The sequence below is a fragment of the Martes martes genome (genome assembly GCF_963455335.1).
Source record: "Martes martes genome assembly, chromosome: 3".
In the NCBI taxonomy this organism is placed as follows: Eukaryota; Metazoa; Chordata; class Mammalia; order Carnivora; family Mustelidae; genus Martes; species Martes martes.
In genome coordinates this window covers 121,663,007-121,784,902 of record NC_137890.1, presented here as the reverse complement: position 1 = coordinate 121,784,902, position 121,896 = coordinate 121,663,007, and the positions used below count along the sequence as shown (strand labels likewise).

Here is a 121,896-nt window from a genome sequence, read left to right as displayed (position 1 = left end):
AGGTACCCCCCTAAAGCCTGATATTTAAACAGCTGATTTCATATGAGATTGCCAACCATTTCTTTTTTTTTTTTTCTCTAAGATTTATTTATTTTAGAGAGTGAGAGAAAGAGAGTGAGCACATGGGAGGAGTGGCAGAGTGAGAGAGAGAATCCCAAGCAGATTCCCTGCTGAGACTGGAGCCTGAGGGGGAGTTTAATTTCATGACCCTGAGATTCTGACCTGAGCTGAAACCAAGAGTCAGACATTTAACGGACTGAGCTATGCAGATGCCCTGAGAGTGCCAACTATTTGTTTTCTCTTTCCTTTTCTTTCTTTCTTTCTTTCTTTCTTTCTTTCTTTCTTTCTTTCTTTCCTTGACACAGAGAGAGAGAGATCACAACTAGGCCGAGTGGCAAGCAGAGGGAGAGGGGAAAGCGGGCCCCGCTGAGCAAGGAGGCTGATGTGGAACTTGATCCCAGGACCCCGGGATCATGACCCAAGCTGAAACCAGATGCCTAACTGACTGAGCCACCTAGACACCCCTTGCCAACTATTTCTATTGGAGAAGTTACTTTTATTTATTTCTACAACTTGAATTTTTGAGATGAGTTAGTTTTAACATAAGAGATATTCTATTAACAATCTCAAATGTTCTCATTTTGATCACAAATCTTTAGGGAAATATCACTTACTCTTCCTACCTCAAGCTTGTATTATATTAAATATTATATTTTTTCACAGGGGTCAACCTGGAATCATTTCTTCACCTTCTCTTGGTTTGTCCTTTCCTGATAGATGATTCACACCAAGAGAGATTCAATCAAAACAAGTCATAGGGCAAGAGGAAAGATGTAGAGTGTTCAGTGAGCAAAGACTGACCTCCATTGTAATATCTCAGAAGTCAATGACTCACTTCTGTTGTAAATACCAGCTTTACTGAGTGCTTCTGTTCTGTATCTCTACGGCTTTGCCAAAGATGGCCACAATGGACTGGAAATATCTTTATTTGCTAGGAAGCGATACTTTTGATAGTTTACAAGGTGGCCATATCAATAGTTAATAGAGTCATCAATACCCAGAAGCAAAATTGATTTTAGTGAATACATAACTGGAAAAACTACTTAGCAGATTTTTCCTTTGGCCTTTTAAAAAACTGCATTTAACTATATGTCTCGTCATGGTACCATTTTTTTAAATGGTTAATATGTTTGGCTGACAAAGTAAAAATATAGATCTATAAAGGATTACTAATGATGAAGAATTGAAGATACAATAGGAAAAAGTGAGTTGCTGCAGAATGAGATACAGCTGAGCAAGGCAGAAATAAGAGAAAAATAGTCTAACACCATGGAGGAAGATTGTTTCAATGCCAAGCTCAAGGAAAAAATTCATTGCTCCAGGAAACAGACCAGAAACACACTTTTTATGTTCATTTCAGCATTATTTGTAATGGCAAAGACTTAAAAACAATATAAATGATCAGTCATTACGGTTCACTCATATGAGAGAACACTATGTAGCCATAAAAATAGGTTGTGGAGGAATATTTAATGACATGAGAAAAATTCATTCAATATTATGAAGAAATAAAAAACAAACTACAAAGTGGTAGATGCAATATGGCAAAAATTAGATAAGACACAGAGATATGCACATGCATGTACATAATATAAAGATGGGAAAAATAAATACCAAAATATTATTGGTACTTAGGTCTGGGTAATGAGCTTATGGATGAGTGTTAATATTCTTCTCTGTACTTCCGTGTATTTCTCAAATTTCCTATAATGAACATGTAATATCTTTATAATTACAAAATAAAAACAATACTTTGCATTTTTATGTATTTATTTATTTTTTAAGATTTACTTATTTATTTGAGGGGGTGGGCAGAGGGAGAGAATCTTTCAAGCAGACTCCCCACTGAGCAAGGAGCCCCATGCAGGGCTTGATCCCACCACCCATGAGATCATGAGCTGAGCTGAAACCAAGAGTCAGATGCTTAACCAACTGAGCCACCCAGGTGTCCCAATACTCTGCATTTTCAAAGGAGAGGAAGAAAATAAACAGAACTTCTATTTTTGACAATAAGGCCGAGTAGATACCCTCAATAGTCCCTTGGGTAAAAAGAAATTTCTGGGCTAAAAAATAAATAAAACAAATATATTAAACTCCTCCTTTTAAAACATACTGCCAAGATGGTAGAAATAGCCTAAAACAAGACCAAAGAGGAAATCCAAAATGGTAAGCAATTATGCACCTGTCTTTCCACTCTGAAGGATATGCCAAACTAGTCAATTAAGCTTCCATTTTCTGAGCCATGTATAATGTGACCGGTGGAGTGTGGAGCTCCTACCACCAGCCCTGAGTGCTGACTATACATATCTTTTCCCAACTTGATGTTCAATATTTCACACTGGTAGTTAGAAATCAGCCTTCAGAGTGTTTATAACACAAAAACTGACAAGTGGTACAGATCAGGAATTTTTTTTTCCCCCAGAGACCCAGTCCTTATGCATTTACCTAATTTAGGAAGCAAATCCAAGGGTCTATAAATGATTGAGAGTCTTATTGTGGACTGCATAGCTTTGGGGCCCCAAAGAGCTCCACAGTTAGTAGGAGAAAGAAGTAGAAATAAGTTTATTCCACAGAAGGAATCAACAAGGAAACAAACTGGATGCTAGGTGGGAGGGCAAGATATCTTCCCTGAAAATTTCAATGTCACCAAAGTTTTAGGACCTGAAACTCATACTGCTTATGTGGCTCACAAAACTTTAAGCCAAAATTCAAAAGTGTGGTCCCGGTTGATAGAATCCCCAGGCTTCTGGCTGATACCAATGCAAATCCTTTCTCAGGGAACACACTTATAACTCAGCCTCAAAATTTATCACAAGGGAAAAATATTAGGTCATATTAAAAAATGAAAATAGTACACAAGAGAATAAGACAGTAGGAAACAAGACAGTAAAATCAGACCTCCAGAAGTTTTAAATACTTAAGCTGGGCACAAATTTAGAAATGAGTTTAATATAAGTAAAGAAATAAAAGAATTGTACATATGAGAACAGAGAGTTATTAAAACAGAAGAAAAGATAGACTTGAAGGAAACAACACTTCTAGAAATGAAAAAATCAATAATGGAAATTAAAAACTCTGTGGAGAATTCAGACAGAGTATTAGACGCAGCTGAAGACAGCGCTCATTTGGAAAATCAGAAGGCAGATCTGAAGAAAGTATCCAAAATGCAGCAAAACATGTCACAAAAGTGGCAAATGTGTAGGAGAGGTTAAGAGATGTGACAGAATGATTAGGGGGACACCTGTGGAGTAAATCTATAAACAGAAGTATGGGGGTGATAAGTATTAAATTTAGGACAATAGCTACGTGTGGGATGCAGTGAAGCATTGGGTCATGTGCATATAGGACTTTAAAAACACTGGTAATATATTCTCTGTTCTACAGTTGGCAATGGGAACAGTGTCGCAGGTGCTGGGGTGGCTGCAGTCAGCAGTGGCAAACTGAGGGAGCAGTGGCCTGGCCTTGCAGGGGGTGGGCAGCAGCCACAGAGGCAAACAAACAAACAAACAAAACAAAACAACAACAACAAATGGACAGTGGGTACACAAGTGTTCCTTCTAATTTTTTTCTGAAAGTATATAATAAATACTCTTTTTTACGTTGTCAATATTTAATAATTATTTATAAAGTAGCCTGAAAGGGAATACTCCATAGAGTTAATTGTAGTTACATTTGAGTTCAAACTATGGGTATTTTTATTTTCCCATCTTTTCTGTTACTTAAAAATTTTCTTTCATGAAACTATTAAATTTACAATAAAAATATAAGGATAAACACACTTTAAAAGAAAGAAGCATATGGTTTCCTAACATGATAAATGTCTTTGCATAAAATAGCAAACTCAGGTGATCCAATTTTCTGGGACCTTGTCTTTTATTTACAGATAAATACAATTTTTAAAAGCTGCATACAGAAGTTGGAAAGGCTTCTTTGGGTTACTTTTTTCTCTCTGGTGAGTAAAAACATAGTATCAAGTTTCCAATGAATCAAGGAAGCTTTTAAATTACTCTTTGGCACTTATGCAGATTCTTAAACTGAATTACTTCAGTTTCTTAATTATATTTAGTGACAAATTAATTAGAGATCTGGGACTGGTGAAATGATAATAAGACTACTGAGATTTACACTCGTTCCAAACAGAGTCAGTGGCAAAGATAACAGTGATTTAATTTGGGACATAATATGTTTATAGAAAGAAAGGGTTAGAAAAAGGCCCATTGGTAAGAGAAGCACTAACCCTGGTAGGTTTTGAGACAAAGAATTTGCTTAGGCTTCAAAGAATTTTAGATAACTAGTTGAATAATCAAATCCTAAAGAGAAAAGAGAAAAGACCTTTTGAAGTGCTGAATTCAACTTACTATAAAATTACAGTCTGCAAAATCATGTAAGGGAAAAAATGAGATAAAAAATCAAAAAAAGTCATTGGGAGTTGCTTCAGTCTTTCTAACATAAAAAAGTAAGCTATCTTATAATATGCCTGAGGGTGAATACTGTTTCCTATTTGAAAAGTATAGCTTAGCTTGCAATTTTTATTTTAAGTGACCTAAATTAAGTTGTCTTAAATATTCTTTTGGTTTCCAGCCATATTTACTGAGGTATAATCATATACAGTGAAATGTACATATACATAGAGTTCAACCCAGTTTAACAAATGCACATAACTGTGTAACGCCATCACTTACAAAGATATCCACCACTGCCATACCCCGAACTTTCCCTGTACCCCTATGCTGTCAACCCATAACCCCATGCAACCACTGTCCTGATTTTTAATATCAGTGAATGAATTTGATTTTTCAAGAATCATGTGATATTCACTCTTTTGTGTCTGGCTTCTTTCATGTGGCATATTTTATAAATTGCCTCATGCTTTTTATTCTATTGTATGCCATGATTTGTTTATTCATTTTCCTGTTGATGGCTTCCCGGGCTGATTCCAGTTTTTAGCAACTAAAATAAAACTGCTATGAATGTTTCTGTACAAGGCATTAGTGAACACTATATTTTAATTTGTTTTAGATTCTCAGGTGTGGAATTGCTGAATTATAAACAAATATGTTTTTTAAAGGAAACTGCCAAAGTGTTCTCCAGAATGGTTGTACCATTTTACATTCCCACCATGAATGTATGAGAGATTTGGTTGATTCTCTCTTTGCCTACACTGGTATTGTCACTCACTTTCATTTTAGCCATTTTAGTGGGTGTGTGGTGGGCTGTTATTATCTCTCCTTGAATATTCTTGTCTGATCTTAATATCAGGGAAATCTGGCCTCATGACACAAGCTGGGAAGTATTTCCTCTTCCTGTATTTTCTGAAACTGTGGGAAGTTTTATATTTGGTTTTATATGAAGATTTTTAGTTCTTTAATAGATACAGATCTATAAAAGTTTTCTATGTATTCTCCTGTTAGTTTTTGTAATTTACAATTTCTATCTACCTTGAACTTGCCTATTTCATCTAAGTTGTTAGACTTACTGGTATAAAATTATTATTATTATTATTATTATTATTATTACTTTAAAGAATTTATTTGTTTGATAGAGAGGGAGAGAAGGAGAGAGAGCACAAGCAGGGGGAGCAGCAGAGGGAGAGGGGAAAGCAGGCTTCCTGCTCAGCAGGGAGCCCGATGCGGGACTCGATCCCAGGACCCTGAGATCATGACCTGAGCCGGAGGCAGAGGTTTAACCCACTGAGCCACCCAGGTGCCCCACTGGTATAAAATTATTTATAATATCCCTTTTTGCCCATTAATTGTTGTAGAGTATATAATGATGTCCCCTCTGTCATTCCTATTATTAACTATTTGCGCTCTATCTCTTTCCTTGATCAGTCCTGTTTGATAATTATCAATTTTGTTACTCTTTTTAAAAACCAATTTTTGTAACATTGTTCATTTTTCTGTTTTTGTCTATTTTCTATTTCACTGATTTCAACTCCTATCTTACTAGATCATTTCTTTTACTTATGCTGATTTTAACTTGCTCTAATTTTGCTAACGTCTTAAGATGGAAACATAGGTCATTTCATCTTTCTTTCTAATATATTGAATCTTTTTTTTTAAAGATTTTATTTATTTATTTGACAGAGAGAGAAATCACAAGTAGGCAGAGCAGCAGCAGAGAGAGAAGTGGAAGCAGGCTCCCTGCCGCGCAGGGAGCCTGATGTGGTGCTTGATCCCAGGACCCTGGAATCATGACCTGAGCCGAATGCAGAGGCTTTAACCCACTGAGCCACCCAGGCACCCCTAATATATTGAATCTTATAAAAATAAATATAAAAATATAAATAATGAAATAAAATAAAATAAGCTCATAATATAGCCTTCTATTATGACTATATATACTCTAATTTAAGCATTTATATTTGAAATATAAATCTACCTCTAAACACAGCTTAACTGCATGCCACAAATTTTGAAATGCTGTTTTTTAATTCTTATTCCATTTTAAATATTTTTAATTTTTCTTGTGATTTCCTCTTCAGTCCATGAGTATTTAGAAATGTGTTGTTTATTTTCCAAATATTTGGAGTTTTTTTTAGATTAATAACATTAATGACATCTTAATGTAATTAATTCTAATTTAGTACTCTTGTGGTCAGAAAATATACTTTGAAGATTTCAACCTTTGGAATTTATTGAGACTTGTTTTATAGTTCAATATATCATCTGTCTTGATAAATTTTCTTTATTTTTATCTTGATAAATTTTCTATGTGCAATTGGAAAGAGTTTATATTCTCTTATTTTGGGCTATAGTGTTCTATAAATGACAATTAGATCAAGTTAGTTGATAGAGTTTCTCCTATCTTCTGTATCGTTACTAATTTTTTGTCTACTTGCTCTCTCACTTACTGGAGGTGCTAAAATTTCCCACTAGATTTGTCTATTTCATACTAATTACTTCAAGCATTTTACATATTATCTTCTGTTTTATTATTAGGAAATGTCTTTCATCTAGAAATAGTCTTCGAAGAGTCTGATGTATGTGTCTTTGTGGGTTTTCTTAGTGGTTGCTCTGGGGATTACAATACACACCTTTAACTTTCACAGAGTATCTCCCCAAAATGTCTATTATTTCATCAATAGTGTAAGCAGCTTATAGCAGTGGAGTTGCCTCCCTTCCCTCTCTTTATGCTACTCTTCTTTTATGTCTAATTTTATGTATTATATAAACCACATAATATACTTTTTTAATTTAAGGAATCAGTAATTTCCAAAATAAAATTTGAATATATGTGTGTGTGTGTGTGTGTGTATGTGTGTGTGTGTGTGTGTATATATATATATATATATATACATATATATAACAAAAAAACCCATATATATATATATATTTTTTTTTTTTTAAATATGGTAACATTTCTACCTGGCATATTTTCTCTTCAGTCTCAAGAAATTCTCTTAGCACATCTTTTTTTTTTTAAAGAGTTTATTTATTTACTTGAGAAACAGTCACAGAAATAGGGATAGAGATAGTGACAGAGAGTGAGAAGCAGGCTTGCTGCTGAGCAGGGAGCCAAGCATGGGGCTTGATCCCAGTACTCTTCGATCATGATCTGAGCCAAAGGTAGACGCTTAACTGAATGAGCCACCCAGGCACCCCTCTTAGCATGTCTTTTATTGCATGTCTGATGAAGATGAGTATTTTCCCAGTTTTTCTTCATGGACAGATGTGTTAACCTTCATTTTTGAAGATAGTTTTTGCTAGATATAGAATATTAGATGACTTTTTTTTTCTTTCAGCACCTGAAATTGCTCTATACTCTTCTAGCCTCCATTTTTTTCTAATGAGGAGTTAGTCAACATTCTTATTGCTGCTCACCTGTATGCCATGTATTTTATTCTCCAGATGCTTTCAAGACTTTACCTTTGAGTCTTTCGGCAGTTTGATTATGATGTGCCTTCCTTTAGTTCACTTTGTATTTATGCTGCTTAGGGTTTGCTGAATTTCTCAGATATGTAGATTAATGACTTTCATCAATTTAGGATTTTTGGTTCCATTTTCTCTCTGTCCTTTTTCTACAACTCCAATTACATGTATTATTGACAATTTTATATTGATACACTTATCTCAGATATGTGTTCTGTTCCTCCTTTTCTTTCTTTCTTTTTGTGTTTTACTTTAATTTCTATTGACTTATCCTTAAATTCATTAGTTCATTCCTATGTATGGTACATCCTCTGGGCTTATAAACCTATTGATGAATCTTTCATCTTGGTCATCATAATTCCATTTCTAGGACTTCCATTTGGCTCTTTGTTATTATTGGCATATATTTTCTGAAATTCCCCATCTTTTCACATATATTATTCATTGTTTTCATGAGTTCTTCTAACACCTCCTATTATGGCCACGTAGTTGTGTTAATCATTCACCAGAGTTTCTCTCTTCTGTGTCTTTGATTGGCAATACATACCAGAATGGCAATAGTCAAGAGATAGGTGTTTGGCCCACAACGATACAGCCAACAGAACTAACTGATAACATAGCATTCTCCTAAAACTGAAATTATAAACCACAAGTCTCTTAGGATTAAAAACATTGCAAAAATGACTGGCCATCTTACTATACTGCATGCCAATTTTTCCTCAGCTTTTGTCTTTATGTTGCATTTGAGGCATAAACTGAAATCATTGGATTAGTAGAGATCAAAATATTACCTTTAGATATGTTTGAGAAGGAGAGAAGTCTTTCTTCCAAAGGCTTAAAGGAAAGTAGATTCCTCAACCCTCCACAGTAAATTTGTTTGACATTTCTCTGATAGGAATATATATATATATATATATATATATATATATATATATATATATTTTTTTTTTTTGACAGACAGAGATCACAAGTAGGCAGAGAGGCAGGAAGAGAGAAAGAGAGGAAGGGAAGCAGGATCCCTGCTGAGCAGAGAACCCAATGCGGGGCTCAATCCCAGGACTCTGGGATCATGACCTGAGCCGAAGGCAGAGGCTTTAACCTGCTGAGCCACCCAGGCACCCCAGGAATATATTTCTTAAAAAAAATTGTGCAGTGCTGATGAACATTTTTGTTTATTATTTTCTAAAGAGATTGTTAATAGTAATCAGCATGGTTTTGTGGGGCAAAATAATAACATATCTGAAGATCATTCCTGAAGATTTCAAAGCATCTGCTTTAGTAAAACAGAACAAAACAAACTCAACAGTGATAAAAACAATGCAACAGACATTTAAAATATTTTAATAATTATGAAGCTAAATCTTTGGGGTTTATGTTGTGAAACTGACAATTTAGAAGAAAAGACTAGAAGAAAAAGAAGAAATCTTAATTATCAACAACCTTTGTTAAAGGTAGGAGAGAGGCAAGATGGCAGAGGAGTAACAGATTGATGACATCAGGTCGCAGGAGTTCAACTAGATAATTACAAACCATCCTGAACACCTACAAACTCAATAGGAGATCCAAGAGAAGAAGAGCAGCAATTCTAGAAACAGAAAATTGACCACTTTTGGAAAGGTAGGACATGCAGAGAAGTGAATCTGGGTGATGGGAAGTTAGACCGCAGAGAGAGGGGCAGCTCCTGGCAAGCAGTGGAGCACAAAATCAGAACCTTAAGGAGTCTGCTCCACCGAGGGACATTGCTCCAAAGGCTAAGCGGGGGTGGAGCCCTTGCAGGGACAGTGTGGTCTCAGGACCCACGGGGTCACTGAAAGTTCGGGGTGTCTGAGTGTAGCATAGCTCCCAGGTATCGGAGCGGGGAAGCTGACTACAGAGACAGAGTGGTGGAGTGAGCTCTCAACTCAGGGTTACCTTAAACTGTGATCCACAGCACACTCAGACCACTGCTCTTTGAGCAGGGACCCCACAAGTGGCAGATCCAGGGAGACTCACCTTCCTCCTTTGAAGGCAGGAATCTGATAGGGTTTGGCACTGAGGAGTGGGGCCCTGAGCTCTTGGCCCCTATGGGCTGGAGATTGGGAGACTGCCGTTTTCATTCCCATCCTCCAGAGCTCTGCGAAACGTGATCAGGGAACAAAAGCTCCCAAGAGCAAAACCAAGCAGATTACTTAGCCTGGCCCATGGCAAGGGCAGTGCGATTCTGCCTCAGGCAAAGACATTTGAGAATCACAGCAACAGGCCCCTCCCCCAGAAGATCAGCAAGAACATCCAGCTAAGACCAAGCTCACTGATCAAGGAGAACAGTGGAATTCCAGAGGAGGGGAAAGCAAAGAATGGAATTCATGGCTTTCTCCCAATGATCCTTTAGTCTTGCAAAATTAAATTAAATTACAAAAATTTTTTTCTTCTTCTAATTTTTAAACTTTTCCTCTTTCCTCTTTTAACGTTTTTTAACTAGTTTATCTTAACAATAACTTTCTTTAAAAAAAAAAACACTTTTTAAACACTCATTATCATAGTCATATTTTATCCTTCATTGTATTTAAACTTATTTTTTGTATACATATAGGGTTTTTTATTTCTAAAAATTTTGGGATACAATTTCTTCTAGTAGATCAAAATATACTCTAAATATAGCATAAGGCTTTGTTCTAGTCTCCAGCCTGAGCACATTCCACCCCCCTGCTTTTTTTTCTTCTTTCTTTTTCCAACCAACTTATCTTATCAATTCTTTTTTTTTAAAGATTTTATTTATTTATTTGACAGACAGAGATCACAAGTAGGCAGAGAGGCAGGCAGTGAGAGAGGAGGAAGCAGGATCCCCAATGAGCAGAGAGCCCAACATGGGGCTAGATCTCAGGACCACGGGATCAAGACCCAAGCTGAAGGCAGAGGTCTTAACCCACCAAGGTACCTAGGCACCCTTATCAATTCCTTTTTTAGAATTTTTAAAAAATTTTTCATCTTGACAGTCATATTCCATCCCCTCATTGGTTTACCCTTATTTTTGTGTATATATAAGTTTTTCCTTCTTTAAAATTTTGGGAGGTAGTTTCTTCTAAGAGACCAAAGCACACCCAAAATCAAGTGGGTGACTCTGTTCTATTCACCAGTCAAATACATATATATATATATATATGTATATATATATAGATACACACACACACACACACATATATATATATATATATATATATATATATATATATATATATTTAATTTCTTTTACCCCCTTTCTTCTCCCCTAGTTTGGGGTCTCCTCTGATTTGTTTACATTTTTCTGGGGTCTTTGCCACCCTTTTAGTATTTTATTCTCTCATTTGTGTATTATTATCTGGATAAAATGACAAGGTGGAAAAACTCATCACAAAAAAAAAGAGCAAGAGGCAGTACCAACAGCTAGGGACCTAATCAATACAGACATGGGTAGTATGTCAGATCTAGGGTTCGGAATAATGATTCTCAAGGTGCTAGCTGGGATCAAAAAAGGCACAGAGGATATTAGAGAAACCCTGTCTGTAGAAATAAAATCCCTTTCTGGAGAAATAAAAGAACTAAAATCTAATGAAGCTGAAATCAAAAAAGGAATTAATGAGGTGCAATCAAGAATGGAGACTCTTATTGCTAGGATAAATGAGGCAGAAGAGAGAATTAGTGATATAGAAGACCAAATGATGGGGAATAAAGAAGCTGAGCAAAAGAGAGACAAACAAGTTCTGGACCATGAGGGGAGAATTTGAGAGATAAATGGTACCATAAGATGAAACAATATTAGAATAATTGGGATTCCAGAAGAAGAGGAAAGAGAGAGAGGGGCAGAAGATATATTGGAGCAAATTATAATAGAGAATTTCCATAATATGGCAAAGGGAACAAGCATCAAAATCCAGGAGGCACAGAGAATCCCCCTCAAAATCAATAATATAGGTCCACACCCTGTCATCTAATAGTAAAACTTAGTAGTCTAAGTGACAAAGAGAGAATCCTGAAAGCAGCTCAGGACAAGAAGTCTGTAATACACAATGGTGGTAATATTAGATTGGTGGCAGACTTTCCCACAGAGACCTGGCAGGCCAGAAAGAACTGGCATGATATATTCAGAGCACTAGGTGAGAAAAATACGCAGCCAAGAATACTATATCCAGCTAGGCTATCATTGAAAATAGAAGGAGAGAAAAAAGCTTCCAGGACTAATTAAATTAAAAGAATTTGCAAACACCAAACCAGCCCTACAGGAAATATTGAAAGGGGTCCTCTAAACAAAGAGAGAGCCTAAAAGTAGTAGACCAGAAAGGAATAGAGACAATATACAGGAACAGTCACCTTACAAGCAATACAATGGCACTAAATTCATATCTTTCAATAGTTACCCTGAAGGTAAATGGGCTAAATGCCCCAATCAAAAGACACAGGGTATCAGAATGGATAAAAAACAAAACCCATCAATATACTGTCTGCAAGAAACTCATTTTAGACCCAAAGACACCTCCATATTTAAAGTGAGGGGGTGGAAAAGAATTTACCATGCTAATGGCCATCAAAAGAAAGCTAGGGTGGCAACCTTATATCAAATAAATCAGATTTTAAGCCAAAGGCTATAATAAGAGATGAGGAAGGACAGTATATCATACTTAAAGGGTCTGTCCAACAAGAAGATCTAACAATTTCAAATATATATGTCCCTAACATGGGAGCAGCCAACTATAGAAACCAATTAATAACAAAATCAAGGAAACACATCAACAATAATACAATAGTAGTAGGGGACTTTAACATCCCCCTCACTGAAATGGACAGATCATCTAAGAAAAAGATCAACAAGGAAATAAAGGCCTTAAATGACACACTGGACAAGGTGGACATCACAGATATATTCAGAACATTCCATCTCAAAGCAACAGAGTACACATTCTTCTCTACTGCACATGGAACATTCTCCAGAATAGATCACATCCTGGGTCACAAATCAGGTCTCAACCAGTACCAAAAGATTGGGATCATTCCCTGCATATTTTCAGACCACAATGCTCTGAAGCTAGAAGTCAATCATAAGAGCAAAGTTGTAAAGAACTCAAATACATGGATGCTAAAGAGCTTACTACTAAAGAATGAATGGGTCAACCAAGAAATTAAAGAATTTAAAAAATTCATGGAAACAAATGATAATGAAGACACAACTGTTCAAAATCTGTGGGACACAGCAAAGGGGGTCCTGAGAGGAAAGTATATAGCCATACAAGCCTTTCTCAAGAAACAAGAAAGGTCTCAAGTACACAACCTAACCCTACACCTAAAGGAGCTGGAGAAAGAACAAAGAAAGCCTAAACCCAGAAGGAGAAGAGAAATAATAAAGATCAGAGCAGAAATCAATGAAATAGAAACCAAAACAATAGTAGAACAAATCAATGAAACTAGGAGCTGGTTCTTTGGAAGAATTAATAAGATTGATAACCCCCTGGGCAGACTTATCAAAAAGAGAAGAGAAATGACCGAAATAAATAAAATCATGAATGACAGAGGAAAGATCACAACCAACACCAAAGAAATACAAACAATTATAAGAACATATTATGAGCAACTATACGCCAGCAAATTTGACAATCTGGAAGAAATGGATGTATTCCTAGAGAAATATAAACTACCACAACTGAACCAGGAAGAAATAGAAAACTTGAACAGGCCCATAACCAGGAAGGAGATTGAAGCAGTCATCAAAAATCTCCCAACAAACAAGAGCCCAGGGCCAGATGGCTTCCCAGGGGACTTCTACCAAACATTTAAAGAGGAATTAATACCTGTTCTCCTGAAACTGTTCCAAAAAATAGGAAGGGAAGGAGAACTTCAAAACTCATTTTATGAGGCCAGCATTACCTTGATCCCAAAACCAGACAAAGACTCCACCAAAAAGGAGAATTACAGACCAAAATCCTTGATGAACACGGATGCAAAAATTCTCACCAAAATACTAGCCAATAGGATCCAACAGTACATTAAAAGGATTATTCACCACAACCAAGTGGGATTTATCCCAGGGCTGCAAGGTTGGTTCAACATCCACAAATCAATCAATTTGATACAATACATTAATAAAAGAAAGAACAAGAACCATATGATACTTTCAATAGATGTTTAAAAAAAATTTGACAATGTACAGCATAATTTCTTGATAAAAACTCTTCAAAGTGTAGGGATAGAGGGTAAAATCCTCAATATCATCAAAGCCATCTATGAAAAACCCACCACAAATATCATTCTCAATGGGGAAAAACCGAGAGCTTTTCCGCTAAGATCAGGAACACAGCAGGGATGTCCACTATCACCACTGCTATCACTGCTATTCAACATACTACTAGAAGTCCTAGCCTCAGCAAACAGACAACAAAAAGAAATTAAAGGCATCTGAATCAGTAAAGAAGAAGTCAAACTCTCACTCTTTGCAGATGATATTATACTTTATGTGGGAAACCCAAAAGACTCCACTCTAAATCTGCTAGAACTTGTACTGGAATTCAGTAAAGTGTCAGGATATAAAATCAATGCACAGAAATCAGTTGCATTTCTATTCACCAACAATAAGACAGAAGAAAGAGAAATTAAGGAGTCAATCCCATTTACAATTGTACCCAAAACTATAAGATACCTCGGAATAAACCTTACCAAAGAGGCAAAGAATCTGTACTCAGAAAACTATAAAGTACTCATGAAAGAAATGAAGGAAGACACAAAGAAATGTGAAAACGTTCCATGCTCATGGATTGGAAGAAAAAATATTGTGAAAATATCTGTGCTACCTAAAGCAATCTATACATTTAATGGAATCCCTATCAAAATACCATCAATTTTTTTCAAAGAAATGGAACAAATAATCCTAAAATTTATATGGAACCAGAAAAGACCCAGAATAACCAGGGGAATGTTGAAAAAGAAGGCCAAAGTTGGTGGCATCACAATTCCAGACTTCTAGCTCTATTACAAAGCTGTCATCATCAAGACAGTATGGTACTGGCAGAAGAACAGACACATAGATCAATGGAACAGAATAGAGAGCCCAGAAATAGACCCTTAACTCTATGGTTAACTAATCTTCAACAAAGCAGGAAAGAATATCCAATGGAAAAAAGACAGTCTCTTCAACAAATTGTGTTGGGAAAATTGGACAGCCACATGCAGAAGAATGAAACTGGACCATTTCCTTATACCACACACAAAAATAGATTCAAAATGGATGAAAGACCTCAATGTGAGACAGGACTCCATCAAAGTCCTTGAGGAGAACACAGGCAGCAAGCTCTTTGACCTCAGCCACAGCAACTTCTTCCTAGAAACATCACCAAAGGCAAGGGAAGCAAGGGCAAAAATGAACTAATGGGACTTCGTCAAGATCAAAAGCTTTTGCACAGCAAAGGAAAGAGTCAACAAAACCAACAAAACCAAAAGACAGCTGACACTGGAGAACATATTCACCAGTGACATATCAGATAAAGGGCTAGTATCCAAAATCTATAAAGAACTTATCAAACTCAACACCCAAAGAACAAATAATCCAACCAAGAAATGGGCAGAGGACATGAACAGACATTCTGCAGAGAAGACATCTAGAAGGCCAACAGACACATGAAAAAGTGCTCAAAATCACTCAGCATCAGGGAAATACAAATCAAAACCACTGTGCGATAAACCACCTCACACCTGTCAGAATGGCTAAAATTAACAAGTCAAGAAACGACAGATGTTGGGGAGGATGCGGAGAAAGGCGAACCCTCCTACACTGTTGGTGGGAATGCAAACTGGTGCAGCCACTCTGGAAAACAGCAAGGAGGTTCCTCAAAAAGTTGAAAATAGAGCTACCCTACGAACCAGCAGTACAGGGTATTTACCCTAAAGATACAAATGTGGTGATCCGAAGGGGCACGTACACCCAAATATTTATAGCAGCAATGTCCACAATAGCCAAACTATGGAAAAAACCTAGATGTCCATCAACAGGTGAATGGATAAAGAAGATGATGTATATATATACGTATATATATATATATGCATACACACACACACACACACACACACACATATATAATGCAGCCATCAAAAGAGATGCTATCTTGTCATTTGCAATGATGTGGATGGAACTAGAGGGTATTATGCTGAGCAAAATAAGTCAATCAGAGAAAGACAATTATCATATGATCTCCCTGATATGAGGAATTTGAGAGACAGAGTGGGGGTTTGGGGGGTAGGGAAGGAAAAAAATCAAACAAGATGGGTTAGGGAGGGAGAAAAACCGTAAGAGACACTTAATATCACAAAACAAACTGAGTGTTGGGGCGCCTGGGTGGCTCAGTGGGTTAAGTCTCTGCCTTTGCCTCAGGTCATGATCTCAGGATCCTGGGATCAAGCCCTGCATTGGGCTCTGTGCTCAGCAGGGAACCTGCTTCCCTTCTCTCTCTGCCTGCCTCTCTGTCTACTTGTGATATCTGTCAAATAAATAAATAAAATCTCTAGAAAAAACAAAACAAAACAAAACTGAGGTTTGCTGGGGGGAGGGAGGGATGGAGAGGGTGGTTGGGTTATGGACATTGGGGAGGCTATGTGAAATGGTATGTGTTGTGAAGTGTGTAAACCTGGTGATTCACAGACCAGTATCCCTGGGGCAAATAATACATTATATGTTAATAAAAATAATTAATAAATTTTAAAAATTTTGCAAAAAAAGAACCTTTGTTAAATGTGTCATAGTGATGTGGTAGGTATTATATTAATTTCTGTGCAAAAAGTTCAAGGATCGGGGCGCCTGGGTGGCTCAGTTTGTTAAACAGCTGCCTTTGGCTCAGGTCATGATCCTGGAATCCCAGGATCAAGTCCAGCATTGAGCTCCCTGCTCAGCAGGGAGTCTGCTTCTCCCTCTGATCCTCTCCCCCTCACACTCTCTAACTCAAATAAATAAATAAAATATTTTTTTAAAAAAGTTCAGGGATCATTATTGTATACATCAGTTATCTTTTGTTGTATAGCCAACTACTCTAAAAGCGATGATTTAAAAGAGGAAACACTGATTAATCCTTAAAGCTCTGAGTGTCGCTTTCTGTTTTGTGCCAGCCAGGACAGGGCCCACTCATGTTTGGTGCTTGGCAGGTTGGTTGATCTGCGTGGGGGCTGGTGGGGGGGCAGAGCTCACTTTTATGTGTGACAGTTGGCTCAGTGTCAGCTAACAGGATGGCCACAGCTGCTCATCATCCAGCAAGCTTAGCCGGGCTCATGCACTTGATAGAGGAACGATTTCTAGCATCAGGAGAGGACAAGCCCCAGTGCCTAAGACTATTCACATTTCCCTGTGCACCATGTTTGCTAATAATCCACTGGCCAGAGCAAGTCATATACCTACATTCAAACCTCTTGCAGAGGTGTAGATTCTTAGTGTAAAATAGATTCTTAGTGTAAAAAGGCTAAAACTGTAACTAGGATTCGATTAAAAACTCAGCTTCAGTGTTGGGCATCTCATTTAGTCTCAACAGAGCAGTAATAGAGCATACCTCTTAATGGTAAGGGACACGAAGAAAGGGATTAGAGAAATGGCTACGATGCAATCTCCCACATCACACACCTTTGTTTATAGTAAATATCAGGCAATAATTGCTACTGTATTTGAGTTGGGAAGAAGGTCAAAAGCACAGCTTACTATAGGAGATTTTATACACCTATATATTTTTTTCTTTTAACTTGCTTTTGCTACTGTGAAGAATGTGTACAAATCTTAAGCTTACAAGTCAGCACACTGGCACAAAATAAAGACAATGTGACACTCACACCTATGTCTGGAATTAGAGCAATGCCAGCATCCCCATAGGCCCATTTATTCTTTCTTTCAACATTTCCTACCCTTCTCCCCAAAAGTAACCACTATTCTGACTAGATTCATTTTGACTGTTTTCTTACTTCATATAGTTGAGAACATATAGTGTGTGCTCCTTTGTGTTTGACTTCTTTGGTTCACCATGTATGCTCTTTTGATTTATCTGTGTTGTTGGACATAGCTATGGTCTTATTTTTATTCCTGTACAGTATTCCATTGCATGAATTAACTACTGATTTATTTATCCAGTCTACTGTAGTTGTACGTTTGAGCTGTTTCAAATTTTTTGCTATTAAGAATAATGCTATTATGAACATTCTTGTAAACATCTTTTGGTGAACATGTGTACACATTTCTGTTGGGAAGAAAAAAGATTGAAAATGGTCACAGTTTTCTTTAATGTTTGTGTATCTAGGTACCCAAGATGCAGCGTCTTTTTCTTGTTGTTTTTTTTTTTTTTAAGTTTTATGGAGGTATAATTGACAATTGACAAATAACATCATAAGGTATTTAGAGTATACAAAACGATGATTTGATGTATGTATACATTGTGAGTTCCTCCTCACAGTTAATTAACCTATCATCCCGCTTCTCACTTTTTTGTGGGAGAATATTTAAGTTCTACCTTTTTAGCAAACTTCAATTACACAATGTAGTGTTATCACCTATTGTCGCCAGGTTATACATTAGACCTTCAGACCTCATTCATCTTATAACTGAAAGTGTGTAACCTTTCACCAACTTCTCTCCACTTGCCATGTGTGTTCTACTATACTGTTGAACACATAGGAGTGGAATTGCTGGTGAATAGGGAACATGTACATTCAAAATTAGCTGATACTGTCAAACAATTTTCTAAAATGATTCTACTCATTTATACTCCCTCTACTTTTTATATATCTTACCTCTAATACACTCTTATGCATAAATTTTACCTTCATTTTGGTGTCCCAGGTTTTAAGCTAATATGTTCTTGAGTTTTACTTTCTCATGCTCTACGACAAAATAGTTACATTTGGACTCCAATTGAGTTAACAGTAGTTGATCTGCATTTAAAATTTCACAAAACCCCAAGAATCCCGAAGTGCATAATATTATTCTGCTTAGCAATAAACCAAAATATTTCACTTCCTCATTCCTTCTTCAAATGCTCATTGAGCATCCACAGGAGATTTTTAGATTTGAATCTGGAGATAAAAAGGAATGTAAGATTGAACTTCTGACCTCTGAGAAATATGTACAGTAAAAGATGACTCTTATTTATCAGCAGCTACGAGCTCCTCCCCAGTGCCTCCCACCTCTCCTATCACTTCTCCAATACTTACCTCTAGCCTAGAAGAACAATTCAGGATCTTTCATTAAGTGCGAACACAATTTTTCCTCCTCTCTTTTCCCTCTTAGGGCTAAATACCCCTAGGAGTTTCATCTCCTCCCTTTTCAGACAAAAATTAATATTAGGACACAAGAAAAATTGTCCCAAAACTTGAGGAATGGTGGTGATATTGACTTTTCACATTTTTTCCTGTATTTCAAGGAAGAGTCTGCAGGTATTTGTATATAATGGGATTTTCAGGCTGCTTATGTGTAAGATTGCAAATGTTTGCAGTGTTCTTACTGTTCAGTATTTCATATTGTAAAATGATCAGGAGGATACATTAGTTGTTAAGGTAAAGTATCTTTGTGGCTTAAGGGTGGTAATATAGCCCTCAAAATAGCTGCAGTTAGTCCTTTCCATTGATAATATGAAACCAATTTTTGTTGTGAACTGACCTGTTGCATCTGTGCAATACATTTCAAAGTCCAAGGAAGAGTCCTGTAGGAAAAGTGAGGTTCTGTTATTTATAAAAATAGATCACTAGTAATAAAATTAACCTCATTTAAAATTAACCTCATTTAAAATCACTGGTGATAAAATTAACCTCATTTAAATCACTCATTTTGATGTTTCTGTGAAGTATTAAGAGCCACCCACAGGTACTTTGTTGTATTTTTTCCCATAGGTCATCTTTAGTGGGTATACATTTATTTCCTTCTAGCCTTCTGTAAATAAAAGTATGTAAGCAAAAATATGGCGAGGTGGGAATAGCTGCCCAAATGATCCCATCCTGTCCATCAAGAGGACTGACCATGAATTAATACAGATGGTTTTTATCACAAGTGGTATAAATCGGAATCAAAGTAGCTTAAATAGAAAAAGGATTCATTAACTCATACCTGGGAAGTGTAGCTTCTGCCACAGTTCAGTTTATCTGGGGACACAAACAGAAGTGTTTCCTCACCCAGTGGGAGGCTGCACGCTCTTGAGTGTACTGGTCTGTGGACTGGCCTTTTCCACAGGACTATGGATGCTCCAGCTTCAATAACCACCCTTCTTGCTCTGTGTACCCTTAGACGTGGTCCTGTGTTTCATGCTCCGAAGTGAAGAATAATTGGGCAAGGATTCTGAGTCGACCAGCTTGGGTCACATGCTCATTCCTGAACCAATTCCATTGTTCAGGGAATTAGATATTCTGTATGGCCAGGCCAGGGAAGGATTTTGTTGGCAAGTTCCCCAAATTATTGGATCAGAGAGAAATCATCCTCCAACAGGAACAGCAAATGTTTGGTACAGCCTTCACAGGGACTTCTCATGTATTGGTCACAGAAATAGTGGGGAAAGATCTCTGGTTATAGTGCTATATAGAGTATGGGACTCATAAGGACTTTTAATTCATACCAGATACTTGTTCCAGGAAATAGTCTTACTTGGCGGAGATAAAATCCCATTTGGCTAATCTTTTAGGCCTTATAATGCATGAAATTACTGATTAAACGTCCAGTTAATTCACTTCAGCAACCATTTGGTGGTCACTGAAGTGTTTGATCAAAAATTAAGGTGTTTGGATACTAGATAATCTAATTCTCTATTATAGGATTAAAAATAATAAAATATCACAGCTCATTGTTTTCCATTCCTGAAATGTGTTGGTTATAATAAGTAGCTACAGTGAGAAACCAGAACCTATAGGAGACAATCATATTAACAGGCTAATAATCATGCTACTGTTTGCAGAAAACCTACCTCTTAAAATGTCAAGCAGAATGTCTTCCCTAGAATATCAGAAAATTTTGCTAAACAAAAACAATTGGAATATTACTGTCTGCTACTCAATTAAATGAGTATTAAATAGTCTCTTAAAACAAATCTTGCCCTTGCAAAAAGAAGAGGGCAGTATAATAGACATAGCTTTATATGAATGGGCACAGTGGTTCGTCCAGAACAAACACTATCATTGTGATCCACTGAAGAGTATTTCCTAAGTGCTAGGTCTATGGTTATGGTGGTCAACTAGGGATACTTTGCCTTGGAGGGCATAATTGGCAATGTCTGGAGACAATGGATTGACCCTGTCAGGACTGGGAAACTGGTACTACTAGTATCTACCAGCTAAGGTCAGGGATGCCGCTAAACATTCTACAATGTAGTAGTGATCAAAGGATGGCAGCTCCTAGAACAATCATTAAGACAGGTTGAACTTGAACTTTAAAATTTTTTTTATTGTGTTACTTTAGTCACCATAAAATACATCATTAGTTTTTGATGCCGTGTTCCAAAATTCATTGTTTATCTACAACACTTGAACTTTAAAGAAACTAGAGTAACAAGCTGGGAATTTACATTTATCCTGTAAGCTGGTGGAGTCATTGAACTTCCATGTAGAAGAAAGTAACAGGATGGAAATAAGGCTTTAGATTATTGAAATCAGAATCGAGGTAGTTTATAGGTGGTCACTACACTATTCTTTTGGTTTTTCTGAATAGCTAACATTTTTCAAAGTGTTAAGTTTTTATTTATTTATTTATTTATTTATTTATGATTTTACTTATTTATTTGACAGAGATCACAAGTAAGCAGAGGCAGGCAGAGAGAGAAGAAGGGAAGCAGGCTCCCTGCTGAGCAGAAGCCCAATTCGAGGCTGGATCCCAGGACACTGGGATCATGACCTGAGCCGAAGGCAGAGGCTTAAACCCACTGAGCCACCCAGGCACCCCAAGTTTTTATTTTTTAAGCTTTGTTTTCCCTTGTGAGGATTTAGGGTCAGTTGAAGACAGGGCCTGGGGGCACCTGGGTGGCTCACTGGGTTAGAGCCTCTGCCTTCGGCTCAGGTCATGATCCCAGAGTCCTGGGATCGAGCCCCACATCGGACTCTCTGCTCAGCAGGGAGCCTGCTTCCCTTCCTCTCTCTGCCTGCCTCTCTGCCTACTTGTGATCTCTTTCTGTCAAATAAATAAATAAAATCTTAAAAAAAAAAAAAAAGATAGGGCCTGTTTGCTTTTTGCTCTCTCCTTGGAGCAGTAGTTGGTACACAGGAGGATGATGCATAAAATACTGTCCAAATCCAGGGGCGTCTGGTTTGCTCAGTTGGTTAAGCATCAGATCTTGGTTTTGGCTCAGGTCGTGATCTCATGGATCCTGAGAGGAGAGCCAGCCCACAGTGGGCTCCACATTCAGCAGGGAGTCTGCTTAAAGATTCTCTCCCTCTGCCTCTGCCCTTTCTTCCCTTTTCCCCTCTCTAACATAAATAATAGATCTTTTAAAAAGATACTGTTGCAGTTTGGTGGTTTGGGGAAAGGGAAACTCAAAAGTGATGGGAGATTAGTGGAATCAGCTGCAGTTAGAAAGGCTGAGGATCTGAGGAAAAATGAATTGTATTTTGGATATATGAAAATTTAAGGAGTAGGCCAATGAAATACAGAACTAAAACTTGGCAAAAGTTTTAGAGCAAGAGGGACTGCTGAGGTTAGCAAAGTAAATGAGTTTTCTTAAGAAAGATGATAGGACTTATCCTCCCACTCTAATGAAGAGCAGAAAATGAAACAGTGATGAGGTTTGTATAGAGAACACTGTCATTTCAAGATTAAATAATAAATAGCTTTTGAGGAACTACAGTGGAATCACAAACTGGCTATTCAAAAGGCAATTCACCTGAAGGGATCATTTTGTTTGGACTTTAAACAACTTTGGGCCGTTTTGAACTAAAAAAAAAAAAAATCACTGTCAACATTTAAAAATCAGGAGTTATATAAAAATCCTACTTCTTCAATTCTCTTGAGAATCAGGCAGTTTTGTCAATCTTTGGTCTTTTTTATAGGCAAAACTGGATGGAGCTGAGTAACTACTGCTGCCTTTCAGTCACTCCAGTTCATTCCCCAAGCTGATTCATCTCATTTGTGTTATCCCCTGTATTCGAGTTTGCAATTCCTGGTCTAGTGGTACTATGTCAGCATTTATTGACCAGAAAAACAAACGAACAAACAACAAAAAAAAAACAACCAAAAAAACCCACCAAAACCCCAGTAACACTGAGCATTTAGCTCCAGGCCCTGTTCATGCTACAGAGACGATTCACTATTTAAGGGAGTTACCATTCTACCACTGTCCACAGGAGGAAATGGACACAAATGGAGACACCAAGGGTAAAGGACCTGCCCAAGTCAACAGCCAGCAAGTGGTATAGATCAGATAAAAACCTAGTAAGACTTAAATGTGCAGTTTCCAAATAGTTTTCAAATGAAATGGTAGTAAATTATTCAATATGAACCTGAGTCTTTTCCTAAAAGCAAGTGAAAGAATGGGGGGCAGGTGATGATAAATTTTAACAAAGTCAGTACATCTGAAGTTTTGATGAAATGATTGGATTCCTAGACTAGAGAAAGTGAGTGGCATGGGCAGTGGTCAAAGTATGATGCTTGAAGAAGAGCTTTCTGAGATGGTGCGGATTTTGAAGTCAACATAAGGTGAATGACTATGGGTGCAGGTGGTTGGGGATACAGTAGGGATAGAGAAACCTTGGACGCCGAGAAGTTGAGAAACTGAAAAACAGTGAGTAATGGCACGCAAAATACACAGGACTCAGCTGATGCTCAAAAAATGCTAATCCTAAGAAGTAAAAATTCAGAAACAGCAGACATAGTCAACATGTTTTTTGTCTGCATTTTAAAAGGATGAAAGTGAAAAACCTGCCCAAATGGCAGGGCGGGGCATCTGAGCCTATCACATTTGATGTGCTAGAAATGCACCCTGAAGGCTGACAGTCCATTTCTGCCCCAGGCCCCTACTGACTGTGCCCTGATATGACTCAGTTATACTCAGATACTTTTCTGCTTGAAGGGAGTTAGGTGTTAACTGCTTTTGTTAAAAGTAAATAAGATAGTGAGGAGAAGAAAAATCCAACTAGTTGGATAGGAAACGTTAACATAAATTCCCAGGCAGTATTTGTTATGAATAAACATTTATACTTTAGCAATTCCTTTTGCCTGGGTTCTCCCTACAGTAGTCCACAGGGTTCAAGGTCTTACTTCCTTCAACAATCTGGGCAAACATCACCTTATCAGAGATCTCTGACCTTTCTATGGAAAATTACCAACCACCCCAACCCCCCCAGTATCATGACCACCATATCTCCTTACTATAGTATCAGCCCTGTTAAGAGTTGAGACTCTTGTTTTCTTCATGGTTTATTTATAGTCCTAGAATAGGTCTGTGTACATATAATAGAAGCTCAATATTTGTTACATTTAAAAAATTATCTATTTTAACAAATCTTTAAGGTCTTAACGACTTAATAAATCAAACGATTTCCCATTTCTACATTTAGAAATTATAAACTTAAAGTGAAGAAAATAAGCTAAAACTTCTATTCCAGTTTTCTTCCTTTTTACCACCCCAAAGACCAGTGTTCAGTTACAAAAATAAATTCTCATTTATTTTCCTTTAGGGCTCATAGCCTACGTGTAAATAAATCCGATTTGCTGAGCTTCATAGTTTTGTGAAATGCACTGCGTCCATGATAGTACCTTCTAATGACAACTCAGCATCTTCTAACCACCACAGTAGGAGAAAACATGAAGAAGAATTTTTTCAGGCTGTCATATTCAATTAATGCTCTTCTTTCCAACTCCCCTGCTCTTGCAGGGGCAGGAGGATAGGAGGAGAGGATAATATTTATTTATTTATATGGACTTTATTGTTATTTATACTCAAGTTTTTGAACAAAAATAGAAAACATTTTGAATCAGAGAATGCCTGAAAGTCAAACATTGAAGATGGTGGTCCCATTATTCTTGAAACCAGAAATCAGCTAAAAAGGACTTTATGTACTTTAAAAGTGAAAAAGCACAAGTAGTCTATTTGGTAAGTAGGTTAAATGTCAGCAAATCTAAAACTTCAGAGGCAATATTTTATTTCAAAAGTAATAAATAATATGGTCACATGTTAACTGGTGAGAGTTACAATGATGGAAACCTTCAAAATTCTTAAAAAAACTGGAATTATTTCACAGTTAGGCTGTTCACATTTCTCATGACTATATGTTTTCCAATGACCTATTAACCTAAATTAAAAGTTAAACACACATTACCTCACCAACAATGATATAACTTCAAGGCTGAGAAAAAGCACTAATCACAAAGAAATTCAATTAAACATTAATCTAGCAGTCCAAAGAGAAGAAATGTTATTGATGAGAGAAGTCCTAATTCTAAATAATATAGCTATGCATCTGTTTAAAAGACTAATATACCCTTAGCTTCATCAAAACACTTGTTAAAAAAATTATACATATCTACTATGTTTAAGATGTAATATGAAACTTGAAATAATTCCTATTTAAAAAAAACGGTGACTCCTAAAAAGGTTCATAGCATCTCATTGACAAAGCAAAAATATTACATTGAAACGGTTCATCTATTTTGGTCTCTATTTATTAAAAAAAAAAAGCCACTGATAATTCATTATAATAATTTTATAAACAACTGGAAACATTATCAAGAAAAAAAATTTTGTCAATAAAAAAAAATCACTGATTCAATGAGCATTTGATCATTTTATTAACAAAATATAAGCAAGAATTACATCCCTCTCTGGTGAAACTTCTCAAATAATTTTATGTGGAGGGCCTTGAGATGTATCAATTATAAAACATGTTAAAATGAAAAAATTTTTAAATGTACAAATACAAACCAGTACTTTATACAAGAATTCTTATAAAGTTCGTTAATGTAAAAAATTAATTTGTTTCAACTGAATATAAGGCATGTTCAGTTTCTGTAATTTTGTAGAACTATTTTTTTTGCTTTGTTGGAGACTTTTCTCTTCGCCAGTCCTGATGTTTGTTTGATTCTCTGGATTGTTTAGAGTATCTGCTAGATTTTTCCCATCGCCTTTCGGCACCATTCTGATACCTATCTTCATCACTTCTAGAACCTGAATGTCTTCTATTCTTTTCTCTTGACTTTGATCTATCTTTTCTTATAACATTTTCACAGTCTTTATTTCGGTGTCTGTGCTCATTTTCAGAAAAAGAGTTTCTTCTCTCTCCTCTCTTCTTTTTGGGATCACCATACTTATTTTCCAAATCTGTGTGGGCTTCTTGGTCTCTGTCATTCATGATTCTACTGTAACTATTTCGTTCAGAAGGAACACCTCTGTCTGAAGTGTACTTTGTTATGGGATCTCTCCAACTTGGATCCCTTGAATTTTTATCTTTAGGTTTTTCTGACCTTCTTTCTCTTTCAGTCCGTGTTTCCCGATGCCTTTGCTCTGGCCTTCTTTCTTCTTGTTTTCTATCGTGGGTCTGTTGTTTCCTGACCAATTTATCTACTTCCTTACTTCTGGTGTTCCTTTGTCCCTTCTTTCTTCTATCTTTATCTGCGTATGTAAAATGAAATCATTAGCTTTTATTTTAATCTTTAATTTAATAATTACATTTATTAATCCACTGTAGGTTTATTAATTAATACAAACTGGATGCAAAACTAAATTGAATGCAAAGTCTTACAACAGGATATTTTACAAGATGAGTAATTTTTAAGAATATATCTTATCACCAAAGTACTGTTTTGATCCTTAGACTCAAAGCTATAAACAGAAACTTTAAATAAACTATAGCAAATGTAAAATTTTTTATAAAGTGACTAACAGGTACATTTCCACTTATAAATTTTATTCAAAAACAGAAATTCCAGCCCATGTGCATTATGTCATATGAAATATTATTCAGATCTGACATGTTAATAAAAACACAGTGAGCACACATGTGAGCAACATCACTCCTAAAGGTGGGGGAGTGGGGTTACTGTGTTTGTCTAACAGCATGAATATGTATTTTTCAAATAAAAACCTCTTCCTACAAAAACAACAGTTCTGCTCTCCAGTGCTATCGGAGAAGCAGTATCTATACCAGGAAGAGAAGCTTGTTAAGACATATAATCATAGGCCTTATCTTGATTTCTGAGAAAACTCTTTTGAAACGGCTGAGAACAATTCAATCTTACTGATACAATCACAAATATAAATATTAAATAATCACAGTGAAATTTTAAGCTATAAAACAAATTTAATCAGTTTATCTGTGTTATTTCCTTTGGGTACATCAATCAAAGGTGCTGAGAAGACCAAAAGTTCTGTCAAATTCATACATATACAGAAAGAAAATATGGTAGAAAACTGCCTACCTTCGTCCTGTCTCTACCTAAATCTCACTGTACCAACCTGTATTTCTTCTGCCAAATGCCTACCCTTGGCATAGTCCACTGGTTTGCCACTAAGGATTTATTTCTCTGGTTCCTACCAAGCAGCTCAGCTGAACTGCAGCTACCCAAGCAGAAACCATCTGGCTGCGTGCTAAATCAACGTCTCTATGACCCTACTATTCACCTCTCTCAGGGCGGTGCTGACATAAAACCCTGAGCCCCACCATATTAGGCAACCAACCCACTGTTGGGTGTTCGGTTTACAATTTTCTAATTTTGGGACAGTTCATATTGCTTTTATGCTACTTAATATTTTACTAATAAAACTGAAAACGCTCTACTGAAATTGTATGATGAGGCAAATTAATTTTGAATCAGCAAGATTCCTTACTGCAGCAATTCAAGCTGTGTTATCATCTGTTCTCAAAACAGATATCATGAAATAACAAATTCTTTAGAATTAAGAGGTGAATATTAAATGAACAATGTTAACATATTTTAATTCAAGAATAAGACTTTCTGTGGGCAAATGCAATCTTGCTCTAATAATATAAAATACTGAGAGTCCCACAATTCTGGCTGCCACACACACTCTTTTAAGTGCAATAAGGCAGACAACAAGAGTGTAAAGATCAACCTTCCAACTTACTTTTTCCTGCCACTAAATATGCATTAAAAAGTAAGAAATGATATGCATTTTGGACAATAAGACTATCTCTTATTCAGATTAAGATACTGTGATGGAAGAAAACAGAGTTGATCCTGGGGAAAATAAAACAAACCTTCCCAGAAAATGGCACATTTAAAAAAATCCTTTACTACTTTATCTCTACTTTTAGGAAGGATGGAAAAAGCTGTGGAAGACCAGTGCCCCTGCTGAAAACAACTAGAAACACCAGATAAAAATTTAAAATATTCTGCTTAAAGGCACTAAAGATCTTGAATAGCTTGAGATACTATAAAGAAAGGCAGTGCTCAAAAAAAAAAAGGACAGGATAGGTGTATGTTGAAAGAACAGAGGGTCAACTTGAAGGAGTCCTAATTGCCAAAGCTGAAATGACCTGAACAACAAAATATAGTAATGGATTTTAACTAATTCAGATAAATACCCAAGAGTCCACACTGATAAAAATATAAAGTTAATAAATAAATGGGGGTGGGGGAGAGGGATAATTCTTTCTTGCAGAAGAAATTCAATCACTAAACACAATCGACAGAAAGAAAGACTTCAAAGATAACACAATGTCAATAAAAACGTATCTCTCAATAATCACTCTCAATGTGAAGGGCCTAAATGCGCCCATAAAACGATACAGGGTTGCAGATTGGATAAAACGACAAGACCCATCCATATGTTGTCTACAAGAGACCCATTATGAACCAAAAGATACACCCAGACTGAAAGTGAAGGGATGGAGAAGCATCTTTCATGCCAATGGGCCTCAAAAGAAGGCCGGGGTAGCGATTCTCATAGCAGATAAATTAGATTTTAAACTAAAGACGGTAGTCAGAGATACAGAAGGACACTACATAATTCTTAAAGGGACTATCCACCAAGATGATCTAACAATTGTAAATATCTACGCCCCCAATATGGGAGCAGCCAATTACAAAAGAAAACTATTAATCAAGATAAAGAGTCATATTGATATGAATACATTAATAGTAGGAGATCTTAACATGCCTCTCTCAGAAATAGATCATCGAAGCAGAAAATCAATAAAGAAACAAGAGCATTGAATGACACATTGGACCAGATGGACCTCATAGATATATACAGAACATTCCACCCTAAAACAACAGAATACTCATTCTTCTCAAGTGCACATGGAACCTTCTCCAGAATAGACCACATACTGGGTCACAAATCAGGGCTCAACCGATACCAAAAGACTGAGATTATTCCCTGCATATTCTCAGATCACAATGCTTTGAAACTGGAGCTCAATCACAAGGAAAAGTTCAGAAGGAACTCAATCACTAAATGCAGAAGAAAAAAGACAAATGGAAAAATCACATTCGGCAAACACCACAGTAGTTAAGTATTGCAGACAAGATCCAAAGATGGATGCTAAAATTAAAGAGCGAAAGGTAGAGGAGAAAGAGAAGATCTGCATAGTATCAAATTATCTCCCTACAAGACATTGATTGATAGAGAAAAGGAGTTTCTGTCCTTTTCTGCTCAAAAGAAATTGAGCAGTTATCTCTTTAACCAAGTGATCAAAGTTAATGTCACCAATAAGACATATCAATATTATGAACTCCAAGATAAGATGCATTAAGAATACATTATTTCTATGGTATTCTGTCCAAAAATGCATAACCTCATTCTAATCACGTAAAAACATCAGACAGATATCTGAGTTGAGGGACCAATTCTAAAAAATAAGTGACCAGAGGACTTCAAAAGTCTCAGAGCCATTAAAGCCAAAAAAAGCCTCAGAGGAATAGGTTATAGAGGACTAAGAAACTCAGTTCAATCCAAGTAGGATCCTGGAATAAGAAAAAGTACATTAATGGAAAAACTGGTGAAATTCAAGTAAGAATATGTTTAATGTATTGTTCCAATGTTAATTTCCTGGCTTTGGTAATAGAACTCTGGTTACGTACAATACTAACACTAGGAAAAGTTGAGTGAAGGCTATATGGGAATTTTCTGTACTATTTGCAACTTTCTTTTAAGTTGATTAAGGGCCAGCATTCCAGAGAGGGCAGAACCATGGAGAAGTAAGCTGACATTCTACAGCTACTTTCTCCCTATGAGCATCTGCTGATCCAGAGTTACTGCTGAGGGACAGAGAGACCAACAGAGCCCTGGCAGCTGCACAGGCTGGGAGAGACAAGAATAGAATGGAACTAGCTATTTGCAACACATACATGTGACAAAAGATACATATCCAGAAAACCTAAAGAACCACAAATTTATAGAAGAGACAACTTCATAAAAAAACAAAAAGGGGGGAGGGGTAGCAAAAGATTTGAACAGATACTCACAAAAAGGAAAATACTCAAATGACCAATAACAATATAAAATAGTGTTCAACTTCATTAATGATCGAGAAAATGCAAATTAAAACCACAATGCAATACCATTACATATATACCAGAATGGTTAAAATGAAGAAGATATCCAACCAAAGTGTTGAGAGGATGGGAGCTACTGGAACTCTCAAACATGGCAGATGGGGGTGTAAACTGAAATACTGACTTGCAAAGCTGGCAGTAACTATTAGAGCTAAATATACACACAACTTACAACCCAGTGATTCCCAGGACAAACCCAACGGAAATGCACATATGTACATATACACATACCTACCGAGTATGAATAAGGATATTCACAGGAATACTATTTATATATCTAAATTGCTGCTGAGTAAAAGGGATGTTAAATAGACTGTAGAGTATTCATACAGTGGAAAACTATACAGCAATAAGACTGAAGGAACTATAACTAAATATAGTATTACAGATGAATCTCACAAAAGTAATTGTGAAAGATAAGCCAGACACAAAGGAGTTCACAAAACACAGTTATAAAGTTAAAAACAGGTACAATGAATTACGGGATTACAAATGAGAGTAGTAGCTGCCCTGAGGCAGTGGATGGGAGGAGCGGCAGTAGCTAGTAACTCTGGTTATGGGTAGTTAGCATGTGGATGTGTTCTCTTCATGAACATTTACACTTATGATGTGTGCAATGAATGCATGACATTTATCAGTAGCTAACATGACCTCACTACAGTAAAAAACTTTAAAAAAAAAATTTAAAAATAGAATTACCAGGAAAGCTATAAACTGGACTATAGGCACTATGAATGAATGGCATTTCAGTCGTCACTCAAATAAGTATTTGCAATGAAATATTTTCATTTCCATGAAGAGGATTCCAATAGGAAATCTTAGCATTATAAATGATGCAATTCACTACAGGCTCCAGCAGTGATAGATGATCATTTATATTATTAATTGTGGCTTTTAAACAACTGAACTCTAAAATAGTCAAGCAATCAAATTATTTTCTTCCCTTGCTGTAAACATCACCAGCAATGTACTTGTTAGAAAAGAGCCCAATCCATTAGAAGTGAGTTTCCATACCTGAGGCAGAGCTCTGACTACTGCTGGATGAAGACCCGCTGTCTTCGCTGGAAGACTCTGAACTGCTGTCACTGCTGTCCGAGTCAGAGGCAGAGGAGGCCGACTCTGAAGAGGAGGACGCGGAAGAGGAAGAGGAGGGGGATTTATTTGCCTCAACATCTGGTTTCTGTGCCACAATGACCTTCGGTGTGTTTTTGAGATGCTCACGCAATTCATCCCTAATTAAAGATATAATCTCTGTTAGTTTCTGCTCTGAAGGCACCTGTGAGATAATTTTATAAGATGAAAATAAAATTTTGAAAACTATCCTTACGTTAAACCTCCAAGGCCTATCGAAGTAAAGAAGTTGATGGCAAACCGAGTGTTTCTTGGATTATCTCGGGGTAATAACCCTTCAAAAAATGGCTGTAGGGTTCTAAAACAAGAAAAGAAAATGAACAAAAGAGAGCACATTGCTTAAAGATAAAAAGGCAAATTTCTTATATCGTCATTTTTCAGATTTTCTATGTATTTTTAAATTGGTAAATGAAATACAATTTAGTAAGTGATTTATATCATTTATTAGATTAGGCTACCTGCTATTTAAATGAAATAAGTAGGGTCAAGTCATAATTTACTAAACTTACAACAGAGGAGGTTTTTTTAAAAAAGATTTATTTATTTGAGAGAGAGCCTAGGCACACGGGCGTGCAGGGTGCAGGGCCTGAGGGAGAGAGGGAAAGAGAATCTCAAGCATACTCCTCAAGGAGTGTGGAGCTCAACATCAGGCTTGATCTCACAACCCTGAGATCATGACCTGAGTGGAAACCAAGAGTTGGATGTTAACTGATGGAGCCACCCAGGTGCCCCACAGAAGTTTTTAAAAACTTTTTTATACATCACACATACATACATATTGTATAACACACACAACCACACACACACACACATATACACAGTATGTGAATGTATATAATAAAGTAAAAACAAATCTCTGTTGTATATATACACACACATGCACACACAGCACTGTGCATGGCACTGGGGGATGGGAAAAAACAGTCAACAAAAGGGTGAAATCATGGATGAAGACTGCATACGATCATTATTTCCAGGGATGGGAACAATACAAGGTGGTTTGGACATGTTGTTCTGAGTGCCACACTGAATGACTAACCAGCACGGTCAGGACAAACTGTTACACAGGAAAAAAGTGACATACAAGAAAAATAATTAAGAGTTTTGCTGGATAGACCAAAAGAGGGCATTTCTAGCTCTGGAAATGGAGGTAAGGAAGCATGAACGAGCTGAGCAATGTTGGTGAAGTCTATGGAGAGGGAGGATAAACCTGGTGAAGTAGACAGGGACCAGTAAGTTAGTCTATGAAACCAAGAGGAGCGATGGACTAGCCCAGAGAGGGCATGTTGAAGCCAGAATGGAAATTGTGGCAAAGAGGAGAGGTAGGCTGAAGAGTAGAGACCATGAAGAGTGAGGCAGAATCAAAAGAAAGTGAGGAGCCACAGTGAGCAAGTGGCCAACTGCATTAGTAAGGCTGGAAAGTCCGGGGGCAGGAGGATTGAGAAAAAGTACTTGACTTGGCAGGCAGTCACTAAGAAATCTGAAAGGATGATTCAGCAGTGTGAATGAAGTAGAAGTCAACAGTAATCTGAATAAATTGGAAATAAGAAAGCTGGTGTAGGGATTACATGATAGTCCTGGAACAAGATTCTCATTCAGGGTAATAATTTAAACAACTACATGACTGAGTCATCTAAATACACTTATAATTACCCACTGATAACAAAATTAATTTTCTAAGGTTCAAAATTTGGGTGAAAAATGAAAATAAAGGGGCGCCTGGGTGGCTCAGTGGGTTAAAGCCTCTGCCTTCGGCTCAGGTCATAATCCCAGGGTCCTGGGATCGAGCCCCGCATCAGGCTCTCTGCTCAGCAGAGAGCCTGCTTCCTCCTCTCTCTCTGCCTGCCTCTCTGCCTACTTGTGATCTCTTTCTGTCAAATAAATAAATAAAATCTTAAAAAAAAAAAAAGAAAATAAAACTGTAAGTAGTACTCATTAGAAAACTCCAGTGAACATGCAAAATAATTGTGTGTTCTAACTAAATTAAAAGAGGCACTGTTTCTGTGTTTACTCTCCTGCAACTAAAATCCAGCATTAAAAACCACATGTCCTGTGCCACAGAACATGAGATTCAGAGTAGTAATTAATGAAGAAGAAAGACCTAGGGGCTTAACTCTTGTTTTGACAACCAAGTGTGGATTTAGGTTGCTACAATGGAGGAAAATTCCTGAGGACAGTAAGAGTAAAACGTTCATAATGATAAACTTACTCATCCTTTAATCTTGCATTAAGTTTAGGAAGACCCATATATTCACACAGTTCTTGGAAAAATATTTTAACAAAAATTCTACTGGACGATGTAGTGGTTTCTTCACTTAGCTTTATACATTCAAGAACCTGAAAATTAAAATTAAAAGACAATTTTATTTTGTTCTAAAGATAAGACAAAATGACCAACACTTATAACTTTAAGTGTCTCTAAAGAATTATCTGTGAATATCTTTCTTTGTCCTAGTAAGTATTATTTCTTGGCAAAGTTTAAGACTATCTCTCTATGCTAATTTTCATAATGCTAAGACACTACAGAAATAGAGTTCATTCTTTCTTGAGTAATGTGCTTTTATATTCTGCTGTAAGTATATAATGCTGAAGCAAAGATTACTAGCTCAACGTGGCTATATATATAGGGGTTTGGGGCAAAATGCCACTTAACGCATTAGGCTACAGTTTTGTATAGTACATAAACAATAAGGGTAAAGACAGGAAGAGTGATGGTTTGTTCTGAATACTAAGATTGAGGCTTAAAAACTGAAGCCATAGAGATGTTTTAGGACAAATAAAACTAAAAGTAACCTCCAGTTGAGTTCTACGTTCCAGGAACCCATTTGCTTCGATTGTTTAAAACCTTGATTTCATTTTCATTCCCAGAGGGGAAAAAAGAAGTAAAAATATTATTATAATCAGGCTCCTAGGCCAGCTTACAAAATACCTATTAATGCAGCTAGACATACTTAGTACTTACAATATTACAAGGATCTATCTAACATTTATAAGGTCACTTTGCTGCCTCATTCTACCATCAGGTTGTGGTATAGTACAATGTGATTCTCTTCTTTCTTTCTTTCCTCTTGGATGTAATTTTTTTCTTTCAGCTTCACTTTTCTTATAACCTATCACTTGTTATTCTGTACTGGTGCTATGGGCATACCTTACCTTATGTATTTCTTATATGGTATGTTCCCTTAAGGCAGAGATCATTTATAGTTCACTTTGGATGCCCAGTATCTCTCTCAAGTGACTGAGCACAGAGCTGGTAACTAAACAAATGGCTGTTTGATGAACAGCAGTTGTACAATAAATTCCAGCGTCACGAATGCATTTTAAATTCCAATCCAGTATTCATTTGTGTATCAAGGATATCTTATCTTGTTCTAAAGCACTCACTACATGATGCATGGACCACAAAGCTATTCATGTATGTGAATATGAGTATATATGCACGTGTGCACACACAGAGAAGAGGAAAATCTCTATTTTTCCCTGAAAAGACCATTAGCCATCACTATGAAAAAGCACTATTAAAAAGGGCTGTTAAAATCATCACAGGTGGTATTTCTTACACTCACGTTATTTACCTAACTTCTCAATCCCACGTTGTATGAATATAACCTCAAAGATAGCCATTACAATAAAAGTTTGCTATACATTTCATTTTAAAATACATTTCCTACATAGGAAAACTATGGTTATATTTTATTTAATACCTATTCAAGAATAATGGGATGAGGAAGGAAGAATAAATATCAATTCATCTACTTACACTCCATGGAAGTGAATCAGTGTATAAAAGGTGAGCAAACATCTTGGCAACATTTCTCAATTTGTTTGTTTCCAAGCGATGGATGGTATCATACTGTTCTTTGAATATACTTTCAAAGGATTCCATGTATTCTTTTTTTAGCATGCAAAATCGCTAATTAATAAAAAAACTGAAGGTCAATATCACTAAAAACTGACTCTCAATACCATTATGAGCATATTAGGTCCTTCTAAATTTATTGAATCAAAAATTAGTAAATATTTTGTATATCATATCAATCTTTTTGTGCTATATGATGGAATGCTTAAAAAAGAAGGTAATATATATCATCCCTATTTACCTGGGATTTATACACTAAAACAAAATTATACAAGTAGCTTATCATAGACACATACATTTATATACTATGCAAATATATTTCTCTGTGGGTTTAGATTTAAAAAAACTTATTTTAGCTCATGCTCTATTTGTGTTGCCTGAACATGTACTTGACTGCAGAAAATGCTTTGAGATTTTGAAAAGGCAACATTTAATTGTCCTCTTTGGGAAGCTGTTACAAAGCACATAGAATTTCAAAAAGTTCTGGAAGAGTCATAAGCAATGTTAATAAGGCACTGCAAAATGAAGTAGGAAAGGAGGAAACTACAGAGGATGGGAAACCTAAGGGAGGGAAGAGCAACAAGCTTTTAGCGAAGACTTGCTCTTATATTAGACAAGACCACAAAGCAGACACGTTAATTTACAATATTCATGTTATGGATTCCCCTAGTGATTCTACTAAATTCCAACAAGAAAAATGAGGCTGTAACTCACCCCAGCTAATAAGCCAAAAAATTTCTCATATGTCCTTTGTTGGGCACAACAGTCAAGTATCATGTTGCAGAGTTCTTTCTATTTGGAAAAAAAATTGCATTAGTGATTCACAAAACAATGAATCCATGCTGTATGATAATTTATCAATATGACAGAGACAGTTTGAATTTTTAAATAAGGGTTTAAATATACAAAACTTCCAAAGCTTTGTGAGCTTAAGTTATTAGGACAAAATTAAGAAATTCAATCTATGTCAAACCTGTATAGTTTTTCAAAGCCTTCAGCCTGGCTGACAGTTTCCATAGTCATCCATGCTAATTAGACTGATTATAAAATTCTAAATTTATATTAAGTATGAACCACCTCAAGAATATCTACTATATGGAACAGATATACCATGAAGAGACTACTGAATAGACTATATTCTAAAAAGAGTCTACACAAAATCTTTAAAAATACAGATCATCAATATGCCACCTAATAATTCAGTTATATACCTTTAAACTCAATTATTAAGGAATATATTTAATTAGTATGGAAAAGGTAGAACATGAGTCTTCATAGAAGCTTAAATAAGTTACAACATTAACTTAAATGATACTCTGGTTAATAAAAGGTCTTTTTAAAAGAACAAAGGAAATAAACACCTCTGTGGCTGGATTTTCTAGCTCAAAATAAATGTTACACATATAGATCTATTGATAAATCTATACGAATAGATCAAATCATTCCATAACTACTGGAGTAATATACTGTCTAATCAGCTATTTCTGTGCCTTGACAACTCCTGTGCAAAAATTCTGTTGAACTTATAAATGCAAGAGTTAATCCAGGACCAGAAATACCATCATCACAAATGATTTATAATTTTAAAATATTGTAATGAAATATGTATTCATTATATCAATTTCACAACCAAGAAACTCAGACAACATGGACAGATCAATGGAGACAAAATTTAAAAAGGCCTAAATTCATTCTTTGACCACTGCTGTAGAATTGACCAAGTATATATTTTTCTACAAAACATTTACCAAAAAGTTAAAAATTATTTTTTTCCAAATATAGTAACTGCAATGTATTTGGAAATATATGGAAATAAATGGAAAATATAAATATATGGAAAATATAAATATAATAATATATTTATTATATAAAATATAATATATACCCTTTCAGTTCATTTTTACTTCTATTTAATTTTACCTTAGTATTTTCAATTGGCAATTTTGACATTTTGTCATATTTAACTATGTGAGATGCAACCTAAGTAAATATGTAAATATATATTTTTTTCTTTTATTTATTTGAGACAGAGCTATAGAGAGAGACAGCATGAGCAGGGGGAGAGGCAGAGGGAGAGGGAGGAGCAGATTCCCTGCTGAGCCAGGAGCTCAATGTGGAGCTCAATCCCAGGACGCTGGGATCATGACCTGAGCGGAAGGCAGACGCTTAACCATCTAAGCCACCCAGGCACCCTACTGTAACTATTTTTAAAACTTAGGTCTATCTATATTTACTGCATATATCCATGTGCAAGAGGGAGGAAAAGGGTCCTAAAGAAGCACAGAACAGATACTCTAGAACTGTGCTGTCTAGCATGCTAGCCCCTAGCTAATTAATTAAATACCATTATATAAAATTAAAATTTTCGTTCTTTAGTTACCCTAGCCACATTTTCAGTACTCAAAAACCACATGTGACCAGTGGCTACCATACTAGAGAGTGTAGAACACAAACATTTTCATCACTGCAGAAGTTCTATTGGATAGCACTGTTCTGGAAGTTGATAATCTACTTATAAAACAATCTACTTAAAAGGCCTTAATTCACAATTTGAAGTTGTTTTCAGATGTCATTACATTACTAAATTATTTTTTTTAATGATTAGTCACAAGTCACCTCAATTAAACAAAATGCTTATTAATGCGTAAGTTCTAAAAATATGTACTATGTCAAAATTTAATATAGTATTAAATGTTAAAATGAGGTTTTCTGAGTTCTGCCACATTATGTTAATTTGATGTATTAAAATGCATTTTCAACTCTTTCTACTAACATTGTATTTCACAATAACATAACAGTTAATCAGGTTTTAAACAATATAACATGGTAATATGCTGATAGCATTGCTAAATAAGCCAGTGCTACTTGCAAAACAAATTACTTTCTTCCCTAGACTAAATGCAATTGTAAGAGTTATTCCCTGTGGCTTATAATAATTAAATATTTTAACATTTTGATTAAATATTACAGCGATTTTAGGAGAGTCTTTTAAGTGAATGAAAATAGATGCACTAAGACATTCTTCCAAATGCTATCAAAATATGTTGAGGTTAGTTCTAGAACAACTACCCTCTGAATTAATATTAATAAAACTTAAAATGACTTAATTATACTCCTCTAATAATGTGACAAGATCATATAGTAATTTCAGTTTCAATTATAATTTTAAAGGTTAATTCACTAATTTATTTCCTTTCAAAAGTGAACAAATCAAGTGCACCCAGGGTACAAATAGATACACTGTTACTAATATACTAACAAACAAACTTTAAGAGGGGGAAAAAAGAACTTTTTAAATTTGAAAAGAATAATTTCTTCTCAAAATTACATACCATGGCATTTCAAGAAGAAATCTCTAATCTAGAAAAAGATTGCTAAACTTTTTCAAAGGCCAGATAGTAAATATTTTAGGCTTTAGAGGCTGTAAGGTGCCTGCTGCAACCAGACAATTCTGCTGCCATAAGGTGAAAACAACTATACACAATATACCAATCAATGGGCATGGCTGTATTCCAATAAAATTTTGTTTACAAAAATGGATAGTGGGCCTGGGCCACCGTCTGCCAATCCCCGTAACAGATCATATTCAGAGCCTTAAGACAAAGCACTTACACCTAACGGTAACAGCTCAGATAGTCAAAATCTTTTAGAAATAGAAACAGCCTAGAGTTGATATATTCACTCTGGCATCTCTGCTGGGTCTACCGTGTGTAAACCAGGGTGTGAAAAACAAAACCCCCAAAGCCTTGGCTCAATGGAGATGGGCAGGGAACAATCTAAATATAAGAATGCAATTAAAAAAACACCCAAGATAATCTACTCAATCCAGTCTTCATCATTTTTGGCATTAGGGTTCTATGATACTTTGAACAGTGAAGTATATACTAAGTTGTAAGATTATGAGTCCCATGGACTAAGGGGCGGGGGGCTAATATGTACTGGATTATTGAATCCCTGGTATCCTGTAGAGAGTCTGACATGTAGTATACGCTGAATACATTTTGTTGCATTAATGAATGAAAAAAATGACAGAGTCTTCTATATCCAATTTAGTGATGTAATAACATGTATGGTGATCATTATAATTTCTACCACAAAAGATGCTTTAGTTCAGTAAGTAGATGGAGTAGGCAATTCATTAAGGAACAAACTTCCTATTGTATTTTAAGCTACCATTTGATTTACAGGCAACCACTCAAAATTTTCTGTAAAGTGCAATGGATCAACTTCCTCCTTTTCCTACAACCCGTTTAAGCAGCCCATTTAATTCACTGCAATGAGGAGCATTTATGAAGTACCCCAGAACTAATTTTTAAGTTATTTTAAAATTTTAGAATATCTACATTAAAAAATGAATATTCAATACTGAGTTATTATTTCAATTCATAAAACCTATATTAACTGTCTTAAACATTTTTATAAACAATATTATTTTGACTTACTGTTTGGCTTTCAGGGAACTCCATTTTCAGCAATTTGTGTGCACATTCTTCAAAATCTAAACTGTAGAGACAAAGTGGTCACAATAGTTAGGTTAAAAACTTGCTCTTTCATAAACAAGGATCTTACTTCAACAATTGTTTAAAATAACTTTTTAACTGTAACGTCACAGTACTGTATCGTGTATTTAGAAAAGACATAGCTCTTACTTCTACAAAGAATGAAGTACTGAGATGTACTACAACATGGATGAACTCTGATTTACGTGAAGTGAAAAAGTCAGATATAAAAGGGCACATAAAGTATGATTCCATTTATATATGATGTCCAGAATGGGCAAATATATAGACAGAAAGTAGACAAATTTTTATGATGTTGCTAAATATTTCCACTTATCTCTGACCCAAGACAGGAAGAGGGAAGAGATGTTCCAGAGCCCAGCCTGACATCTAGTGCTTAATCACCACATTTACAAGTTATTTTGATTCATACCCAACCATAGAGCTTCTACATTTTAAAAAACTAAGTATAAAAATAGTAAATAATCAAAATCACTTACAAGGAAAAAGAAATTTGCTTTTATACAGCATTCATTAAGTTTCATTAAAAATATTTCCAATATACTTAAGAGAATTACCAAATTTAATGTGAGCTCAATACATGAATAATGCTAATGTATTTGTACTTTGTGTAGAATGTTCAAATCTTCATTCTTTTGATATCAGCAGTATAAAATAAATAGTCACTGAAATAGAATGGCTATGAATTTAGTTTTATGGTTCATCTAATTCCTCAGCTTCTGATACTGAGTTTTTGTAAGCATAATAGAGTAATAACCCAGGATGGTACAATGTAATGGAATTAAAAAAAAATACTAAAATGAAGAAAGAAATATATCAGAAAGCACTTCTGCAACAGGTAATATTAAATAATATCTGGCACTAAGATTAAAATATTAAACTGTAGTTGATAAACTTCAACAATACAGCAATATTACCAAAAAGTATTTTGAAAGATGTGATACTTTCTTCCCTAGTTTTAATTTAAAAACAGAATTAGTATGCAGAAAAAAACCCTGCAATTTCTGAAAAATGAGTCAATTAATTAAGAAAAATACTTTACAACTTTGTTTATCTAATAAGTACCAGTGAGAAAGTGAGCTGTATGATAGTCTATTTTCCTTGTTCTTGTTTTATTTGAGAAGTATCTGGTAACACCTTACACAAGACTGTTTTGAAGTTGTCCTAAATGTAAATATTAAATGAATTAAATTTGCTTGATATTTTAGTTATCTTAGGTTGCTAAGTCAAATAAATTTCAGGTTTAATACAAATAAAAAGTGACTGAGGGGAAGAGTAAAGAAAAATGATTTTATGTGATGCTAGTTTTCCAGCTGTGTTTATAAATGGTTTTATTGATGTTTCCAATCTTTGACTGGATTGGAAACATTGATGTTTCCCATTTTGGTGGGAAAATGATAGACCCACCTCCCTCTGATGCTAGAGCTTCAATAATGAAAAATCAGAGTGGAGCATCATTTGAAAGCAAGAACAAACAGGAATGTTACCTTTTCAATAACAAAACTAACTGTATAATTTTATGTTTTAGGTAAATGAGAGAGGGTCATTAAAGAGCCAGCATAGTAAGAAGATAAGAGTACTGATGAGATCAGTCAACAAATATAAAAGGAAAGAAATTAAAAAAATAAAATCACCACAGTTCAGTTATCAGACCTTAGTTCTGTCTGCAAGATTTCCAAAAGCAAACTGTATAAAATGCCCTCACTGCCATCTGACTAGATGATTATATTCCATTCTTGATTTATGTTATATTTGGTAGAGACTGGTATATTGTAAACATAAGAATTTTGAAAAATACAAAAAAACTGGAAAACACAGACACAAAAAATCCAATCTCCTCTCAAGGCAACCATGGTTGATATGTTAATGTATCACTTCTAGAATCTGTCTACCTATCTAAACACTTAAGATAATACTACTGGTACAGTACTATATAGTCTATATTGTTTCTGCCCCATTTCACATTAAATCAGACAACTTGCCTATACCAATAACAATTCCCCATTAGCCTAACTTTCACTGGTGGCATAAACTAGACATTTGATTATTTGTATTGGACAAGATGGTCTTTTCCTTTTTTGTACTGAACAACTCTACATAATTCTGTCAATTTCGGAAAAAAAATGGTCAAATGGCATCAACATTAAACCCTTGATTCAAGTTACTAACAGGCTTTCCATAAAGAGAGTATCGATTTAAATTCCCACCAATGTCTACCTGTATCTCCCTAACGTCATTGAGTGCTGTTGCTTTGAAGAAAAAAACAAACAAACAGTAAATCACTTCAGCTGTTTTAATGACCAATAATAGCACTTCTTAGTCTAGAGTGATATTTGCTTAGTAACTTTATGATTCAGGATCCCATTACATGAATCCCTCAGCCATGTCCTTTAAACATCTGGTCTACCAAAGTCTTTGTGGTTCTTTCTAAAATATGTATGAAATTTTAAGTATAGTAAACTTTGTCATATAGAAGTTATTTTTACCAGACGTTTAGGGGCTCAAAATGCTTAACAAATACCAACACATGAAACGGTATTGCCATTACTAGAGTTGGTATCACTTTGTAATTCCGCCTGTCACCTGTCTAATGCTTTCATTTTTAAAATATTTTCTGTGGTTCAAGGATTATTAAGGTTTGGTAAACTAAAAAAAAAAGTTTCCTTTAAGTAATTATCCAAACAGCTCCACTGTAACTTTTCAAAGTTAATGTTAACACCAATATTAAAACAGTGAATCTGCTGTTTACAACAGATTACTGCTGAATTTCTAAAAAAGGATAAATGAAAGGTCAAACTGTAAGAATTTTTACCTATAACAAAAAATTCTCATTTTCCACTTTAAGTTTGTATGAAAACATAGTTAATAGATTTTTCTTCCATGCAAAAGGCAAAGAAATAGGTAAGGATAAACCAAATATTTCTAGCCAATGTTTTGCTTTGTAACATTTCTTTTTCTGAAGATGAATCTAAGCCAAAAAGTTTTCAGACAGAATAAAAACAGGATGACTCCTACGTATGAATCATTTTTGCTATTACATCATACTAAATGGAAATATACAAAACCTAGTAAGAAAACTGAGAAAACATTCCTCCTCCAGTGCAAAATGTAAACACTGTGCCATTAAATCAATAGGCTGATTTGCATAAAAAACAACAGATGTACTAAGCATTTAATATTTCATTTATTTCTCTTCCAAACCAAACTCATAGCCTTCAAAGGGAATAAGATATTCACATGACATAGCAGTAGTTCTTACTTAACATTACTTCAAAGGGTCCTCAAAACCTTCCTAATTCCTATTTCCATATATATTCATCTCCATCTGCACACACAAAAAAATCAGTGTCCAAAAGTTATCATAACAGTGCTTCTCTCCTTGGGATCAGAATTAGAAACCAAATAAAAAAATATTAAATTTCCACTACAATTACATACTGTGCCAGCTCTGTAACACCAAGTTGTCTTCAGGTTTTTATTAGTGATATTTAACTATAAGGAATGACACAGTCAAAAAAAAGAAAAAAATGTTAAATTCTGTGACACAATTAGACCTTCCAAACAAGTAGAGATAATTTTCTCTTGAAGCAAAGAATCAACAGCAGGGATCCATGAAGTTGGGCAGGTAGTCTGAGAATCCCTAGAGTGCTATCTAGTTTTCTGTCATCAGATTGTAAAAAATCCCATCTTCTTGTCCATCCCCTTTCAAAAATAAAGATCAACTGAGCTACAGTATCTTACCTTGACTGAATAGCAAGATAAATTGTACGACGAAATGAGACTAGATTAATTTCTGTTTTGTCATGAATAGTCACTTTCTGTCCTGAAAGAAATTAAACATAACAAAATTATGAAACTACCAAAATAAATGTGGACTGAAAATATATCTCCAGATAATAATATTTCTTTCCTTTTTTTTAAATAAAGATTTTATTTATTTATTTTTAAAGATTTTATTTATTTATTTGACACACAGAGAGAGATCACAAGTAGGCAGAGAGGCAGGCAGAGAGAGAGGGGGAAGCAGGCTCCCTGCTGAGCAGAGAGCCCGACGCGGGGCTTGATTCCAGGATCCTGGGATCATGATCTGAGCTGAAGGCAGAGGCTTAACCCAGAGCCACCCAGGTGCCCCTAATTTTTCATAAATATTTAGAATCTATGAGTTTAACAGTAATGCTATTTTCTACAGTGTAAAATAGTATTTGCAGAGCTCAAAGTAGCCATTTCTAGTCTTCTGCTGTATCTTAAAGTATTTTAATAACTTTCGTCAGTTCAAAGAAGTCCAAAATCAAGCCAGGAATATTATTTTTGTTTCTGTGTCGCTTGCTCATTTAGACATAAAAGGCAGCACTCATGCTGTTGTTTGGCAAAATATTATTTCCAGAATTATAAACAGTAGCTTGATAATTTGGAAGAAGTGTAAATTATGGTTAGAAATTTAGTCTCAGAAAACACTGGATCATCATGACAGACTAGATGGGTCCAATATAAATATGTGTATTTGTCAAAATTTTCTCTTATCTAATGCATGACAACTTCTCCTATATTTACTATTTCTTATTTGAACAGTATTTTCACATAAAGAAATTCTAGAGCTAAATATAGTACATAGGAAATGTTATAAGAAAGAAAGACACCGGAAAAAAATTAAATTTATTTTTATAAAATATGTTGTAGAAGAATAATTACATTTTAGGACAGAACTAAAATGTTATGTCCTAAAAGGGAAAGACATACTTTTAATATTTTCAAATATGCAATTTAAGTAAATAATGGCCAGTCTTATGGATGTTCTGATGTTTTAACTAAGACTTAACCAAAATAAAGTTCTGAGCTTATTTTTCTGTGAAATAAAGCAATTGAAGCTGAAGAAGAACATCATGCCTGCTTTGTGCAGACACAGCTTTCGGCCTCCCCACTCTATTTTGCCAAAATGAACAGCAAATAAATACTTGGCCACTTTCATCAGTCACATTCATGTCTGGGCTACAGAATCACATGCACTCAACACGAATGCAGCTTTTTCATAGTTTATACTCAAAGGCATAAAATGTCAAATTAAAATTATGCTGATATTACAAAATGATTTCCTCGTTTAATACTTTTAGAGCAGGGTTTTCAACCTGAGCAATACTGACATTCTGGGCTATAGAACACTCTGTTGTGGTGAGGGCAGTCTTGTGATTTGTAGGATGTTGAACAGCATCCCTAGCCTTCACCTACTAGAGGCCAGGAGCAGCCCCCAGCCCTCCACAGATTGGAAACCACTATTTTAGAGGACTGCTTTAGAATTAATTTAATTTCAGAGTATTTTACAGTGTTACTTGAATGAGCTATACTTTTACCTTCTTCATCTTCTTCTCCCTCTTCATCCTCTTCTTCCTCTTCCTCTTCACTACTTCCAGCATCTTGGTCTGTGTTTGAGTCACTATCTCCCTCATCAAGAATTTCTATCAGAACAAGGTATGGGAAAATATTAATGAGCAAGTGGTACACGTGAATCTCATTCTGAGAAGATAATTCTCAGTTCACCAAAATCCACAGTGGCTGCAGTTTATCACCCAACAAAGTGAGCACCCGGGCCTGTGTTATTGTTTAGGTGGTCAGAGAGCCATCTGTATCATTCTTCTGCCAAGCAGAAAATGGTTATAAAATAAGGACAGGATGAGAAGAACAAGAACAAAAAAAAGTAAATGAAGTTTTCCAAAAGAGCAAGAGCACCGGAGAAACAAGTTATGATTGGAAACTAGTACACTGGAGTCAAAATACTATTAGTTCAGCATCAGAAAGGAGACAGTCTACTATACAAAGCTAAGGTAGATACAGAAAACAAGAATTTAGGCTATGAAAGACAAAGAAGGGAGAAAAAATAATTGCATAATTTGGTGTTTAAACAGTAATGTGTACCTATTAAATAGAATATTATAATTAATCTTACAACTTTCCATATCAGAAACAGAAGTCTAAAAGCCTTAAAAATATTGGTAAGATGAGCATTTCACTAGAAAATCACTTCTTAAAATACAACTTCCATCTAGAACTGGATGAAGACAGTGATGTAAATAAGAGACCACCTAAGGCTAGTCATCACATCAATAATTAACAAATGAAAAAAACTAAAGTTGTATTTTGTCCAATGGTGTGTACTCTGTTGATCTGATAAAAGATTTCACAAACCCGGCTAACACTTCACTTCTGCATTTCTTTTAAAATCGGAGTTTCTAAGATAAAGTTATAGGGTGAACTTACTTTTAGGGAAATTCTAATTTCTTATATTTAACTGAGCATTATAAATCAGGAGCCACATATAATACGTAATGCTATCAGAAAACATCATACTATGAAAAATAAATCATTTTATCGAAACAAAGAGCTGCCATTCAGCCCTCAGCTGACACACAGATCCCAGGAATATCTCTAACAAATGTGACCTCAAGAAATAATCTGAAGTGTCTAGTTTCCTATTACATAATGTGGCTCAGACAGACTTTAAGAGAGGAAACTATTTAGTATTCAATAGTAGGAAGAAAGGCACTTCTGCTGTCTTCCCAAATGCTGTAAAACCTAAAACACAAATGCACCTGGGTCACGCTAAGGTGCTAATTACTAAAGCTGTGCCCACTTCCTGCTGTGGCCATTTTTTTATGCCAGTTCTAGAAGAACATTTTATGAAAGAATGAAGGTCAAATGAACTGTCTAGTCATTACATCATCCTATCCTCATCTCTTCACTTAAGAACCTACTTACTGAAATCACTTAGGCAATGACAATTGGATTTCACTAACTGAATGAAGCAGCAGTTTCAAGGTATGGCATGTGAGTCCCTGGGGGATTGGTTAGACATGTCAGGTGGTCTGTGAGGTCATAACTATTTTCCTAACAACACCCAGACATTATCTGCCTTTTCTCTGTGCTGCCATCTACAAGGGTCTGAAAGCAATGGGAGTTGAAACTGCTGAAACCTGAGCACAAATCAAGGCACCAGACTTCACCAGCTGTCACTATGCTCTTTACTGCCATGCTGTTGGAGGCGGGAAAAGAGCCAGTTTGACCTGAGGATGCCCTCGAGGAAGAAGTAGAAAACCGCTAATTTCACTGAATCTGAAGGGTAAGCACAAATAATCATCTGAGTAGCAAAACATGAATTCATACACAGCCTTTCTGTTAAAGACAGATGCACAATGGTAATGGTTTCCTCAAAGAAAAGCACTTGTGTGACTCTTTGACTTGCAAGGTCAATTAGTGAAGTTTTCCATTTTTACTTGAAAGAATGGCTGAAAAACTATAATTGTTAGGCATTTGGCAGACATTTTCTCAAATATAAACAAAGTGAGATTGTCACTTCAAGGAAAATAATTAACAGTACTTACTACCATTATAAAATAGGAGTTCTCAAGAGAAAATCAGAATTTTGGAGAACTTGGATCCATTCCTGTGAGCTTGATAGTTTCCCAATACTTAGACTTCTCTGATGAGGTAGGTGAGAATACTAATAAATGTGATTTCTTGATACTGTGTTAATGTGTTAACTTAATTTTGATAATGTTAACATGTTAACACTTAGAAGATATGCATAACTGATGAATGGGTATTTTCTAAATGACCAATGGAACATGCTGCAAAATCATACATGGGTAAAATATCCATTCAAAGTGATAGACCAATGGATTTTAAGGTAAAAGAGTATGAAAATTCATGAATATTGTTTCAGGTTTCACACTGCAATTAATCTTGAAGAAACAATTAGCTTTTAAATACTGGCACAGTATTAAGGAAGAATATACACACTATCTGAAAAGGTTATTAAAATGCTTCTCTCTTTTCCAAATACATATTATCTATGAGGCTCAATTTTCTTCATATACTTCAATGAAAACAACCTATTGCAAGAGACTGAAATCACCAACAATATGAAAATCAATTTCCTATTAAGTCAGACATTAAACTGTATAAAATATACAAAACATGGCATTTTTCTTAAATTTGTTTCATCGAGTAGTTATTTTCATACAAATATGTAATGTATAATACTGTTTATTACTCTTACTTTGAAATGATTTTAATATTCCCAGTTTTAATTTCTAATAAAGTAAATGTCGACAGATGTAACCCACACAAAAAAAAGCTCTTTGGAGTCCTAAATAATTTTCAAGAGTACAAAGGGAACTTAAGTTCAAAGAGTTTAACTGCTACAATAAAGAAGAGTACTACTTTCCTGGCATTGCTCAACCACAGATATCCTAAACAAATGGATGTGGAGTTTCCAAGTTAAAAAAAAAAAATCCTACTAGGTATGATAAAAATTCCATAAAACCATTTAGAATCTTTGAGTGATACTATAGAAAAAGAAGTTCATAAGAAGGCAAAATGGGTCTAAGGAATTCTCCATGTTTAGAAACTAAATTGTAATAGCAAAAGGAATCTGGCTAATGCAGTGAAATGCCCCTAGGAAATTGGCACGTAAGGAGAGCAATCTACTTATTGTACCAGATTTTTAGAATAATGTATAGTAATGGAAAGCTGCTTACACCTTACTTTCAACTTCATTCTACTTCCAAGTCTGACTAAAGCCAGAATGCAGGAAATGACAGAGCTCTAGGCCTCCTACTGTCTTCCCGAGCTTTCAGAACAGTAAGTACTTCTCACATAAAAAAAATCACAACTCAAGGGAAATGAACTCATAAAATTATAATTATAATTATATAGGTAGCCCTGAAAATCAGCTTTAGAAGAAAAACCATACAAATGTCCAAAAATAAAAAAAGCATTGCCTAAATCCTTGCTCTATGATAATACAAAGCACTATATTTTATTTATCCTTAAACAAACAAGTAACTTTATATCAAACAAATAATTTGTGCCAGGTCACTTATCTAGTAATGGCACAGACAAAATACAAACCAAAATCTGTCCAAAGTTAGTGCTTGTAATATACCAATGATGTACAAATGAAAATAATAATCAATTCACTAATTTATTGAGCACTGACAGCCTATCTGGAATTATGACTGATTTTATCAGGATATCAATCTGCTCTTAAGAAATAATGAAGTACAGCACTTTATAATAAAAGTATAGCATCTAGTTGAATATTAAATCAGACATCAATTTAAGCACCAATTCTTAAGTGGTAGTGAAGTTAAAATAAGGGCTACTAGTAATATATGAACATTTCTTTTTTTTTAAAGATCTATTTATATATTTTAGATTTATTCATTCATTTATTTTATTTATCTATCTTTGAAAGAGAGCGTGTGAGAGCATGCACAGATAGAGGGGCAGAAGGAGAGCGAGAGAATCTCAACCAGACTCCCCGCTGAACACGGAGTCTGCCACAGGGCTCAATCTCAGGACCCTGAGATCATGACCTGAGCCAAAACTGAGTCAGACGCTCAACCGGGTGAGCCACGCAGGCACCCCGAAATAGACATTTCTTAAGAGGAATGAGACTTAAGCTCTGTACAATTTAAATAGAGGGAAAGAGGACAGGGACAATGAACAACTGAGAATGAAGTAATACCACAAACAAGAAACAATAATGGAAAGAAAAATAATGTATGGGAAAACAGTGAAGAGAATGGCATCATAATAGCAGAGATTTCATTAGGTCAGTGATGTAAGCTTTCCTACCAGTATTACATATCTACATGAATTGCTTCTACTTATCCAAAATAGATTATAAAATTCTACATACCTTTCTTAATAGCTTTGTACTTCTCTTCATTCTCCATAAAATTAGGATCCATCTTGAAAACATCTTAAAAAAGATTAAAAATTATTTATTTTCCCTATTTACATTTGTTGGAGCCCCGCTTCCCAATTCACCCTGTACCCTGCCCCTCCCCAACTCTAACTCACTAAGAACATCTTCTGGATTATAGTCATCCTCCAAAGGGAGCATATGGGTAAACTGATCATCTTCTTCCACTAAGTCAAGTCCTTCTAGGATAACCGGGTGGTCCTTGAATCCATCCTTCCGTACAGCAAACATCACTTCAATCATATACTGAACTCTTTTGTCAATTTCAGACTCATGGAGAATGTTTCGGAGGCGCTCAAATATAGCTAAAGTTAAAATGAAAGAAAAAAGCAATAAAATAAGCAAAAGATATTATAATACTCAAACAAAAGCTCAATATCAAACCAAGGTAATATACTTACCATTGATTCCTCTTGGTGACACTTGTGTTAATTTGAGGCCACATTCCTTGAGAAAACCAATAGCTACTTCAACACTATCATCTGTTGGTCTTTCTAGGAGCAAAGTGAGCATCTCTAGGCATAAAACTTCATGTGCCTTAAATAGAATGAAGACATATGGAATTGAGAAAATGCTTTTACATATATTAACCTACTATTGATAGTAATTAAAAAAATTGGCAAATCTGGTTTTTGCAGCAATAATATTATATATATGATGAGCAAAGTTTTAGAATGCATACAGAAATACTCCAAATATGGGATACAATTTTTCTTTCACTATTATTATGTCTGTTAAAAATTTCCAGATGATTGTTCCAAAAATTTAAATTGATTACATTAAATACAACTACTTGATTTATCTCCAGAAGAAATAATTCTTATATATTATATATAGGAAACAATAAAATGTCTACAGGAAATGCCATAATTAGTTTCAAAATAGAAGTTAAAAATTATGCTACACTTTTTCTAATGCCGTTCTTCACAACCACAACTCTTTATATCCATTTCCTAGTTCATTCTATCAGCAATTCTGTTACACAGCAAATAGTTCTTAAATTACATGAACAATTTTATCAGAAAATATCTGGGACTCAAGGAAGGTTTTGAAATACTTCGCTTTTTTTTTTTTTAAACTAAATCAAGTTATTGACACCGGCCATGTTAAAAATTTAATACTTAAAAACAATGCCAGGTAGGATGGGAATAAAATTCTATTGAGCAGCTTTGCTGTGAAAAGGAAATGTACTAGGAAGCATTTTCAAGCCACCAGTACATACGCCTTCATAAGGTCAGATACTTTTTTGAGATGGGGAAGTAAACAGTCTAACTCTTAACTTAGGAAGATACTCTTTCCATTGAGCACAACATCTAAAATACATATTGCTTTTATTTTGTGGTATGGTGGGGAGGTCTAACAGTCTTAGTCTTGTGTCAGTGATAAGAAAATATTGCCCTGTACCACAGCTGGAAGACCTAACATAATTAACATTTTAATGGTTTTGTGGCAATGCCAAAAATATTTTCAATATAAATGAATACACATTCAAAAACCAAAACTTACTTTCTGTGCTTTCACATAGATAGGTGAAATTAAGTCCCCATGGTCTTAAGAAACAAGTTATCATTGTAATAATAACTTAACTCATTACGTTAAAATCTAATGGGTTTTTAAGAATGAACACGGAAATTTCATTTGGAAAGAATGAAAATAATGGTAAATAAATAAGATTAAATGTGACTTCAAAATTCTTCCTCTTATATGTAGTTAAACATAATATACATCTGAAGGAAACCTTTGAGTATGAATAAGAGAAATCCTATTTTTTAGTTTAAATAGAAGCTAATTCAAAACTCTCAAATAAAAAAAAAACCTCAAATAGGTGAATGAATGAATACAAAATAAACACAAAACCTGAACATAAAGAGAAAATTACTTGCAATTAAAACAGATTAAAATTATCTAATTTATATTTTATAAACTGATTCTTTTTTTTCTTTTTTTGAAGATTTTATTTACTTATTTGAGACAGAGTGAGAGTGAGAGAAAGCATGAGTGGAGAGACAGAGAGGGAGAAGCAAGCTCCCTGCCAAGCAGGGAGCCTGATGCGAGACTTGATTCCAGGACCCTGAAATTATGACCTGAGCTGAATGCAGACGTTTAACTGAGCCACCCAGGTGCCTCTATAAACTGATTCTAAGAATATATGACTATACACTAGTCATTGCAGAGAAAAGATTTTTTTTATAGAGTATCAGATAGTATTACATTCTCAACAATAGGTACGGGAGAAAAGAGTAGAGGAAATATTAACTTTATTGTCTTATAAATATGATTAAATTACATTCTTTGAAGGAATAATTTGTAGCTGAATAACCACGTACATATTAAGAGTCAGATCAATTTGACAAAATATTTGTTCTGAGTTCCTTTTTATATTTAAGATAGTAAATTATTATTACAGTTTTAAAACTAAAATATCACCTGATTCTTTTCTGAAAGACCACAAGGCAAAATAAAGATAAATATGTGTCAATGAAGTGGCATCAAGCATGTGATGTTTAATGCCACTGCATGGTACCAAATTTTGAGAATTACTTACCACATTTTGGTTAATAAGATGTGCCACAAATTTTGAAGCAGTGAGACAAAGTTGCTGAAAAGTGAAGGTAGAGACAATTTAAACTATAAACTAAAACCAATTTTCATTTAACTACTAAATCTATAGCTTATTTATTACATACTTTATTTAAAATACATAGCACACAAGGATAATTTTGATGATGTAAGAAAGTTACAAGATAAAAGCTATTAAATGTGAAATAGTGTCATTTCTGGCTAAATAATTATAATCCTACAGTTACAGCTATCTTTTCTGTGGCTCACTGTAAGCGGCCAGAGATATTTAATGAACAAAAAAAATGTTCTCATGAAATGCAGTTTTTAAAAAGAATTCCTAAGTAGCAATCAACATTGCTAATCACTGTTGATACTGGATTATTAGTCTGTCCCTATGTAGCTGTCGACTTAACACGCCCATCATATATACCTTATCATTTCTTCGATAGCCTTTTCGGAAATTAAGAATTAACCTCTTAAGGATTAATTCCCCAATCTGTGGAAATTTTGAGTTGATAATTGCCACTAACGCTGCATAAACATGTGTGAAGATTGGAGAAGCACTCTGCGCTTGCAAAACAGATCTGGACAGCAGGCCTCTGTTTATAAAAGAAAAAAAAGTCAACAAGGTTCCACTTCTAACTCATTTTGAAATGACCATGGTTCTATACGCATTTGATAAAGGGAGAGATGCAAAGTTATTTCTAGCAATGTAATGACAAATAATTACTGAACTGCCAAAAGGCAGGAAAACAGTTTATCTTAGTAGCTATCAGGTTTAACTTTGACAACTGAATCAACAGAGTAGAAAATGAGAAAAGAAAACCCAGCTTATATAAACTGTGAGATCTTAAGAACCCATATAGCCTCCTGCTGCTTTCTGACTAAAATGGGAGCACTCTACCTACCTACCTTTGAGGACAAGCTGCCTCTTGGTCAACTTTCTATATCTCCACAACATGTCACATCTTACTTTACTTGCTCCCGCACCAATGTTTTGGAAATGATAAATCAGAGTCATGTGAAATGACACAGGAAAATATCCTTCAGATTTCAAAATAAAAAAAATATATGACATTTTTATTTCCTGATCCTTTTAAAATCACAACCAATTAAAACTACACAAAAAATGACTGTCATTCCCTTCTGCTTTTCTAAGATTGATCACTGATCTTTCTTTTTTCTTACACCTTCTCACTTTTCATTAGAAATTAAAATTATATATACATATATAAATAAAATGTTCATTATTCCTTTTGAGTTTAAATTATTGAAGTATTCAGTAAACAAATGTCTACACAAAAATCATTATGTGACATCAGACCTTTTCAAAAGAAAATTTTGCACAATTTTGCACAATTTCTAATGGTGAAGTACAAGTTATTTGCTAGTGGCCATACATTTTTACAAGAATGCATTTTATATAATTATTCTCGACTACTACTGAAGTAGCACAATAAATCAACAATTATTGTCCATGTAGGTATTATGTTCCTTTGAAAAACTGCTATGAAATACTATAAATAAAATAGCTGATGCTTACCTTCCTCTAACTATGTTTTCTTGAAGAAGTTCTTGAATAATAATACCTATATTAGAGATGTTGACTTTGTTGATAAGACCATTGATTGACTTCTTTAGGGCCTCCCAGCTCATCCTCTGGTATGCTAAGCTAAAAAGAATTGATTTTAATAAACATGAAAACTTTGTCAACAATTACAGTAACCAGAGATTATAATAAGAACATAAAAAATACTTAGGCTTCCTTTGTTTTTTAACATTATTTTCACAAAATGACCTCAAAGTGCAGTAAAATAAATGACTATATGAATACCTAAACCTATATTTGATGTTCTGTATATGTGCTTAACTACAGATCACTTCTCTTCAATAACATAATAAAATTATATAAGGATATATAAGTATAATGTTTTGTTTTTACATCCATGTATATTGGAAATTATAACATTCATTTATTAGACTCAATACATGCTTATTTTACATTATAATACTTCAGTTAAAATTGTCTTTAAATATCTTAAAATGACAACTTAAAAAAATTTTAAATTATAACATGAAGTATCCAAGTATAAGCCTTAAAAGGAGATTTTTATTATGTCCTTTTTTTATAAAAGCATGATAAGAAAAACAAGATTAAATATTCTAAACTGTAAAGAAATGGCAATAAATACAGGAAAAGGGCATCACATGAAATATGGGGCTGAAGGACTGTTGTATTTTAAAGAACATGTCCGCATTTAGGCAGTAGTCCCACACTGTATTGCTTGTTTTTTAACTCAGACCTTAGGCAAATAATTTAGCATAACTAGATTTGTTTAGGTTTAACTTGGTAACACCTAAGGTCTTCTAAAGCTCTGTAAGTCTATGGTTTTTATATTTATTTCTCTGTGGAATAGGATTTCAGCTGTAGAGCGTCTTATCTTTCTCATCTTCCTTATATTTCTCTGGTAGTCTGGTGAAGCTGAAGGACTTCTTGGAGTAATATATATAAATATATAGCATTACAAAGGATATCAATCATATTCAAATAGTTTTCAAAGCATGAAAAGAAAAAAAATTTGATACAAAATTCTAAGTGGTTCTTAACACATTAAATAACAAGAAGTGGTGGTAGAACTAATAACTTCTTTAATTTCCAAGTAGCATGGGTATAAGCAGTATTTTCATATATTTGCAGCAAATACTCTTGTTAATGCTACAGTCTGCTGCCCACATTCCTGATAGGAAGAAATGCTAAATTTTAGAGGAAAGTAAAAATAAAGATGCAATTTTTTCTTTCCATTTATATTCATGTGTTGCCTAAATTCTACCTATGCACCTTTTGAAGGTCTGAAGGTTAAGGATCCCTGTTCTGGAGTGGTATACTAAGGGAGAGGTGGTGAGAGCAGTCTACCCTGGTGGGAAGGGTATTTTATCACTGACATTGTCCTCAGCAGACAGTGAGGAAAAAACGCAGACTGACCTGCAGTTAATTATATTGTTTTTAAATTCCTTATAGATCATGTACTCCCTAAATGCCTGCATTTGAGGTGGGTGCAACACTTCCAGGGGCCCCCAACCCCAACCCCTTGGTATGCTACTATTTGAGAAACAAGATCAATGGCTTAAAAACTAGCCTAATGAATAAGACTGCTGATATATAATCACAATCTCTCCTATTAAACTTTGGTCAAACAAACAAAAACTATGATCAAGTACAACTGTACTTCCTAATTAAGAAGCCTACAATTCTCCTGACTTAGTATCTACTGAAACTAAAGTCTATAGACTTCTCTTAAGAGACTTCTACTTCACTTTGTCCCCTTTACAGACTATGACTAAGTACAGAAAGTACTTACTGAAGTACTTTCAAGTTGCCATTAAATACAGATTTAAACTATATGAAATTATCTTCCAGGAATCAGTGTAAAATCACGTATACTGGGGACTCTTCACTCACTTTATTTATAAGGAAGACATGGCTTAATAACAATGTTTCTGGTCTTTTATAATTAGGATTGCTTTGGGCTGGATTGGAGACAGTGACTCTCTCACTAAAGCTGCCACCATTGCTTCCTCCTAAGAGCAGAGAGCATAAGGCCTACATGCTCAAGAAGCTCCTGCTAACCACAGAAGCCATCTCCAGACTCCTCCTAAACATAACACTGCAGGCATTATTACCATGTACTGGAATATGACACATACAGAGAAACTTACTAATTAGTTTTAAATTTAATGTCACCTAATGTCCCTTTCTAGCTCATAAATTTTTAAAATTTTATTTCAAATATTTATACTTTATATACATGACATTTCTACTTCAAACTAATTCATGAAGTAAATATTAGATTTCATTTATATAGGGGTCTGAAGTACTTTCAAGTTGCTAATAAAATACCTATGAAAGATGTGGGAATACTCTTTCTTGGCTCACTTGGAAATCTATTTTTCTCAAAGTGTAGCTACCCTTTGTCCCAATCTTTTTGTTACCTAACTGGAAACTGAGTGACCATTTCAATCCTGGACCACACTTTTCGTAATTATCCCCTCTCATGCCACTGAAGAAAGAGGTCCTGAAAACTTAGCAATACTTTCACATATAGCTCCTCTCATCTCAATCATTTTGAAAAGGAAGTGAAGGTGTTTTGAGGATGAATGTTCATAAATGAATTTTGACTGTTTGCCTTAGCAAAAAATTACAGTCTGAGATGGTATGGTCTAAGAAAACTACGGAGTAGAGAATATTCAACTGCCTTTCATGGTCAACTTTATTTCATAGATTAGTATAGGGGTTGGCAAACTACATCCATGACTCAAATGCAGCTTACAGCCCATTTGTGTAAAGAAAGCTTCATAGGAACAGAGCCACACTCATTTAAAGAAGTTGAGCTAATGTCAGGGCAAACAATAAGCAGAGCTCCAAGGGAGCTTATGGAGTAAAGAGAAACCTAATTTGAGGTCTCTACCACTGTGGACTAATAATGTAAACTCTCAACAGCCCATGTTAATTAGACCATGGTTGACTTTTTTCAGTGAGGGTATCATTACTTTATAAACTCAGTGATATTGACATGCCTGTTTTTATCTGTAATTTGCTCTTGCATCATCCTGAGCTTTGCAGGAGGAATATATGCTCCACCCGTGCGAGTAAGAAGAGGATCCAGCTCATCTTTCTTCTTCTTTGCAGTGGGTTCATCCTGAGCAGAGGAACTCTGGGTTACTGATGGTTCTGGGCTTCTTCTCCCAGGAGTTGGGGATTTCCGAGACCTTTTACGATCCATATCTCTTTCTCTTTCTCTGCGTTTTTCTCGGTCCCTACTTCTGTAATATTAAAATTTTTTTAATGGAGAAAAGATAATATAAATTACATACATTACATTTTTTCAAAGTTTTTTATTTATCTGATAGAGAGCATAAGTAGGCAGAGCAGCAGGCAGAGGGAGAGGGAGAAGCAGGCTCTCTGATGAGCAGGGAGCCTGACGAGGGGCTTGATCCCAGGACCCTGGGATCATGACCTGAGCTGAAGGCAGCTGATGAACCGACTGAGCCACCCAGATGCCCTATAAATTACATACTTAAATGAGCTGCATACCAAATGAGCAAGACCATTTGCAGGCCACAAATTCAGACAGGGGCAAGTGGTTTGGAATGGTGAGGAAGTGCTTCATAGAAAAAATGTAACTTAAACTAGGGCTTCAAGGCTTGACAGAATTTATACTGGGGCAAGGGTGGGAAGGTGGAGGAAGAAGGAGGGCATTCTGCAACTAGTGGAGAACAGAATAACTACTGGAAAAGGGAGTAGGATGTTCAAGTTATTAAGTAGTACTGTCAGGAAACAATAAAGAATCATGTATAATGGTAGTTGGCAAGATGAGTTTGAGTCAAGGTATGAAATTTTAAGACAAGAAACAGACTTTAAGCTTTTTATAATAGTCAATGGAGACTCATTAATAGTTTCTGAGTGTGAGAGTGACATGGAAACAATGTTTTAAGAAGACAGTTTAGACCATGATGTACATGATAAACTGTATAAAGAAGAAACCAGAGCGTATTTCTAATAATGGCAATTCAGGAATAAAAAATGTAATAAAAAACTGTAACATTTGAAATTACTTTTTGATAGAACTGGCATTTAAAACCTCAGAATATCAGAAACATCTGGTTATTTGGGATGGGAAAAAAATAACTATTTTCCTGCTGTAACTCTTCCTGACTATTGTAGGTGAGTATCCTTTCTTAAGGTAACATTTTTTTAAAAATCAAGGTTATTATTCTCTGAGACTATCAAGAACTAACAGGAAAGTAAATTCTTGCTTTTTTGCTATCATTTCTGAGAGAAGAGTTTGTCCACTTAGCTGGGTTTTTTTTTTTTTTTTTTTTTTTAACCTATACTGCTTTGGAAACTTAGATCATTCTGCTCATGCTTTGTGCAACCATTAGTTAAATGAATACAGTAAATAAAAACAAGTGTCATTTATCATTACTACCAGGAAACCGCTTGACAGATTTTAGCTAGATCTGGGGGGGGTCTGTATTTGAGATAGTCTGTCTTAATTACAACTTACAAAGAAAGAGAGAAGGAGTCACCTAGCCAGCTAGATTCAGACGAGCTGTTTTGAAATTGAAGTATACCATTGTATATGGGAAGACAGAGTGAACAGAAGGGGGAAAAAAGTAGTTCCAAACAGACGTCCCAGTTAGTTACAAAGACAGGTGCACTGCAATCTAGGCACCGATTTGTAACTGAGTTGCTTCTTATTGTGAGTGTAGAATGCTTCAAGAGAGTAACCACAGCAGGGATTTACTGGCATTGGTTATGATTCTTCTAAGAATCACTAGGTAAGACAGCTAACTGGCTGATAAAATTGCATCTTTACAATTTCACTGTTTGTTCCTCTCGAGTGCAGAGATAACAGTCTTCTTCAAGTCTAAATTTCTCTTCCAATGCTTTCATACTGTTAGCTTTTATTTTCTACATAATACACAGTCTGCTTGAGTCACAGTGTGAGTGTATGGATCAAATGAGACTTACGTACATACACTGGACCAAACACAGTTACAATGAAGTAATACAGAGATTATGGAAGAAAAAATGGGTTTTGGAGTCAAAATTGAGTTCAAATCCCACTTTCATTGCCTACCAGGTAGGCAACTGCAAACTCAGGTAAGTTACATAATCAATTCAAACCCACTTCACTTTTTTTTTTTTTCCCTGAGAAATTGTGAAAAATAGTATCTAGTTTGTAAGAGTCTTAACAGTATTTGAGAAAGACTGCAAGATGCTTAGCTCACCAATTATGGTGGCAGTAGCTGGTTCTCTCGAGGGGTCATTAAGGGGACAGCAGATGAGTCTGGCTTTTGGAGGTTAATTTAATCTGACATTTTACTTTCAGGTATATATTAAAGTAGTGAGAAGGAAATTTAGGTTGCAAATATCAAATAATGTGATTAGCTCCAAACTGCAGAGGAGTTTCATCAAAATTTTAGTGGGGTGTATAGTCTTGATAGTCATGGAATGGGTAATATGAGGGAGACATCAAAAGGATACAGACCTTCGTGAACAATAACATTTGGTAGACAAGTTTTTGAAACTGGATGACTAACAGGGTGGGTAGCCAAATTCTCCAAGGCTCAAGAAAGAGTAAGTTCTATTTAGGTAAAAACTAGACTGGTAACGTCATTCTCACTGTCCCAGTGCCATCATGTAGGAAAGTATATTTTGATCACTCTATGTCATATGATGTAAATGACTTTCATTCAGTAAGGAATCTAAAAAACTCATACTGCCAACTCCTCATGCAATACAGTCCCATATAATGAATAAGAGCTTAGGCTCAATGTCAGATAGACCAGGACTTTCCACTGACATGCTTCTAAAACACAAACAAATGGCTTAAATTCTCTCTGCCTCAGTTTCTTCATCTATAAAACACACAATAATAACTACTTCATATACTTACTGCAGTAAGGAGTTAATTCGCATGAAGTCCTTATTAGAAAGCGTGGTCCTTAAGAACATCCATTTAATGCTAGCTGCTACTTTTACGTGTTTTTTTATGAAGCATAAAGAAAATTTAAACAAATATGATTTTTCTGTAGTTAAAATTTCCAATACTAACCGTGACTCCATGCTACTATCATAAGAACGCCCTCTTCTTGAATGCTCATAGTCTGACCTGTTGTAATCAAAGTGATCTCTATCCCGAGGGGATCTTTCTTGTTCTGCATATCTAACACATAAAATGAGAAAACCAAAGTTATAAGATGAAAGCTATGTTATAGATACCTATATGAAAATCATATATTGATAATGCTGAAGCAACTCTATGACTGAACAATGTCTTACCAAACTTTTCAACAGCTTATTTTGTTGACATCATTCATTTAGTCTTGATTATAAAAGCTTTCCGCTTGTGTACAAAACAACTACTGGAGTTCACATAACCAAACCTGTCATCCTGATTCACACTGTCTAAAGGAAAAGATCTATATCTGGATATCATATACAGTTGGCATGAAAAAAACCCACTCCGCAAACGCTTTATCAAAGCAATGAACAAATGAGATCAATGTCATTGGCTGGCCTTCATAAAGACCAGTTTAACTCATTTCAAGAGATATCCAAAAAACACTGGCTATTAGTCTTGAACCCATTTTACTGAATAGCAGTGAGAAAGGATTGAAACTATTAGCAAACAAGGATGACAGTATAAGATCTGCCATTTGAACTTTATTTTTTTTTTTAAAGATTTTATTTATTTATTTATTTGACAGAGAGAGATCACAAGTAGGCAGAGAGGCAGGCAGAGAGAAGGGGAAGCAGGCTCCCCGCTGAGCAGAGAGCCCGATGCGGGCTCAATCCCAGGACCCTGGGATCATGACCTGAGCTGAAGGCAGAGACTTTAACCCACTGAGCCACCCAGGTGCCCCTGAACTTTAAATATCAATAAAGTCAGAGAAACTTAAGAGAAGTTAAATACATATACACATAATAAATATACATAGTAATAAATATACTAATTCATATTTTATATATAGCTAACCTTTTGAACAGTTGCGGGTTTCAATTGTGTGGGTTTACCGAATTTTTCCTAACAGAGACAGTATTACAAATGTATTTTTCTCTTCCATATGATTTTATTAATAACATTTTCTTTTCTCTAGCTTACTTTACTGTAAGAATAGAGTATATAATATGCGTAACATATACAAAATATTAGTTGACTGTTTATGTTACCAATAAGGCTCCCGGTCAACAGCAGGATATTAGTAGCTAAGTTTTTTGGGGAGTTAAAAGTTATAGAGGCAGATTTTCAACTGGGGGTGGGCATTAGTGCCCCTAACCCCCAGGCTGTTCAAGAGTCAACTGTATACATCTATAAGTAATTTATATGACATATAGATATACATGTTTTTCTGTGCATGTAGAGAGGTGTTTTTTTTTCTTTTAAAAATAGAAAGTAGGTGATTGATGAAAGGTACTAAGTACTTGCAAACCATGACAATTAATTCAATGTCCATGAAACAAGTTTTTAGAGACAACGGAGTGAAATAAGAAGAAAGTACATATGGGGTAAGGAAGAGATGAAAACCACTGGAAGGAAGTTTAGAGGATGCTTCTACCTTCATAAATTATTTTAATGATTTATTAAAATTTAAATTTTAAATTTAATTTAAATTTAATTAAAAAAATTAAATTTAATGATCATTTATTAAAATTTAAAATTATTTAATGATCATAGCTCACTAAGTGAAATAACTGAAGTACTACTATGAATTCCTGATGAACATTAATAGCAATATTTCTAGATCTTTCATCTTAACACAATTATAAGATATGACATATACATAAAAGTACTCTAAAATCTATAAAGAGCTATGTAAAGGATAGTAGTAACAATAAAAGCAGCACTTCAAAGTAAGGTGATTTCAACTCAGGTTTCCATTTTATAAACTTTCATTCAGTGTTTCATTCAGGATTCATTTCATTTTATAAAACTTTTATGGAGTATTGGGCATGCTGAAATTATTCTCTCTCACCTCCAAAATTAGATAAAATCTAGAATTATCTACTAGAAACTCCTAGAACAGACATTCAAAAATGATTTGTCCTCAAGCTTATTCAAGTAATACTGCAAAACCATCTAAAAGAAATTGTTCACCCTAAAATAAAGAACCTAAGAGCTAAATATTTTTTTAAAACTTATTACAAAAAATTTAAATTGCAGGAGCACATAAAATTATTTACCTGTCTTCTGGAGAAGAGGTCCTCTGATAGGAATTATAATTTTCCCTTCTGTCATGACCAGAAGAATGCTTTCAAAGGGAAAGAACGAGGGGGAGGGGTTATTTTAAGAAATTATGTTAAAAACACACAGAAAATGAAATATACAACTCAGAAAATTGGTAGTGCTTTACAAATTTTTTTAAAACTTTTTTTTAATCATAAGAATAATTCATGTTACTAAACAGAATGAAAGACAAAACAAAATTTTTAGGCCCTCCAAGGTGAGTATCTGTGGCAGATAATGTTTTCGCTATGGACCACATACTTTTTTTAATTAAAAAAATTCAAAGTAGAAGAAAATAATTCTCAAATTTTTGATGCCACTTAGTTGATATTTTATTCCTTTATATTGTTTTAAATATACAGAACATCACTTTTATAAACACCTTTTGGTGAAAAACAAGACCAAAGCTTTTTCTTGGTGAAAAACATGACTAAGGGCCAGAGGTCTTCTAGCAAGAAGAGTTCACTCTTGTGGTTATATCAAAGTCTTATAATACTGCACTTATCTCCCTGAATCTACTTTGGCTTATAAAAACCACTTTAGAACAAGATGGGATCAGGAGGGAGACAAACCATCACAGACTCTTAATCTCACAAAACAAACTGAGGGGGTCGGGAGAGGGTGTTGGGGTGACGGACATTGGGGAGGGTATGTGCTATGGTGAGTGCTGTGAAGTGTGTAAACCAGGCGATTCACAGACTTTTACCCCTGGGGCTAATAATACATTATATGTTTATTTAAAAAAAAAAAAAACACCACTTTAGTTCTAGAAACCGACTCTAATATATTTATGAAAATTCATTTTTACTTTCAGGAAACGCTGTTCAAATGTCTGACCTGCATGGCACTATGTTAGATTCTACAGATTTGAAAAACATGATTTGTGAGAGAGAGATCCTATGCCAAATCCTTTGAAAAATAACAAGAGATACAAATAAGTAACTCCACTGTAACATGAAACTGAAGAGAAATGTCACACAGACAGAGATGAACTATCCAGTTGGAGAACAAATCCTAATTTAAAAATCCAAATACAGTTAAAAAGCAAAATATTTATCTCTGTAAATAGGTAAATTTTTTACATCACTGATGAACATTCATATTGTCCAGTTTTTTTTTTAAGGATTAAAACCATTTTAACTAACCTTAACTACAAGAAAAGAAAAACAGTATGTTTTTTTAAAAGTAGCTTTACCTTAAAAGCTAAGAAAAAGGAAACAAAATAATGAACAACTTGTTCTGCATATTTAGATGCTTGCCTCCTTAATGGGAAAAAGAAACGTTTAAGGATAGAAAATTATACTGCACAGAAATATAAACAAGCTCCAACTTCCTCTTATTTTATGACTAATTAACAACAGTTTGAGTCTAACATTATCACAAGTAAACTGCCAAACAGTCTCATCAACTATTGAATTTTTCTAATAGTATATACAAACTAGACTAATCTATTTAGGTGAATAATAAGCATGTGATCAAAATTTGTAATTTACGATAGCCATAGTTTGGATGCTATTTTATACTGAATGCAACCATCTTAAAATCCTGTTTCTCATGTATGTAGCAAAGTTTTAAAAATTATTTCACTTAGCAACAAAATGAGGTAAAAATTGTTCAACATGTATGACACAGTTTTCTATAAAACTTGACTTCAAGATCCCAAACCAAATATGGAACACAAGACTCATCCGATCCATAGCAACACCAAACAGGGTATTTACTGATCATCTATTGTAAGACACAGCCCGTCCTGTGTAGACACTCTGGAGGATACAAGTTAGGAAAAACCCTCAAGGAATTTATGATCTTACAGTGGAAAGATGGCTGTAAAGATTTTCACAATTAAATGTATCAGATTATATGTTCCTGAGAGAGCAACAGAGAAAAGAAAAAGAGGAGGAGGAAGAGAAGGAAGAGGGGAAGGAGAGGAGGTAGGGAGAGAGACAGAGAACAAAACTGCAGTCTACTTTTTCTTTTACAAGGCACAGCAATTATTTTGATTACATTAGGGAGAAGGCCTCAGTTCTGCGCTAATGATTTTTAACACATCTCCGCAACATCTGTTGTAAGCAAGGAGGGAAACCAAAAATATTGAAGTCGTGAATCAGAATTTTGTAAATATGCTTAAGTTAACATGACTGGCACACGGAGAAGTGCTAACAGGACATCCTGAGTAGGGAACAATAACTGAATACTGAGGAATGACAGTGGGTAGAGGGGGATTCGAACTAGGCTTTGGTAGATGAACAGGATTTCACTATGTAAAATATCATTTTGAGATTAGATTCAAATAATAACTTGAATTTTCCTCTTTTCTTAATCATAGCGTCCAGAGTATAAATCAGAGTAGGCACTGAAAATAATATATTGTCAAAATTACCTTCAAAAATTCTCCAAATTGTTCATTAAGCAAAACAAATGTTTATACCATGTGGTTACCTATAATCTCTAACAATATAAAGACAGCAGTATGAGAAGGTGAGTGGAGCAGGGAGCCTGAGTCCAGACCTCTGAGCAACCACTAGGCTCAGGAACCACTCTTTAAGAGCAAGGAGAGGAAGGGCTGAAACAATTAGGAAACTTGCTTCTTGATAGCTAAGGATCAGTGGAAAAACAAAGATCCTCAGCTGAACCCTCCTGAACCTAGCAAATGAGTCCTGAGAACATTGAGGGGAAGATGTGAGCTTTACCTGAGGCAAAAATGGGCCCCACCCAGCTAGCAGACTTGCCTGTGGCTAAGAGGATAGAGAAAAGGAGGCAGACTAAGGCTACAAACAGGTAGAGCTGAGCCACTAAGCTTGGAGGGCATGCTGACTGAGGAAGATACCCACTCCTAGGATGGGACGGTGCCACCGAGGACCCACCAGGACCACAGGAGGTAAGGGTGTAGAAGCACAGTGTAAGAGGAAGAGGAAGACGATTCTGAAAAGACTAGACACATCTCCCTCTGTGGAAAAGGTATCCAGCTAAATCTGAGTGCTCTCATCTAACATGGCTCAATCAAGAGCCAGTTCCTCACCAGTTCTCCACTTTCTTTATGTCCCCAACTTTCAGCACAGTCTACCACCTACTAGGTCCACAATTAAATTAACTGCTTGAGTGCCATTGGACCAATGAGTACAAGCCCCAAAGAGGCAGATTTCAGAACAATATATGGAAGTATCTACTGACAGATGGGTCTAGCTTGAGATAGTGAACTCCCACCAAAAGAGATCTGCAAGCATGGGCTGAGTGTCTACCAAGTCTTATACCCTACAGAATTTAGCAAAGATGGCGGCAGAGCCTGCCCCAGTCTGTAAGTCCATCAATTCCGTTTATTAAACACTTACCAGGCACCAGGGCTAGTTCCTAGTGTCTCCTGCTAAGCTCAGTTTACTGTTTCTCTTTAAAGAAGGAGGTTTAGGGTTGCAGAACTGGTGGAGGAGAGAGGAAGGGAGCAGGGCCTAGATCTGTAATTAAATAAAAATATACCTTCCCCTTTACTAATTCCAAGATCCAAGGTGTGATGTGTCTGCTTGTAGATCTGTACAGTTGAATAGAAGTGGAATGGTTTGCTGTCCTGCTAAGTCCACTGACAGGCAGAGGAACAGTTCTGAGTAGACAGAGTTATTGGTTCCTGTTACTGCTCTGACTGCATTTACTATTCTCCCTTTCTTATAACCTGCCTCGGCCACACTAGACTCTTTGTCTTAATACTTGCTGTTCCACCTGCTTGGCATACTCTTTTCCCAGTTATTTGCATGGCTAACTTCCTCATATCCTTCAAGAGTCTGCTCAAATGGCTATCTTTTCAGTGGGCCCTCCCTATCCAAAATTGCAACCCCCAATGCTAATGATCAACATTACCCCATATCTTTCGTCTGTAGCATAAGTCTAGCTCTTTTTTTTTTTTTTTTAAGATTTATTTATTTATTTGACAGACAGAGATTACAAGTAGGCAGAGAGGCAGGCAGAGAGAGAAGAGAGAGAGAGGGAGGGGGAAGCAGGCTCACTGCTGAGCAGAGAGCCCGATGCGGGGCTCGATCCCAGGACCCTGGGATCATGACCTGAGCCGAAGGCAGAGGCTTTAACCCACTGAGCCACCCAGGCGCCCCTAAGTCTAGCTCTTAATACCACTATTCTACACCATTTACTTATGGATCAAGTTTATAATTTATTTTCTGTCTTCCCACACTAGAACACAAACTCCATGAGACCACGGATTTCTGTTTTGTTCACCACTTTATGTAAAGTGCTTAGAACAGTCACTAGGACATAAGAATTCAGTGAATATTTGTTGAATAAATGAGTGTGTAATGTCTAACATAGAGCACAGAATAAAGAGCTTGTTTATGCACTAGAAATGCAATAAGAGTCTCCCCTGTAGATAGACATGCAGGAACTATGATTAACTAAGGAAGGAGATGCCTGTCTTCCATTTCATGCTCATTCAGGGAAGTATAATCTTTAAGAAGAATAGTGGAATTCCCTGCCCTGTTAATTATTCTTTTGCAGGTGCTCACTCACATGCACTTTCTTGATTTGTGGAGGCAATGATACACACACATGCATACATGTACATGGATACACACACATCATACATCTTCCAAGTTCTCTCACTTGCCCTCTTGCACACTACTGCTTCTATGTGACCATGTGGCTACACTTGAAATTGTGTAAGTTAGATATGTGTATAATGCCTTTCTACTGTCTGGTTCTAATGTCCTAATTCCATGAATGCATTTTTTGATTAAAGGACAGGTACAAGTTTATGTTCTTCATTATAAATTTCAAACACTTACTTTTATCTGTGCCACGCTACTTTTCATTTTCTGTTGCCAGTTGATCTGATAAATCAAAGACTCCTTTGATTATTGTTGTTGATAGTTGTTCCAAGTAACAGGTACAAAATGGTATGAATTCCTTGACAGTTTAACTTTTTTTGTCTGCAAATGTCACCTGAAAGGTATACCAAAGAAAGCTTTGTTAACAGTGATAAAATGTATGTGACATAACAGCTTATTATTTACACACAATGAACATCTGACCATTTTTCTTAATTAGTAGGCACAGATATATAATCAATAATTAAATAAAAATTCAAAAATTCCTTAAACAGTTTCACATACCAATGTATAAAGAACACAATCACAGAAAAGGACTCTGCATAAGAGAGCAAATAATAAGGGCTTATTAAGCACCATAAGGTATTTTAGTCTAATGACTGAGAGGAACAAAAATTAATTTAATAACTGATGTCAGATAACTTTATTCAAATTGCTTTCAGTGAGGGACACCTAAACCCACATCATAAAATAGTACTGTGATATTATAAAAAAATAAGTGAACAGTATAATTATATAAGATAAAATCTATATAAATCTATAAAATCTATATAAACCATGTTTCTATATAAACTAAGAATGAATTCTCCAATGTTCTTATAATGATCACTCAAAAATAAATATGCTGAGTAAAATATAAGGTGTTAAGTTAAAATAATTAAATTTTAACGTAATCTATCAAAGGCACATGATTTTAGTCATACAGGTGTGAGAACTAAGTTATTTGGCTCAGAACAAACCTAGTCATCAACATTAAATGCTACAAAAAAAATTTTTTCAGTACCATCTGTTAATTATATTTTAGGAATTTTTGAAAAATGCTGAATTGCTACTTATGTTAACAGAGAACTATCATTTGAGTACTTAATTGTAATTGCATATCTAAGTGGTTTATGGTTTGGTGTACTGTAATGAAATCACAAAAATCAAATGAGATAGAAGAAAATAAGAGAATTAAAAGAGGTAGAGAATATACAGAAAGAACTGATCCTAGTATCAAAATAACTGAATACAACTAGGAAAATGTTTGTATTTGAATGCCAGAAAGGATTATAGATCATCCAGTTCAATTCCTTTTTAAAGACAAAAATACTGAAGGTCGGTTAAGTCCTTTCAATGTCCTAAGCTATACTACCAGTTAGTGGTGAACCTATAACTAGAAACTTAGCCTAAAGATACTCAATTTTTTTTCCACTAGATCACTGTACACAAATAAATTTTGACACCATAAAGTGACATAGAGCGACTATCATTTAATGCAGATAGGGAAGTACACAAATCATTAGGTTAAGAAAAATTTCTATTACAGCGGTTAGCATGGCATCAAAGTTCTTACAAGCAATATATATGAGATTATTTACAATCTATAAAAGATAATTGCAATCTAAAGCACATTACCACTTCTGTATTTGTAGCTGCAGTCAGACCAACACGCCCCTAGGGCATGCCCAGCAGGAAAACAGCCAGAGGAGAGGAGCCCAAGGTGCCCAAATCTCTGACCACCTCTAAACCAACACATGTGCAAAACAGAGTACTACTAAGGATCAAAGAAGTGAACTGGGATATGAACAGCCACCTAAGAGAACTTATAATTTAAGACTAATCAAGTTAATTACCTAAAAAGTCACCACTCCTCAGAGGAATATAACAGAATCTACAGTCTTAAGGTAACAGTAACAATGCCCAGGATACAATTAAAAATAATTTATCAGAAAACTGTGGTCTAAGCTTAAGAAAAAAAGACAATCAAAGACCAACACTGACATGACCCAGATGTTGGAATTGGCATACAAGGTTTTTAAAGCTTATTCAAAAGTGCAAAGGAAAACATGTTTGCAAGGAATAAAAATAAGAAAGTTTAGCAAAAATAAAGCAAAAGAAAACAAAAAGAAAAACAAAATAGAACCAAACTGAATTTCTAAAACTGAAAAATACGTGAAGTGAAAAATTCACTCGTTAAATACTTAAAGCAAAATGGAGATAAGAAAAAGTCAATGAATGTGAAGTAAAATCAAAAGAAATTAACCAATCTAAAAACAGAGACACAAAAAAAATTTAATGAACAATACCAGGGACATGTGGGATAATATCAAAGGACATAATACCTGTATAATTGAAGTCCAAGAAGGAAAGAGAGGAAAAATGGAATAAAAAATATTTCAAAAAGTAGGGAATTTCCCCCATATTTGGCAAAGTGCATAAATTTACAGATTCATGAAGCTCAGGGAATCCTAGGTAGAAAAAATACAAAGAAAACCACCCCTGTGGACATGGTCGTAGAGAATGGTCAATAGTCAAACTGCTGAAAATCAAAGATAAACAGAAAATCCTGAGAGCAGCAAGAGGGGCAAAAATGCATTACATACAAGAAAATAACCATTCAAATTACTGCTGACTTCTCATCAGAAACTAGGGAGACCAGAAGGCAATCTTAAAAGTGCTGAAAGATAAAAAACCTGTTACCCTACAATTCCAGCAAAAATAAATTTTAAGAATGAAAATAGACATTTACTTATTAAAAGAAACAAAAGAAAACTAAGCGCAAGTAAGAGAATGTATCACCAGCAGACCTGTACTACAAGAAATGCAAGAGTTCTCAGGCTGTAGGTAAAAGATACCAGTTGGAGACTTGAAAAAGGAATGAAGAAACAGTAACTTTCTCAGCAAGCATAAAAGGCTACTTTTTCCTTCACTTGAAATATAGTGGTCTTGGGGCGCCTGGGAGGCTCAGTGGGTTAAGCCTCTGCCTGCAGCTCAGGTCATGATCCCAGGATCCTGGGATCGAGCCCCGCATCGGGCTCTCTGCTCAGCTGGAGCCTGCTTCCCCACCCTCTCTACCTGCCTCTCTGCCTACTTGTGATCTCTCTCTGTCAAATAAAGAAATAAAATTAAAAAAAAATATATGATGGGCTTTTTAAAGCAAAAATTAATATCTTGAGGGGTTACAGTGTATGTAGATGGGAGTATACATGATATGTAGCGTATAGGAGGACAAGGTAAAATAGGCTGACATGATCTAAAGTTTCTGAATTTTTTGTGAAGTGATGATAATATCAACTCTAAGACACTTGTGGGAAGTTAAGGATATATACTGTGTTTCCTAGAGCAATGACTAAAAAAGTAATGTAAAAAATTCTGTAGATAAATTAAAATGGAATTTAAAAAAATATTTAAATAATTTCAAAAGACGGGATAGAAGGAACAAAAAACAGAGGGGACAAATAAAAAAAGGATGGCAGACCTAAATCTAGCTGCTAATTATATGAAATACTAATAAACAAACATGTCTAACAAACAGAAGCTAGTTCTCCCTCCTCTCAGGTGGAGGCAACCCCAAAGGCACAGACCTTGTCCAGGATGGATTTTAGGTCCCATGTGCCACAACAAGATGACTTTGTGCCAAAATATACAAATCACAGGACTCTTCTTTTTTTACATGACTTTCATCAAAGGTCCTGTTTTTATGGCTATGAATGTACAGGGCCATAAAATTCAAAATTTTACTCAATTAACTCTTGCCTAAAGGTAATGGTTATTTTTTTTACCCCTACCAGCACAATCAACATATCATGTCTAACAAATCCTTAATCATGTTTATCAACTAGTATTATTTATATATACACTCATTCAACAAGTAATATTTACTACACTTCTATTATTTTGCCAGGCATCTCCTAGATATGGGGTAGACAGCAGGGAACAACCGTAACAAAATCCCCTTCCTACATGGAGCTTATATTCTAGTTATAAAAAGTAAATCTATATTGATAAGCAAAGCTTAATTAAGCCCGCTCAAGCAAAGTGGCTTGTCAGGTTTTTGTTTTTGTTTTTTTTGTGCACATGCAAGTTTCAAATCATTACTTAATGTAAAGCTGGTTCCCTAAGTCATTATGTTATATTACATCAAGAACACTTGTTTGATATAAGTACTAGTACCTATATGGGGGCCCAGCTGACTTACTACATCAGGTGTGTATGTATGTACATACGTGTGGGCAGAGGGCATGCCTAGGCATGCTGATTCTATGAAAGCATCCCCAAGGTATTTCCAGTATCCAACTCTTCCCCAGGTTTCCTCAGCTTTCCGATTTTGGATGAGAAATCTTGGTTCTCAATTTGTTGTAAACCATGAACTAGTTAGATAAAATACAGAGACTTCATAGCCTATCTCCCTAATACATAGGGAAATACATAGTCAACAATCATTTGCAAAGGGACACATACATTCCAAATGTATTAATCCATACTAACTCACTGGTAAGAAGTGTATATATGGATGCAAAAGAATATCAGTATCAGTGATTTTTAAATCTGAGACATTCTGGCAACAACTCATAAGGAGAAAATTCTCACTAGTTATGCAATGACTACCACAGTACAGGTTCTTTGGGAGTTTAAGATCTATGCCATAATAATTAAGTAACATTATCTACTGCAACATGGGCAGAAGCACAAATTTAAGCACTGAAATGGAGTCATTCAGATGACAAAATATGTTTATAAAGTGCTTTTATTATTCTTAAAATGAATGTAAGACATGAAAAATTGAGACAAGAGAAAAAAACTTACATTAACTACCTTCCTAGGTAAACTAGAAACAAATTTCACATATATTCATATATAAGGACTGAAATAATTCCTGTAAAAATTTTTTTGCCTATAGGTTTAAATATACTTATTAATCAGTGAGATCTGGAATATACTTTATAGACAAATTAAAAGCCTAGAGAATTGTCAGTGTCCTTAATTTTTTCTTATGTCCAGGATAATCAGTGCTAAGTCCTTATAAGATTGATACTATATTTTACCTCCATGGAGGATTCCACTCTCTTATATCCTAATATTATCAGACAAATTAATCAGTCACTTATTGTCCACAGGAGTTTCTGCTTCCCTACATTCACCTAAATACTCCTTCTATAAACTAACATTAAGAATTGAATTATGCAGAAGGAACATCAAAAGAAATCTGTGTGAAAGACTCTACTCCGTACTGTTCACTATTTACAGGAAATAACCTGATGGACACTGCTGCTGTGATCACCACCACACATCACCCGTGACTGATTTCCAGGACTTTGGGGGTCCAGAAGCAGAAAACACTGAAAACTACTACTGCCCAACGCCATCAGAATAAGGCTCTCCCTCCCCTGACACTAGCAATGCTATTTCTTTGCATATTTTTGGTTTTGTCCTCTCTGCTGGTTGATGCTTCTAAATCTGTACAATGGAACTTTCTGCATTGATGGAAAATTCATATTCTACACCGTCAGTCACCACTTCATTAACACAACAGCTACTGGCCACATGTGGCTAATTGAGCACTTCAAATGTGCCCAGTGGATTTGAGAAAATCATTTTTGTAAGAGTTTTACATACTGGACAACATATTTCTAAATGATTACTAGACATTTAGGCCTTTTCATCATGGTACTTCAAGATCCTTGTCCTTGACAATCTCCAGATTTGGTGTTAATTCTTCAGATACTGACAAAGCAAAATAACTCATATCCAATTTACAGGAAAAGTCACTTGGTTATTTTCTAAAAGGTTCAGATTTTGGAAAATAAGGGATAATATAATAATCCCGGTACAGTTGGTCTATGTTGCAATCACCAATGTGGGATCTCCAGAGTCTTAAATGCAGTGCAGCCACCATAACACCAAATGATCATTTAACATAAACAGCAAGAAAATCTGCCACTAGAGATATTATGACAATCACAAACCTAATATATGATCATGACCCACTGAAAAACAGTGCAGATATGGACTGATTGCATTTCCAGAAGATAATGGTCTATTCTGCAGCTTAGGCTGAGTAAACAGGGGTACTAATAAAATTTAAAAATAACCCTGATGGCAGCTATGAAGAGAGAACTTACAAAAGAAATGTAAACCACTACTTGTAAAATGGATTCCACTAATTTGCAAATCAAAAATACGCCAGTTTAAGTCACAATATACTTATCATGGATTAGCCATGGTCAAGTTCTTATTTCTAGTTACTTTAGATCCATCTGTCCCAAAGTAAGACCGCAAAATGTCTGCAAGAACCTGTTATGTTCTAAAGATACGACCATCTACTGTTCTAGCAACTCATTAGTTTACAATTTCTGTCTAATACTTTATGGACAAATTAAAAGCCTGGAGAATTGTCAGTGTCCTTAATTTGTTCTTATGTCCAGGATAATCAATGACTAAGTTCTTATAAAACTGATACTATATTATACTTCCATGCGGGATTCCACTCTCTAATATTCTAATGTTACCATATAAATTAATCAGTAACTCACTGTCCACAGGAGTTTCTGATAACTACCTCTACTCTCACAAAGTGTGTAAGTACCCTTCGTAAGCCCCCTTTCTGAGGTACCCCATGGTCCCTCAGAGTATGTTTGTTGTCTCCCTTGCTGCATCAAATTAATAAATTTGACTTTTATTACTAATTAGGTATGTTATTGGTGATTACTCACTGATGAGCTTTAACATATATGACAAATGACCCAGTTTCTCAAACAATTCAATGCGAGGAGGACAAAAGAAGAAAAAGGAGGGAAAAAAGCAGGATAGTTATTACAGAACAAAAGAGACTTAACAGAGTTAATGTAATGTGCGGCCTTTGTTTAGATTCCAAGTTGAACAATTTCCCTTCTCTAAAATGGGATATATTTATATAGTAGAACCCATGTTACTAACTTGAATTCAGTACTAACTCAAAGGACTAATAAACTCTACCCAACTTTCCTTTTAAAATGGAGGATTAGCTGAAGTTCTTATTTCTGCATAAAGGATGAAATATTGGAAGAGAACATTTTCTAATCCAACTCCATTGTGAACTTGCTGAAATTATTAGCATATTCACATCATGGTTTTTTGGGGAAGAAAAGATAGGGTGGGATATGAACTCTTGGCATTATTTAAATCCTTATTATATATTTCCTATTCGTGAGGACTTATCTTAGTATGTACCTGAAATAAGACTCATTTTAAAATCACCTGCTACCTAAATACTGTGCCCAAGTTGATAATGAAGATACTTTCAGCTCTAATGCCAATAATACGCAAACTTTTTTTTTTTTTAAGATTTTATTTACTTATTTGACAGACAAGTAGGCAGAGAGGCAGGCAGAGACAGAGAGAGGAGGAAGCAGGCTCCCCGCTAAGCAGAGAGCCGGATGCGGGGCTCAATCCCAGGACCCTGGGATCATGACCTGAGCTGAAGGCAGAGGCTTTAACCCACTGAGCCACCCAGGCGTCTCAATACGCAAACTTTTAAAAAGTATTTTCTGGAGCGCCTGGACAGTTCAGTCAGTTAAACATCTGGCTCTTGGTTTTGGCTCAGGTTGTGATCTCATGGGTTATAAGATGAAGCCCCACATCAGGCTCCATGCTCAGGGGGTGTCTGGCTTAAAGATTCTCTCTCTGCCCCTCCCCCACTCTCACGCATGGGGCCTCTCTAATATAAATAAATTTAAAAAAATTTTTTTAAGTATTTTCCTTAACTATATAAATGTGTTCCCTTGATACAAAAGTCAATTAAAAATAATAAAATGGTTGGTGTCCCAAAGCTGATGTGCACTGGTGAATGCAGGCTAACCATTACTGTTCAAAACCAGCCAATAGGAGAGCTGTCAATGTACACAGTAGCTCTTCAACAAACTAATTTACCATTGACACTATAGAGTACATTACAATAAGATTCCTGAGATATCCGGAGATAAACCAATTAAGTACATATACTTCCCATTTTAGAATTCTGAAATGTATAATTTAAATTAAGATAATAACAGCAACAATAAAGAATGATAAATTACTGCAGCCACAAAGATACAACACTAAACATTTCATTTGTATCTTCTTACTCAATTTTCATAATTACCTTGCTTTGTTTATTTTTTAACCTCATTTTTCTTTTTTTTTTTTAAGATTTTATTTATTGACAGAGATCACAAGAAGGCAGAGAGAGAGAGGGGAAGCAGGCTCCCCGCTGAGCAGAGCGCCCCATGTGGGGCTCGATCCCAGGACCCCGAGATCATGACCTGAGCTGAAGGCAGAGGCTTTAATCCACTGAGCCACCCAGGTGCCCCTTAACCTCATTTTTCAATGGGAGAACTGAGGTTGGAAGATTTAAAACAATGTGTCCAAGTCAATTATAGCTAGTAAATGGCAGAGCTAAAATCCAAAAGGTTTTTCTGATGCCAAAACCATCTGATATTGCAACCCAGTGAAAATGGTAACAATGGGGCACCTGGGTGGCTCGGTGGGTTAAAGCCTCTGCCTTCGGCTCAGGTCGTGATCCCGGGGTCCTGGGATCAAGTCCCGCATTGGGCTCTCTGCTCAGCAGGGAGCCTGCTTCCCCCTCTTTGCCTGCTGCTCTGCCTACTTGTGATCTCTCTCTGTCAAATAAATAAATAAAATCTTAAAAAAAAAAGAAAAGAAAATGGTAACATTAATATACTGATACCAAATTGGTAAACTACACAATGTAAACAGATATAGAAAATTTTCCTATCCTAAACTGATCCATTTGTCCAAAGTTCCAGAAAGCAAAGGTATTGATATTAATATATGGCCCTACGTACTTCTTTTTAAACATGCGAAATAATATTTTAAAGATTCCCTTTACTTAATCAACATAGCTAGAATTCACTCTTTAAGCAAATAAGTCACTTAACTCTATTGTGCAAAATTTAACATTTTCCTTGGTTCTGAAACCTGGCTCCTCTTCTCAACTTACCTAAACATATATACACACAGCAATCTTCTGTGTATTTTATTTCAAATTACCTTACTTATCTAAACTTGGTGAGTTTTCTTTCTGATCAATGTGTATCGTTTCTCCCTTTCTACCCTTCACCCATCATCGGCAAGTAATTTTCTGGCAATCAAACACAATCTGTTAGATTTCCATGTCCCAAAATATAACTGTGAAATTGACAATATTATAAAGTAGACTGCTAATACAGTTCTAACACAAAATGCATAAAGTCCTATCATCGTCCAGATTTATACAGAATATGCCCATAGGGAAATTCTGAGAGTTCAACATGTGCATGCTTGATACTTAGACTAATTGGAAATTCCAGCAATGAGAGCAATTTATCTAGAGTTTATAGCTCTCACTGCTCTTCCCAGTATCACTGTGCAGATTTTATGATGAATTATTAAATTTCTCTCTCCTGTCACAAGTAAGCAACTCAGCAAAACCACACCTGCTCCCCTGAACAAGGAGGGTATTTTATAATAAGGAGATGAAGTTCAGAAATAATTTTCCTATCAGTTCAGCAAGCATCAGAAAGCAAAATATTTAATAACAATTGTAGGATGCACTTTAGGCTGTTAACTGGAAACTATGAAATTGTAAATTCTGCAATTATCTCAAAAATTCATACTCAACTAATGGTTGAAATGCACTGGTTTCTCAATGACTTCGATTGAGTACTCTTACCATTGGCCCTTAGTTGTCCCCAACCAATGTTAAAGGAACTTGCTGTAACTTACTATCAAAAATTAAAAGGGAGTCAACAAAGTAGATTCCCTTTAGTTTGCTCTCCTGCATTCTACATAGCAGCACACTTGGCAAACTTCAACCATTGTAACAGAGTTAAAAAACAAACAAACCAACCCAACTTAGTTGTTCAACTGGGAAAATGGTAACATTAAATAGTATTCAAAAGAAAAACTAGTTTGAATATGTTCTAAATGCAAAACTGAATGGGGGTGGGAGGTGGTAATGAGATCCTCAAGAAAATCCCCAAATAGGACCCAAGCCCCTGGCCCTTCCACCTGGTGATTTTCCTTCCCAGGCAACAGGCATGAAAAACAGGTTGGCCACATTTCTTAACTTATATATGTCATAATTATGACAAGATTGCTATGGCCTTTATATATCTGTATTGAACAAAAAATCTTTTGTTTAAGAAAACAGCTTTCCTACTTTTTTTCTTGCTATTTTTAAAAATGTGCACATATTAGTGAGAAATATGCCCCATAATATGTCACATAAGGAAAAATTATTTTGTGATTTGATTCAGCATAGTTCTACAATTTCAAGAAAATAAAAGCCCCCAAACACTACTATCATTTTGAGAAAAAGTCACCAGGTACAAGTAACAATCCCTTACCTGCAATTACAAAATCTGAAAAGCTCTGAAAACACAAAGGCTTTTCTTTATCCTTTTTAAAAAAAGAAGTATAGTTGACACACAATGTTATATTAGTTTCAGGTGTACAACATACAGACTTAACAACTCTATACATTATGCTGTGCTCAGCACAACTTCCAAAGATTTTTCTTAAGCTCATGGGAAACTCATCTGGTACCAACCTGAGACTTAAGGTGACTCTTCCCAGAAATACTAATGTGTTTGATTAGAAGATGCTACCCTGGATCCCAAAAGAGTGATTACTTTATAAATACATGTGCATTATAGGGGTGCCTGGGTGGCTCAGTGGGTTAAAGCCTCTGCCTTCGGCTCAGGTCATGATCCCAGGGTCCTGGGATCAAGCCCTGCATCGGGCTCTCTGCTCAGCAGGGAGCCTGCTTCCCTCTCTCTCTCTGCCTACTTGTGATCTCCATCTGATAAATTAAAAAAAAAAAAAAAAACTTAAAAAAAATACATACATGGGCATTATATTTCTTTAAAATCTGAAAAACTCTGAATGTCAAAACAGTTCTGGCTCCAAGAATTACAAATAAAGAATGGGGAGACCTGTACTCTCTGTTGTTTGCTTCCTAGTCAATGAATAAATCAGGTGTGCTTTTTGACTTAGAACCATCTGAATGACTGAAGATTCCCATGTTCAAGTACAGGGATGAAAGTTGTGCAGACAGCACCTAATTACTGTTTTTCTTTATATAGGAATGGACAAAATATAAAAGACTTTGATTAGTTTCTGACTCTGTGTAGAGAAATATAGAATTTCTTAACATTTTAATGAACTTAGTGATACCAACAGCCATACTAAAAATTATTCATTATAAAATGAGGAGTTATTATCCTTCATTCATTTCCCAGTATCATGAAGTTGGCACAAAATGGTCTGTACTTAACCAAATAAATTGAAAAGTGATTATGACCATTTCAGCATGCTACTTAATTAAAAAAAAAAAAATTCTTTTGTTGGTACATAGGAAGATTCTCTAATGTGCTCCTTTCCACCAGAATGTAGGTTCTTTAAGAACAGGAATTTGTCAATTTTTTTTGTTTCAAAATTTCTATCAGCTTTTTCTTTATTTTCCAATTTAGTTGGTTTTCAAGAAAAATTCTACATACTGAACTTCTTTACCGATTCATTTAAATCTAAATTATGACATCTATGGGGCAAATTTCCTTTATCCTGTTCCCTCTCAAGTTCCATTCTTTCTCTTTTCCTACAGAGTCAAATTTTTATTAATACTTATTTTGACAGATGAGTCTACACTTGATGCCTATAATTCTTAATCTTCCATTAACCCCTCTTACACTCCAGTTTGCTTTTCCACTCCCAATACTCCATAGTGCTTATTAAAGTTACACAATGACTTCCCTGTTGCTAAATCCAGGGGCCACTTCCTTCTTTTACCTGACACTGGTCTAGCAACTGGTACTGCTAAATCTCTCTTCTTAAGAAGACCACATTTATCTGGTTTTCCTTATCTCTCTTTTCCTGTTTACCCCTCAAACATTTACTATCCTGTAGAGTTTAATCTTTGTTTACGCACTTTGACTGTTTTGTTCATTTCCATTTTCCTAATAGAGAAAGCCCTCAATCTATATGTGTTAAATGAACAAATGAATAGTCTTTTATCTTTTCTTTCTCCATATTGTGTTTGGAAGACTATCTCCACCCTCACACTTTCAACTAACACTTACAAGAATGACTTTTACTTTCGCCTCATCATCTCTACAGAGTTCCAAACCTTTATGTCCAAATGTCTATAGAAAAAAAAAAAAAAATCAATCCATGTGGATGCCCCAAAGGCCCTCAGAACTAGGGAAGTTTTGGTAATCATCATTTCCTCTTCACCTCAAACCACCTCTAAGATACTACCTACAAAGCCAGCTAAGTGACAATTTCCTTTTCTTTCCTCCCAATTAGTACCAAATCTTAATATTTCTACCTTCAAGTTTATAAATAGGACAAAGAATCAAATCTACTCCCCCTCCTCATTCTCTCTGCCACTGTATACAGAAGAAGATATGGGGAAGGCTCGGTTTCAAATGCTTCCATAATTAAACAACCTTAATCTCATTTCAGAGGAAGGCAATTTTTTTTGACCTTTCTAGTAACATTTCTCACAAGGTCTTCTTTATGTCTAGGTTATAAGAACTTTTCCAACTTGTTTCTAAAATATTAATTATTTATGTATACATCGAACTTGTCCATTTCCATTATATTTCACCCATATAGGACACAAGTTTCCTTTAAATATCTGCAAAGCTGCCCACAGGGAAACCTTGTCCTTAAATTAAAAGCACATTCCACCACAATATATTCAATATTATTTCATGCTTTTCAAGTTATCTTTTAAGCTTTTAAATGGAAATTCTGTCTCAATGGACCAATTATCAACAATCTATTTCTACATATAATTATTGTTCAGTAGCACTCATCTAATTATTGAATAAAAACAAATCCTAAGGGAGCTCTCTGCACCTACAGTACCCTCAATCACTTGTATTTATATTCTCCAAAGCCCACCTCATCTTGCCCATATACCCCTTGGTTCACAATTCAACTGCATGGCAACAGGATTTAACTTTCCTCACTAACTCCAGCATCTTCATTCACTGAACAAATATTATCATTCTGGGTTTTCTTGGTCTAGTGATTAGACTAAGTTTACATCAATTTTCAGCAATACAAAAAGGAGACAAAACCTTAAATTTCAAATCTATACCATAACCCTCACCACTTAATAGTAAACGAACAGACTTGTAGTCAAGAAATAGCTCTAGTGTTTCTTTTTAGCCACTGAATGCTTCCTTGTTCATTTTGTGTTAAAGTTCGAGTTTGTGCAGAAGAGACTCTTCCATGAGGTCGTAAAAATTGAGAAACTTCGTACAACACAAACAGGTAAACAGGACTACAAAAATGATGAGGATGGAGTGAAAACTGACACTTACCTTGAGAAGTTGTACAGTAAAGTACTTACAGAAAAAAAATAAGAACATATAAGGTTAAGAGAAAGAGCAGTATTGTCATGGTCTTTTTCTTTCTAGTTTTTTACTTTATCCCCTATTCTTTGGAATCAAGAATAGAGATTAAAGGCAGTGTCTGTGAATAGTGAAGAGATACATACATTACGCTGCACACAAGGTACCGATGTCTGAGAGATGAAAGTTCCTATCCTCAGGCAGAGAAGAAAAGTCCAAGTGCTGTAGCAATGTTATAGACATAGTACTTCTGGAAAAGAGGAAGTGCAACCAAGTGGGTCTAGGGCATACAGAAAGAAGTGGTTCTAGAAGCTGAAACCTGAAGAACAAGTAGGAGCATGGGGGGGGGGGGGGGGGAGAAAGGTCACTTCCCATATGGAAAGGGAAAAAATCAGCATGTTTAAAGACTCCAGATATAAAAGAGTTTAGGGGATTCTCAGCTGTTTGAGCAGAGTACAGAGTATATACAGAAGACTGAGCAGAAATGAGATGGAACATGAGATTCAAAAAGCTAAAGCATGAAAAGACCTTGTATGAGATCCCTGGATTCTGAGGTTCTCGGTCACTATTGTATATCAAGAACCTAGACTGTGCTTGCCACTTAATAGGTTCCAATTCTAAAATTAAATATGGGGGGGAGGGCGTGTAGACTTCTAATGATTATCCCTATTTCTTCCTACAAAGAACTCCCTATAATGATATTTTGACAGATGCTTTACCAAAGAATACCACAACAGACTTGTCTCACCTATCAACCCTGATTTCTAGGAACCCCCAAAATGTTTGTCATCAACTGCATCAAGATGGCACTATTATCAAGCGTCATCCGTGTCTTCACTCCATGTTAACCTGGAGAGCTTCCTGAATAAACTTCCCTATTGAGATGAAAAAACAAACAACAACAACAAAAAAAACCATTTCCTTTAAAGGCATTGCAAGAGGAAATCTGACCCTGAACATATAGTTACTTCAACTTACTAAACCATGTCTATTATTGAGTATACTTCATGCCTTCAAACATTCATACCACTTTATTCCTCGTCCCCAAAAATGTGTTCCTCTGCTTGCCTAAATAAGTATATGGGCTGATATTCTGCCAACACTCACAGCACAGCTTTGAAAGTGGCCTGATTATTAATTAAAGGGCCATTTAGTCAACCACAATCTAAGTTTTTAAAGAAAACCTGGAAGTGGTGGCCTCCACCGAGAAATTTATGAAGTAGCCCCCAGATACAAAGCACTATATTCCATTACCGAGGCAACTGTCACCAAATCTAGAATAAAACTGTCTTGATAAAATAATTGAGGGAAGGAGTCACAGGGTGACTTTTCACCTGGAAGAGCTGAACTCTGTCTATCCTGATTCATTTGAATTAGGCCCAAAGTTAAGAAAAATATGAATCTTCACTGAGTTTCTTCCTCCCTCATTTCTCCCTCAAGATGAGTTTTATTTTATTTTTTATCTTCCAAGTTTTTATTTAAATTCAAGTTAGTTAACATACATTGTAGTATTTGTTTCAAAAGTAGAATTCAGTGATTTATCACTTACATATAACAGCCAGTGCTCATTACAAGTGTCCTCCTTAATGCCCATCACCTATTTGGCCCATTATCCTGCCCACCTCCCCTCTAGCAACCCTCAGTTTTTTTCTATAGTTAAGAGTCTCTTAATTATGCCTCCCTCTCTGTTTTTCTCTTATATAATTTTACCTTCCTTCCCCTTTGTTCCTGTTTTGTTTCTTAAATACTACATATGAGTGAAATCATATAGTATTTGTCTTTTTTTTTTTAAGATTTTATTTATTTATTTGTGAGAGAGAGAGAGGAAGAGAGCAGGAGCAGTGGGGAGAGGCAGAGGGAGAAGCAGGCTCCCTGCTGAGCAAGGAACCCAAGGTGGGACTTGATCCCAAGACCCTGGGATCATGACCTGAGCTGAAGACACAGGCTTAACCGACTGAGCCACCCACGTGTCCCTCTCTGACTTATTTTGCTTAGTATAAGGCACTCTAGTATAACGCACTTAGTATAATGCATGAAACTCCACCCATGTCATTGCAAATGCCAAGTTTCATTCCTTTTGATGGCTGAGTAATATATATACCACCATATAATATATATAATACATCCTCTTTATCCATTCATCACTCAGTGGACATTTGGGCTCTTTGTATAATTTTGCTTCCATTAGCTTCTATAATCACAGGAGCCCTAATGTCTCCAGACCGAGGCAGCTTATGCTATCTTTTTGGTATCTGTTCTCTGGGAAAAGACTTATTAACTTGGCTACAAATAGCAAAGGCTTGCTTTAATCCATCACTTCCTCTCCTGATGGATTATTTTTGAAGAAAATGCTTTGAAAATTTGCACTTTCTTGTAGGCAATGAATTATCTCTTCCAATGTCCACTTGGGAAACGTATACACAGATAAAATATTTAGGCTACACATTTAGTAAGTCCAGAAATTTGCTGAAACATGCCAGAGGCCTTTTTGTTTTATCACCTGCCCATGCTAAAATTTTCAAAGTTTAGATGGTAGAGAAATGCAACAAGGAGTCATCAGTAGGATAAGCATATTGCAAATAACCACCTCTTTATTAAACTAGCTCTAGGCCAGCCATAACTTATACCAAGTTAGGGACATATCAGGTACTACAAAATTCAGTCTCTAGATACAAGTGGGTAACAAACAGAAAATAATGTTTAAGTTAGGGCACAAACATTATAAATGTGTGCGCTCTAAGATGGTCTCAGGTACAAGTTAATGTATGCCACCTGGCAATGTACAATCATCAGGGAGAACAGTTAACCAGACCCCAGCCAAATGAGGTGGGAAATGCTCCATGAAAGCAGCATGGGCACTTAAAAGTGGAAGGGCAACATTCAAAACCAAAGGACAAGAACTGAGGCAAGAGAACTCAACTATTATCACAGTAGTAACAATAATAGCTACATTATGTCGGGCACTGTGCACAGCGTCTTATATACATCATTTTCCTTTATCCTCGAAACTCACCTAAGTTAGATATTATTATCATTCACATTTTTCAGATGAAGAAGCTGAGTCTAGAGATGTTAGGTAACGTGCCCCAAGTGACAGACCTAGTAAGGGCTGAATCAAGTCTGGAGTCTTGGCTTCCTAGTCCATCATCCAGCATCAACACAAGTAGGTCTCCTTCTCCTACAGATGATGCTTGTCACAACGCTTCTGCGAACGAAGTCACATTTTCAGTGCCAATTCTAAACTCGCTTTTCTACAGTAGGACCACAATTGAGGTTAACTCCCAAGTTCACAGGCAATCCTAAAACAAGCTTAAATACGATAAGGAGGAGATAGGTTAACTAGTTTTCTGAAGGCCAAATCTGCTTGTTTTTCTATCTGCTATGCCTGTCCCGCGGGACACCTAAAAATGTAAAGGGAACTCTTACTATGCTTTCAATCACCACTTATTTCTTGCATCTGGAATATTCTTTCTCAAAGTTTTTCCTTCTCAATCTCAATAAGTCGTGAGGATTAAGTCAAAATAAGTAAAGTGGTTACTGGAGTTAGACTCAGCGAAATGAACTATTACCGACATGTACAAGTGTATAGTAGGATCCGAAGCTCAATGGCTGGACACACTGGAGACCCAACTTGGGGAGTATCACCTTACTGGAAATAGAGCCATTTATGGAAGGATAAAAGAGGGCAAAGAGCTCATTTTAAAAGGAACGAAGAGCCCCAGGACTAAATACTAGAAAGCACCTTCATGGAGCAAATGAATGGAAAAGAAACGACTAATGAAATTCTAAAGAAGCTGTCACAGGTATATTACGCTAAAAAGGGGCATAACAGCGGAACTTCCGCTATTTTCTAATTAACTACAGTTCATTAATCCCACTCCCACCGCCTGGAGCCCGGACACTAAAAAAGAGGCCTTGGGAAGTCCAAACGACTAGAGAAACTCTAAGTAATCCGCGCCGACAGGACAAGAGGCCCAGTGCAGCGCTAGACTTCCGCAACAAAGACACCGCGGAGAGACAGGTCCAGGAACCTCACCAGGGAGCTAGGTTCGTCCGCGCAGTCAGGGACGGAGTTCACGCTCGCACTTCCCACCCGCTCAGACTCCTCCGCCCGACCAGCTCTCACACCTCGGCCTCGCGGGCCCCGGGCACCTAGAGGAAAGCCACGCATACCCTGGCGCTGCCGACGGCGGTCCCAGCCAGGTGGCACCCACTCCTGGTCCCCTTTGAATTCCCACCCGTACCGGCAACCCGCCAACCCCACTTCGGTTGGCTGCCTGAGGCGAGTCTAGAGTTCGGTAATTACCTGGAGCTACACCGCGCCGCCATTACACCGGATTCACGTCACTTCCCCTTCCCGACCCGGCAGTACGAGGAAGGCGGTACGTGAAATACATTAAAAACCTGACGCTAAATTCACTTTAAAACATTATCTTATTAACTTACTTTAAATGCCCTTTCGTAATACCAAATTTAGAGCAGCTGGTCTGGCCTTAATATCCTCTTTCCAAGACGGCTACAAAAGAGAAGTTAAGTCAAACTACAAAGTCCGGCATTCGCCGCCTGCGGGCGGAAATGACGTCACAGTTGTAAATTCCCCCCTCCACCCCGGCTGTGAGGGTCGCAGTGTACGGCGGGAATTGTAGTTCTTGTTAGGAGCCGGGGACATGAGGGCGGCTTGTCTGAAGACTGGTAGTGATGAGGTTCTGGCAAAATTTACTCTAAAGCTAGTTTTCTGCAGTTGGCAAAAAATAGACCTTTCTAGTCACTTTTCCGTGAAAATCTTAAGGAAAGCAGACACCTTTTTCAGACTCTGTTCAGTAGTTATATAAAGAGGCTATATAAGCGAAAATGTCAGAAGCGTTAAGTGTCTTTAACGTTCCAAGATTTCAAGCCCATGGGAATGGGAGAATATTGGACCACAAACAAAGTGAAGTAATGAGGAGAAGCTAATTTTGTAGAGAGGATAATGCCTCTGTTTGAGTTTAAGGTACCAGCTGGCAAGACATCCTGAGGGTAAGGATACTGGCTGGCCAACTTGGAAATAGCTGACGGTGCAGAGATCAGAGGTAATCAGTGAAATAGTTTTCTTAGTCTTTACAGTAGTAACAAAATCAAAGCTCAACTGTTTCTTACTGTTTTAAAAATTATCTTTTCCTTTAGCAACTGTATCTTTATGTTACTCAACCTTCTATACATCAGGCCTGGTTTCTCCGAACATTTCTCTATTAGAATTTTAGAGAACTTAAGCTACTGACCCTTTCTTTGAGGCAGAAGAGTATAGCGATTACAGATAAAGACACTGGAGCGGGCCTACTTATGTTTAACTCTTTCTATTGAGGTACTCCTGGATGATTTTTCTTGGGCGACACTGTGTGCCCATTTTCTGTTAGGTAGGGAAAAAAGTTAGTACCTACTCCATAGAATACTTTCAAGAATTGAATTAGTTGATACACTTGTTGTATGTGACTTAATTCCTACTACATAACAGTATTATCTATTTTTTTCATATTTAACATATTTGACCATAGTTAAAGCACATTTTTCTGTCTTTAAATATTTAAGTGAATAGATTTCAGTTGTACCAACACAGGGCACAGGAGATGAATCTGATAAACATTTGTATCTGTATCTGAATAAAAAGCACAATACCACCCCTACAATTATCAATAGATATAAGAAAGTTAGAGTTGAAGCTAGGGGATTTAGATGGAGCTGGAAAAGACAAGTTTGTCCTTTCAGAATTTGCTTCAGGAAGCAAACTGTGATATAGGGTTCAGAATGTCAGATGGTAAAAGGAAAAGGGAGGAAATGGAATTGGGCACGGGTAACTCCAGAGCAAAGATGAAGAGTCCTACACTATGATAAAATGGCTTAGCCCTCATAACACATTCTTGCTCAGGCATTGGCTGGAGTCCCCTTAAGAAAAATGTGGCCTCAATTCAAAACCTGATATGTGCTTGGAAGTGTTAACAGTTGAAATCTGTCACCTAACCACACTCCTAGCAGAGTTTTTTTTTTGAAAAGGTATCTGAGCAGAATATCTCTTTTCAACTGTCACAGTCCACCACTTGCATTGTTCAGATCCACTCTGTATGTACACTTAGAGAGTAATTTCTCTGTGGCCTCTCTTCCTGAAGAGAAACTCAGAAAAGTTAGTAGAACAAACTACAGTCCCCATCTTTGCAGGTGGCCTTGAGCTACCGCTGAACCTTTCTCCTCTACTATTCATTCTAAATTCCTCTCCCTCTCAGCTACCAGTTCTGCTGGTCTCAGTAGTTAAACTGCTGGTGTGAAAACCCTAGTTCCTGAGAAATTTGAGCCCCTACTAATAATTGTCTTCTTATGCAGGTGTTGCTGTACTTGCCTATTTATAGTCGCTATTGGGCAAGGTAGCACTAAGAGATGCCCAAGTGGATCACCTGAGTGCCACACATTTTCTTACCTGTTCCTGTTATGTAACATCAAGCCTACATTCTCCTGCTGATCAGTGTTAGCTTTTCCTACCACGGTGTTGAGTCCTCTTTTTGCCTACTTGTCTCTGAACTCTGGAAGTTCAGAGTGCCCATGCAGCAGATGAAGCTTATTTCTTCTTGCTGTGTCCTCTAACAAGAATATAACATCTTTGGGGACTAGGACCTCTAATTCCACAAAGTGCAGAATTGCAGGAATGGGTCAGTGGGAATGATGGTAAATGGGGCTAATCCCGTTTTAATCCCTTGTTGTGTAGACCCAAGTATTGTTCCTACTGGGGACTTTAACTCATATCAGAGTCTCCTGCATCCTGGGGAACAGCACCTCTTCCTTGTATTGTCTCCTGTTAGGTGCTTGAACTTTACCCTCAGCAGTGTTCTTATGCAGCATGTGATATAACTAGTGGAACCCATGGTCACAGGCACCCTCCTACACTACTTTTACTGTGAAGTGATTACCTGGTTGGATGCTATACTGTATTGTATTCCATGTCTGTGAATCTGGCATTGTATATAGTTCCCCAAAAGTGGTGCTGGATAAAGACTGGTGGGTATGAAGTGCAAACTCATACCCAATATAGCTAATCTATTCCCACGGGTTGGAACTGCTGCCCCTTCCAGGATGAAAGTTTCCAATGTGGTCAACTTGCCATGGAATGGCTAGTTCATCTCCTAAAGGAGTGAAGACATATTAGAAGCTCAACACTGCTTTCTTTTGCTGGCAGAATGTGCAAATGAGGCAATAAGTAGGTCAGCTATGGTAAATGGGCTTCATGCTCATGGGCTCCATGCATAGACTCCATTTTTATCACCATGACCATTTCACTCAATTGTCCATTGTGCCGTCACTGGAGTGGCCACAAACAAAGACAGGCTAACATCAACTAGATGAGTAATTTTGTTTACTTGGTTGTTTAGTGCTTATTCCGTAATGTATGCTTTCTTGTGGATATTGATGTGTGTTCAAAATATCTTCACACTTTTGACCCACAACAATACTCATATCCACATACACCTAACCCTTTAAGATCACCTTGTCTGCAATTTTTTAAATCTCTTTCTTTTCAGACCTCTGACCAGCCAGCCAAGCTTTTTGCCATTTCCTGTTAATCTATTTATACTCTGACATCAAGCCACTTTTCCTTCTCATACAAAGTGGATTACCAGTTGCACCCCCTGAAGCTCTACCCACTAGGAAGCTTGTCCCACTGCTGTCTTTGAGGCAATTTGAGAGTGAGGCTATGCTGTAGCTGCTGTCCAGTTTCACGTTTCATCCACAGACTCAGCCAATTCAGCTGTAAGCTAAGCTCAGCCATTTTCTTTCTTCAGCTTATTGTTCAAGACACCATCCCTACCGCATACAGCCATCAGTGCAAGCTGAGAGAAGGGTGTAGATGCAACTTAAGGATGACATCAAGGTCTGGACTGTCTGTTGATGTGAATTGTTTGTGCCTTCTCATCTTCTTTGCACTTTATCCCAAATAGAATACTTTCATCTTATGATGAATTATGGTGGGGCCTTCCAGAATTTATGACATGATGGGTTCAACAACACAAATTTCATTTTGTATCATTTAGTGTCCCATGGCCAAACATTCCCTTTTTTTTTTCCAGTAGCATGCCAAGATCTAATTTTTTAAAGAAAAATTTCTTTAAAAAAAAAAATTTCAGGGTTCCTGAACTGTGATTCTCCTACTATGATTTCTATAAACTCCACAATAGGTCTTTTTCTAAAAGTGGCAACTCTTAACACCCTGGAATGTGCCAGATCGTACACCACAAGTGTCAAGGCTGCTTGTGCCACCACTTCAGACCTGCTGTAGAGCTCTTTTGCCAGGTTGTAAAGCTGGCAGGTTTTTATGTCACTTGGCATGAAGGTCCAAAAAATATTCCTAGATGTGGAGTATGTTGCTTACAGAACTCAAAGCAGCCTCTTAGGCACTGTGCTTTTTTCTTTCTTGTAGGGGATATAAGAGGCAGAAATTTGTGTTTTACTTAGAAGGGGATGTTCTAGCACTCCTCAGACCCCTGGGCACTTAAACCCTTTGATGAAGGGACAGATCCCTGATTCTTCATAAGTTTAATTTCCTACTTTTTGGAGCACGAACCTCCAGCATGCTAGCCACCTCTTGCTTAGCCTGTTTAATCAGCATGATGTCATTGATGTAATGGATCATTATGATACCCCTCAGGATTTTCTGGTGATCCACATCTCTTTGGACTATATTATGAGAGAGAAAGAAGAGTTAACATAGCCCCAGGGCTAAACTGTCAATGCATATTGTTGCCTGTATATTGCATTTGTATATTAATATTTCTGATTGTATTTATTGATTGCCATAGAAAAGAATCCATTATCCAAATTGGTGGCTGTGTACCCGAGGCCATATTATCCTGCTTTAAAAATGATAGTTAGCTCAGCATGGCAGCTGCAGTTGGGGTTGCTACTTTGTGTTTAACTTCCAGTAGTCAACAATCATTCTACTAATTTACCTGGTTTCTACAGGCCAGAGTATCAAATTAAGTGCAGGTATGATGGGAACTACTGTTCCTGCATCCTTTATATCTTTAAGGGTGTTGTTAATTTCTACCATCTTCTGGCATTGTGATATTATTTTAGATACATTCTCTTAGCCAGGAGAGGCAGTTTCAAAGATGTCTACTTGGTCTTTCCCACTGTGACAGCTCTTACTCCATAGGCCAAGGGCAATAAATGGAAATGACTCCAACTGTGAGGTATATATATTCTAATTATACACATGGGATTGGGTAAATGACCACTGAGTTGATCTGTGAACCCAGTCAACCTGGTGTGAGCCAGACTTTGGCCATAACTTCCTTTGTTACTTGGCCTGCATATGATTCCATTCTGATGGTAGATAATTTGTCTATTTTAAGTAATGCTACAGTAAACGTAAGCAGGGGTACATATATTTTTTTAAACTAGTGTTTTTATATTGTTTGGTAAATACCCAGGAGTAGAATTACTAGTCATGTGGTAATTTTATTTTTAATTTTTTCAAGAACCTCCGTCCTGTTTTCTCTGGTGGCATCACCAATTTACATTCCCACCAACAGTTCAAGAGGATTCCTTTTTCTTCACAGCCTCACCAGCACTTGTGGTTTCTTGTGTTTTTGATTTTAGCCATTCTATGAGGTGCAAAATGATATCTCATGTGGTTTTAATTTGCATTTCCCTGTTGATGAGTGATGTTGGTTATCTTTTCATTTGTCTTTTGACCATCTCTGTGTCTTCTTTGGAGAAATTTCTGTTCATGTCTTCTACCCATTTTTGATGAGATTATTTGTCTTTATGGCGTTGAGTTGTATAAATTCTTTATGTATTTTGGATACTAACCCTTTATTGGATATGTCATTTGCAAATATCTTCTTCCAATTAGTAGGTTGTCTTTTAGATTTGTTGGTTGTTTCCTTTGCTGTACAGAAGCTTTTTATTTTGTTGTAATCCCAATAGTTAATTTTTGCTTTTGTTTCCATTGCCTAAGGAGACATAGCTAGAAAAATGTTGCTATGGACGATATCAGATACATCACTGCCTATGCTGTCTTGTACGATTTTCATGGTTTTAGGTCTCACATTTAGATCCTTAATCCATTTTGAGTTTATTTTTGTGTATGGTGTAAGAAAGTGGTCCGGTTTCATTCTCTTGTGCATAGCTGTCCAGTTTTCCCTATAGCATTTGTTGAAGAGACTTGTCTTTTTTCCCATTGCATATTCTTGCCTTCTTTGTCAAAGATTAATTGACCATACAATTGTGAGTTTATTTTTGGGACCTCTCTTCTGTTCTATTGCTCACTATGCGTTTTTGTGACAGTACCATACTGTTTTGATTACTGCAACTTTGTAGTACATCTTGAAATTTAGAATTGTAATACCTTTGTTTTTTTTCTTCTTTTTTAAGATTGCTTTGGCTATTTGGGGTCTTCTGTGGTTCCACACAAATTTTAGGGTTATTTATTCTGGTTCTATGAAAAATGTTGTTGGTATTTTGATAAGGATTGCATTGTTAGGTAGTATGGATATTTTAACAATATTTGTACTACTAGTTCATGAACATGGAATGCCTTTCCATTTGTGTTGTTTTACATTTCTTTCATCAATGTCTTGTAGTTTTCAGAGTATAGACATTTCACCTCATTGGTTTAGTTTATTCCTAGGTATTGAATTATTTTTGGTGTAATTGTAAATGGGATTGTTCTCTTAATTTCTGCTTTTGCTATTTCATTATTAGTGTAGGGAAATGCAATGGACTTCTGTACATTGATTTTGTATCCTGCAACCTTACTGAACTTATTTACCAGTTTTAGATTTTTGGTGGAGATTTTAGGGGTTTCCATATATAGTATCATGTCATTTGCAAATATTGAAAGTTTTACTTCTTCCTTACCAATTTGGATGCCTTTTATTTCTTTTTGTTGTCTGATTCCTGTGGCTAGGACTTTAGTACTATGGTGCATAAATGTTTTGAGAGTGGATATCCTTGTCTTGTTTCTGATCTTAGAGGAAAACCTCTTAGTATTTCACTATTGAGGATGATGCTATCTTTGGGTTTTTCATACATGGCAAGACAGCCTTTTCTATTGTCAGCTTTTACCTGTAAAGAGGAACCAGCAGTGGACATCCTCATGACACTAATATCCTTGTAGCTAGCACATTTCTGTTCGCCTCGTGGAATGATATGTTCTCCATTCCCTCCTGTGGAAAATACTTTTCTGGTAGGTTTTCTGACCTCCTATGTTCACTCTCCCATATCCACTTGACTTGGCTTTTTTTTTCCTTTCTCTGGGGTCAGCTGTGACAATTTAGGTATTTCATTTTTACTCAACACAAGTCATTGCTTTCTCCAGGTGTTTGGGAGTCCCAGTGAATTTGCTCTGTCCCCTTGGATCCTTTCCAAAGTGTCCAATCCTGTATTCCAAGAAAGTACCCCCAAATCAATAAACTCTTCTTATCTAGTGTTATGCTTAGCAGTTGTGCTATGGTACTGTGCCAAAGACTAATTGTGCTGCACATACCATCTGGGATGGGCTCATCTTTGCCAGTTAAGCAGTTAGGGATACAGTCTCAAAATTCCAACTTACCACTTGCCTTTTTTTTTTTTTTTTTGATCATTCTTGGTACCACTGTGTCAGTTAGGTCTTCTGAGAAGTTGACACTGAGATGAATACAGGCATATAAATGGTTTATGTGGTAGTAACACCTGAGAAAGGAAGAAGGCTTGAGCGGGAAGAGTCAACAGTACTGTGATGCAGATCTGACAAGGTGTCTGAAACCTCAACAGAGAGGTCTAGAGTGAAGATTGCTTAATAGAATAGTCTTGCAGGGATGCCTGGATGGCTTAATTGGTTAAACATCTGCCTTCAGCTCAGGTCATGATTCCAGGGTTCTGGAATTGAGTCCCACATTAGGGTCCTTGCTCAGTGGGGAGCCTTCTCCTCCCTCTGCCTGCTGCTCCCCCTGCTTTTGCTCTCTCTCTCCCTCTCTGACAAATAAATAAATAAATTCTTTTTTTTTAAGATTTTATTTATTTATTTGACAGACAGAGATCACAAGTAGGCAGAGAGGCAGGCAGAGAGAGAAGGGGAAGCAGGCTCCCCGCTGAGCAGAGAGCCCGATGTGGGGCTCAATCCCAGGACCCTGGGATCATGACCTGAGCCGAAGGCAGAGGCTTTAACCCACTGAGCCACCCAGGTGCCCCAATAAATAAATTCTTAAAAAAAAAAAAAAAAAAAAAAAGGAAGAAGAGTCTTGCATTGGGTGAAACTCTAGGACCTTGTGACACATCTTGCTTGGTCATTAGCTAGGGACCGTGACCTGAGCTCAAAAGCAGAAGCCAACTGAAGGAGTTAATAGTTGGAGGCCACAGGTCTTTTCTTGAAGAGCGATGTGAATGTCTGAATGCTGCATTTCTATATCTTACACAACTGGTACCACTGGAAAGATGCTAGATGTTATTAGGTTTGTTTGGTATGTTCTACATTACTATTGTAATAATTGCATGGGAAGAATTGTCAGAGCAGAAGAGATCTCAGCCTTCCCTAGGATAAGTTTATGTAAAAATCTCACAGGTGGTAGATTTTAAGGGAAGGCCTTGGAAATTTCTCACTGCCCTGTTGTCCACAATAGCTTCTTAGTTCATGGGAAACATTGATTAAACCCTTACAAAATAGACAGTACAAAATTTTACTGTGCTTCATTCTGATTTTGTTGGTACTCTAATCAGTTGTCTATAGCAATTCAGCCTCATTGTTAAACAGGTTTCTGCTTCCCTTTGAAGCTTGCCTGAGATTTCAGTTTAGGCAACAAGCTAGTGATTATGTTTTTAAGAAGAGACAGTCTCAGGACCCTGTGGAAAGAGACTGCAGTCAGTACTCTGAACTATGGCCAGTTCAAAGAATAGAGACTTGGGTACAATCTTCCAAGGTAACATTGCTTAGGAAACTTTCAGTCTGTACCCATAGACCAAGTCAGAATTTGCAAGACTCTTTTCTGTCCAAAAGCTGATGATGCAGTTTATCAAAGCTAATTGCTTGATACAAAGCAGAGTAAAGTAAGTATTTTTTAGAAAGATTTTATTAATTTGAGAGAGAGAGTGCACATAAGCAGAAAGAGGGGCAGAGGAAGAGGGAGAAGCAGACTCGCTGCTAAGCAAGGGAGTCCAACAGGCTTCCATCCCAGGGCCCCAAGATTGTGACCTGAGCCAAAGGCAGACACTTAACATACTGAGCCACCCAGATGCCCCTAAAATAAATATTAATTACAGTGGACTTAATAAATTAATGAGGAAAATTTTAATGTGATAATTTATTCAGAATATTTTTTTATTCAGAATATTTTTGGTATTATTTTAATGTATTTCTCATAGACGTCGGAGAGAGTCCTTTCTTTCTTTTTTTTTTTTTTTTAAGCTATTTCAAATCTTCAATAGACTCTGCCTTTGGGATCTGATGCTCACTGACTTCTAAGAATTGAAAAACAAATATTTTTACTGAGTCTCTTTACTTTCACAGCAATGTGATTTTTTACATAGGATCAATAAGAATATTTCCTCCCTTGTACCATGGTATGATTGGACAAATCAATTGTGCAACAGGGTCATACTTGAAGTGTTACATTTGAGAATAATTCTCCTTTAATCATGTATCAACAAGGGTTGACTATATATGGAGACCAGCTCAGGAATGTCACTAGCTGTTGACTTTAACTGTGGAGACCAACCAGCTGAGTAATGACCATTGTCTTGGAGACCTGAGGACCTGGGAACACACTGATTTAAGGGTCCTGGCTAACTCCTTTTTGTGTAAAGCCCAGAAGCCATCTTGGGGAGGAGGTGGGGGAGTTAAGGATCTCAAACTCTAAGTAATTTACCCAAATACCTGAGCGTTACTTAGATTTGTTATTTTTTAAAGGGAGGGCAGTACTGACCCAGATGGCAGTGGTTTGGAAGTGTGTAAGGATGGTTAAGATTGTCAGCATGCCAAGAAGGGCTGCTACTGGCATTTTGTAGAAGGAGGTGATGAGAGGGACAGGGTGGTAAGTGCCTGCCACGCTCTAAGCAGAACTGTCCTCCCAGAATGACCCTTGAGTTATCATGAGAAATAGGAAAGGGGCTATTTAAATCTCACTCTTCATTTGGATTCAGAGGAGCAGCTTAACAGCTTGTTTTTATTTCGTTTTGTTTTGTTTTTTCTTTCCACACAATCTAGTGGGTAGGGCTCTTGAGGAAGGTAAAATTTGTTTAAATCAAATAAAGATTTACCTTTGCTTCCCATATCTGATTTGTAATATGAGCAGTCCTGTTACAGCTATGCTTAAAAGCATAGTTAACCCAAATACAAAGGAATTACAGGCATATTTTTAAAGTTAGCAATGTAGGTTCTTGGAAGGAGCAAAAAATATCCTTTAATTGATTTTCTTTAAGATCTGTTTTTGTCCAGGCTGCCTGAGTCCCAGACGATCATATTAGTCACACTGAAAAGCTAAAGCTTTGACCCTGCTGTTGTATGACTCAATTCATATCATATTTTGAATGTTTTAACAAGCTTCCAGTGCTTATGTAACCCACATGTAATAAGTTAAAAGTGCTCTTGGAACTATTTCTGACAGTTTCTTTGAAAATACTTTAATTGGGGTGGCCAGCAGCTTTTAACTGCCCTAAGGGATGTTTTGATATAAGAGGCGGGTGGCAACAAAAACAAAAAAACCTGCTAAAGAGGGTTCTCTTGCACCATCCCCCCAAGCCCACCCTCCACCTGTGTTTTTCTATCTGTTGATGTTTCCAGAAAGCTGTTCTTTTCAAACAAGCAGTAAAGTTTCCAGGCGGCAAATAGTGCCTTTTTCTGTAAGTGAAAATAGAAGCAGGAGAAAAGAGTTTACAGGAGAACATAGAAATAAAGAGGAAAATAAGGTCTAAGACTGAAGAAGAACACAAAAGGGAGCAGAAAAATAGTGAAAAAAGAGAAAGTAGGGAATAGGAGGGAAATAACTGAAATGGTAATGAGAATGGATACAAGAATCCAACTGGCATTACCAATGACTTTTTTTAAAAATAATTTTTTAATAAAGGTTTTTATTTATTTATTTGACAGACAGAGATCACAAGTAGGCAGAGAGGCGGGGCGGGGGGGAGGGGGGAAGCAGGCTCCCCGCTGTGCAGAGAGGCTGATTCAGGGCTAGATCCCAGGACCCTGAGATCATGACCTGAGCTGAAGGCAGAGGCTTTAACCCACTGAGCCACCCAGGCGCCCCACCAATGACTTTTTAGTTCAAGCAAAAGGAGAGGAATCTTTCTTTAGTACAAGAGAAGGAGTTGAGGGTGGTGTGTGCTCTGTGCTGGTAGCGGCACTGCTCGGGCCTTTGGGAGACAGGAGGGAACATACTGGGACTGGCTGCACATGGTGGCCTCCCTGACAGAAGCTGAGAGAACCAATCCCAATTCCTAGGGAACAGAAGAGCATGCTGGCTAAAACATGATGTCCAGAGCCAGATCACCTGAGTTTAAATTTACCAGCTATCCTAGTTATTTATTGTCATATAATACATTACTTTAAGGCTTAAAAGTAAGCCTCAGTGCCTTAGTGCACTATGCCTTATGCCTTAGTGCATAAAGCAGCATTTATTATCTCACATTTTCTGCAAGACAGGGGTTGGGTGCAGCTTAGTTGGGTCCTCGGACTTGGTCTCTCACAAGACTGTGGTCAAGGTGTTGACCAGAGCTTCAGTCAACTCAAGGCCCAATGTGGGAGAGGATCCCTTCCAGGCCCACTCATGTGGTGGTTGGCAGACCTCAGCTTCCCACTGGCTGTTGACTGGTGGCATCAGCTCCCTGACACTGATGTGGATCTCTCCCTAGGACAGCTCACAATATGGTGGCTGGCTTCCATCAAAGCAAACAAGTGAGAAAGGGTGAGAGAAGGCACAACTTATCTCAAAAGTGACATCTCATTATTTTGACCATCTTCCTTTGGTTAGAATCAAGTTACTGGGATCATCTGAAACTCAGTGGGAGGGGATGACCTAAGGGTGTGAAGTCCAGAGGTCATCTCAGAGGCTGCCTTATCACCGCAGCTAGGTAGCCCAAACTACCACGTCTCAGTTTCCTTCGCTCTAAAATGAGGATAAATAATAGCAATAATGAGGATAAATAAATAATGCCAGTAATAGCATAAATAATAATAGTAACATTAAACAACACGATAAACAACATTAGGGTTATTTAAGGATGAACTATGATGATGTATGTAAAAAGGTGAAGTGGTACCTTATGCAGAATAATAATTTTTGAAATATTGACAGTTTCTTGCTCCTAGGGATTTCCTTTTCCTTTCTCCCATGCAAGCAGTTGGTTTTCTTGGCTCATTCCTGAGCAGTAAGATATGACAAAATGGGATGTTACAGGCCTGCTGGTCTTCCTGGTCTGGTTTCCAAAAGCCTAGATCCTTATAGAAACAGAAAGTTTTGAATGGAGAACAGATACATGGGAAAAATCATAGGGAAAGAGCAGGTCCAAGGAAGAAAGAGTGGTGACGGCTGAGCTTTCTCCTGCTTAACTAGTATATAGCATATTAAAAAGGTCTTTTTTTCTAAGTCTTTTGAATAAGGAATTTGGTAAAAAATGTGGACATCTGAATAAGCAGTTCAGTGAAGGAAAATGGCCAGACTATAATAATGAAGAGGGAGAGTCTCTACAGTCTCATTCAATCCTGCAGCATGTGTTTGATAAGCCTTGGATTAAGTAGAATGAAAGTACCCTGGAAAAGCAATAATGGGGATTTCACTGCCTGAAGTTGAGGTTTATATTGAGTTAAAATTTAATATCACTTGGTAGTATTTTTAAAGTCATATATCTATAGTTAGCAAATTAGTGAACACTGTATTAGAATGCTACAGATACTCTGTCATACACTCAAAGCTGTACTAGGAAAAAATGCTAACTGGTTGGACAGCTTAAAAGTCAATGTTCAATATATTGGGACGTTTAGGTATAAAAGGAAATAAAGGACATCTCCACATTTGTGCGTTTGATCACTAACTAAGAATTATTATGTATGTGAAGTTTAGGAACTTGGTTCTCTCCTTTCAAATTTTCTGTCTCTTTGAGAATTTTTTGTGAAAAATGATTTTTTCCCCATCTACTTGAGAGCTTCTGTGAAAGGCCTGATTTGCTATACAGTTCTCTTAGAAGATTTCCCTCCTGATTTCTGAACATCCACAGGGAGTAGGTCCTTATTTCACAAATCTGTCCCAAGAGATAGAATATCACAGTGGTTAAGACCCTAAGACAACACTGACTACCAGAATTTGTACCTTGACTCTGTCTTTGTACCTGACTTGTTAGCTGTTTGATCCTGATCAAGTTACTTAGCATCTCTGTACCTCAGTTTTCCTATCTATAAAACAGGAATAATAATAATATTACTCATATATATATATATGTGTATATATATATGTGTGTATATATATACACATATATACTTCAAGCATAGTTATTGCGAGAATGAAATGAGATGATCTATGAAAATACTTGGAACCTAGTAGTTCAAAGGTGTCTGGCTTAAAAAACATGAATGTATTACTATTATTAGCTGGAAAAGTGTTGCTCACTTTTCCCCACAAAATCACTGCTTCAGACTTTTCTGCTTATCACCATCATATGCATACTCCATCTAGTTTTCTTACCAAACTAGTTATTGCCCCAAAGACAGACATGACTCCTAACCCTGAATTGCCCAAAGCACACAGCTTTGGCATTTTATAAAACTTTACTAAAGCATTCAAGAGATGATACTGCAATTCAGGAAAAGAAACCTAAGTTGAAACATTGGGTGCCATTTCTTCTCCTCGAGTTGCCTTCCAGAGAGCCTCCTTAGTAGGCCTTCTCCTTCCTTTCCCCTGCTTTGTCTCTGTGGCTCTGGGCTTGACTCATTTTCCCCAGATGGATGTGTCTTCACTCCCGCTTTCCCCTCTCAGGAGTGAAGGTCCCCCACTTGCTCTGTCTCAAGCTTTCTCAAGGAAAAGCAAAAACCAGCCAAACATCCTCATAATCTCTTCAGGGATAACACATAGCCGCAAGGAAAATAGGGCAGATTCCTTTCTCATTGTCTCATGGATTCCATTACCATGTTCTCCTTTGCTGTGCTTAACCTAAAGGGGTATAAAAATATATTATTTTACCAAGGAGCTGTCTTTCCCCAAATACAAATTTTCTGCCATGCCTACAACAGGCACAGATTTAAATCTGATTTCATCTATGCAAGACTCCATCCAAAAAACCCCCACCGTTTTATAGTGTGTCACAGTTTCTAAATTAATGTTTTCAGTGCAGACAAAAGTGGGGGAGATATCAAATCAAAATGGTTGGGCTGTTAGTGTGGGCATTTACAGCTCATTTCTGCAAAAGAACTTTAATAAACTATATATAGTGCTGTCCAACAGAAATGTAGTATAATCCACATATGTAATTTAAAATTTTCTAGTACGTAAAGCGAGAAAAAAGGTAAAATTAATTTTGATGTTATATTTTATTTAGAAAAATATGTCCAAAATATTGTAATTTCAGCATTTAATCAATAAAAATATTAATGATATAGTTTACCTTTTTTCATGCTATGTCTTAGAAGTCCAGTGTATGTTTTACATTTAAAGTGGCTATCTGTTTGGACCAGCTACACTTTGAGGGCTCAATAAGCAAATTTGTTGGCAGCTACTGTATTGGACAGCATAGAGAACATACTTCATAATTGCCCCTAATGGGACAGTGTGATCCTTCATTGACTAAGAGTTGCTCCTGAGGGAGTTAATTTCTTCTGGCAGGCTGGCTGGCATTCCAGCTAAGCATGCTTCTGTAGCCAGAGAAAGGCCTCAGGCAGAGAGATGCCAGTGCTTGTGCTAAAAATCCTTTAGGGGAACAGTCCACCAAGGTTGACTCTGCAGAGGCCCAGGTACATGGTCACAGTGTCAACAGTATTTGCTCTAACCATTTGAAACAGTAGCTGGCACTGTTCTATTCCAGGGCGAGTTAAAAATGGCTAAACTGCATATCAGGAAGATTACTGAACAAATGTTCTTTCTTCTCTGCAACAAAAATGGGTCTTGCTTGGCTCATGAATATGAAATGAAAATGTACTGAATTTGTTCTCCTTATACTCTCTACTTTCCCCATTTCAAGCCCGCAGGTTAATAGAGACCACCTTCCTCAGGGAAAGTGTCTGGAAATTGAAATAGGTCTGGAAATAGAAACCACTTGGCCTAAGATTTTTGCTGGCTTTTGTTTTCTGCAGGCAGGTACACCTGGAGGGGAGAATGGGTAGTGGAGGGGGAAGAGAGGCTCACATAGTAAGACAGGGAGAAAGCTGGCGGTTTATGTCTGTAAGCATGAGGAAATTAGGCCCCATTCAGTGGTGGTGCCTTGTGGGAGAAAAAGTAAGATGGCAGGATTGCAAAAAATGACTGCCGGGACAGCTAAGGTGGCAGGACCCCAGGTTTGCCAGTATTTCATTGCCTTTAAGTCTGGCACAGAAGTCAAGTACCCGTGGGCATCTCTACAGTGATGGACTGAAGATTAGATGGGGCCTTTCTGGAGATTGCTCTGGGTGAGACTTCTGGACATCTGCAGGGCCCTGGACTCAAGTAAATCTGCATTCATTTTTTTTCTTCTGGATTTGATATTTAAAGGTTTCAACATTATCTTTAAAAAGCTTTCAGGAGGTTTTCTGGAAGTATAGGCAGGATTTCAATTTTTTTTTTTAAATTTTGAAAAATTAAACAATTTTTTAAAAATCCCCAATTTCATGAAATCAGTATTAAAATTTCACTTTTCACACTCTAAGACTGTCCCTATATATCTGTTTTTCTGTCTTCCTATTAAAAAACATTTTTATTTCAAATAGTTCATATTCTCACATATGCTCACATGTATATTGAATTATATACTCCAAAAATACAAGACGTTGAGGCAGTAGCTAAAAAATTACATATGCATTTTAAGCAAGTTATGTGAATATTTAAATAGAAGCATCTGTATTGTTGCTGCTATTTATGAATTCTAAAATTTTATTTTCCTTTAATTTTAAATAAACATACTTTCAGTCTTACAGGGAATTTATAAGAATAGTGCAACAGATTCGTATGTGTTTAAACAAGATTTCTCACATTTAACACTTTGCCACATCTGCTTTATCATCCTTTCTTTCTCTCCACTACACAAACATATGCACAAATATTTCTCTGTCTTCACCACCTCCCTCTTGTGTACGTGTGTGTGTGTGTGTGTGTATGTGTGTGAATCATTTGAGAAGAAGCTATAAAAATTGTGTATTTACTTTAATGATTGGCTTTTATTTTCTAAAGACAAAGATATTATTCTCTTATGTAACCATAACATGATTAGAATCAGGAAATTAACATTCTCAGAATACTACCATCTAATCTATAGATCTTAGGCAACTTTTGCAAATTTACTGTCCTTGATGGCAAAAGGGTGTCCTAGAGCACATGTTGCTTTGTCTCTTTTGTCTTTTTAGGTCTAGAATAGTTACTCAGGTGTTTTTGTTTTGTTTTGTTTTGTTTTGTTTTTTGCCTTTTATAACATTGACATTTTTGAAGAGTATGGGCCAGTTATTTTGTAGAATGCCCTTTGATTTGGATTTGTCTGATGTTTTCTCATGATGAGATTTAGGTAATGTGTGCATTTTGGTAGGAAAACCCCAAAAGTGATGATGTGCTTTTTTCCCCCCCTCAGTGTATTATGTTAGGAGGCACATGATGTCAATTTCACTGAGTCTTATTATGAAATAAATATAAGCTAAACTATGTTTAATCTAGTGGCATAGTGATTTCCATTATAGTACAACTTTTGTTATGTTGTCCTTAATTGGTAACAAACAACTCAGGCACTGATACTTTGAGTGGCATTTTTAGAGTGTTCATTTGTTGATTATATTCCCAGTGTCCATTTCTCAACTTGTCCCTTTCATAGAAGACTTTAATTTTGTCTTTGGGGTTGCTTCTCTACCTGAGGAAACTCTATCTCTTTACCCAACCAGAGGAGCATGTGAGCAAGGTCAATGAAACATTGCATTCCCATGGAGTCAGTATTGTCTTATCTTTTTGATAATAGCTACCCTAGCAGGTATGAGGTATTAGCTCATTATGGTTTGGTTTGCATTTCCCTGATGTTTAATGGTATTCAGCGCCTTTTCAGTACCTACAGGCCATTCATATGTCTTCTTTGGGAAAAATGTCTATTCGGTCTTTTACACATTTCATCCTTCCTTCCTTTGCTTTATGATTGTCTTGAATATCTCAGATATTAACTGCTTATTGGCTGTATGATTTGCAAATATTTTCTTCCACCCTATTCTGTAGGTTACATTTATTTATTTATTTATAAGTAGGCCCAATGTGGAGATTGAACTCATGACCCTGAGATCAAGACCTAAGCTGAGATCAAGAGTTAGACACAACTGACTGAGCCACCTAGGCGGCCCTAACTTTTTATTTTTACTGATGGTTTCTTCTACTATGCAGACACCTCAGTGTGATATAGTCCCACTTGCTAATTTTTGCTTTTTTTTTCCTTTGCTTTTGGTGTGAAATCCAAAAAACCTTTCCCACATCCAGAGTTAAGGAGCTTACCTATATTGTTTTCTAGGAGTCTTAGGATTTCAAGTCTTATGTTCAAGTCTTTAATCCATTTCAGTTGATTTTTGTGTATAGTATAAAGGATACAGTTTTTTCACTTATATGTGGCTATCCAGTTTTCCCAACACCTTTTTAATGAAGAGACTATCATTATTCTTGACTCCTTTATCAGAAATTAATTGGCCATTTATGTAATTGTTTATTTCTGGATGCTCTATTCTGTTTCACTGATCTATGTGTCTGGTTTTATGCCAGTACTATTCTATGTTCAGTACTATGGCTTTGTAATCCAGTTTGAAATAAAAAAAATGTGATGCCTCTAGCAGTACACTTTGTTGTTCTTCCTCGAGGTGCATTGGCTATCCAGGGTCTTTTGCAGTTTCATATAAATGTTAATATTATTTTTTCCATTTCTATAGAAAATTTCATTGGCATTTTGATATGGATTGCACTGAAAGTGTAGATTGCTTTGAGTAGTACTCACATTTTAATATTTATGATTCTTGCCATCAATGAATGTAGGATATCTTTCCATTTATTTATGACTTCAATTTCTTTCATCAACATCTTCTGGTTTTCAGTGTGTAGATATTTTACCTCCAGCATTAAATTTATTCCTAAGTATTTTATTCTTTGTGATGTTATTATAAATGGGATTAATTTCTCTTTTTGATAGTTGATTAGAGAAATGAGACTTATTTTTGTATATTGATTTTGTAACCTACAACTTAATTTGTTTATTCTAACAGGTTCTTGGTAGATTCTTCAAGATTTTTTTTAAATATATGATTGATATTATGTTATCTGCAAATAGAAAAGATTTTACTTTTTCCTTTTCTAATTTGAATATCTTTTATTTTTTTTCTTTCCTAATTGCTCTGGCTAGTATTTCTAGTACTATATTGAATAAAATTGGCATTCTTGTCTTGTTTCTGATCTAGAAGGAAAAGTTTTTAGCATTTCACTATTGAATATGATGTTAGTTGTGGGCTTGTCATGTAGGCCTTTATTATGTTCATGTATGTTTCCTCTATACCCAGTTTATTGAGTGTTATCATCATGGAAGGATGTTGAATTTTTTTTTTTTTATTAACATATAATGTATTCTTAGCCCGAGGGGTACAGGTCTGTGAATTGCCAGGTTTATGCACTTCACAGCACTCACCATAGCACATACCTTCCCCAATGTCCATAAGCCCACCACGCTCTCCCTACCCCCCTCCCCCCGGCAACCCTTAGTTTATTTTGAGCTTAAGAGTCTCTTATTGTTTGTCTCCTTCCTGATCCCATCTTGTTTCATTTATTCTTTTCCTACCCCTGAAACCCCCCACATTACATCTCAACTTCCTCATATCAGGGAGATCATATGATAGTTGTCTTTCTCTGATTAACTTATTTCACTAAGCATAATACCCTCTAGTTCCATCCACATCGTCACAAATGGCAAGATTTCATTTCTTTTGATGGCTGCATAGTATTCCATTGTGTGTGTGTGTGTGTGTGTGTGTGTGTGTGTGTGTGTATGTATATATATATATCAATCACATATTCTTTATCCATTCATCTGTTGATGGCCATCTAGGTTCTTTCCATAGTTTGGCTATTGTGGACATTGCTGCTATAAACATTCGGGTGCACGTGCCCCTTTGGATCACTACATTTGTATCTTTAGGGTAAATACCCAGTAGTACAATTGCTGGGTCGTAGGGTAGCTCTATTTTCAACTTTTTGAGGAACCTCCATGCTGTTTTCCAGAGTGGTTGCACCAGTTTGCATTCCCACCAACAGTGTAGGAGGGTTCCCCTTTCTCCTCATCCTCACCAACATCTGTCATTTCCTGACTTGTCAATTTTATCCATTCTTACTGGTGTGAGGTGGCATCTCATTGTGGTTTTGATTTGTATTTCCCTGAGGCTGAGTGATGTGGAGCATTTTTTCACATGTCTTTTGGCCATCTGGATGTCTTCTTTGCAGAAATATCTGTTCATGTCCTCTGCCCATTTCTTCACTGGATTATTTGTTCTTTGGGTGTTGAGTTTGGTAAGTTCTTTATAGATTTTGGATACTAGCCCTTTATCTGATATGTCATTTGCAAATATCTTCTCCCATTCTGTCAGTTGTCTTTTGTTTTTGTTAACTGTGCCCTTTGCTGTGCAAAAGCTTTTGATATTGATGAAGTCCCAATAGTTCATTTTTGCCCTTGCTTCCCTTGCCTTTGGCAATGGTTCTAGGAAGAAGTTGCTGTGGCTGAGGTCGAAGAAGTTGCTGCCTGTGTTCCCCTCAAGGATTTTGATGGATTTCTTTCGCACATTGAGGTCCTTCATCCACTTTGAGTTTATTTTCGTGTGTGGTTTAAAGAAATGGTCCAATTTCATTTTTCTGCATGTGGCTGTCCAATTTTCCCAACACCATTTGTTGAAGAGATTGTCTTTTTTCCATTAGACATTCTTTCCTGCTTTGTTGAAGATTAGTTGACCATAGAGTTGAGGGTCTATTTCTGGGCTCTCTATTCTGTTCCATTGATCTATGTGTCTGTTTTTGTGCCAGTACCATACTGTCTTGATGATGACAGCTTTGTAATAGAGCTTGAAGTCTGGAATTGTGACACCACCAACTTTAGCTTTCTTTTTCAATATTCCTCTGGCTATTCCGGGTCTTTTCTGGTTCCATATAAATTTTAGGATTATTTGTTCCATTTCTTTGAAGAAAGTGGATTGGATTTGATAGGGATTGCATTGAATGTGTAGATTGCTTTAGGTAGCATAGACATTTTCACAATATTTGTTCTTCCAATCCATGAGCATGGAACATTTTTCCATTTCTTTGTGTCTTCCTTCATTTCTTTTATGAGTACTTTATAGTTTTCTGAGTATAGATTCTTTGCCTCTTTGGTTAGGTTTATTCCTAGGTATCTTGGTTTTGGGTGCAATTATAAATGGGATTGACTCCTTAATTTCTCTTTCTTCTGTATTGTTGTTGGTGTAAAGAAATGCAACTGATTTCTGTGCATTGATTTTATATCCTGGCACTTTACTGAATTCTAGCAGATTTGGAGTGGAGTCTTTTGGGTTTTCCATATATAGTATCATGTCATCTTCAAAGAGTGATAGTTTGACTTCTTCTTTGCTGATTTGGGTGCCTTTAATTTCTTTTTGTTATCTGATTGCTGAGTCTAGGCCTTCCAGTGCTATGTTGAATAGCAGTGGTGATAATGGACATCCCTGCTGTGTTCCTGACCTGAGGGGAAAAGCTCTCAGTTTTTCTCCATTGAGAATGATATTTGCGGTGGGTTTTTCATACATGGCTTTGATGATATTGAGGTATGTACCCTCTAGTCCTACACTTTGAAGAGTTTTGATCAGGAAAGGATGCTGTACATTGTCAAATGCTTTTTCAGCATCTATTGAGAGTATCATATGGTTCTTGTTCTTTCTTTTATTAATGTATTGTATCACATTGATTGATTTGCAGATGTTGAACCAACCTTGCAGCCCTGGAATAAATTCCACTTGGTCGTGGTGAATAATCCTTTTAATGTACTGTTGGATCCTATTGGCTAGTATTTTGGTGAGAATTTTTGCATCTGTGTTCATCAAGGATATTGGTCTGTAATTCTCTTTTTTGAGGGGATCCTTTTCTGGTTTTGGGATCAAGGTAAAGCTGGCCTCATAACATGAGTTTGGAAATTTTCCTTCCCTTTCTATTTTTTGGAACAGTTTCAGGAGAATAGGAATTAATTCTTCTTTAAATGTTTGATAGAAATCCCCTGGGAAGCCGTCTGGCCCTGGGCTCTTGTTTGTTGGGAGATTTTTGATGACTATTTCAATCTCCTTACTGGTTATGGGTCTGTTCAGATTTTCTATTTCTTCCTGGTTCAGTTGTGGTAGTTTATATGTCTCTAGGAATGCATCCATTTCTTCCAGATTGTCAAATTTGCTGGTGTATAGTTGCTCATAATATATTCTTATAATTATTTGTATTTCTTTGGTATTGGTTGTGATCTCTCCTCTTTCATTCATGATTTTATTTTTTGGGTCCTTTCTCTTTTCTTTTTGATAAGTCTGGCCAGGGGTTTATTAATCTTATTAATTCTTCCAAAGAACCAGCTCCTAGTTTCGTTGATTTGTTCTATTGTTTTTTTTTTTTTTTTTTTTGGTTTCTATTTCATTGATTTCTGCTCTGATCTTTATGATTTCTCTTCTCCGGCTGGGTTTAGGCTTTCTTTGCTGTTCTTTCACCAGCTCCTTTAGGTATAGGGTTAGGTTGTGTATTTGAGACCTTTATTTCTTGAAAAAGGCTGTATTGCTATATATTTTCCTCTCAGTACTGCCTTTGCTGTGTCCCACAGATTTTGAACTGTTGTGTTTTCATTAGCATTTGTTTCCATGAATTTTTTCAATTCTTCTTTAATTTTCTGGTTGACCCGTTCATTCTTTAGAAGGATGCTCTTTAGTCTCCATGTGTTTGGGTTCTTTCTAAATTTCCTCTTGTGATTGAGTTCTAGCTTCAGAGCATTGTGGTCTGAAAATATGCAGGGAATGATCCCAGTCTTTTCATACCAGTTGAGACCTGATTTATGACCCAGGACGTGATCTATTCTGGAGAATGTTCCATGTGCACTAGAGAAGAATGTGTATTCTGTTGCTTTAGGATGGAATGTTCTGAATATATCTGTGATAGGACGTTGAATTTTGTCAGATGCTTTTTCTCTGTTTATTGAGACAATCATATGATTTTTATCCTTCATCTTGTTGGCGTGATATGTCATCTTGATTTGTGTGTGGTTAACCATCCTTGCAATCCTGGAATAAATCCCACTTGATTATGGTGATCCTTTATATTGTTGAACTCTGCTAATATATTTTTTTAAAGATTTGATTTATTTATTTGACAGACAGAGATTACAAGTAGTCAGAGAGGCAGGCAGAGAGAGAGGGGGTGAAGCAGGCTTCCCACTGAGCAGAGAGCCCGATGCAAGACTAGATCCCAGGACCCTGAGATCATGACCTGAGCCGAAGGCAGACTCTTTAACCCACTGAGCCACACAGGTACCTAGAACTCTGCTAATATTTTTAATTGAAGACTTTTTCATCCATGTTTCTCAGTGATATTAACTTGCAATTTTGTGTGTGTGTGTTTGTGTGAGTCTTTTCTGATTTTGGTATCATGGTAATGCTGGCCTTGTAACATGAATTTGGAAACATTCATACTATTCTATTTTTGGAAGAGTTTACAAGGGTTGATATTAGTTCCTTTTTAAATATTTGTAGAATTCACCAGTGAAGCCATCTGGTGCTGGACTTTTCTTTGTTGGGAGATTTTTATTTACAAATTCAATCTTATTACTGGCAATTGGTCTTTTCAAATTTTCTGTTTCTTCATGATTCAGTCTTGGTAGGTTTTATGTTTCTAGGAATTTATCCATTTCTTCTACATTGTCAAATTATTTGGTGTATAATTGTTTGTAATTGTTTCTTCTGATACTTTATATTTCTGTGGTATCAGTTGTAATGTCACTTCTTTTATTTCTAATTTCATATATTTGAGTCTACTTTTTTTTCTTGTAAGTGTAGGAAAAGTTTGTCCATTTTGTTTATCTTTTCAAGGATACCAGGTCTTATTGTCATTGATCTTTTCTATTCTCTTTTTAATTTCTATTTCATTTATTTCCAGTTTAATTGTTATTATTTCCTTTTCTACTAGCTTTGGGCTTAGTCTATTCTTTTTTTAGTTCCATGAGATGTAGAGTTAGATTGTTTGAGATCTTTCTTTTTACTTTATTACTATTTAATAATTTATCATATAAGTTATAATTATTTATTATACAATTTATAATATATTATATAATTATTAAATTATTTATTATATAATTCCTTCTTCAAATTGCTTTTACTATGTCCCATAAGTTTTGGTATGTTTTGTTTCCATTTTTATTTGTCTCAAGATTATTTTGATTTATTTCTTGATTTCTTTGACTTATTGATTGTTCAGGAGCATGTTGTTCAATCACATGTTTGTGAATTTTCTAGTGTTCTCATTGATTTCTAGTTTCATATCATTATGGTTTGAAGAAATGTTTGGTAGGATCTCAATTTATTACAACTTGTTTTGTGGCTTATCATATGATCCATTTTTTGTAGGCGGTATGTGTATATGAGAAAAATGTGTAACCTACTGCTATTGGCTGGAATGTTCTGTATATACCTGGTAGTTCCATCTGCTCTATTATATCTTTTAACTCCAATGTTACCTTATTGATTTTTTTTTTCTGAATGACTTATCTATTGAAAGTGGATTGTTGAAGTTCCTTGCTATTATTGTATTGCTTTCTATTTGTTTATTTATATCAATTAATATAAACTATATATATTAAGTTGCTTCTATATTGGGTATATAAATATTTACAAATGTTATATTCTCTTGATGAATTCACCTCTTTTGTCATTATATAATGATCTTCTTTGTCTCTTGTTATAGCCTTTGGCTTATCTGTTTTGTTTGATAGAAGTGTAGCTCCCTCTTCTTTGTTTTGGCTTCCATTTGCATGGAATATCTTTTTCCATCCTTTCAGTTTCAGTCTCTATGTGTCCTTAAAGCTGATGCGTCTCTTGTAGGCAGCATATAGTTGGGTCTTTTTTTTTTTTTTTTAATACATTCAACCACTGTATATATTTTGATTAGAGAATTTTAGTTCATTTATATTTAAAGTGATTATTGATAGATATGGACCTAGTCTTGCTATGTTGTTGTTTTCTGGTTCCTTTGTAAATCCTTTGTTCTTTTCTGTCTAGGGAGAATTTTTAATTTGTAATTTGATGATTTTCTGTAATGGTATGCTTTGATTTCTTGGTTTTTATTATTTGTGTATCTACTATTCCTTTTGCCTTCTAATTACCCTAATGCTTATATAAATTATCTTATATATTTATAAGAGCCTATTTTTAGCTGGGAACAGCTTAATTTTGAGTGCATACAAAAGCTCTACATTTTTAGGTTCCCCTCAACATTTTTTTTAAGATTATTTATTTACTTATTTGATAGACAGAGATCACAAGTAGGCAGAGTGTTAGGGAGAGAGAAAGGGGGAAGCAGGCTCCCTGCTGAGCAGAGAGCCTGATGCGGGGCTTGATCCCAGGACCCTGAGACCATGACCTGAACTGAAGGCAGAGGCTTTAACCCACTGAGCCACCCAGGCACCCCAACATTTTTTGGTTTTGATAGCATAGCTTACATCTTTTTATTTGCTTTGCATATCCATTAACAAATTTTTATAGTTGTATTTATTTTTAAAACTTTTGTCCTTTAACTTTTATGCTAGTTAATAGTTATTTTCCTACCACCATTATAATATTAGAGTATTCTTCATTAAGCTATATATTTACCTTTACCACTGAGTTTAATCTTCTCATATGTTTTTATGTAACTGATTAGCACCGTTTTGTTTCAGCTTGAAAAAGTCACTTTTACATTTCTTGTAAGACTGAACTAGTGGTGATAAAATCTGTCAGCTTTTGTCTGTCTGGGAAACTTATCTCTCTTTCAGTTCTGCAGGACAACTTTGCCAGGTAGTGTATTCTTGGATGGCAGTCTTTGTCCCCCCATTACTTTGACTATATCATCCAACTGCCTTCTGGCCTGCACTTTATCCTGAAAACTTTGCTGATAGTTTTATATGGGTTCCATGTATATAACAATTTACTTTTCTCTTGATGCCTTTAAGATTCTTTCCTTATCTTTAACATCTGACAATTTAATTTTAATGCATCTTGCAGAGGGTCTCTTTGGATTTCTCTTATTTTTTTATTCTCAGGATTCTTTGACTTGGGTATCTGTTTCTTTCCTTAAGTTAGAGAGATTTTTAGCCATTATTTCTTTGAATAAGCTTCCTGTCTTTTTCTCTGTCTTCTTCTGGGATCCCTATTATATAAATATTGGCCCATTTGATAGTGTCCCATAAATTTCTTAAGCTATTTTTACTCTTTTTTATTGCTTTTTCTGTTTACTTCTCTAGTTGAAGAATTCTACTATCCTGTCTTTTGAATTTGTTGATCTATTTTTTTTTAAAGATTTTATTTATTTGACAGAGAGAGAGGGAGAGATCACAAGTAGACAGAGAGGTAGGCAGAGAGAGAGAGGAGGAAGCAGGATCCCTGCTGAGCAGAGAGCCCGATGTGGGGCTTGATCCCAGGACCCTGAGATCATGACCTGAGCTGGAGGCAGATGCTTAACCCAGTGAGCCACCCAGGTGCCCCTGTTGATCTATTTTTATGCTTCATCTACTCTGCTTTTGAGTCCCTCTGTTGAAATTTTCAGGTCAGTTATCATGTTCTTCAGCTCTGTGATTTTTGATTGACACTGTTATATTTTCTATTTGTCAAAATTTTCACTGAATTGTTCTTCTGAATGAAGTGAACAACTTTATGACCAGTATTTTGAACTCCTTATCTGGTTAATCACTTATCTTCATTTCATTAAAGTCTGTTTCTAGAGTTTTATCTTATACTACTGTTTTGTATGTTTTTCTCTGTTCTTCATTTCCTTAGACTCTGTTGGTTTCTGTATATTACATAAAAGAGCCACCTGTTGCACTCTTTTTTTAAAAAATTATTTTATTTTATTCCAGTGTTCCAAAATTTGTTGTTTATGCACCGCACCCAGTGCTCCATGCAATACATGCCCTCCATAATACCCACCACCAGGTTCACCCAATCCCCCATCTCCCTCCCCTCCAAAACCCTCAGTTTATTTCCACAGTATCTCCCTCTGATTTCTCCCAACTCACTTCTCCACTCCATCTCCCAATATCTTCCATGTTATTCCTTATGCTCCACAAGTTAGTGAAACCATATGATAATTGACTCTCTCTGCTTGACTTATTTCACTCAAAAAAGTCCTCCTTTCTGATCATCAAGTTATTCACTGGTTAAAGCAGAATTTTGGTAGTCACCAAAGTAGAACTTTATAGTCCTCATACAATCTGTGAAGGTGTTCAAAAATCATAACTATTATTTCTCATGGTATACATTTTCTGGACCACATAATTATATATTGCCTTAGATTGTATTCTACAAGATTCTATTAACCTTGTACAGAAATACATATATATGTCTGTATGTTCAAAGATATTTCAGGGCTAAATCTTACATGGCCTTTGTATCTCCCACTTAAAATATCTAACAGAGCTAGGCATATAGTTTTTTATTTTGGATTACTTAAAAATTTGATGGTCAATTTATTCATGTTTCTTAGTTGATGATATAGCTGACAAATATAAACCATTAAGTAAATACCAGCTGAAAAAAAAATGATTGAGGTTGGTGAGATGACATGAAGGGGCTCAGCATGTTATGACCTCAGATACCTTCACATTGGGCTATAGGAAAACAGAGACTATTTTTGGCAACTCCTCTTGCACTTTTGACATAATATCTCATGTAGGATATCAACCTTGTTAATCAGGCCAGCCAAGCTCTTGGTTTTCTCTGAAACATTTGTGATTCACCAAGATGCTTTCTTTGTTTCAGTGGCTCCCAGTGGGAAAGGTCATCAGTGTTCCAAAAGGAAGGATTACAGTTGGGACCTAGATGTAGATTGATTAGAAGCTGGAATCTCAGGCAGAAGCTGAGAAAGTATGTATTTTTTTCACAGTCAGGACCTAGATATGTATTAAAATTAGAAGCCTGAGTCATGAGCTTTTAAGGTTTGCAGCTATATCCCTTTCAAGGAAAACTTGGAGAGCAGCATTTTTGCCTGCTTCTTCTGTGTCGAGCCCTGGAGGGATAGTCAGTTAAGACCTCTTCTTTATTTCCTATACTTCTGTGGGACTTGGCGAAAGGTAGCACCCCTGGCTATGAGAGCCAGGTGGTTGTGAATCTATCCCTGGAGGCAGCTGTGAAAGTTGGAGTGCAGACATGTATACAAGCTTCTTCCAGGGAGATACTGGTGAGTTACTTGGAGCAGGCTGGAGGGAGAAGACGGAAGGTATCTGTTGGTTTTCCCAGTGTCTGGAGATGATGGCTGCCAGCCACTAGAGACATGCTAAATTAGAAACCTGGCCCTCAGGCAGCAGATCTTAAAGTATGCAAGTAAATTCCTTTCAGAGAAAGACTGGAAGATGGGCATTTTTGCCTGCTTTTTTTGTGTTGAGCTCTGGGATGATAGCTAGTTAACATTTGCCTCTTTATTTGCTGTATCCCTGTGGAACTCAGGAATGGAAACTCCATTGGCTGTCAGAGCCAGGCAGTCCAGAGACCCATCTCTGGACTTTTTGCAGCTGCAAAAAATGAGGTACAGATGTATATACAAGCTTCTCTCAGGGAATCACTGGTAACTTGGAGTAGACCTGAGGAAGAAGATGGGGGAAATGTGTGCCAACTTTCCTAGTCTGTGAGGAAGGATCAGAGCCCCTAGGTGCCTGCTGACATTTAGGCAGCAGCTTTTGAAAGGTGTAGATAAAGTCCTTTCAGGGAAAAAAAAAATGGGAGATGGATTTTTTTTTGCCTGTTTCCTCTATGTTGTACCTTCACCGAGATAGCCAGTTAAGAACTGCTTTTCTGTTTGATATAATTCTTGTGGGTCTTATGGATGAAAACCTCACTGGCTTTCAGAACTAGGTGTTTGGGAACCTGTCTTAAATGTGGGAGTCTTGAAAGTTGGAGTGTTAGATGTGGGTCCCAACCCCCTTTGCTCCTCAAGAAGAATTTGGCAGTTGGGAGTTCCATTCTGATCGTATGGCATGGGTTTTATGACAAAAGTGTGTCTCAGGGTTTCCTACCCATTTCAGTGTATTTTCACTGAAGTAACTCAGCTGGTTTCTGGATCTTTTTCACGGGAAATTCCTCCATGTGTAACTGTATATTTTGTATATCTATGGGAGGAACAAAGCTCAGGAGCCTCCTATGTTACTATGTTGATTGACTCTGTGTTTTGATTCTGTTCTGAAGTACTGAAGTTACTGTAGTTGGAAACATGGAGAATACTGATAATGAAATGGGTACACATCAGAGGAACACAGACCCTAGCATCCTGTTCTGCCTCAAGAATAAGTGGACTTACTATAAAAAGGAATCATGGCAAAGAAGGAAGACAGCTAATGGCAAATTATTTAAAAATCTATCAGATTTAACAATGAATAGTCCAAAAAAAAAAGGAAAATAAGAAAACAATTACATTTACAATAGCGTCAAAAAGAATAAGATACTTAGGAATGAATCTAACCAAGGAGGTGAAAGACTTGTACAGTGAAAACCACAAAACACTGCTAAAAGAAATTTAAAAGAACACAAATAAATGGAAAGACATCTCATGTTCACAGATTAGAAGATTTAATATTGTTAACATGTCCATAAAACTGATCTACTTGTTCAATGCAATCTCTATCAAAATTCCAACAGCATTTTTTGGAGAAATAGAAAAATTTATCCTAATATTTTAATGGATTCTCAATGGACTTTGAATAGCCAAAACAACTTTGAGATTAAAAAAAAAAAAAAGTTGGAGGACTCATACTTCTTGATTTTATTTTATTTTTTGTTCATTTTTTAAAAACTTTATTTTATTTTTTCAGTGTTCCAAGTTTCATTGTTTATGTATCCCACCCAGTGCTCCATGCAATACATGCCCTCCTTGATATGCACCACTAGGCTCACCCATCTCCCCACCTCCCTCCCCTCTAAAACCCTCAGCTTGTTTCTAAGAGTCCCCAGTCTCTCATGATTCATCTCCCCTTCGATTCCCCCAATTCACTTTTCCTTAAAACATATCACAAAGCCACAGTAATCACATCAGTGTGGCATTTGTATAAAGACAGTCAACTACATCAATGGAATAGAGAGCCCAGAAATAAATCCTTACCTATATAGTCAAATGTTCTTTGCAAAGCATGCCAAGACCACCCAGTGTGTGTGGGGGAAAGACTCCTCCACAAATATTTTTGGTAAAACTGGGTATATGTACGCAAAAGAGTTAAGTTGGCCCCTTATCTTTTACCATATACAAAAATTAAACTAGATTAAAAACATCTTAAAGATCTAAGACTATAAAACTCCTACAAGAAAACAAAGAGGGAAAAATTCATCATGTAGAATTTGATAGTGTTTTCTTGGAATATGACATCAAAAACACAAAAAACACAAGCAAAATGGAAAAAATATGACTACATTAAGCTGAAAAACTTTTGGGTATCAGGGGCTCAATCAACAGAGTGAAATGGCAAGCTATAGAATGGGAGAAAATATTTGCAAATTACATATGTGATAAGTGATTAATATATCCAGAATAAATAAAGAATTGCAACAACTCAACAATGACAAAAAATAACCTGATTAAAAATAAGCAAAGGCCTTGAATAGACATTTTCTAAAGAAGAAATACAAATGACCAACAAGCATTTGAAAAGATGGTCAACATTAGTAATTATCTGAAAAATGCAACTCAAAACCACAATGACTTATTACCTTGTACTCATTAACGTGCCTACTATTGAAAATAACACAGGGAGTAATTAATGTTGGTTGAATATGTGGAGAAATTGGAACGCTTGTACACTATGGGATTGTAAAACGATGCAACTGCTGTGGAAAACAGTATGGCAGTTTCTCAAAAGTTAAAAACAGAACTACCATATGATCCAATAATCCTACTTTTTGCTGTATAGCCAAAAGAATTCAAAGCAGATACTCAAGAGATATTTACATTTCCATGTTCATAGCAGAGCTATTCACAGTACCTAAGGGTAGAAGCAACCCAAATGTTTATCAACAGATGAATGGATAAACAAAATGTGGTATATACATACAATGGAACATTATTCAGCCTTAAAAAGCAAGGGGATCCTTTTTACATTTTTTCACATGCTACAACATGATGGACCTTAAGGACATTATGTTAAGTGGGATAAGCCAGTCACAAAAAGACAGATACAATCGGTTCCTTTTATATGAGGTATCTAAAATAATAGAATTCATAGAAGCAGAAAGTAGAGTGGGGGTTATCAGGGGCTAGGGTGGAGGAAATAGGAGTTACTTAATGGCTATAGAGTTTCAGTTTTGCAAGATGAAAAAGTTCTAGATACCTGTTTTACAACAATATGCATGTACTTAAAACTACTGAACTGTATATTTAAAAATGGTTAAGATAATGAATTATTTTCTTAATAGTACCATGCAGTTTTATTAATCATTAAAGTATAGTAGCATCTGGTAAGATCTGGATAGATTGGGGTTTAAAATGAACAGATATTCAGCATCTAACACTTTAAAAGAAGCCACATATACTCTTTTCACAAACATCAAACATGTTTTCACAGAGCTAGTATGGTATTAGCCACTAACCCAGCATTCCAAGTGTACTGAAGTAGAAAAGAGATGCAACAAGAAAAGTAGTTACTTTAGAAACAAGAAAGTAGTTAGTTTCTAAAGTAACTACTTTTAGAAAAGTAGTGTCTACTTTCTAAAGTAACTACATTTAGAAAAAATTGCAACATTCAGTTTTTCCCCTTTAGCCCATAAAACAACATCATACTGTCTAGATCTACCGACACAGTCCTACATCAGCTTCTAGAATATTTGTCAGGAGGGCAAATGTAAAATGACACTGGCCAGTATAGTCTTTGGATATTTGGGAAAGGGAAGGGGAGAAAGTCGGTTCTCAGAACAAATTAGTCAGTGTCAGTTTTATCAATAGGATCTTTGGATTCTTTGTTTGCCCACACTTCTTCAATGTACTTGTCCTTCTCTCACAAACGCTCCCGTTTGGCAGCCATTTATGCCTCCGATTCTCCTTGTTGGCTTCCATTTTGTGAGTCAGTTTTTCTTCTGCCATTTTACTGAAGTTGTTCTTTTCTTCTGTTGCTTTTTGAAGCACTTCTTTCTCATGCTGTCATTTCTCAGCAAGCTGCTTCAAGACCTCCGCTTTATGGAACTTGTGTTTTTCTTCTGCAGCTTCTGATTTCTTCCGAATTTCCTCTAGGGAAAGATCCTTCTTCTTTGGAGGGGAAATGGGGAATTCTGGGATGAATTCTTTTGGTCGAGGGCTGAGAATCAACCCAAAAGCTTGGCCTGAGTCATGCTTCTCCAGCTTTTTCACTGGGGTATCAGAAGCAGCCACTGTGAACAGCAGACAAGAGACTGGCAGTGCGTTCTACAGAATCCAGTGGCAAGGAAAACCATGCTTAGTCCGAGCCACCTGGCCATTTTCTCCAAGATGGTAAGTTTTATGTTAGGTACTTTTTTAATCACAATTTTAAAAACTGAAAATAGGATGTGGTTTTTGAACTCTGTGTAGATTCTGATGTATTGATTAAGGATATACCATAGTTCATTTCATATATCTATAAAGATGCCTTCAAAATTATCTGTTTCCTTCCTCCAGTAGTAGGAAGTATATAGTCTTATTCTAAAGGAGGGAAAATATAAACGCAAATAAGCAAATTCCTTTCTCCTCCATGTGGTTCATTTCCAAATTGCTTTAGAAATTGACTTAACTAAATGAATCCCCAGCTCTTCCTGACACCAGTTCTTTTAAAGTTAACTTTGAAAGGGTCTGGAAAAGGCAAATGAAAAGGTCAGAGTCTATCTTCTGCACCTTACCCCATTAGAAAATTTCTATCACTGTGTCTGTGCCCTTCCGTTATAGGTACAGTATAATTTGACAAGTGTTGATTTGTGAAGGAAATTGAGGAATAAAAAAGAAATGCAAGTTGAAAGAAATAAAATCACATCTGATATTTAGAGACATTTAGAAGGCTTCTCTTAACTATTCTACTTAACATGTTTTCTTGACCTTACCAAAGTTGTTTTTCCTTTACTCTACAGCTGAAGATAACTTCATCTTTAGTTTGTTCCTTCCATTCCTTTAGTTCTTTTATGCTTCATTTATTCATTCATTCATTTGGCATTTGGTGCCTATAATCATCTTATAAGTTTCTTTTAGGTCTTTAGAGTCTTTACAACATCCCTGTGATATAAGGCAGTCTGAGATGCAATGCCATACCAGAGAGGAAGAAATGACCAGAGTTATTCTACTGTTAGTAAACTTGAGGGCCTATTGCCTGTTTATTTTTGATTGCCCTCTTCTGGAGGTTTCTTCATGGTTTCTTCTGGAGTCTATACTTAACAGTTTTCATAGTAAGCAATATTGGAACTATTTCATTAGATATTATGAAAGGTTAGAGAGTATGAGGCAGTAGGGAGAGGGTATATTTGTAGTCTTCCAGTAGTGTCTGATCTATCTCTGGTATTTAGAACAGAGGATAAATCTTTTCAGTTATTAGGAATTATTAGTAACATTTCTTGAATGGCCAATGGTGCCATTATGGATACTGCTATTTTAACTGAGATTCCAGAATAGTAAGGTAGAACAGTTTTTTGAATGCCTACTTTTGCTAGACATAGTCGTTTTTTCCTTATAATGCTATGATGTATGCATAATTTATTATCCTCTTTTATGTGAATAAGAGCATTGAGTTTGGGCAACTGCCTCAAGATCATCCAACCAATAAATGAAAGACAAGGGATCCAAACCTAGGATAATCTGTCTCCAAAGTGTCCCTAAGCTTTCTATCTTGATGATTGGCCAAATTTAAAATACTTACTAGCTACAATTTTATCTCAAGAGGAATAATTTTATGTATGATACCAATTTCACTTCAGGAATGCATAGATTGACACTTTTAACTCTTCTTTCTTGACATAAAGCCATTTTATCTTCATAAAGTCATTTGCATGAAAATGAGCCAGTCCAGGTTGTAGTCTTTCATCTGTTCAATCCACATTATAGTGGTTTATCTGTTCACATTTTCCTTATTTCTCACCTGAAAGCATAAGCCTTGCTGTGCTGAAAGATGACAAAGAATTTAATCAAGACCCAGAAGAGAAATCTAGAGCTTAGAGTCCTTACCAAAATGTTTTGAGTCAAGAGGAATGACATTGAAATTAGTGTAATGGTTTTTTTACTGACAAACACAGTGTCTGGGCATGTGCCTATAGTGAAAGACATGGTAAAAGCAGGGGTATTTTAAGAGTTTGTTAGCATGCAACACTTAACTTTTGGAAATCATTCTCTACATCGTATGAAACATTCCTAAGTGTACCCACATGTCTCATTAAATGTAATATCTGTGCAGTGAACAGGATGTAAATGCTTTTTATAGTTTTGTTTTTGAAATTATGTTTAGTTCTGATTTCTAAAGAATCATTGTGCTGACTAGAGAACTATTTTGAAATGAGACAGTCTAACCTACAAATTGTTCTGGGTCCTTAAATTGTTATTAGTATTAAATTTAACAATATACGAAATAAATATAACATTTATTTTGTGGCTATATTTTTGTTTTGTGTTTGGAGTCAGTAACTTTTGTTTTGCAAGCCAGAACAATGCTTTTTTAAAAGGATCTTTATTGAAATATCATTTACAAACAATTCACCCATTACATTGTGCAGTTCAGTAGATTTTAGTACACTCACAGATAAATGCTACAGTCACAATAGTAGATTTTAGAGCATTTTTATTACCTCAGAAAGAAACTGCACCCACTTTAGCTATTACTCTCCCTGCTTGTTTCCCTTCACTCCCTCTTTAGCCCTAGGCAATGACTAATCTTTTGATCTCTATAGATTTGTCAATTCTGGATATTTTATGTAAATGGAATAATATGCAGTCTTTTGTTATTGGATTCTTCTACTTAGCATAATGTTTTCAAGGTTTATCCACGTTGTAGCATGTATCAGTAGTTTGCTACTTAATATGGTTGAATAATATTTCCATTATATGGATATACCACATTTTGTTTATCAATTCATAAGTTGGACTTGTGGGTTATTTCTACCTCTTGCCTTTAGTGAACAGTATTGCTTAATTATTTGCATACAACTACTTCCAATTCTTTTGTGTATATATAAGAAATGGAATTACTGGATCATATGGTTACTCTGTATTTAAATGTTTGAGGAACTGCTATTCCAAAGTGGCTGTACCATTTTACATTCTTACCAGCAGTGTATGAGAGTTCTGATTTTTCCACATCCTTGTCAGTGCTTCTTACTATCTGGCTTTTGATTCTAATGTTCTAGTAGGTATGAAGTACTATTTCATGGTTTCAATTTATATTTCTCTGATAACTAATGATGTTGAGCATCTTTTTGTGAGCTTGTATATTTTCCTTGGAGAAATGTTTATTTAAATATTTCATTTCCTTTTTTTTTTTTAATTTTTTATTTATTTTCAGCGTAACAGTATTCATTGTTTTTTCACCACACCCAGTGCTCCATGCAATCTGTGCCCTCCCTAATACCCACCACCTGGTTCCCCCACCCTCCCACCCTGCCCCTTCAAAACCCTCAGGTTGTTTTTCAGAGTCCATAGTCTCTCATGGTTCACCTCCCCTTCCAATTTCCCTCAACTCCCTTCTCCTCTCCATCTACCCTTGTCCTCTATATTATTTGTTATGCTCCACCAATAAGTGAAACCATATGATACTTGACTTTCTCTGTTTGACTTATTTCACTCAGCATAATCTCTTCCAGTCCTGTCCATGTTGCTACAAAAGTTGGGTATTCGTCCTTTCTGATGGAGGCATAATACTCCATAGTGTATATGGACCACATCCTCCTTATCCATTCATCTGTTGAAGGGCATCTTGGTTCTTTCCACAGTTTGGCGACCGTGGCCATTGCTGCTATAAACATTGGGGTACAGATGGCCCTTCTTTTCACTACATCTGTATCTTTGGGGTAAATACCCAGCAGTGCAATTGCAGGGTCATAGGGAAGATCTATTTTTAATTTCCTGAGGAATCTCCACACTGTTCTCCAAAGTGGCTGCACCAGTTTGCATTCCCACCAACAGTGTAAGAGGGTTCCCCTTTCTCCACATCCTCTCCAACACACGTTGTTTCCTGTCTTGCTAATTTTGGCCATTCTAACTGGTGTAAGGTGGTATCTCAATGTGGTTTTGATTTGAATCTCCCTGATGGCTAGTGATGATGAACATTTTTTCATGTGTCTGGTAGCCATTTGTATGTCTTCATTGGAGAAGTGTCTGTTCATATCTTCTGCCCATTTTTTAATATGATTATCTGTTTTGTGTGTGTTGAGTTTGAGGAGTTCTTTATAGATCCTGGATATCAACCTTTTATCTGTACTGTCATTTGCAAATATCTTCTCCCATTCCGTGGGTTGCCTCTTTGTTTTGATGACTGTTTCTTTTGCTGTGCAGAAGCTTTTTATCTTGATGAAGTCCCAGAAGTTCATCGTTGCCTTTGTTTCCTTCGCCTTTGGAGACATATCTTGAAAGAAGTTGCTGTGGCTGATATCAAAGAGGTTACTGCCTATGTTCTCCTCGAGGATTCTGATGGATTCCTGTCTCACGTTGAGGTCTTTTATCCATTTCGAGTTTATCTTTGTGTATGGTGTAAGAGAATGGTCAAGTTTCATTCTTCTACATATAGCTGTCCAGTTTTCCCAGCACCATTTATTGAAGAGACTGTCTTTTTTCCACTGGATATTTTTTCCTGTTTTGTCAAAGATTATTTGACCATAGAGTTGAGGGTCCATATCTGGGCTCTCTACTCTGTTCCACTGGTCCACGTGTCTGTTTTTATGCCAGTACCATGCTGTCTTGGTGATCACAGCTTTGTAGTAAAGCTTGAAATCAGGTAACGTGATGCCACCAGTTTTATTTTTGTTTTTCAACATTTCCTTAGCAATTCGGGGTCTCTTCTGATTCCATACAAATTTTAGTATTATTTGCTCCAGCTCTTTGAAAAATACTGGTGGAATTCTGATTGGAATGGCATTAAAAGTATAGATTGCTCTGGGCAGTATAGACATTTTAACGATGTTTATTCTTCCAATCCAAGAGCATGGAATGGTCTTCCATCTTTTTGTGTCTTCTTCAATTTCTTTTAGGAGTGTTCTGTAGTTCCTCGAGTACAGATCTTTAACCTCTTTGGTTAGGTTTATTCCGAGGTATCTTATGGTTTTTGGTGCTATAGTAAATGGAATCGATTCTCTAATTTGCCTTTCTGTATTTTCATTGTTAGTGTATAAGAAAGCCACTGATTTCTGGACATTGACTTTGTATCCTGCTACATTACTGAATTGCTGTATGAGTTCTAGTAGTTTGGGGGTGGAGTCTTTCGGGTTTTCCATATAAAGAATCATGTCATCTGCGAAGAGAGAGAGTTTGACTTCTTCCTTGCCAATTTGGATACCTTTTATTTCTCTTTGTTCTCTGATTGCTGTTGCTAGGACTTCTAATACTATGTTGAACAAGAGTGGTGAGAGTGGGCATCCTTGTCGTGTTCCTGATCTCAATGGGAAGGCTGCAAGCTTTTTCCCATTGAGGATGATATTTGCTGTGGGTTTTTGATAGATAGATTTGATGAAGTTCAGGAATGTTCCCTCTATCCCTATACTTTGAAGCGTTTTAATCAGGAACGGATGCTGGATTTTGTCAAAAGCTTTTTCTGCATCAATGGAGAGGATCATGTGGTTCTTCTCTCTTCTCTTATTGATTTGTTCTATCACATTGATTGATTTGCGAATGTTGAACCATCCTTGTAACCCAGGGATGAATCCCACCTGGTCATGGTGGATAATCTTTTTAATGTGCTGTTGGATCCTGTTTGCTAGGATCTTGTTGAGAATCTTAGCATCCATATTCATCAGTGATATCGGTCTGAAATTCTCCTTTTTGGTAGGGTCTTTGCCTGGTTTGGGGATCAGGGTAATGCTGGCTTCATAAAAAGAGTCTGGAAGTTTTCCTTCTGCTTCAATTTTTTGAAACAGCTTCAGGAGAATAGGTATTATTTCTTCTTTGAAAGTTTGATAGAATTCCCCAGGGAATCCGTCAGGTCCTGGGCTCTTGTTTTTTGGGAGGTTTTTGATCACTGCTTCAATCTCGTTACTAGATATCGGTCTATTCAGGTTGTCAATTTCTTCCTGGTTCAATTTTGGGAGTTTATAGTTTTCCAGGAATGCATCCATTTCATCTAGGTTGCTTAGCTTATTGGCATATAACTGTTGATAATAGCTTCTGATGATTGTTTCTACTTCCTTGGTGTTAGTTGTGATCTCTCCCTTTTCATTCATAATTTTATTAATTTGGGCTTTCTCTCTTTTCTTTTGGATTAGTGTGGCCAATGGTTTATTGATCTTATTGATTCTTTCAAAAAACCAGCTTCTAGTTTCGTTGATACGTTCTACTGTATCTCTGGTTTCTACCTCGTTGATCTCTGCTCTAATCTTGATTATTTCCCTTCTTACGTGTGGAGTTGGTTTGATTTGTTGTTGATTCTCC

The 121,896-nt window shown here is 36.1% G+C and overlaps 1 protein-coding gene across 3 annotated transcripts; it reads right to left on the bottom strand.

Moving 5' to 3' along the window:
* Positions 1–24,773: 24,773 nt before the first annotated feature.
* Positions 24,774–84,534, bottom strand: CWC22 (CWC22 spliceosome associated protein homolog). 3 transcript variants are annotated; one of them, XM_080799308.1, is made up of 21 exons: positions 84,270–84,309; positions 82,977–83,168; positions 66,780–66,936; positions 61,956–62,023; positions 59,827–59,937; positions 56,783–57,028; positions 53,751–53,879; positions 52,638–52,806; positions 52,191–52,244; positions 50,047–50,182; positions 49,744–49,950; positions 49,580–49,642; positions 45,231–45,335; positions 43,627–43,708; positions 39,808–39,868; positions 36,080–36,157; positions 35,267–35,419; positions 33,716–33,843; positions 31,703–31,804; positions 31,390–31,607; positions 24,774–26,467 (listed from the first exon to the last, which is right to left on the bottom strand). In XM_080799308.1, exons 3-21 carry the CDS (start codon positions 66,804–66,806, stop codon positions 25,881–25,883), a joined length of 2,724 nt encoding a protein of 907 aa, XP_080655434.1. In that variant the 5' UTR covers positions 66,807–66,936; positions 82,977–83,168; positions 84,270–84,309; the 3' UTR covers positions 24,774–25,880. The 3 variants fall into 3 exon arrangements, with proteins under 3 accessions (XP_080655434.1, XP_080655435.1, XP_080655433.1); XM_080799309.1 differs by lacking the exons at positions 82,977–83,168; positions 84,270–84,309 and adding an exon at positions 84,410–84,534; XM_080799307.1 differs by lacking the exon at positions 82,977–83,168.
* Positions 84,535–121,896: the final 37,362 nt, after the last annotated feature.

Bases quoted from the DNA above. Each gene is read 5' to 3' on its own strand.
- CWC22 (XM_080799309.1), bottom strand. From the start codon at position 66,806: ATGAAAAGTAGCGTGGCACAGATAAAA. The intron at 62,024-66,779 runs GTAAGTGTTTGA...TCCCTTTGAAAG, and splicing joins GTAGCGTGGCACAGATAAAA to CATTCTTCTGGTCATGACAG. The intron at 52,807-53,750 runs GTAAGCATCAGC...TTTTATAAACAG, and splicing joins GAAAACATAGTTAGAGGAAG to AGGCCTGCTGTCCAGATCTG.